Source organism: Pogona vitticeps, chromosome 9, assembly GCF_051106095.1.
Source record: "Pogona vitticeps strain Pit_001003342236 chromosome 9, PviZW2.1, whole genome shotgun sequence".
Lineage (NCBI taxonomy): Eukaryota > Metazoa > Chordata > Lepidosauria > Squamata > Agamidae > Pogona > Pogona vitticeps.
Window position 1 is genome coordinate 11,811,802 of NC_135791.1, and position 144,179 is coordinate 11,955,980.

A 144,179-nucleotide genomic window follows, 5' to 3' on the forward strand; every position below is an offset into this window, starting at 1 on the left:
GTTTAGCCCACAGCGCCACCACGTCCCTTGTCCAATGATTTATACTTCCCATCTTTCCCCCCACCTTCCTAAACTCCCAGCTAAGGTGACAGAAGCCTACAGAAGTTTAAATGGAATTGATATTTCTGGAAGGCCATAGTGTTATGGACTCGTGAAATGGTAGAACTGTAGAGCCTTGAGAATTATTGAGTTAATCCTTCTTACCAGAGCAAGAAAAGCACTGAATCAGGGCTGCAATATGTTCCTTAATTATTGATTTGTTTCATCATGTTTCTTGCCATGGGATAGCTAAGGTGGCTCACAAGCAATTAAAATTACATAACACAATTAAAAATTATAATACAATATAATAATAAACCTTTATTGGCATATAAAATAAACAAAGTCAGGCTGGTTTGTTAGATTTCTGGATTCAAAGGGAGTGTGAAACAAATACACTTGTTCGAGGTCAGGGCTTCGGGTCCTAACACTTGACCCAAGAAAAATAGCTGCTTGTTCCATAATGTCAACCACTTCCAGTGATAACCTAAAACGGACCTGGTCCAGATCGGATTTCCCCTCCAGCTCTAATAATACTGAGGTGACATACTTTTTGTGACAGTCCTGATGAAGCAAAAAAATAAATAAAATACTATCAAAATATAGTACGTACATAATACTGTATTAAAAACACATTTATTTGATTTAATAGATGCAACATCTCATAAGGGCCCCTCCTTTTCTGGGATACTGCTCTCATAATCAACTTGCATTACCAAGGGTTAATTGCATTGTTTGCAGACGGTTTTGCAAGGACCAAACCTTTTGTCAACTGTAATGGTTACCTAGAGTCTTTAATTTTATTATATTATACATGGCTTCAACTCATTGGCTAATCCCATGGAAAGGTTTATTTCTCACAAAACAGTTGGCTCAATATTTTGCCTTAAATCTTTGGGTCTGTAAAGAGATCAGACAGCTGCAAAGATGCAAGGCTGATCACACCAGAAAAGATCACTTTAACAGAAGTATGCCCTGGGGGAGACAGATATGAAGCTTGGCACCATAAGTGCCACAGCAGTCCATTCCCTTTCCCCAGAATCAGCCTGGTCCACTTATTGGTCTCTGTGTTTCACCCGTGTCCATCAGCATCAGTGTCATGCCAATCATGGAAGTGGACCAGCTGGTTCTTCCCCACTTCTCCCCACAGCTGACCACTCCAGTGAGGAGGCAGGAAGATGAGTCTCCTTGCTTAGCTGCTGAGTGGTCGGCTGAGAGGAGAGGTGGGTCAGTGCTGGTGGGACATCCATGCTTGGTATGATGTCACTGCCGTTGGACATGTGTGCTGGAAGGAGCCCAGTGAATAGGCTGGGCTGGTTCTGGGGGCCAGAAATGGACTGCTGTGGCACCTGTAGTGTTGGGTTTCACATTCATATCCCCTGGGATATGAATACAAAGCTCCTATGTCTAAACAGGAGCAATCTTTCTTAAAGTGACCCTTCCATTTGCCAGAGAATCACTCCAGCCGATCCCCAATAAGTTGAACCTTTAAAGTTAGGCAAAAAAGGTCCAGTTTGGGCATAGATTGGGGTCAGTCTCGATTTCAATACCCTGTGTGTTCTGTGATCACTGAGAAATAGATTCCAAATGGCCTGAATTGCAATCTATTCTCCATGTGATCTTTTTCATGATAAGATACTAGAATCCTTGCCAGCTAATGGGTTAAATGGGCATTAGGAGATATGTCTAAAACCTCATAAAATCTGACTAATATAGCAACTGTATCCATGACACATCTGCTCCCTAATTGGTTGCCTCCTTGTATCTAATGACACAGCCAGAAACTGTGGAATGTTGTAGACTGTAATGAGTCTGGCAATCGCTGTATCCTGACTGTAGCAGCTTTCAAAATTTAGACTAGGTTCTCTTACTGTCCCTTTTTATCTAGAGATTTGGGGAACTGAACCTGTGGACTCTTGCTTGCAAAATTATGCTCACATCTGCTCCTTACAGCTGAGTTTATTATTGGTTGTTGTGGGTTTTTTGGGCTCTTTGGCCATGTTCTGAAGGTTGTTCTTCCTAACGTTTTGCCAGTCTCTGTGGCCGGCATCTTCAGAGGACAGCACTCTGTTCTCTGGTGCAGTTTGTTTGGGAGCTGAGTATTTATGGCTGTGAGATCAGCTTTTGTCTTTTTCAGGAGATGGGTGATTAGTGTGTCTTATCACAACAATACACCCACAACAAGACACACTAATCACCCATTTCCTGAAAAGGACAAAAGCTGATCTCACAGCCATAAATACTCAGCTCCCAAACAAACTGCACCAGAGCACAGAGTGCTGTCCTCTGAAGATGCCAGCCACAGAGACTGGTGAAACATCAGGAAGAACAACCTGCAGAACATGTCCAAAGAGCCCAAAAAACCCACAACAACCATTAGATCCCGGCCATGAAAGCCTTCACGAATACATTGAGTTTATTATTGTTTGGATCCACACGCTTGTCTGCAGTACACAGAATGTTATATAGGCAAATGATACAAACTCTAGGGAAGTCATAAAACGGGTTTAAATGCAAACAATATATTGGGTATCTTTGGCATGAACGTGCTTTCTTCTCTCCCACTCCCGGCATTATTTCTGCAATGCTGTTCCAATACAATTTACACTATGCACCTCTTAGATTATTCTTGGTCCTTTCCATCTTGAATGACTGGGATGTATCCCAGGAGATCACCTGCCAATTATTCTGCTGTATGTACCTCATCATCTCATTGGCCTGGAAAGCTTGCTGTGAGACATTAGTTAGAGCTCATGGGGCAGGGATTTTCCTGACGACAACGTAAAGCTGTCTATCATTGTTAGGGCACTTTGCTTTAAAAGGCAAGTCTGACAGAACCATTTAGTTCGGAAGAGAGTGAGATGAAGCAAGAGGATGTTACGCCCGAGTCCCTGGAGGGTCCCCAAGTCCCTCTCCTTGATCCACAGCATGCCAGAACTGCAGCTGGGGAACGGACATTTGATGCAAATAGCAGAGTTAATAATTTAGCACCTTCACAGCTTCTCTGTAAGAAGATAGCTTGGAGATACAAGCATCTGATGACTGAGAGATCAGAGGCACGTTGCATATGCCAGGGCACTGACTTAACAATGACAGGAAAGGGACGGGAGAAAAATGGAAAGCATTTGAAAGATCTGTGCATGCAATTCAAGCAGAAGCTTCTGAGCTACATTTTCCACATGTGTGGCCTCAGCCGAGATGATGCAGTTGCTAAGAGCACGAGAGGCTACAGTGGGGATATTGTGGCCACCCAAGGGACCTGCCTAGCCCCCCTGAAAAGTGTGCCACTGAATTTTAGTAGCAAATCATGATATCAAATCTGGGCTGTAAGTTGGGAAAAATCCCAAAATTCAAGATAGCATTTTGTTTGTTTTAACTGCTCTGTAGAACTTTGGTACTGAAATTCCCCAGTAAATAGGGAAAAAATCTAATGGTTCACCCCTGAAATTTGATGGCAAATTCCTACAGTGCCTTTAAAGTAAGCAACTTACTTGTTAATGGTGATTCTATCTTCAATTGTACTGCTGCTTACATGTGAATAAACCGAACTGAATTCGGTAGAGCTACTTCTGAGCAGATGTCTTGGCTAGTAGTGCCAAGTCTCACAAGGGCTCCTTGTAAATTCAGGGTTGATTGGGATTTTTGTGTGTGTCAGAATGTGTATCTGAGGGAAAGGGACTTCACCTCCAACATGAGAAGCCTGCAAACTTTCTTGAAGGTTTCTCTAGACCTGTTCCAGTTCTTGCACTCAACTTGGCTTTATCAGCCTTGAGCAACCAGATGGATGATTTTTCTCAGGAAAGTTGGAAGGAGCACTATGAAATTGCTGCTATGGCTGTCAGCAGCTTTTGACACCCTCAGCCATGTTGCCTTCCTGGACAAATTTCATGTAATAGGTCCTGAATGCTCAGTTCTTCAGTGTCTACCTTTTTTTTTATCGTCCTCCTCCAGAGCAAGCTTGGCTATTAACCAGGGTAAGATGCTTGCCTCAGGAAAGCAGAGTGTTGGGCTGCCCTGGTGTTGCCACTACCCACTTTATATTGCTTGACAAATACATCACTGCCAAACTCTTCCTGTATCTACCCCGTTTCCCCAAAAATAAGACCCAAACTGAAAATAAGCTCTTGAACAATTTTTCAGAATGTAAGCCCTATTCCAAAAATAAGCCCTAGTTAAGCAAAAGCCCACCCTCCACCCTTGCAACCAGAAGAAGAGTAGTCCACCGTGACTAGATAGGCGGGATATAAATAAAATAAAATAAAATAAAATAAATAAGATAACATGACTGTATTTGAATAAATGTAAATGCACATGAAAAAAAAAAACATCCCCTGAAAATAAGCCCTACTGCGTTTTTTGGAGCAAAAATTAATATAAGACCCTGTCTTATTTTCGGGGAAACATGGTACCTTTGCCTTCCAGTGTTCAAAGCATAGCTGTTTCTTGGCCAATTTGAGGTCCCCCAGGACAATGTATTATTCACACAGCCAGCTGAGAAGTAGCTTTGCTATGGAGGAGAGGTTTCTACGATATTCTTCCAGAGGAGGTGGTGCCTAGGAAGAAGTCACAGCCACTATATGATCCTGCTCCTCCTTTTCCTGCCTGTTTCGTTAGACTATTGGCTGAGAGGATGGGACAGTGACAGCAACGGAAAGTGAGCGGGCAGCTCTCATCTCTTCCTGCCTTGAGCAGCAGGAGGTCAGGCCCCTCTGCTGTCCTCTTCTGAATACTTCTGAGAATATTCCATCCCATTTTCTTTGGCTACTAGTGAAGACAAAATTACTTAGGGCCCTGGAATTAGCTCAGCCAGGAATGAATGTCCAGAAATCTCTGCTTCAGAAAAGCTGAAAACATTGCTTGCTTGATCTGCAAAGCCCAGAATCCACCCGTCCAAATTTTCCACCCGTCCAAATTTTAACTGGATATACAGTGGTGCCTTGCATTGCGATGTTAATTCGTTCCAGCGAAATTGCTGTAGAATGAAAACATCGTAAAGCGAAATTAAAAAGCCCATAGAAACACATAAAAACCTGTTTAATGCATTCCGATGGGCTTAAAACTCACAGTCCAGTGAAGATCCTCCATAGGGTGGCCATTTTCGCTGCCTGTCTTGCGAGGAATCCGTCCCTAAACACAGAGGGGAGCCATTTTATTTACCCGGTGGCCATTTTGAAACTGCTGATCAGCTGTTGGAAAATCATTGTTTTGCGAAGAATTGGTTCCCGAAGCAGGGAACCGATCATCGCAAAGCAAAATTCCCCCATAGGAAACATCGTTTTGCGATCGAAAAAGCAATTGCAAAAAGTTCATTGTAATGCGATTTCGTCGTTAAACGAAGCAATTGTAATGCGAGGCACCACTGTACTGGGAGGGCAGATAGGAGTGGTATCAAAAAAGTATCTTTTCCAAGTTAGGTCCTGCAGCGATCTTGCTATCTGGTCATGATGCAACTTTATTAGATACCAGTGTGGACAGCTTGAAACTTCATTTTACTTGTTTTCATTTTAATTGACTATTTCTCTTCCCCCTTGCTTCTCTATCACATTGTTTCAATCGTAAGACATTATTTTAATTCTGAAAACCATCTTTTCACCTGGCGGAATGGCAGGGCAGACATCCAATATAATAAATAAGCAAACAGTAACTCATCCCTGCTGTAAACAAAGCTGCTAACTCAAAATCTCTCTGAGAACAGCTAGTAGTGGAAACTTACAGTTCTGTGCCAAGGAGAAATTCACATTTACAGACTTCAGTTTGTTTCTTAATTAACAATCCCCGGCTGCTGTACAAGAATGATTCAGCATTGTATTCGGTTAGACAGGAAAAGGTCTTGGAGCTCACAAACAATTCACTTTGTATCAGATCGCCAGCTTCTTCCTACTAGAATTAAACCTTCTGTTGTTTTGCCTTCAGACTCTACCTCCAAGGGGTCTAAAATCTTAAAGACAAAAAAAGGCCCTGTTTGGAAAAGAAGGTTATATTTTAAAAATTCACAAGCAAGGCAAAACAATGAGAACAATGAAGATCCATTGGCCATGCTGGAAGGGGACTCTGAATGTTGTAGTCCAAAAAAGGAACATCTCCAAGCTCTGAAGGCACTTGTGGTGGCTTTGGACTTGAGAATCTGCTCCAAATATCTTCGGGTGGATCCTGGCTGATGTCAGAGGCCCTGTGGGGCTTAGGTGGCTGTATTCCAGGATGCACAATACCCGTTAGCATACCAGTGAGTGCTTGCTGTGTGTAGACACACTTGTAACTTTCCATAATACCACAGAATGACACTAGGGCAGAAGCATTTGTGGGAAGTTAAAAGGATGGATATATAGTCAGTGATGCTCAGGAAGTTGATTTTTATTATGGGTTGATTGGTGGCCTCCTTTTTTCTCCAGTGAGTTAAATGCGGAAGGCATGGGTTTCTCCTTCTCTATTTTATCCTCACCACAAGCCTGTTAAAGTGGGACAGGCTGAAAGGTGGGAACTTTACTAGGTAAAGTTAAAGGTTCCCCTTGACATTTTTAGTCTGGTCGTGTCCGACTCTAGGGGGCGGTGCTCATCCCCGTTTTCAAGCCATAGAGCCAGCACTTGTTGGAAGACAGTGACTAGGGAACACCATTTTACCTTCCCACCGAGGTGGTACCTATTTATCTACTTGCAATTGCATGCTTTCGAATGGCTAGGTTGGCAGGAGCTGGGACAAGCGATGGGAGCTCACTCTGTCTTGTGGATTTGATCTTATGACTGCTGGTCTTCTGACCCTGCAGCATAGAGGTTTCTGCGGTTTAGCCCGCAGCACCACCATGTCCCTGATTTGTACTAGGATGTGTACAAGTCCTAGTACAAATCTCTGTACACTAGAGCAGCCCATACTGAATTATGGGCTTTCCCATTCATATAGTCTAGTTTTACCCTTTCAGACTCTAAATCTGAGTTCTGTTCAAGCTAATTGAAATGAGGTCCATTGTGTGAGTGGACCAAAATTCAAAGGCCACATGGTCAAGCTGTGACAATCAGCACAGAAGCCTATTAACAAGGGGCAACCCTTTAAAATTAAAATGATACGTTCCGTCCTTCCTTCTGATCACTCCTCTACGGATTCTCTTTCTTCAGATTCCCTGAGACAATGTTACTCACAAAGATCAGCATGGAAACGAGCCTTGTGGATGAAATTGAAATTTAGTCAGGCCTTTGTGTGCATGGATAGGTGCAGAATTCCAACCATTAGCTGCCATTCTCAGAGAAGTTGTGACGTAACCAGATTTTATGTCATTTTCCCCTCACTGCTGATCTCCACGGTGCTGTCCATTGTACCGCACCTATCACTGAATCACAGAATTGCAGCCGGGTTCTGCATTACAGCCTTTCAGATGTCTTTTCTAGACAACACAGAAAAAGGTTACTGTTTAGAAGCCATAGGAAACTTTTAAATGTCTTTCCTGGAAATCCATAATTTTACCAGTTTTTAAAAAAAGAAAAGACAGTAAAGGGGTTAAAACATCTGACTATTCACTCAAAAGAGTCTGCTGTTTTTCAAATCTTTATTGATCAATCATCAATGGCTCAGATGGGCTGTCCTTTCTCTGAAAAGACAAACCGAACTCTTAATTATTTACAAGTTAACTGTTCTGTCAATTTTGTGTTTCCGGTTCATCAGTGAGACAGAAGCCAAAGAAAGGCTGCATGATGATGAATCTGAGAAACTGAGGATCTTGTAGGCCAGGGCATTCACACTGTAACTAATGGCATTTGCATGATGAATGAGGATGCCGTCCGTGAAATCTTACCTTGTTCATCTTAAGGTGTGACAAGGTGCCGTTACATTTAATGCAACGAAGTAACATGGGTAAACCCTTAGAAACTAATGAGACATAAAAAGTCCCACCAGACAAGCTTAGATCCTTTAAAAAGACAAAGTCAGAATTATGCTATGACCTGTGTTACTTGGGGTGGGAAGTGGTAATACTAATCCAGGAGCGTAATACTAATCCTGTGTGCATTGCACACTTGCAGCTAATGCTACCATTTATAAAATTGCACTGCGGAATTAAAAACATTGCTGTTGTGAATCAGTGCTATGGGGTATATGGACAGGGGTGTCAGATCTCATCCAGCTTGGATGCATGTAAGGAGAAAACATGGTAGAAGCAGAACAAGGTAAGTATCTTGTCTTGCAGTGCTAAAAATCTCTCTTTTACCAGTGTGTGCCACTGCAAAATTATATGATTTATTTATTTGAATGTTATACCACCCATTTAGTAAACATATTACTATGGGTAGTTTATAGATAAGAACTCAGAACCCTGCATGCCCCATTGTCCCAGCTCCTGCCAACCTAGCGGTTCGAAAGCATGTAAATGCGAGTAGATAAATAGGTACCACCACGGTGGGAAGGTAAAACAGCATTCCCTAGTCACGCTGGCCATATGACAACAGAAAACTGTCTTCGGACAAAACGCTGGCTCTGCAGCTTGAAAACGGGATAAGCACCACCCCCTAGAGTCAGACACGACTGGATTAAAAAAAAATGCCAAGGGGAACCTTTGCCTTTAATATTGCTCCACGTAATAGGTTAAATCCTGAGCTTGAAAAATGTTACTGTTTAAACCTACATATATGGTAAATGTGCTGGGAAGTCTCGAAGCTATCATGCAAAGCAAAGCATTACACCACATGGCCCAAGCTTGTTTTCATTCATTCATTCATTCATTCATTCATTTATTTATTTATTTATTTATTTATTTATTTATTTATTTATTTATTGGATTTTTACCCCGCCCCTCTAGACAATGTCTACTCAGGCCAGCTTACAATTAAAACACATTAATATATACATATAAAATCATATATTTTTTTCAGTATTTACAATTATAATTACAATTACAATTACAATTTAAGCAGTGGATTTCCAACCAAGATGTTGCCAAGATGGCATAACATGAAGGAAAAGAAAAAAGAGACTAGGAATAGAAAGTTCTGTTCTTTCTCCACTTTCTCACATTCCTTACATTCTTTAAGCAATGCATCCAGAAGATTCCTGCACAAAAAAATTACAAGGCAATAGCTGAATCATTTTTAAGAAAAATCTATCCAATGTTTTGATGGCTGGTGCAATTTGTAATCACATTACAATTGAAGCTGAAGGGATCTGCCACATGATCAGCTGAATAAATTGCAATATGTGGGGAAATACCCGTATCCTGGTTCTTGCTGCAGAATTTTACCAACCATTTAGCTTCACTGTCCCTTTCACTACTCTAAGAATTTAATTATATGATGCAATGAAATATTTCCTGTGCACATCTGGCTCTGAGGGGAACTGGGCAGCATTCCACAGCCCTGGTGCTCATTAAGCTTAGGAAGATGTAATGGGCCAGTTTTATTACAATTGCAATTCCTACATATCACATTCCGTAATTGTTCATGGAAGGTGGGTGGCTGGAGGAAGGAGGAAGTGCATCTACAGAAGCTGTCCTAAAAGAGAGTACTCAAGGAAGGAAACATTACACTGTATGGTTCATGTTGCAGGGCTGGCGTTGGCAGATGGAGGAAGTAAGATCCAAGTTTTTGCACAATTAAGTGAACCTCCGAGTTAAGGGAATCACCAGCCTCTGTTTTACTTTGGATCAATTAGCTGGCTATGGTGCTGCTCAAATAATTGAATCCTGGTTGTAACAACAGGAGTGGCAGCTGGATTTTTCAGTTTCCAAAATATTCTCCTTCCTCTTTAGCACCCCAAGGCCCACTGTTGGCAAACATAAATATGAGCTATTGTCAGGCTGTAAGCATAATGCCAAGAGCAGAAAGCAATGTCCCCAGCACCATGTTAGATGAAAGCGGAAGCATTTTACTGGTTCTTAAAGGCTGCTTGGGAAGTCACTTGAAAAATACAATAAAATGTAACAACAAAACCAAGCCTTGTAAGGAGGTATGTTCCATGTATGAAGGAGAGGTACTTTAGTCTTCGTTCTTTTGTGTAGTTGAAGGAGGTTGAAATCAGTCATTTTTGTTTTATCTCACTTTTTGACTTTAGATTTGCTTTGTCGAATTTGACATTTGTGAAGTACCGGTACATGCTTATCCACTTCCACACGGCCAAACAAACCAGCATGAAATTCTCAGTGGACTGCATTTCCATAATAGAGATGTCCATGTTATATCATCAGCCATATAAGGCTTAAAAATGTGAGTTTCTCAGGGGAGAAAACAAATTTCACAATAAATTATTTCAGGGTAGAATAAACGAGGTTATAAGGCAAACTTTGAATATTTAACCGTTTCTTCTGCCTGATGGACAACTCTCTCAGTTTTGCTCTCTTACACACTTCATTATGATCACAGTGATGTAGAATTGGTTTTATCTGAAGTTATTTCTCTTGATTTGATGACAAAATCTGAAGATTTTGGAAAGTATTTTTTTAAAACAAACAAGCAAAATGTTCGCCCTTGCGTGATGGAAAAGAATATGGTCAGCCCTGCAAGTTGGCCAAGCAAGAGCAGATGTTACCTTCCCATTCAGCAGTTTCTGGACACAGAAGTATGCTGACTTTAGTATAACTAAAGAAGGCTATAGATTCTCAATAATGCCCATCCCTCAGATAGGGATTCCAGACTCAATGATCTACAAAAAGCATTTCTCAGACTACAATACTCAATATCCAATATAGTTATGGAACAAAGGAACGGGCAAGATGAATATCCAGAAGCAACCTACTGTTTTCTCCAGAACAGAAAACAACAGAGCACAACTAGTTACTTTCAGCCACAACACAACACTCACACACATCATCAATGATCTCCAGCCAATCCTTGACATAAATACCTCACTCTCCCAAGCCATTGGTGGTAAAACTGTACTTGTTCAAAGACAACTCCACAATCTTAAGCAACAACTGAAACAAAACAACTTACACAACATAGTCACAAATGTTGATGGAATGTTGATGTTAGGACTTTTGAAGTTAAAGAATGACCTCGACTTTTGCCTCTAGTGACATCCTAAATATATTTTCTAGTTCCTTTATGGCTGCCCTTTCATGTTTGAATGTCATTTTGATACTGTAGTTGCAGTCTCCATTTTGGTGAAGGATTGGACTAAAGTATAACAAATCTTTTACCACCTCTCATAATAATCTTCCATAGTCATAATTTTGTCTTCTAAGTATTCAAGTGTAATCATCCTATTATGCTTTATTTTTTCATGTTCATTAGGAGTCATTTCACATCGTTGGCTTTTTTCTGCCAAAATAAAATATGGTGTTACGTACATATTTTAAATTACTTACGTTTCCAATTTTCACCTAAATCTAATCCAGCTTTCCATGTATTCTGCATATAAATTGAACTGGTGGGCAAATACATTACACCCTTGACTGACATTTCTGCCAGTAAGAACTATTTGGTTACTCCATACTTTGTCCTAAAAGTATTATCTGTCCAGAATTACACATGACTTCTATCAAATGGGGTGGCACACTGATTTTTATTTAAAAACCCACAACCTTTAATGATCCACTCAATCAAAAGCTTTGCTGTAATCTACCAGTAGCCAACATATATTTGCAGTATGATCTCTATTGCCTCTTCCTCTCTTAAATCTAGCTTGCACATCTGGCATTTCTTGTTCCATATATGATAAACATCTTTGCTCTAAATCTTCCTTTGTATAGGAAATTAACAAGTGCATTTGTGTATATATGGAATATATACACAGGAACACTTATATCTGTCTACATACACGATGTCTAAGATTGTGCTAGCTAGCTAGCTAGATATAATGTTTATAATATATATATCATATTTATAGCTGGCTGGATAGCTCAGTCATTTAGGTGTCTGGGTGAAGAGTAAGAGGTTGGGAGTTGCATTCCCCACTGTGCTTCCCAGCCTGTGTAGTCATGGGCAAGCTACAGAGACCCAGGATGTGCCCAGAAGAAGGGAAGAGTAAATCACTTCTGACTATCTGCTACCTAGAAAACCCTAGAAAGGGTTGCCATTAGTCGGAATTGACTTGACAGTAGACAATTGTTATTATCATGTTTAAATTCTCTACATGTTTCCAGACTATAGCTTGTTTGTTGTTTTGTTTCCTACTCTTTAAGAATAGCTTATGTTAGCATGTTTAAATTAGAGCAGTTTTGAGTTTCACTATCTATTTGAATGAAATGCTGCCATTTTATATGCTTTGTTTTACTATTTTCTTCTTATTTTAAGTGCATTTTTATTGTTCAATACACTCTTATTGACTACCCCAAGAACATAAATAAATGTTGCATGCATTTGAATACAAATCATGTATATAAAGAAAAAAACCCAACATTCCTGCTAAAAAAAAGAGACTTGGAAATGAGCAGAAGATCTCATAAAATGCCAGTTCCTGTTCCTTCATTGGAAACTTAAAATTCTCAAGGAATGAGGATACTGACATAATTTATAAGTGTGTAAATTTCTATGGTTAACAATGAAGCAGCTTTGGAGAATCTTTATTCCAATAAAAGGTGACATACTCCCTGGGTCTCAGGGTGAAAAAGGTCTTCCAAGTTGATTTATTATTTTAAGCCAACAACGAGGCTGCAAAGCAAACATATTTAACCTTTCTTTTTAACTGCCACCATATTAACCTGTCAGTTCTTGATGGGGTTGTTAATAATGTTGCTACAAGCTGCTCAAAAGGAACTTTGCTACTTAAAAATAATATCCATCTGGGGGACCCTCAGTGAATATTTTATTGTCAGTCTTGTTTGTATCACTTTCCTCTCTGTCCTTCCAACTGCAGTTGGGATCCACACTTCCGTTTGCTTGAATGAGATGTCTTAACTCTCCGAGAATAATTCACGTCTATGACTTCCCAAGTGGTCTTCCTTTAATTGCTCCCTGTTTCCCTGATCGCCAGCGAGGGAAGGATTCCCTTGGCTCTCTTTTCAATTATACTGATAAGTTATTTATTGGTTACATTTTATGTTATAATCCCTTCATTCTCTAAGGGAGCTCAAGACTGTGTACGCGTGGCTCCTCGTTCTTCCCTCTTTTATCATCACAAAAACGCCTGTGTGAGGCAGGTGAAGCTAGGACAGAACTGGCCCGAGATGAGTCCAGGTGAGATTCTTCTTGGATTTCCCAAGTCCCCATCCAAGACTGTAACCACTATGCATGCTATCTCTCTATATTAACATCATTACATGCTTTAGAAAAATGATAGGTAAACATTTTTTTCTTTCCAGAATTGAGATGGTGGTGACAAATGTCACCAGAATTTTTTTTTTTAAAAAAAAGCACACAAGATGTTTTTTTAAAAGAGGTATTTGTTGATTTGTAACGCTGTGTGCATGGGTCCTGATAGCAATTTTTAGAGTATTTTAATTGTATTTTAATTGTTTTATATTTATTGTATTTTTATTATATTTTAATTGTTGTAAGCCGCCCAGAGACCTTTGGGTAGAGTGGGTGGCATATAAGCAAAATAAATAAATAAATAAATAAATAAATAAATAAATAAATAAATAAATAAATAAATAAATAAATTTATTTATTTATTTATTTATTTATTTATTTATTTATTTATTTATTTATTTATTTATTTATTTATTTATTTATTTATTTATTTATTTCTGGGATGTATTTACATCTATTTTGTGCCAGACAGAGATGCGATATATATTATTGAAATCATTAATAATAATAATAACAACAACAACAACAACAACAACAATAACAATAGTAATAATAATAATATGAATATGAATATGAATATGAATATGAGTATGAGTATGAGTATGAGTATGAGTATGAAAGTGTCATAGATGTTCAGCTAATTCTGAATCACAGCTTGCAAAATTTGGTTTTGGAGGATCCTTGTGGCTCAGTGGTCGGACTGCAGTACGGTCGTCAAGACCCGGCTTAAGACCTGAGTTTGACTCCAACTGGCTCAGGTAGCTGGCTTGAGTTTGACTCAGCCTTCCATTCTTCCAAGGTCATTAATTTAAATATCTAGCTCATGGGGGTGGGATGGAGGAAGTGATTTGTAGCCTGTGTAATTAAATTGTAAATTGTCTAGAGAGTGCTTTAAGTACTACAGGGCGATATATAAATAGAACACTTTGCTTTATACTTTTTGCTTCTTTTAAAGTACATTTCCTGCAATTATAGTTTGTTTCCAGTGTAGTGTACTGCGTTGGGTTACCACTCTCTCTTCAATATGTGGTCACAGACCCAGCTTAAAACAGTACAACGATAAGAACAAATAATAAAACAAGTATTAAAACATACACATGTTTAGGAAAAGCAATCAGTTACACTGAAAGAGCCTTCTTTTTGTTTTATTTTTTGTTTTTGTTTTTGTTTTGAGATCTTACAACAGAAAACAAAACGTAGGCACAGATTCTGTAATGGCTTGGTTTTTACCTGCCGTCAAGTGTTCCAGATTCCATGTGAATAGCATTTCCTCATATTGGGACAGATAAGTCTGTTATGTTCTTCTCGGTGGGGGCTGTATTCAAACAATACATGGGTCAAAGATTTGACTATTTCATCTCCACAGGCACAAAGCCGATCTTCGTAGGAGATGCTGCAGTGGCACACTTCCAATACTGCTGAAGGAAGACAGTGGGATCCAGCCCTGCAGAAAGCGTGCCAATATTTAGGGACAGTGAGTTTATCTAGATACCCAGCGTACTTCGGAAACTCAAAATTTAGGTCAAGATGTGTTGCCAAGCCATATCTTTTCCTTCTTGGCTTAAGTAGGGGTTCTCAGATATTAATCTCAGTCCCTCACTGAGGACATGTTGCCACGGAGCTTGTATCTGCAATAACTGCTGGTTTATTCATGCCATTTGAGGGCACAATTAGCTCTGAATTATCAAGAGCTGTGGGACTGACATTGTGAAGCAGGAGTGCTTCTTCTGTGGTGATCTTGATGTCTTTTTTTAATCTGAAGAAATCTGAAGAGTATCTGAAACATCATTTTCTTGGACTTCCTGACTGTAACTGTTTTTAACTTTTCCTGTCTGCATAATATTTTTACTCTTCTTACTTATTTTCTGTGGCTATTTCTCACCACTAATTCCTTTTCCCTTGCTACATTTTTATGAGCTGATTATCTTAGTTTGACTCACTTTAATATGATTCTCACTCTCCATGTCTTCATTCTTATTTAAGCACAGTGGTCCTCCAGTTCTTGTGCATATCTCTTCCATCCTAGTTAGCAGTCCATGACACCCTGACAGGAATTGTTCTATTGCCTCCAATTCCTTTGATATTAAGGAAGTGCTTTTCTCAAGTGTCGGTTTGCATCCCCTCTGTGGAAGTCCCAACATCCTTAATTGGAATGGAGGTACAGCCAAAATGCATAGACTCTTGATATTCATTTCTCAAGGCCATAGGGTTAATCCATGTGTCTTGATTTACCCCAGAAGTTAACACATCCGTATTTCCATAATAGGGGTTTTGGATTCCAATTCCTGACTTGAATCCCCTTATTGAGTTGCTGGGTAAAATCTTATTCCATTCCCAAAGACAGAATGTTCCAAGCTTTCATCTTGAGCAATCTCAGTTGCCAGATTTAAATCTTCCTCATCAGCTTGTGTTTCAAGTAAATCATACTATCCTGTTTCCATGAAAATAAGACCTAACCTGAAAATAAGCCCTAGCATGATTTTTCAGGATGCTCATAATATAAGCCCTACCCCAAAAATAAGCCCTAGTTAAGGGAAAGCCCACCCTCCACCTTTGTGCAGCAACCAGAAGATGACATGGCTGTATTTGAATAAATTTAGATTGTTTTACATGAAAAAAATAAACCCTAATAGGGTTTTCGGAGCAAAAATTAATGTAAGACCCTGTCTTATTTTTGGAGAAACAGGGTAGTATTCCTGAGACAAGTATCCACCATCTTGTGAAAGTGCATTTGGTTTTCCTTGTCTTATGTGGTTGTCTCCTTCCAGCACACCTTCCCAAGTTTCCAGAGCTCCAAGCTATGTCAAATAGGAGAGCTCCAGCATTCAGCAGAAGCTAGTCTGTTAGTAGCAAGCAGACCTCCTGTGGAAAGGCTGAAAAGTGGTTCTTTTGTGTGGCAGAAACAAGTGATAATAAAACATCCAACAAATCCATTCCATTAACAGAGAGCAAAAGCAGAAGAAGATAAGGCCGGCTGAGAAGTTGTTTTGTTCTGTTCAAGATGAATAAGTAAAATTAAAATGAAACAGTGTGTAGATAAAGGAGAAGGGCGCTGGAGTTACTGCTCTCAGCAGCTACCAGAGACTGGAATCCATGTTGGGTTACCATTCAGGAGAGCTGGGTTCACATCCTCACTCCCCCATGAAAGTGATGGAATTATCTTGGCCCAGCATAGTCTTTCAGCCTGACCCACCTCAGAAGGCTGTTGTGATGATAAAGTGGTGAGGATGAGAGCTTTGTGCACTGCCTTAACCTCCCTGGAGGAGAGGAGGGATATAAATACAACTAATAAATAATGATAATGTTAAGAGAGTGATTTGGGGAGCAGATATAAAAAAACACAACTCACTTTCCAAGCTCTTTTCTTATGATGTCCTGAGGGCCATCTCTCAAGGGCCACTGTGAGAAATGTATCTAGTATGAACATGTTGCATTGTTGCTGCACAGGAGTGCAGCAATAGATATCGTGCAGCAGAGGAAATCAACATTCTAGAAGATAATTCTAAAAATGTAGGCACCCCAAACAAAAAAAAAATATAACTTTGAAACTGGGCTTGGTATCATCACTAAATTTGGCCCAGGTGTAGCAGACATTCTGCTCTTTCCCTGTGCCAAATTTGGGGAAATTGGGGCAAAACATTTAGTCAAGTTATGATTTTTTTAAAATGTAAAACTAATTTAATTACAAACCCATGCGGAAACATGACCATTTTCATCTGCGGATTTAAAACACATCAAATAAAATGAACTGAGCTGATCTTGAAAGGAAATGGCTAGTGCCAGCCACTTCTTTTAAAATTCGGGAGGAATCCATGCTGCAGGGGGTGAAATACTGACCCTTTCCTGCTGGCAATGTGGGCATGATATTGTGCAGCAATACAGGAACATTTCCTGGGGTTTTAAATCATGGGTACAGAAGCACAAAATCCCACATTCATAAAATGGAGTGGTGTTTTTTTTAAAGAACTGAATCATGTGTCTCTTCAGGAATGTTCAAGGATCCTGTCTTTACACAGACGGGTGATCCTTTTAAGAATACCCCCTGCCCTTTTACAAAGAACTTGCTCTGGCATGACCTTTTTCATGAGCTGGATCTACCCTCCAGCTGGGCAACCACTCTTCAGACTGGATAATCTCTCTGCTAAATCAACATGCCAGGCAAGATAATGGATTTCATTCCTTTATCTTTGCGAGGCCAGGCATATTTTTATAGCCTTTGATATCAGGCGCTTCTGTAGTACGGTTGCGCTTCGTGCAAGTTCAAAATGGGTCAGAGATCAGTATTCCACCGGGCTTTTTAATCAAACAATGATTTTGCTTCCTGCCATGTATGTGTCAGAATGCGGGCTATGGTGTCAAGGGACAGGCACAAAGAGCAAATAAAAGAGACCCTATGATATGTGGTAATTAAGTTATTCTCCATTTTCAGGATTGCTGCCGACAATGAAATTGTAAGAATGAGCCCCGGGCATTTCTCCCTGATTAGTTGTCTCCATCTTCCTGCCTTATGACATACAAGATGAATATGCATCATTTCCCACTGGGGCTGGTAAACTAGCCATTATCTGCCAGCAGGAACAAGTGGTTCTATAAAAATATATTCTCATGCATCCATCCACACGCACAGGAAACAGTCGAGCTCTATCAGTTGGAGTAGGGATGTATATCTTCACATATTTCTTTTGCATCAGATTAAACAAGAAAGGCCTTTCTTCCCCATGCTGAGTACTTTGGCTTTGTGTGTGTGTGTATGTGTATATTTAATTCTGCCTTCCCTAAAAATTATGTTCCTCCCCTGTTCTTTTTATTCTCCTGAAGAAGCAAGTGTTGAGATACTGGTTTCTGCTGAGGATAAGGAAATCTGTGAGTATTTTTGTTGAGTTTTATGTGGTTACACAACAAAAAGTGAGACAGGTGATTATTTATCTACCTACAGAACGTAATCTATCATTGATTGGAAAAACTCACAAAGTATTACAAAGTCTTATCATCTATCTATCTATCTATCTATCTATCTATCTATCTATCTATCTATCTATCTATCTATCTATCTATCTATCTATCTATCTATCTATCTATCTATCTATCTATCTATCTATCTATCTATCTATCTATCTATCTATCTATCTATCTATCTATCTATCTATCAGCTTAGAATTATAATCAAGGATTCCCAAGAATTCCCCTTATCCAAGTAGACTGGCAAATACAGTCTGTCAGACAATAGAAAAAGAAGAAACAATATTTACTCATGGTTGTTGTGGGTTTTTCGGGCTCTTTGGCCATGTTCTGAAGGTTTTTCTTCCTTATGTTTCACCAGTCTCTGTGGCCGGCGTCTTCAGAGGACAGGAGTCAGAACTCTGTCTGTGCTCTGGTGCAGTTTGTTTGGATAGTTGAGTATTTATAGCTGTGGGAACAGCTTTTGTCCTTTTTAGGAGATCGAGTGATGATGGTGATCAGCGTGTTTTTGTTGTGGATGTATTGTTGGGATAAGGGGGAGAGATTATATGTCACTGTGATTGATGGGTGTCTTTAGCTGGTCTTTTTTTGTGCAGTGATCCCTGGTCTTTGTGGCTGAGTAAAGTTCATTGACCTTTCGAAGGCTGTATTTTTCAGTGCTGGGAGCCAGGCCTTGTTAAGTTTTAGACTTTCTTCTTTCTTGTTGAAGCTCTGTTGGTGTTTATGGATTTCAATGGCTTCCCTGTGCAGACTAACATAATGATTGTTGGTGTTGTCCAGTACTTCAGTATTTGAAATAGAATTTCATGTCCAGCTTGTTTTAGGGCATGTTCAGTTACTGCTCATTTTTTTGGTTGTTTTAGTCTGCAGTGTCTCTCATGTTCTTTGTGTGAATGCTGCGTTTTGTGGTTCCAATATATACCTGTCCACAACGGCAAGGTATCTGGTATACTCCTGCAGTGGTGAGGAGGTCCCTTTTGTCCTTTGCTGATTGTAATATTTGTTGTATTTTTGTGGTGATTCTGGGCCACTGGGAAAGACTAACGTTCACATGCTTCAGCAAGTACTGGATATTTTGTGAGAAGCCTCATGGCACAGTGAGGAATCTGTGGAGCAGCGGTTAAACTGCAGTACTGCAGCAAAACCTCTGCTCATGACCCAGGTTCAATCCTAGGTAGGTGGCTCAGAGTTCACTCCACCTTCCATCCTTCTGAGATTGGTAAATTGAGTACCCAGCTTGTGTGGGGCAGGTGGCTGACTGTATAATTAAACTGTAGATTGCCCAGAGAATGCTTTAAGCACTATGTGGTGGTATATAAGCACTACACTTTGCTTTGCTTTTCATTGGAAAGATTCCTGCCACTTTCCAGAGTAAGAGGAGCTGTATGATAGTACAGTGGTGCCTCGCACAACGAGCACCCCGTAGAGCGATGAATTCGCTCTACGGGGATGTTTTTTCGATCGCTAATGCGATCGCAGAGCAACGGCCCCAATGGGCGAAAATCACAGAGCGAAGGGCGGTAAGTGGTTCACTTACTGACCTTTGCTTTGTGACCCGCCGATCAGCTGTTCCGTGGCTTCAAAATGGCCGCCGGAAGCCCCAAAATGGCTGTGCGCAGCGTTTTCGCACCCTCGTTAAGCAAGGGGAGGGCGCGAAAATGGCTGCCGGCCATAGAGGAACATCGCATTAAACATCTAAGTTTAATGCATTCCAGTGGCTTTTTTCTTTCCGTACAGCGTTCCGGATTAACCTCGCTGTGCGAGGCACCACTGTAGTAGACAACTCTGTACAGAGGAGATGGAGTCAGCACTTCATGAACTTGTTTCAGGGAGCATCCTGCATCCCCAGTGTGAGGATCCAGGATCTGACAGAAGCTTGCCAAGACACAAGCCTCACACCGGGAAGGGATCCTTTTCTTCTGAACCACATGGGGACAATTTATGTTGTCAGGCACAGTCTGAATATACTGCATAAGGTTCTGGATAGGAAGCTGAAGGACCTGGGGGTACAAATTACATCTTCCTCTTAAAGGTTGTAGTCCAGGATGAAAAACATGAATACCAGGACAACTGGCTGCAAAGGTAGGAACGGTTTGGGTTCTTGGACTGTGACTGGCACTGCCATGAATATGATCTCCTAACACATGAGCTGAACGCACGGGGGTTTAAAATAATGCATTTGCTAGGTGTTTTGCAAGAAAAATAAACAAAAACTGGCAAATATTCACTAGTAAAATCAAAAAATAAATACGCTTTATTCTGGGGACAGTGGTCCTCAATAGAGATGGCCATGAATTGGAAAAAAAAATAGTGATTTTCTTTCATTTGAGATTCACCAAGGTTGATGAATCATGAATAATGAATTTATGATTTTTTTCTGATGAAGTGACAAATTGATTTGTCAATTCATTTTTTTTTTTTTGCCTTTAAAACCTTATAAAAAGCCACCCAAAACCCTTAGAGACACCAAAACTGCTTCCCTTGACTCTCTTTTACAACCCTTCCATGCTTGGTGAAGTTTGGGTTTCAGACAGCTGAGTTATATACTCACTAATAGGACCATTAGGAAATTTCCCCCAAGCACCTAGAGTCACCAAAATTGCAAGGAAGATTTCTCAGATTCTCCTCTGTAAACCTTCCTGGTTTGGTGAAGACTGGGTCTCAGGCATCCAAGTTATACAACCACAAAGAGGGTGCCCTAGGAAATCTCCCCTCAGGCACTAAAGACACCAAAATCGCAGAGAAGCTTTTCCTCAACAAACTCTCCAAGTTTGGGGAGGATTGGGTTTCAGACATCCAAGTTATACATCCACAAATTGAGTCCCCTCAGGAAAGTGCCCTTCAGACTGACTTGGAAAAACCCTGTCCATCCATGTTTCGGTTATGCATGCCAGATAAATGTTACCTATTTATCACAGTTATCTCCCCTGATCTGCCCCTTGAGCCCCATAAGAATCAGAATGGGAGAAGCAAAAAGTTTGTTCATTACGTTATTCAGGGAACCAAAGCTGAAAATTTCTTCTAGCCCGATAAGGAGACCGGATCCTCACTGTGGGTTACAGGGCAGGTGGGTGAGCAGCAAAAAGTGAAAGGTTTCCTTTCAAGGGTTCCTGTCCCATCTTCATGCTAATAAACAGCAATACCTTTGTTTTGTCCACCTGCATGCTGCCCCTCCTTTCCAGCTGCCTTGCAACCAAATATGGAGATAACTGGCCATACAGTTGGCGTCATTTATGGCACAGCTGGCCCTGGAGCTACGTCCCTTTCTGCATCACTAAATCTGCCACCTTTCTGAAGGAACATGGAAATGCATTCCATTTACCCCTACAAAATGGACCGAAATGTTTCACTATGTCAATTAGCATCTGCATTTTTATTTTCCTCCTGCAGTGGTTTCTCTTTGTGTCTCTGATGCTTGGATCTTCAAAGATGTGAATGTCTCCCTTCCTTCACTTTTCAGGTGAAGGAAGTCCCCCATTACTATCTGTAGTAATCTTGGCATCATCTGAATGCTGACCGCCATTGGTGAAAAGCATTGAAACAGCAACATACACCAGGGGCTTCTAGCGCTAGGCTTGAACCAATCATAGGGAGATTAGATCACCTAGTCACCTAGTTATTGGCTGTTATCTAATTCAAGGAAATAACCCAGTGCGTTTTATGTGATGTCAACTCCATGAGGCTCTCCCAGAACCATGTTAGGAGCCTCCAACTTCAGGCTTCCAGCTGCCACATTATCAATTCAGTTTTTCACCCTCACGGTCTAGAGTTGCAGAACAGTGGGTGGTCAGCCTCTGCCATATGTTCTGAATATGAAGTAGGGAAGTTGCAGATGGGATAATAGTCTTTAATTTTTCATGAGGATGCCTTTTGTCAGCTTAAGTGGTAAGCAAGGTTTCATTTTTAAAAAAAAAATGAGCACAAACACACACAATGTGGTACTCTGAGAAATCAGAAGGGAGGGACATAAAAATGAATTTATGCGAAGAACCTAAAAAAAGGGATTCTAAAGAAACATTCTTAACAAATCTTGCTTTATTGCTATAGTGCAACTCCTCTTTACTCTAATGCTGATGGTTATTCATGCCTTGATATCTGAATTAAGTCCTGTGGATCCATCTCAACTGGGGCCCTAACTAGACACTATATAAGAAAAATGTGATTAGCCCCTATCTGTGATGTTTTCCTTACAACATCCATCAGTCTTCACATCATCAATAGGAAAAACTCACAGTCTTATCTATCTATCTATCTATCTATCTATCTATCTATCTATCTATCTATCTATCTATCTATCTATCTATCTATCTATCTATCTATCTATCTATCTATCTATCTATCTATCTGTCTGTCTGTCTGTCTGTCTGTCTGTCTATTTATTTATTTATTTATTTATTTATTTGATTTTTACCCCGCCCCTCTAGACCATGTCTACTCTATCTATCTATCTATTCCCAAGAATTCCCCTTATCTAAGTAGACTGGCAAATACAGTCTGTCGGACAATAGTAAAAAAAAATTATGGTTGTTGTGGGTTTTTCGGGCTCTTTGGCCATGTTCTGAAGATTGTTCTTCCTAAGGAAGAGCAACCTTCAGAACACGGCCAAAGAGCCTGAAAAACCCACCTCAACCATTAGATCCCGGCCACGAAAGCCTTCGAGAAAACAATATTTACTCACAAAATTATGTGTTTGGAAACTTGCTTTATTATTTATTTATTTATTTATTTATTTATTTATTTATTTATTTATTTCTATGTGAACTTAACAAGACATGGATCTGCCAAATTTGAGAGGGGTGGGGGTGGGGGGCAGAGAGAGTTTGGGAATGTGGCTCACAGGGAAGGGATCTAGCCCATATTCTGCCAGTGAAGGAGCATCATTTCCAGAGAGGGCAATTAAGTTCAGAGCTGCCATTGGTTGTTTTAAAAAAATCATAATTGGACTGCCAACATGATGTCTAGTCTTGCCCCTTATGTGTCATCATCTCACTTAAAAATATATATAACAAGCCTACAGTGTATACAGCGAGCAAACAAGCATGTTATAGATGCCAGTGAAGGATGTGCACCATTACATGCTCACTGGTGTAGAGAAGAGCAATTTCTGAATTGCCATTCCTTCTATAGTACTATAAAAAGTTCCTCTATCTTCAGATCACCATCATCTCATCTAAGATGGAAAGCAAAATCCAAAGCATTAAAAATGAATTGTAACAGATACCAACAAGGACAGATCTATGTTTGTCACAAAGATTACAGCCCATCCCATAAATCTTGAGGTTCACCAGCATAGACAGCTGGGAAAACTCTGGCATCACTCTGGCTCTGCCTAATTCCTTCATTTATTGCTAATAGAAATGGGATATTCATATTCATAAATATGAATAGCCCAGACCTAGATGGCTGTGATCCCCACTCCCACCTCCCCGAACTGACCCATCTACTTATGGGTCACTGTACAGCACACACGGCTGGTATCCTGCTCCTTGCACCAAACTCTGATGACGCCCAGTTGTGCTTCTCTGCCTTCCTGCTCTTCTGGCCACCCAACTGCTGAGTGGTGAGACTCGTCATCCCACCCCCTGCCTGGAGTGGCCAGAAGAGCAGGAAAGTAGAGAAGCGCCAGCCAGGCTTTGTTGAAGAGTGGTGCAAGGCGGGGGTTGGGGCAATGTTTCAGGTTAACATGTAACGGATCATAAAAATGTACTGTCACTGACAATTTAAAGACCTGAAAGGTATGTACCCTGCCCCAATTGCAGTAACTGATGATGGCTAAGTGAATTTAATACCAGAAGCAGGAAAGGAAACCCTTCTTGCTATTCAGTCCCATATGATAGAATGGTACTTTTTGGTAAACTGCAATTCAGCAACTCCATGCTGGAGTTTCACTTCTTTTGGTCGTGTTTCTTAAACCATAAATGGTTTTAAGAAATATAAACCACCATGAGTGCTTGGACTAGAAAAAGAAGTTTATGCATATAATGTGCAAATAATAAATTATGCCCCCACACTCCTGATTTTGAATGAACACACTCTCTTGCTGCCCCCAGCCCACCCCAGCATTTATTTCTCTGTCTCTGAGAAAAGTGAGAGAAACACATCAATCATTTTGAAACCTATCCTCCTGAAAGCAAGATGTACTAAAATTATTTGCCTTAAATCTATGCCATAGTTGAAAAAGGGCAAGCAAACTAGCAAAGAGCTGGTGGTATCCATCATAAAGACAAAGCCGATGAGTCACAAAGGGGAACATTGCCTATTAAAGCAACTGTACAAACAAGAAGAAGATAGTGACATGTTACCAAAACAGGAGAGATAAAGGCAGGCAGTTCAGATTGCTCTTAAAATGATGGCCAGCGTTTGTATTGGTGCAACTACAGACAATAATGTCATTGAGAATTGATGTGGTCATTGTCTGAGCAAAAAAGCATTATAGCCATATCTCCTTTGCCTGCTGACTTTTCATAGATCCAGGACAAAATCTAGCATTGATAACCCACGCGTTTCTGGTTTTTTTTTTTTCCACTTGAACCATTTTTATTACACCCTTTTGAACTTTTTCTGTGATGTTCTTTTCTAACACTTTTCTCTCTGTCTCTTCCAGCCTTGGGGCTTTATTAACTAGTTTAGTTTGCACTGAAGCTCAGCTGCAGAAGTTTTCTTCTCTGGTTATCAAACTGCATTTATTAAATGACCTTTGTCCATTGGCAGGTTCCTTTTCATTAAGCTAAATCTAGTTTTACTGGAAAGCGCCAACGTTTCCCATGACCTGCTATAGAAGTATGTACATATAACTGGAAGAGATAACAGAACCTTTCCCCAGGTGCACATTGCTGGTGGAAGAAAAATGTTCACTCACAACAAAATGGTACACAAACATATTATGAACTTGACTCAGCTTGAGTAGGTTTATTACAACAACACTAAACAACATGCCCTTGATTATATTTGTAACTAAACCTCTCACAAAATGCATTTCCCTTAATGCTGTGCTGTCCTACTGGAACACCCATTTGAAAGCAGTTAGGGTGATGTGGGAATGATATCGGCGGTGTTCATGTCAATGTGTGGAAATGGTGCAGGCCTATTTTTTTTCTTTTAATCCCCTTCCCCATCACAGTAACACCAAAGACCTTTTCAACTAGTACATGGTGATATATGCCCAGACCCTCTTCCCACCCCAGAGTACCATGGACAGAGAATGCCAGTCCTTGGTTATCCAGCAAGGGCCTAGAAAGGCGGGCATCAGCTGGCAGGCAGGTCACTTGATGCAAGGATATGCTTCATGCAAAGATCTGCTCCTTGTTGCTATTCTGCTGTTAGCTATCAAAGCTTCCATCTACTAATCTAGCAATCTATTATCTATCCACCATTTATTTTCAATAACCGGTTAAACTGTTAACACTGGAGTGGTTTCTTGATGGGCAGGGATAACAGAATAGATTACCTTGTTCAGATCCACAAAAATCCAAAATAGCATTTTCCTCATTTGTATTTTGTGCATTTAGCATGCTTCTAAATTCATGATTCTAAAGTGAAATCATTCATTGCTGAGAGTAATGTATAATCTGAACTTTGGGGCCCCCAAAGTGATGGAATTGGGAAACACTTAGTTTTTGACCATCTTTGATGTCTTTTAGCAATGACACATAGATCCCTCTCACCAGTTCTCAAATCCAGCCCCTGCTTTTATTTTCTTTTCTCCTTTTCTAAAGCAAAGGATATTTAATAACAGATACTGCAGACTTCCAGGCATTGGAATCTAACCCCATTTTTGGAAAGAATCTGCATAATTTTCCTCCCCACCATCTTTGTGTTCAAAGTGTCAAATGCAAACTACATTGCTCTTCAAGGTCCGCAGCAGGAGAGGATGTTAGACAACACCGACGATGACAATTTTCTTTTCTGAAAGCCCACCAAAACCTACAGTAGTTCCACAAAGAGCAATTTCTTCTGTCCCTCCCTCGAATTAGAATGCAGAAATAATGATTGAAAAGCAGTATTAGTTGTTAACACTTTAAAAGGTCCAAGTAATAAGAAATTTTAAAAATCAATACAAAGCAGGGAAAATTATTTCTTTTTTTCAGGGTGACCACTTTGGTAAATAACACCGTATTTTGCCAGAACAGGTACGTTGTTCAATGTCCAATGACTACATGACGTACAGCTCAGTGCGAACGATCCCGGTCTTCTCACATGTCTATTTGTGTTTTGCTTCGTTGGCAAGTGGTGTTTTTTTTCTTTTTTGGGGTAGAAATTTAATTTGCACAGGTTGTGGCATGTACAATTGTTTGTTTTAGGTATGCTCTGCTACTAAATAGGGGACATCACCCCCAGGAATCTCCCCATTTCCACACACACCCAGAAGTTCAGCTTGACACTTTGAGGGACTGTGGCCTCCCGCAGCACCTATCATCTCCGAGTCTTAACTGCAGAAATGAAAATAATAAGGCACATTCTTTCTTTTTTATTCAGGTTTCAATCCAATCATCTGTCTGTCTCCTTGGGAGTAGGTCTGCTTGTATACTTTGGTGCTCAGTCCCAGGAAAATGGGGAAATAGGAATAAGAGTGGGGCTTTAAACTACTAAAGTATCAATGCTTCACTATGCTAGTGCTATGGCAGATAATTGCAGATAATCCCCTGATTACGATTGTTCTGCTGCTTGCTTAGGCAAGGACGATTTGTAGCCCTGACATGACTTGCAGGGTTTTGCAGTGTCCAGAGTGGACTCTGACATTATTTTAAATCATCCAGGTTCCTGTGGCTATGTGCACAATTATACTTTTTTATGACTTTTACTTGTGCTACTAATTTGTTTCATTTGTGCCCTAAGCTTTTTGTGCATGTGTCTGTGTGTGTTATTTGCTCCTTCTTTTTTCCTGAGTTTTCATATTCCCCAAATGTGCTATGGTACTAGTATGGACAGCAGAATCCTACTTGTCTGCTCTGGATTACTACCAATTACCTTGCTCATTATTTAGGCATGCATGGAACTCCACTTCCGAAAGCTGCCACATTAATCTGATGGGATTCTAGTTCTGGTGTAGTGTGTGGGATCCCACACACTACACCAGAACACAGAGTTTTAATGCCTGTCCTCTGAAGATGCTGGCCACAGAGACTGGTAAAACTTTAGGAAGAAAAACCTCCAGAACACAGCCAAACAGTCCGAAAAACCTACAACAACCATCGGATCCTGGCTGTGAAAGCCTTCGAGAATACAATATTTGTAAAACTATTTGGAGAGAGTAGGTGGGTGAAGTGAGACGAGAGAGTCAGGATATGGGTTTAACGTAGGAGTTAAGAGTTCACAGGAGAACATTATGAGATAAATTGATACAGTGAGCTTCTTCATGAATATACATCAGTCTTTAACCATAGCTGTTAATTGACTTTCACTTACACGCATTCACTATTATTAGTATGAGGCCAAAGGGTGATGGCAATGGAATTGACACTGTTTTCTGACAGTGAAACAGAACGTTTAAGAGAAATATGGTAAGAAAAGGGAAGGGGGAAGGGGTGGTGGTGTTTTATCCTCCAAATATTTCATTAGCTCTTGCAGGAAAAGTCTTCAGTTATTAATCTTCTGTAGAAGTAGAAGGAAAAAGAGAAGTTAAAGTCAGATTTAGTTGCTAGTTCTATAATGTATTCATTTTTTGTTTAAAGAAAACTTTTCTACACAGCTTTTCACTCTAGAACTCCCTGTTTACAATATCAAAGCAAACAAAATATATTAAACTCAAGTAATAATTATTATATTTTTTTAACTTGGTGATAAAACAAAAAAACATGGGTTGGTGGAAGAAGTGGCAATAACTCTAGGGGAAAGTGCCCTTGTTCAACTTGAATTCTTGATTTCAAAGGAAACAAAAGCAGAGTGTAGCCAAATGTGTAGGCTGAATTTTAGGAAAGCCAATTTAAAGAAATCTAGAACAATGATAAGTAAGGTCCCATGGCAGGAGATCCTAAGAGGAAAAGGAGTCCCATATGGGTGGGAGTTTTTTGAAAGAAAAATAGCAAGTGAAAAGAAAATAGAGAAGTATACCCTTCCTACTTTAGTTTGACCTTTTCTCCAAAGACAGTCCATGACCATCCAAGAAAATGTGAAGCACAAGTGGACTGCAGCTTGAGATTGATAAACTAATAGTCAAATAATACCTTATTAATGTATTCTTGAAGGCTTTCACGGCCAGGATCTGATGGTTGTTGCGGGTTTTTCGGGCTCTTTGGCTGTGTTCTGAAGGTTGTTCTTCCTGACGTTTTGCCAGTCTCTGTGGCCGGCATCTTCAGAGCACTGGAGTAGCATGGACAGAGTTCCTACTCCAGTCCTCTGAAGATGCTACCCACAGAGACTGGCAAAACGTCAGGAAGAACAACCTTAAGAACACAGCCAAAGAGCCTGAAAAACCCACAACAACCAATACCTTATTACTTTGAACTGTCACCAGGGTCTGATGAACTGTATCCAAGGGTATTGAAGGAGCTGGCCAAAGAATGCTCAGAAGCATTGTCTATGATTATCTTGAAACTATGGAGGATGAGTGAACCTTCAAATGATTGGAATAGGGCTAATGTTGTCCCTATGCTGGAAAAGGGCAAAAAGAACTACAGCCCTGTCAGTCTGACTTCAATCCCAGGGAAAATTCTGGAGCACATTATGAAGTGTTCACTCTGCAAGCTCCTTGAAAATCAATGGCATAATAACTAGAAGCAAGACTAATGTGCCCCACTATATTCTGATTAGCGAGGTAACAGATGTGGGCTGGATGGAACAATCATCAGGTATATACACAAATGCTTTCAGAATTGTACTCAGAGGGTGCTTTTCAGTGTTTCAGACTGGGAGGAGGTAACAAGTGGGGTAGTGAAAGGCTTGCCCAAATTTTAGAAAGATCTTGATAGACTTGAGGAATGTACTGAAAACAACAGAATAAAATTGAACATGGATAAATGTGAAGTCCTTTATCTAGGGAAAAAACTGTTACAAGATGGGGGAACACTTGGCTAAGTAATACTACGAGGGAGAAGGGTCTTGGAATCGTTTGGATCACAAGCTGAATATGAGCCAACAGTGCAATGCAATAGCAGAAAAGGCCAATGCTTCTTCGGGTTGTATTAACAGAAGTATAATCTCGAAATCATGTGAAGTATTGTACTAATTCTCCTCTATTTGGCATTGGTTAGGCTTTATCTGCAGTACAGTGTCCAGTTTTGGATGCTGCACTTTAAGAAGGATGCTGACAAACTGGAACAAATTCAGAATATAACAGCTACTCTTTAACATGTCACTTTTTTTAGTATGTGTTTTTTATTAAAAGAAAAAAAAACTTCTCAACTGTTAGAGCGGTATTGTGGCATTCACCCTTGTGGCTCCTGTTTGTCTCACTAAACACAGAGCTTACAAAGGCAAACCAAAACACCTCTTGACACGCTGCCACCAGTTGATCTCCTTATCAACTTACTTTGCTTAGAAAAAGATGATGATACATTCAGTACTGACTTTTTAATAGAACAGGTTTATTGATTACAGTTGGTTTCTGGAACAATTCATAAGCAAATTCTTCAAGTTTTATCAAGCTTCAATATTAACCTTCGATAGTGATTATCACAGTTTACACTCAGGCTAATCACTCCCCAGACCCCAAACTATCCTTCTCTCTGTGATTCCTAACACAGACTCTGACTGACTGGCTCCTCCTCTCTCTGGCCCCACCTTTTAACATCTCTTTCAGCCCCACCTCTTAACCACATTAGCATATAACTCATGAATAATACATAACTTATTACATATAATTTTTCAGCTGGTAGCAGAAACACCCTACATTAAAAGCCAGGTTAATCTCAGAGGGCAGGTTGTTCCATATGTTCCATAGGTTGGGAACCACAAACCAGAAGGCCTTTCTTTGCCCTTCCACCAAATGAGCTTCACTTGACTGTGGTCCATATACACAGAGTGGTCCATATAGACTTGAAGTGTGTATACTATACAGTTATCGCAGTCTGATAGCACTTTAACTGTCTTGCCTTCATTGTATAGAATCTGCCACATACAGAAAACGCTGTCTTTTGCACCACATCTATATGAAGTTCTGCAGCACAGTTGGAGATTTTTGCTGAGTGGCAATTAATCAACAATAAAAACAAACTAGCTATGTAAATAGAGAAATACTCCCTTGTTGCTTCAAGCATGTCATACCTGAGAAGCAGGCATTGCCAGACTGGTTTGCAGAAGATCTGAAAAGAGGGGATCTAATTGCCTCTCTCATATGCATGGACTCCTGAAGATGCTGGACAGCTCCCTAGGGAAGGGAAAGGAGGGAAGAAGGGGAGCTGATAGCCACTTTCCCCACAAACTGAATGTCCACCAAATTCCCAAATCAGTGGGACTGTGGGTAGTCACAAACCTTTGTTTCCCCTGTTCACAATTCCCAGGTTCACTCCAGAAATATACAAAACTGTTTCAGGCCACTTTTAAACCAATCTTGGGCAGGGGGTGGTTGTCAGTCCTAAACTGTGCAGTAATTACAGTGGTGCCTCACTTAACGATTGCCTCATTAAATGACGAAACTGCTTTACGATGAAGTTTTTGCAATCGCTTTTGCGATCGCAAAATGATGTTCCTATGGGGAAAATTCGCTTAACGATGACCGGTTCCCTGCTTCGGGAACCAATTTTTTGCTAAATGATGATTCAGAAACAGCTGATTGGCAGTTGCAAAATGGCCACCCGCTGTGCAAAATGGCTCCCCACTGTGTTTTCAGGACGGATTCCCCACTTTACAGGCGGCGAAAATGGCCGCCCCTATGGAGGATCTTTGCTGGACAGTGAGTTTTCCGCCCATTGGAATGCGTTGAACTGGTTTCAATGCATTTCAATGGGCTTTTTCTTTTCGCAAGACAATGTTTTCGTAAGACAGCGATTTTCGCGGAACGAATTAACATCATCTTGCGATGCACCACTGTACTCAGATACATATTGGACAGGATGGTACTTGCACATGTAAATATAATTTAATCATGCTTGCTTGTGCAACATTAGCCAAATCTGGCTTTTTTTCACTAATTTATTTCCTTCTTTCAAGGTACAATGTTGCTAGCTTCCAGTTTGGGAAATTAATTTACTTTTTAATATATGTTTCATACGTTAAGAAATATGTTTAGAAAATTCTGAATAGCATACTAGTGGCTATCATTCTTCTGATCACAATTTCTGGAATTATATTCCATCTCCCATCCCTTGGTTAAAATAAAAGTTATGTATCTCACATGTTCCCAAGAGGATAAAAAAATTCCTCCTGTTGCTATGATTTTAGTCACGATAAGTTGTCTTGGCATGGCAACACACCTTAACGAGGATTCCCCAAGTCACCACATTAATTCAGAATTTACATTTCTAGTTCTCACTTTCAACTTGTTCAAACTTAATAATACAACACAAAGAGACAACAGGAACAAAACACCTACCACCAAACCACCAGAATACCTGCATCCAAATTCACCACCTAGAAATGCAGTGGTGAATTTTTTGGCTGGTAGGGAGAAATCTTAATTCAGCACTAATATGTGTGTGTGTTCTGTGCCATCAAATCAGAACTGACTTAAAGTCTGGCAGCCCTAGTAGGGTTGCAAGGTAGCTGAGATATTTAAGGAGTGGTTTTACCAGTTCCACTCCCCGGTGGATTTCCATGGCCAAGTGCGGATCAGAACCCTGTTCTCCAGAGTCCTAGTCTATCACTCTATCCACTACAGCACACTGGGAAAATGGCTACTTCCAAATTCACCATCTAGAGATGTGGTGAGGTGTGGGTCTCTCCCCCCCCCCCGTAGGTAGAAATCTTAATTTAGCACTAATAAAAATATCTTTTTCAACAAGCATTTTCTGGAAAAGCCAAGCTGTAGAGAGTTTGTCACATATTCATTAAGCAAAGCTGTGGCATTCTAAAATTTGCATTCTCAATTCACAGTTTTGTTGACTTGAAAAGGCACTCATATTCTGACATGGAGCTAAAGTGTGGGTGTCTCTCTCTCTTTTTTTAAAAAAAAGAAACAACATGCAAATTTTCTGAAACATTTCATTTTTAAGGCTGACATATTCTTGACATTCTTTGATCAAGTCGAACTGGGAGAAAAAAGGTTTTGGATTAAGAGGGTGACATAAAATAGTTTCTTCCTTGAAAACAAATCCCGCTGTGAACAATGCATGTTAAGTCCAATTGAAAGGGGGAAAGAAGGATTTATTTGTAACCAATGGTATAATCAGGAGCTTCAGTTTTGGAGTGCTAGAGTAGCTGACAAATCCTTGTTGAGTTAATGGATCGTCAGCCTGCATTACAAGCTTACTCTTCAGGAGACTGTATTACTTATTGTGAAATTCCCTACAATTTTAAACTGTTCTGAAGTTTATTTATTATAGATTTTCATGGTATATCTTTTAAAAATCAGCACCACCTTGAGTATTAATAGGGGAAAGGCAGAACAGAAAAGCTAACAAGGAGAGTAGTAGTAGAACTAACAGTAGTTACTACTGTGCTATCATTAACATTTCTGTTCTGGTTTTCCACTAAAAATAGTACTAATAAAAAAATAGTAAGAGTCAGTAATGTTTAGGAATCAGGAGACTCGGTTCAAATACTTGCTTGGCTATGGAAATTCACTGGTGAAACCACTCCTTAAATATCTTATATACCTTGAAGCCCTGCTACAGTCACTATGTCAGCATACAGTGGTGCCTCACTAGACAGTTTTTTTGCTAGACATTGGCTTTTTGTGATCGCTATAGCGATTCGCAAAACATTGATTCCTATAGGGGAATTTCGCTGGGCAATGTTTGGTCCCTGCTTCGCAAACCGATTTTCACTAGACAACGATTTTGACATCTCCCTCCACGCTCGCAAAACAGGTGTTTTCGGGATCTAAGCTTCACAAGACAGTGATTTAAACAGCTGATCGGCGGTTCACAAAGCGGTTTTTCTATGGCCGATCTTCACTAGACAACAACAATTCTTCCCCATTGGAACGCATTAAACAGGTTTCAATGGATTCCAATGGGGAAATGCTTTTTGCTAGACAATGATTTCGCTAAACAGCAATTTCAGTGGAACAGATTATCATCGTCTAGTGAGGCACCACTGTATAGCTTGACAAAGAGGAGTAGTAGTAACACCATCATGCTGTAACTAGATTAAAAGAGTTACATGCTCCAGTAATTCTGGAATCAGGACAGGACTGTGCCTGCTCTTTGATAGGCCATCTACCAACTGGAAGTACAGTAATTCAGAACATTTTTTGTAAATTAATTCTTTTCCCCTTAACAAAGACAGGAATGGTAGAAACTTGCTGAGAGATAATCTCAATCTTCTGCACTGTTACAGCCCTCCTACAAATGGTTAACATACCCTCGGGACAGCATTCCCAATAGTTATTTGAAGATTGTTTACTCTATATTTGCTGCAGGGCAGGTAAGAAGGTGGGGAGGAATTCAAATTCTCCCCTTCCCATTATTTGGAGGGTGAGAACGAAGGTATCACTGCTTGTGAATTTGAAGGTGGGGCAGGAGACTTTAAAAGGCCAGCCCTCCTCTAAAGCTAGCCTCTTTTGCTTCTGCCAGACGGAGATGAAGAGTGGCAGCAATGAAGACCATCCAGAGTGGGGTATAGAAGCCCCACCACTATGTTTTTGGCCCATTGCAGGGCCTAGGAGTTGTGACTGTGGCACGGTGGTGGTCCTCTTGAGGCTGGTTGGCACTGTTTGTGCAAGGAGGGGAAGCAGGAGGCAACTTCAGCCTTCCTTCCTTATGGGGAGGTAGCTGCCTGCCGTGGCTGAGGAGTCTAGGGGGTTCATCTGGGAGGGGACCCTGTGAGTACATGGAGGTGCCAGGTTGTGGTGCACTTGAGTCTGTGGCACATCCTTAGTGATCCGTGGGCGACTTATCATTAACCCAGCAAGCATAGTCAGCACCGTTCAAATGGCCAGCAGGGGAGGGCCATAGCATCGGTTGCCACCACCTGTAAAAAAGTTCTTCCTAATGTTAATTGAACTCTCTTTTCATGTAATTTAAATCTCTTGCTTCAATTTCTACTCCCTGGAGTGCAGAAAACAAGGTTACTCTATCTTCCATGTAAGATGGCTATTTTTTCAGGAGACAAGTTAAAATCTGGCTTTTCTAGCGAACCTTCTATGGCCTTACCCCAAAGTAATCTTGTTGATCAATGGGGCTCCCCCAAAGGCCATTTATGTCCCTCTCCTGTTTTTAATATTTTAAATATTTATAGTCTATATTTTACTAGTTATATTAAGTTGTGTTATTATGTTTCTTGTTTACTGATTATGTAGGTGTTATTGGAGTTGTTTGTGTTGTATTATTATGATTTGTTTGCCACCCAGAGTAGAGGCAGAGCCTCTACTCTGGGTGAGATAAATATATAGACACAAATAAATAAATAACATAAATAAATTGCCTCACTTTTCCATCTTCTGTTCTCCAGTATTAAAAATGATCATCTCCCGCAACCGTTCCTTGAAGGACATGATTTCCAATCGTTTTTATCATTCCAGACAGCTTCCTGCTTCTCGATATGATTCTTAAACTGTTGTGTCCAGAGTGGGCATGGTATTCTAGTTAAGTTCTGACCAATGTCCAATTGTTCTCAGCTTTTTGCAGGTATCTGTATGTATTTGCGTGTTTCTACATTGGGAGAGGGAGCCCTGGAAAATGGTTATGCAGCCCCCTCAATTTTGAGAATGTAGTAAACCTTCAGTTTTTAGGCAAAGCACCAACCAGCTTCCTTCCATGGTTCATTTCTCAACTGGGAGCCATGCTCAGGGAAATACTTGTTGGATCTGGAAAAGATAACTCTTAATGTCCTTAATCAGTAGCCTGGCTTGCCTGAGATAGTTCTCACTCACTCCCTAGCCAAATCAGAATGCTGTACGTTTGACACCCATTAATTCAGGAACACACACAGAATCCATAGCAAATAAATGGTTCTGTAAACAAAGGCTAGCAGCTATCATTAAAAAAAAAGGAAAGAGAATAGCGAGGTGAGATAAAGTTAACTCCTAGTGGTAAGTTGAGCATCCAATCAAAGCCTCCACAAGACATCTGTCCCATATTCACAGCCACTCACTTCTATGTGTAATGAAGACCCAGTATAGCCATCTAGAAGAGAAAATTCCAGGATACAGCCAGTCTAATAAGGAATGTATCAACCCTCCTCTTCTTCTGCCTAATTTTCCCCATTAAGATCTTACTCCTAATCAGAAATGAACCAAGTAAGTTTGGACATATGAGCTAAAAGTTTCACTTACTCCAATAACTGAGTAAAGTCTTTAATGGTCAAATCCTACTAGCTATGCTCACTAGCATAATGCAATTTGTTTCGATCTTGTTGCATTGCTGAGTCAACCTAGCTTGCAATAGCAAATGCCCAGGCTAGCTTGTCAATTTACAACAATTTGTCACTGAGATTTATACCAGCTGCATTATGCGGCCATAAACATACAGCAGGGGTTGGGGCAATGGCTTATTTATGCAGATTTTTATTATTATTTTGGTAGATTATCATGAAAGTATAACGAAAATTTCAGCTAATTGCATTGACCAGTATTGATGGGAACAGTTATTCTCAATCTGGAGAGGATCACATTGTACTAAGCTGGCAAGTTGTGGGGCTTCTAAATATGAAAGGCTGTTGGAACAAAGTGGTGGCAGCCTTAATTCAGCACAGCAACAGGATGAAATGCACCAGCTGAATCCCTCTTGAATAAGATACAAACACACATAGGTGATGACTTCACCAGCAGCAAGAGATTTTTGATTATTAAACACTTAACCTTTCTCTCCCTTGGCTCACCCAATTCATGAGTAATTCATTTCATCATGTTGAAGCTGTAGGAAATTGCAGGATGGAAAGAGGAAGTGTTTAATTACATAAAATCCTCACCTTTCTGCTGGTGTAACTTTAGCAAGAGGATTTTGGCCAAGAGAATTCAAGCCTAGACATTAACGACTTAGGTCCTCAGCAGAAATCTGTTAGTTTTTCTTTACTCCTGTTCCTTTATTGTCCACAAGGCAGAGGAGAGATCCCTAGTTTAGGATCTGTCAGAATTAAACACTTAATCTTTCCTTCCCTTGGCTTACCCAACTCATGAGTAAACCATTTCATCACGTGGAAGCTGTATGAACTGGAGGATGTCTGTCAGACAAAACTGCTTTGTCTTGCAAGAGAAGAGAACCTCCAGAGAATCAAATCTCAGGATTGCCACTGAGCATCTTATCTCTGAGATGGTTGAATCATTTCCTAATGGTAGGGTCAGGTTCATGGCTAAGCTATGTACTTTCCACATCAGAAGAAACGGCCTTCACTGCTGCAGACAACTGCAGTGGAAATTGGGAAGAGTATATCCAGGTGCATCTTATTGCTTCATGCCTTGATTATCTTTTAGCTCTGTTGTATTTCTAATACTCCACTCACAATTTTCTCCAGACAGTGTTTCTCCCTCAGGAATTGCAAGACCCTTTCCCTTTCATCTACAGTTTTTTATACAAAAAAGAAAAGAAAAATACTTTACAAGTTTCTTTATTTTTCTTTGCAGGAAAAGAGCATTTCTTTTTCGCATTTATTCATTCAGTTATTCATTCATTCATTTTATTTATTCAGTGTCAGTCATAGTTACCAGTTGATCCTTTGCCTCCATTTGTCATCAGGGTTTATTCCTCAGCTGGCAGGCTGTTGCTGCTGTGTGTTCTCCCGGCACTCACCCTGCTCTTTCTTGCTCGCTCCTTTTTCTCCTTGAAGGATTGTTTGCCTACAGTGCTTGTTCGTCCCTTCCATCTGATGTTTATGATATAATGCACTTTCTTCCCCTTTCTAATATGTGGAAGGAAGGCTTAGAAATAACATATTACAAGTAATGATGTTATCAGCAGGGTTACTGGGGGTGGGGAAGCAACAAAGGTATGATGTTCTTTTTGCAAATAAATACAGTAATAATACACTAATGTCACTATTTCTCTCATGTAATAAGTAATGTTTACTTGTCACTGCCCTTTCCTTTATCTCTTGGGATAAAAAACAAACAAACCTTGGAGGGACCTTTTGAAGGGTTTGTTTGTTTTCCAAATGACAACCAGCCTTCCTTCCTCCCTCCCTCCCTTCCTCCCTTCCTCCCTTCAAAAAAAGGAATGAAAAAATATCAAAGAAAATAATAGGTAGTATGAAATGGAGAATAATGATAGTGATTCCTTTTTTTAAAAGTAGATTTCCCAGCATTGTTTGGAGGAATCTGTTCTAGGAATATTGATACATACACTTCGGGACTAGGAATCTAGTTTCATTTTCTCTTGTATCTGGAGATCCACCAATTACAGGCAAGTGCAGAAAACACTAGGACATAAGCTCAATTATGCATGCTTCACATGCAAGAGGCTCAATTAGGAATGGAATGTTCATAATTGTAAGACTTTCAGTCCCAGAAGCTACCCATCATTACCCCAGGGAGACTTCTGGGACTGGGATTTTCTTTGGCTGGGAAGAAGAGAATGCACCCCCCTCAGGTGCACTGCTTTGTAGGAGTCACCTTACTGCCCCACGGAAAGGTTAATTTCACTGCCCATTAGATCAATGGTTTCCATCCGTGGGTCTCAAGATTTTCTTGGACTAACTCTGGGAGGCAGTGGAAGACAGGAGGGCCTGGCGTGCTCTGGTCCATGGGGTCACGAAGAGTCGGACACGACTAAACAACTAAACAACAACAACAAGACTCCCGGAAGACTTCACCATTAGCTGTGTTGGCCAGAATTTCTCGGAGGTGTAGTCCAAGAACATCTGGGGATTCTATGGGGAAAGCTCCTCATAGTACTCTCCCATAGAGTAGTAAGGGGATTCTCAGTAAGCTGTGCAACTGTGAGGATGTTCCTTTCTGCTTCCCAGCCAAAGCATGCGCAGTAAAGGAGACAATGGCAGTAGGAAGAACTTTCTTTTGGCTTTTTATTTTTCCTCTCCCAGTCCTAGAAGTCTACTTGGTTAATTCTAGGACCTGAAGTTGTTTAGGTATGGAAGTTACTTGTTTTGTACATTTACTGAACTTCAGTAGGCATGGGTCTAGTCAGTGCCTGAATGGAGGACTGTCTGGGAGACCACATATGCTGCTTTTCCTTGTTCTGCAATGACAGGCAATAGCTCTCCAGGTTTTACGTGGGTGCATTTTCACAAGATGTCAGAGACTAGATATACATGGGCGATAGAGGAGAGCTACTCCTACTCAGAATAGAACAGTGGAGTTGATGGACCCATAATATGACTCAGGGTTTGGCAACATCATATATTCAGCAAGAATGGAAAAAGGAAAAAAAAAAGAGGCACACTTTTTATATAAAATGCAAAACCAACATTGGGTATATTGGGCTGTTCTATGCTGTCACATTGCTTCCAATATATGGTATGCAAGATGTTCAGAAAGTGGGTTACCATTGCCTCCCTCTCCAATGAGCTTTCATGGCTAAACATGTATTTGTACCCAGGTTTCCAGAGTCCAAATCTGATACTTTATCCACTGCATTTCATTGCATCTCTTGAATGAAGTACTAAAATATTAAAACTAGTTTAGCTTTCAAGTCCATCAGGACCTTTCTTCAGACTGGACATTGCAGAACTGGAGGAGCTGGAGGGAGAAGGAAAAGTCCAAACATTATCTTCACCAAATGTTGGACAATTGGGATCTACGTTAAAATGTAGAGTCACTAAGCTTATTGCATCATCAGGCAATGTAAGTTGAACTGTCTTTCTCCATTTCTATAGACAGGTTGTTTCTAGTACCTTCTCCCTTTCTTGGGGTTGACGCTTACCATGCTTGCTCTGCTGGGAGAAGAGGCACTCAGAGACATGGTAATACAGGAAAAAAAGATGGAGACTAAAATTAGGTGACAGAAAAACTAAATATGTTGAATTAAAGAATATTACCTAGTGGTTCAAGGAAGATGGGGCCCACAAGTGAAGGGCTTAGAAATGTTTATTCATTTTGTCTTCCTCTCACAGTGACTGAGGTTGCACTCCTTCTGTGAGCTGCAGTTTTCATGAGGTTTTATAACCAGAGGGACACCACTTGATTATGCATCTTGCGCATTTCCCTAGCAGGTGCTTATTTTGTGCTTGCGTCTCTCTGTTTCGTTTGCTCTCCCTTGTCCTGCTCTATTTGAGAAAGAGACTGAGTAGTCTGTGCTAATTAGGCACCGGGGATATGTTGATGCCATCTTTGCTCGTTAAGACCAAAGTGCTTTTTTTTAAAAAAAATGCTGACCCTTCAAATGTCAATAACTAGTTTGTCCCCATGACGTCGTGGCTCTTCCTTACGGCAGTTATTTGTAGAACATTAATGTGAGGCTAATAGCCACACACTTAAATAATTCCCATGCTTTAGAAAATGCCATCTGGAATCATCTGCTCTCAGCAAAAAATATTTGGCTGATGTAAGTGGTTATAGAAATCCATCATCTTCAATTATGCTTTTGGTGATTTATTTCTACAGTGGCATTGGCTCCTGGGGCACTTCTCAGAGGTACTATGTTCCCTATTTCTTTGACTCATTTCTATTCAAACTGATGTTTTCCAGAGCCTCCTCTCTACTTCTGTTAGCACAGGGGTGTACTGATAGTGGGTCCCTCTGTTTGAAGGAACATAAAGATGCAAAATGTTTATGTATCAGTTTTATTGCATGTCTTCAATTCCTCTCCTATTTTTTCCTCTCTGATGTTTTCTATTGAGTTATGAGCTTCTATTTTTCCTTCCTGTTTTGAAATATACACATTTTTTTTGCGTATCTCCCTAATGTTTGCATTTATTTATGCTTTTACTGAATGTACACATTTATTGATGCAGTTTGTCTAAATTATGCATTTCCGCCATTGACTTAAATGTGTTTGTGCATGTTTTTCTCAATTGTACATATTTTACCTGTTTACATTTTGTAAAGTATGTATTTTCTTGTGCATTGATTTTTTTCCCTCCCTGCAAAATACTCTTTATGTCTTGCAAATTTTCTTGTTGCTTAAGTAAGATATATTTTACCTATTTACATTTTGTAAAGTATGTAAAGACCCTGATGCTGGGAAAGTGTGAAGGCAAGAGGAGAAGGGGATGACAGAGGATGAGATGGCTGGACAGTGTCACCGAAGTGACCAACATGAATTTGACTCAACTCCTGGAGGCAGTGGAAGACAGAAGGGCCTGGTGTGCTCTGGTCCATGGGGTCACGAAGAATCGGACACAACTTAAGGACTAAACAACAGCAAAGTATGTATTTTCTTGTGCATTGATTTTTTTTTCTCCCTGCAAAATACTTTTTATGTCTGGCAAATTTTCTTATTGCTTAAGTAAGATATATTTTACCAAAATAAATAAATAATTTGAAAAAAGAAAAAAGGGGAAGTAATGAGGTTCCTTTGATTCCAATGCATTTATTCAGTATGAGCTTCAGTGGACTTACCTCGCTCCCATTGTGGAAACTACTACAATTGAGTTGAGGTGTTCTTCTTCCCAAACTAAGCCCCCACAGGTTTAGACATGCTACTTTATTTCAGACAGTTAAGAAAGCATTCTAGGTCAACCCATGCATGTTTTGCATATTGTGGGGCCATATGAACATCAACCTTAGCCTGGCACAATCTACACAACAGGTGTGTTTTCTAGACACCACTATAAAACTGCAACATGATCATCTTAGAACCACCTATTGATCAATATACCTACTTGCTTGCATCTAGGTTCCATTCTGAGTTCCCAACAGAATCCATTGTTTACAGCCAAGCCCTCAGATACAATTGCATCTGCTCGGCCACACAAGATAGAGACTCTAAGCTCAAGGATCTACAAACACATTTCTCTAACTACAATCCCAAGGAACAAATTAACAAAACAAGATGGATACCAAGAATGAACCTACTTAGGGACAGATCTAGAAGAGTAAAGGACCAAACACCACTAGTTATTACTTTCAGTCCACAACTCACATGCATCATAAATTATCTCCAACCCATCCTTGACAAAAAATACTTCACTCTTCCAAGCCCTTGATGGCAGACCTATACTTACTTACAGATAACCCTCCAATCTCAAGCAACTACTGACACACAACAGACTGCACAATAGTGACACGAATGTGGAGTTTAAACCCTCCTACTAACCCAGATGCCAACTCTGCCCCCACATTTATTCCAGCAAAACAATTACAGGACCTACCAATATCATACACAGAATAAGGGTAGTTTAACCTGTTCCTCTGCTAATGTCATGTATGCCATTTTTTTACCAACAAGGCTCTACATAGGACAAATGGGACAATCTCTATGCAAAAGAATTAATAGACACAAACTGGACATAGGGAATGGCAATACATAGAAACCTGTTTCACATCATTTTAATTTACTCTGGACAAGATCTGAAAGTTGCCATTCTGGAAAAGAGAAACTACAGAACAAGAATCCAGAGAGAGAGAGAGAGAGAGAGAGAGAGAGAGAGAGAGAGAGAGAGAGAGAGAGAGAGAGAGAGAGAGAGAGAGCTGAGATAAAATATATACACATGCTGGACACCCATCCAAGAGCCTCAGTATTTGCTAAGGTTCCTAGATCACTGCCAAATATAAAACACTACAATAACTGTACTGTACCTGCCATATCTTTCATCTATATTTCTCTTCTAACTACCAGATTCACCTTACAAGTTTCAAAAATAGAGAGTCTTAATTCATTACCATGTTATTCTTGCTGTAATCTATTGTCTGGAGTAATTCGCCCACCACTGTCACTATTTACAAAACCTCCTAGATAGGAACTGTATATCAAACAGGGGTCTTAAAAGTCATTAATAGGTATAAAATGCCAGTTTTCTTTATTTTAGTCATGTATAATTGTGGCATTTCTAGTATTGTTATTCTATGTGAGGGGTTCCTACATGCCTTTGCAATACAGAACTTCAGTGGAAAAGATATGAATACCCAGTATCTTTGAACCAACCAATCACTGCCTCTCTATTTTGGCCATGTATAAATGTTTAAATGGTTTTTTAAAAATGGTTTTTGATATTCTGTAAGCCGCCCAGAGTGGTGGAATATATCAGCTGGGCGGGATATAAATCGAACAAATAAAATAAATAAATAAATAAATTAAAAATTTGCCGTGTAATATCACTTTTATGACTGAGGAAGTGAATTTGATCCATAAAAGCTGATACAGTCTTTTTAAAGTCTTCCTTGGGAAGAAGATGAGATACAAATGAAATGAATGAAAAAAAAATAAAGTTGTGGCCTATTTTTAAAATGGGTTTACAGATTTTGATTGTTCAATCCTCTATCAGGGATTCTCCATTTTCAACTTCCTGCCATACAAATGCTGTTGTATTTATCAAAGATGCATTCAACTCCTAACCCCTTTGAGCAGTTCCACAAAAGACCACCACAGGAATAAAAAGGCTGAGAAAATTAACACTTCTTCCCCTGGCATACTAAACCAAAGGAAATGAAACAGAAAACAAAAGACTAGAGCACGTACCATCCGGTTACTGGAATAGCAGCATCTTGTAACTATCAACTTTATTTAATTTCCCTTTCTCTAATTTTATACTGAATTCTTTGGTTGTACTTTTGGCTTTTATGGACAGAATTTTTTTTTTAAAATAACCTGAGATCTTTTCCCTGTAATTTGAGCTTTTATTTTCCAGGTTGAATTGTATCGTTCTATCTGTTCTATTTTATATATATATTTAATACTTTTTTCCAACTGCTTTAAGTTTGTTTTTATTAAAAAGCATATTTATAGCAATACTGGTAATAGTAATAGTAATCATTGTGATTATCACAATAAATCAGAAGAAGAGGAGGAGAAGGAGGAGGTGGTGGTGGTAAATAATTGTAAGAGCATTAAAAGATAGATGTTCTCAAAGGTTAAAAAATTAGAATAATTGTCCAGAGTAGGAAACAGGGAAGCAAAAATGTCTTCTTTACTCCTTCATCTGACATTTTAAGCTGGCTTCAGGGATGAGTGGAAGAGTCAAAGCCCAAGTAGCCTTATTTTCTCCATTTTTAGAACACCTTCTACAGATGCCTTCATCTTTCCGATAAGGTTGAACAAACCCTGCAGATTTGTGTGGGTCCGGCTTTCTTCCCTCTTGTGGCCTTTCTTAGGGTTATTTTGATATATGGATGTTTGTACAAGGCTCAGTGTTGACGCTGGATAAGCTGAACAAATGAATGCAGTGCCTTTCCCATTCTCTTCCTTTTCTGGTGCATCTTACAGCTCCGACGTCATAAACCAGGCAAAAGAAAAGCTTAGCCCATTGACACAGGCTGTCTGGACAAGATAGTCAATACAGCACTGATTCTCTTTGGCACTCAAGCAAGCTTATCAGTAGAGAACAACTGGCACCAAGTTCACAGGTGGGTAGGTATGTCAAAGTTCTTTTGGCTTGGAAATGAATGGCTGGCCCACGTTGTTCTGGATAGTCTGTTGGGTACTCCTCATAATACTGTGGTAAATATTTCTTCCTAGCAAATGATAGCAGCTATTCCACCAAGCAACAACAGCGGGCAAATTGGGCTGCAAGGCTAATCCATCTGTCATCTTTCAGTGGACCATCTCTGTGGAGTCCTTATATCCCCTGGTGACAGCTATTCTAGACGGTTGTAGCAAAGGGGGAGATGTGATGTAGGGCCATCACATTAATTCTGATTCTCATTAACCCCTCTGTGAGCTGTTTCTAGTATAGCTGGTCTTTACAAAGTTTAATAATAACTTTTAGTATTAGAGTCTGCTTGCTTGTTTTCCTCCTCTCTCCTCCCCCATTCTACGTTGTGTCTTTTATGAAACAAGAAGTTACCTTTGTGAAGATTCTCAGTCATCCAGGTGAGATTATCTGGAAGTTGAATCATGGCAACTGGACCTCTTTCTTATTAGCTCGAAACATGTCGCTACTCATCCAAGTAGCTTCTTCAGTCTGAGGACAGTTGGTAAGAGACGGACAAAAGACAGGTGTGTGTGAATGAAAATCTCAATTGTACGGTCCTTCTCCACCCATCGTCATGGGTCATTAACAGTCATTAACAGTAGTCTTTCTGGTGCAGGTGGTCCTGATCTTTCTGGGGAATGATGAAAGGACAGCATGATAAACCGGAGGCAGGTTGTAGCTCGTCGTCGTCGTTTAGTCGTGTCCGACTCTTCGTGACCCCATGGACCAGAGCACGCCAGGCCCTCCTATCTTCCACTGCCTCCCAGAGTTCTGTAAAATTCATGTTGGTTGCTTCTATGACCCTGTCCAGCCATCTCATCCTCTGTCCTCCCCTTCTCCTCTTGCCTCACATTCTCCTTGTATCTAAGGCCTCTTATTTATCATGCTGTTAACCCCTGCTGAGTGAGCCCATCTAACTAGCCTATTCAGATCAGGGGGAAGTGAGGTGGAGGATATATCATGAATCTCCTACTAACACCCCTCAAACTGAAGAAACTACTTGGATGAGTAGTGAATATTTCAACCTAATAAGAAGTCCAATTTCCATGAGTCAACTTCCAGAGAAGAAGTTATTTTGTTTCAGATTAATCTTGCATAGGTTGCTCTTTTTTTGGCTGAAGGGTACAATGCTTAGAATTGTAAGAGATCTAAAGAAGATGTTTTTGGAATAAAATTCTAGATCAACCTTATGGCTTTCCTGAATCACTGAATCAGTGAAAGCTAGCCCTAGTGCATTTCTTCCACTTATTGTGAGCTTGAATCACAAATTATACAGCTGAGTTTTCCATGTTTGGAAAAATCACAGAGGTCAGAACACCCAGAGGAGAAATCTCACTCTGGGAAAAACCCTGGAGAAGTTTTCAGGCACAAATTTGGATCCCCTTAAGTTTAAGCATTTTTTAAAACAAAAATTTCAACAGAAGTAAGATAAAGCATTAAAAGTATTAAAGATTGAACATTAGAACCAAGGAAGGATAAGACATTTACAAGATAAAGTAATGTGAAACTATTAGTCCTGAGAAATGTGCTGAAGGCAACATCCTGAAATGTCTTGGTTCCTTGATTTTATCACCTTTCAACTCCTCCTTCCATGACCAAATTGGTATCACCCAATTAAGTCTAATTATTTTTAAAATCAACCTAATGACAAGTTTTTTTTTTTTAGTGAGCAGTTGGACTCAGAATGTGCACTTGGAAAAAATGTGTGGTTGGAAATTGATAATGTGCAGTTGGAGAAATAGAAAAATTTAGTCAGGTTATGTGTTTATTAAGAACTTTTACATCAGGCAGTGTCATGTAACACAAGTTACATGAGGGTTTGTTGTTGTTGTTTAGTCATTTAGTTGTGTCTGACTCTTCATGACACATGGACAAGAGCACACCAGGCCCTCCTGTCTTCCACTGCCTCCCGGAGTTGGGTCAAATTCATATTGGTCGCTTCGAAGACACTGTCCAACCATCTCGTCCTCTGTTGTCCCCTTCTCCTCCTGCCTTCACACTTTCCTAACATCAGGGTCTTTTCCAGGGAGTCTTCTCTTCTCATGAGATGGCCAAAGTATTGGAGCCTCAGCTTCAGGATCTGTCCTTCCAGTGATCACTCAGAGTTGATTTCCTTCAAAATGGATCGGTTTGTTCTCCTTGCAGTCCAGGGGACTCTCAAGAGTCTCCTCCAGCACCACAATTCAGAAGCATCAATTCTTCGGCGGTCAGCTTTCTTTATGGTCCAGCTCTCACTTCCATACATCACTACAGGAAAAACCATAGCTTTGACTATGCAGGCTTTTGTTGGCAAGGTGATGTCTCTGCTTTTTAAGATGCTGTCTAGGTTTGTCATTGCTTTCCTCCCAAGAAGCAGGCGTCCTTTAATTTCGTGGCTCCTGTCACCATCTGCATGATCATGGAGCCCAAGAAAGTGAAATCTGTCACTGCCTCCATATCTTCCCCTTCTACTTGCCAAGAGGTGATGGGACCAGTGGCCATGATCTTAGGGTTTTTTTCTTTTGATGTTGACCTTCAGACCATTTTTGCATTCTCCTCTTTTACCCTCATTACAAGGTTCCTTAATTCCTCCTCACTTTCTGCCATCAGTGTGGTATCATCTGCATATCGGAGGTTGCTGATATTTCTTCCGGCAATCTTAATTCCATGAGGATTAGGAGGCATTTAATTTCCATATCTAAATCAGAAATACCCAACCCACGTTAAACAACAACTTGTTTCGGGGAAGAACTTCCTCTTCTTCAGCTTAATCTGTATGAAAAGTCTTCAGACTGTTGGCTGCAGTGTAACAGACACTGAAACAACTGCTCAGCCTGAAGATATGTGTTTGGGTTTTCAGGCGTGGGAGGTCTGACAGGGCATTTGTGCAGTTTGAAAATTTGCTTCTAAACCCCGGCCCCACCAGTAACCCTGCTTAGTGATTGGCTGTAATCTCAGTCTGAGACCAAATTTTCCATTAATGGGAGTCTTTCAATCTATGGTTAGTTGTTTACTCTCAGCAGCTGCCCTAATATCATCGGACAGCTCATGCCTGGGGCTATTCTTACAAAACCACTGCTTTACTGTCTAATCCTTCTTTTTGCTTTTCCCCTTTGAGTCTTCAGCTGATCCAGATAGTTTTTTAGGATTAGGTCTCTACCCACTATACAGTCATGCCCCACTTTACGATTGCCCCGCATTACGATGAAACCTCATTACGACACAAAACGATGGTCTGAATAGGGGTTTTTCGCTTTGTGATGATCGGTTCCCTGCTTTGGGAACCAATTCTTCGCAAAACGACGATTTTAGAACAGCTGATCAGCGGTTTCAAAATGGCCACCAGGTAAATAAAATGGCTCCCCGCTGTTTTCTGGGACGGATTCCTCGCTGCACAGGCACCGAAAATGGCCGCCCTATGGAGGATCTTCGCTGGATGGTGAGTTTCCAGCCAATTGGATCGCATTGAAGGGGTTTCAATGCATTTCAATGGGCTTTTTATCTTCGCATTACGATGTTTTCCTTCTAGAGCGATTTCGCTGGAACTAATTAATGTTGTAATGCGAGGCACCACTGTATCAATATTTCAATTAATGGCAAGTTTAACCATTACATATCTCAGAACAACTGATCAAAAGTGTCTTAACCTTAACTATTGAAAAGAAAGGTGTTATTTGTGATTTGTACCCAATATTCTAAGATGATGTTTTGCACTTAATCTCTATCTTTATTTATCCTAAATCCCGCTATCAGTAGCTACGTTTTGTTACTTAAGGCTTATGTATTATTATTTTTTGTCTAAAAGCAAAAACTCTGTTACAATCTCAGTACAATTTCAGGGGCCTATGGAATGAGTGAATGGATGGAATGAGTTATCAGGTTCACATTCTGTTAGAAATGGGTCTGCCATTGGGTTCAGGCCAGAAAACACGGAGTCAAGAGCACACACTTCCATTGTTCAGAAATCTGAGCACTGGCACCACTTATACTTATACCAGGGGGGTCAGGTGAAATCAATAGGCAGTCTAGCAAAATGGTTTCTGGCACATAACGGATTTGTATCTTTTCCAGAGTATTCTTTTGAATTGTGGCTCAAGAGGGAACAAGAAGTGCAACAATATCTTTAGGGTAACGGTTGTGAAAAATGGTAATGCCAGTGCAACTCATACCTGAAGAATTACATAGATGTAGAGGTGATAGTGGGGGCAAGAAGGGGTCCTGAGGAGAGATAACATTGCATTGTGAGAACCACTGTATTGCAGGGGTAGAACACTGGACTAGAATTCAGAAGACCTGGGTTCAAAGCTGTGTTTGGCCATGGGAAACCCATTGGGAATGGTGGTGGCACAGATAAAACCACTACTACCTCACATGACTTAGAAAGCACTGCTAGGGTCATCAGCATCCATCAATTTGGAGTCAAATATGGCTGAAATGCTGTTGTTTAGCATTGTAAGTTGCACTAGAACAAGCCCATTGAATCAGTAGGGATCTGGTGAGTCAACTCCTCCAAAAGTTCTATTGATTCAAATGAGCCTCTAGTTGCAACGTACCTTAGCATCATGTCTCAATAAAAGCAGCCTGTTTGAATCAGAGGAAGTCACCAAATCTCAATGGATTCAATGGGCCTGCTGTAGTGCAACTCACTATGCTAAGCTAGAAGATTCCAGACAATATTGTATTATAACTAAAAATCCAAAGCTCAGAAGCCCTTTGGGCTAGCAGACAAAACTGCAACAAGGCAAACAGGAAGCTGGAGTCCAAACAGCCTCACTCAGAAAAAAAAAACGCCAGTTAAAAAGGGAGTGGTAGACTTGAGAAGAGAAGGCAAATGCACAATTGCGTATTACGAGCCTCCAAACAATAGCACCAATGCCCCTGACAATAATAAACCATCAACTAGCAGAAAATGAAAAGACAATCACACAAAGAATTGACAGTTTCCACCTCCCTGTCTCTGAATAGCCTGAAAAGAAGCTTCCTCCAATGGCTTTCAGATCACTTTGAATGCAAACTCTCCATATATAAATGAAGCAAACAATGAACCATTGCACCAAAAGGACCATTACAACTTCATTCCTGAGGATTAACGGAGTCTGACAAAATCACGCACAGCACGGAAGTTTATTTTCATCCTTTTATTCACTTTTTTATGGCTTCTCAAAGAATTTGCTTAGCCATCCCCTCAGGACCTCCTGCTGTGTAGCAAATGCTGATTCTCCACTCTGTTAAAGTGGTGTAAATTTGGAAAGGCTTTATGCACCAGTCAGATAGGATGGAGTGCAGAAAGAGTTATGAAGGTGATGAATAGTGGGGTGTCACAATCAATGTTCTTTCTCTGGCTGATGAAATTAACGCAATGGGTGGCTTGTGGAGGCAGTTGGCAAGTCACAATATCATTAAAACTATAATAATGCCTTTATTAAGACCATCTAATTTCCCAGCATAATATGCAGTCTTTTAAGTTACATTGCAATCTTCCTTTAGTTGTTCAAGGAAAAAAAATCTATTGAAAAAAGGGAATAACAGACTTTTGAATGATAGAATGGTTTTATACATCTCCTTAAGGAGATGCAGTTAGACACTTTAATCTTATCCAGATGAAAGGTTAAATGGAACGCACAAAGAAGGAGAGCATTCTGCCCCCTGCTTCTATCTGGTGCTGCTTATTGCTGTATTTGCAGGATAGTCTGAAAAGGAAACTGGCTGATATACAAGGACTTTGTCCCCCAAGGTTCTCAACCTGATCATCCTTCTTCAAACTGTCTTTCTTCACATGGAAGAAGCATCAAGGTTGGAATTGGACAAGATCATTCTCTCTGCTCATGCTTCTAAATTAAACCCTTTCTAGACCAGAATAGAGCTTGTGGGAAAGCAGATTCTAGATAAGTAAGCCTTTCCTCTTATCTAGCATACATCTTCGTATGCTAAAGGAAAACTGACTGGAGAGAAGCCCAGGAGTAATATTATACCTCCCTAACAGACCAGATTGAAGACAGCTTCATTCTACTCTACCAGGCAGAATCTGCCCCCTCCATCCTTTGATTGGCTGAAGTTTCAAATAGCCAATTGAGAATAACAATTACTCTCAGCTTTTGCTGATTTCTGCTGCAAGAATGATCTAACTATCAACACTGATAAATCAAATTTCTCTGGCTCCCCTGAGAGCTTAATCCGAATGGTGTTAGCAGATAAACAACCTGATTTGACTGAGCATGTAGCTGAATATCTTGCTATTGTAATAAAGTACAGTGGTGCCCCGCATAGCAACGTTAATCCGTTCCAGGAAAAATGTCGCTATCCGGAAACATCGCTAAACGGAACGTAAAAACCCATAGGAACACATTAAACTCCGTTTAATGCGTTCCTATGGGGGGAAAACTCACCGGTAAGCAAAGATTCCCCATCTGGCCGCCATTTTCACTGCCTCGGTAAGCGAGGGCAGGGCACGAAAATGCTGCGGGCGGCCATTTTCTTGATCCGGTGGCCATTTTGGAACCACCGATCAGCTGTTTCCCTAACATCGCAATGCGAAGATCGGTAAGTGAAACACTTACCGATCATTGCAATGCGATGTTTAGCCTATTAAAACATCACAATGCAATTGTAAAAACGATTGCAAAAAAGCGTCGCTATGCAGATTAGTCTTTAAATGGTGCGCTCTTTATGCGAGGCACCACTGTAGTCTGACTGTTTCAAGGAGCCTTGACGTAACTTGACCATATTTATCTTATTGCAGTGGAAAGTATAATCTTGATTGTACGGTTACTAGTTTTTAATGCCAGTAAAGGTTTTTGATTGATTGATTGAAATAACCAGTTTCTGATTGGATGGATTTGAATTTATCCCAGCCAATCAGTCTTCAGCCAAACTCCCAAGGATCTTGGGAAACATGGTGGCCAGATCTTGCTGGACCACAAACAGGACTTTAAGTAAGAGAAACGGGAAGACCCAAGTTTATGGGTTAAGTAAGCCTTTCTTCTTATCAAGTATACATATTCTTATGCCCCTGGTCTAATTTAATGGAGGAGAGATTTATAGAATTCATCCTACTTATTTGTTTGAATTATATTCAGAACTTGGAAGTAATGAATGATTATGTGGACATAGCCAAGTTACATTAGAGAGTAACATGATAAGTGGAAGTGCTGACATTCTAGGCATCCAGTATTCAATTACTAATATTTTGCAATTATTTTAAATTGCACTCTTCATTTTCAACAGAATTGTCAAACTTTTTGTGCTGGGAGGGATGAATAATGCAGAAAGTACAACAATGAGCTGCAAAAATAAATTTTGTGATGTTACCACCAACTGCTTACCTTGGTGGGCTTTTTAATGAGTTAAATATTGAATGGCTTTTTGAAAAATAACTTCTGAAATTCTGCTTGTACCCTCCTGTTCTTCAAAAGGCAGGGAATTTAAGGAGTCTTGGAAGATAATCTGTAACATAATCTAATAGGATTAAGAGACAGGAGAGCAACTGCTGGCACAAAAGCTGAAAGAGAGGCCAACATTTAATACAATCAAGTCTTGCAAAAACAATATTTGAACCGCACTATATTCAAACTTCACTACCAAAGTTAAGACTGGGTATTTCTCTTTTCTTTCTTTTTTGTTGTTCTCACACTGTCTCTCAAGTAAGGTGGTGTTTCTTTGCATTTTATCATATTGCCCCAAGTCTTATACGAAATTACTTTTCTATTCAGTCGTGTGCTAAATCAATGGCACCGTTTCCCTTTCATATTTCTGTAATTAGTTCACTTTAAACCGTTCACCGGCTCATTGGGAAGATGTTGATTATTTACAGTATTTGCCATTTTCAGTGTCACTACATTATTAACCTTTGTTATGTACTTTTAAATATCTGCATTATTTGATAGGCTACAGACATCCTGAGCTGCAGCCCTAAAGAAAAGCAAGCAAGCACAAAAACAAAGTCAACGCAGCCCTATCCTGCTGTCTTCCGAACAACGGCTAAATGCAGGGGAAAGTTATGATTTTACTAATATTGTTTGCCTTTTAATAGTTGCCTTAGGCCTGTGCTCAGATAAAGGTCCCATGACATTTGGATCTGAAAAAGGATGCAGTAAGAGGCAATTGAAACAAAAAAAGATTAGGAAAACAGAATACTTTATGGATCCCAGTTTTGTAGGCTTTATGCCAGCACCCAGCTGAGATGGTAAACAAACCAATGCTTTTTGTTTGCTGAATGTTAAGCGTGTTACTCCAAATGTCATGCTGCCATATGTGCCTAGTAGGAACTTCTTCACCTTCATATCTCTGGTTAGATCAGTTTTTTTCCATAATTCAGGGTCAACACATTACAATTGGCCATTTCGTTGTTTGCTACTCATTGTTGTGATTTATTTTAATAAACCAAAGGCAGAGTCCGATAACCCAGTCCAAGGTCAGAAGCCAGAGAATTAGTCAGAACTAGCAGTAACAATGCTAGAGTCAAGGAATCACAACGATGAGTCCAGATCTGGTCCAAGGGTCATGATAGCTCCAGGAAATACCGAGGCGAGTTGCAGGTAAAGACAACAATTGTTTCCTGCACTGATTCATCATGGGAATCAGTGCCTTATATGGGGAGTCCATGCCTTTACATTGCTCTCAGCTGACATCCTTAACTAGGATCCGTCAGTAATCACACATGGGTCTCAGCTAAGCCCTTAACTGAAAAACTATACTCATGCACTCATCAGTGGTGAGTGGTAAATACAGAAGGGCTGATGCTTGTTATACCAAGTCTCATCGCCATGCTTGTAAGAGCCCACAAAATTTTCAGACTAGTTATAGAAATTCTCAATGACAGTAGGATCTGGTCTTCTGGAAATTCAATTATCTTAGTTGTCCATTTACTACTACTACGACTACGACTATATTTATTTATTTATTTATTTATTTATTTATTTATTTATTTATTTATTTATTTATTTATTTATTTATTTATACAGCGCCTATCTAGTCGAACAACCACTCTATGCGGCTTTCAACATACACAACACAACATATAAAATATAATAAAATGTTTATACATCAACATACAGATTATTCAAGATGAAAAGGAAAGGAAAAATACAAGAAAAAAGAAGAAGAAAAAGGGAATCAGGTATTAACTGGAGGGAAGGCCTGCGTAAACATCCAAGTTTTCAATTGATTTTTTAAAATGCCCAACGAAGAAGCCGCATGAATCTCTGGAGGAAGATTATTCCAGAGGTGAGGAGCCACCGCAAAGAAGGCCCGGTTTCTTGGTTTTTAAATTCTGGGCCTCCTTCAGCATCAGGCTCCTCAGCCTCACCTCCTGACTCGATCGGGTGATATGGGTAGATTTTGGTGGGAGTAGGCGTTCCGCCCGGTATTGAGGACCTAAACCATTTACTACTACTACTACTACTACTACTACTACTACTACTACTACTACCACCACCACCACCACCACCACCACCACCACCACTACTATTACTCCTCCTCCTGCTGCTGCTGCTGCTGCTGCTGCTGCTGCTGCTGCTGCTGCTGCTGCTGCTGCTGCTGCTGCTGCTGCTGCTGCTGCTACTACTACTACTACTACTACTACTACTAATAATAATAATAATAATAATAATAATAATAATAATAATACTAATAATAGTGTGCCATCAACTCAGTTCTCACATGGTGACCCTTTCCGTAGTTTCCCAGGGGTTTCTAGGTAAAGAATACATGGAAGTGGTTTACCATTTTCTTCTTCTCGGGGGTATCCTGGAACTGTTTAGCTTGCCCAAGATCACAAAGGCTGGCTTTTCCTCCCAGGAGGCACAGTGGGGAATTCAACTCCAAACCTTGGGCTTTACAGCCAAATACAGTATCTAAACCACTGGGCTATCTAGACAGCTTAGTATTCAAGACTAAACCACCACAAAATTTATTGTTGCTGGGAGATGCACCCAATGTTCTCAGTTATTGCAAAGATTACATTTAAACTAAAACGGAAAAAGGAAGGCATTCTGGCCTATCATAGTATTCCAACCCTGCAAGTTCTACCTCTAGTACTATACCAGGGAACATAATTGAAAACATTTGTGCATGAAACTGGATGAATACCGTGGCGTCTACATTTGTGCACTTTGAAGCTTCCATGACTTTGGCAATTGCTGCTGTGTTGGGTAACTATTATCCACATAAAGCCTACACTGCTTTGAATCGTTTCCTATCCATGACTCCTTAGCTGTGCATTTAAAAAATTGCAAAAAGACATGGGAGGTTTCTGATCTTAAGAACTCATACTTAAATTTGACAAAGATAAGAAGGAAAAGCTAGAATGGCTTAATTGCTGTAAATATTATGGACTGCAGAGATCCTAGCCATTTGGGGAGAAGTTTAGTCTTTTGACAATCAGGCACTCAAGGGCTATTGGATCAGTCAGACAACGGACAATCTCTCCAAGATTAAGTGTACCTTTTCTCAACAGTTTCTGCTTTTTTCAAGGAACACTTCAAAGGCAAAGTGGAAGATAAGAGGCTCATCTTCATCTATGGATTTCTCATAGAGGTAATCACTGGTCATCCAGAGGCACTGAATACTTTAACATCTAGTGATGTGGAAACAGGAAGGATTTTTTTCCCCTTTCAAAACTATTTTGTAAACCTGTTGCATCAAATTTACATAAGACATGTTTACCTACTTGAATTCTGACTGGCTGCAGTTGTGCCCCATTCTTTTCATTTTCACAACTGCATAATTTAATTTAAAGGTCAGAGAGGTTTTCTTGTATGTGTTGCCACGCAAAGGTGCAGTGGCTGAAACCCTGGTGCTTAGACTAGTAAGCCACTCTACAGTAGACTCATTAGATCAGTGGGAAGTCAACTCCTCCATAAATTCCATTGATTCAAATGGGATTACCTTAGTGCAACTTTACTATACTAGACAGCAGCATGTCTCTAGAATCTCAGAATAATTGAACTGGAAGGGGCCCATAAGACCATCAACTCTAACCCCATGCTCACTGCAGGAATCTAAATCAAAGCATATCTGACAGATGGCTGGCCAGTTTTCTCTTGAATGCCTCCGGAGTTGGAGCGCTCACCACCTCCTGAGGGAATTGGTTCTGTTGTTGCATTGCTCTAACAGTTGTGATGTTTACCACATGGCCCCTGCTTGTTTCACCAAACAAAGAGCTCACGCTACGTCATCCCGCCAGCTGACACCAATTGTGACATTCCCTCCTTTGATGCACCTAGGTGTTGTGTCCTCACAAAGGGTTCAGTCTTCTCTTTCCCTCACTGGCACCAGTGGATTTCCTTTATCCACAATATAAAAGACTTTAGTCAAACACTTGTCTGGGAACTGCCAACAGAACTTATTTATTGAAGGGTGTCAAATTTAATCATAACCGCAGATGTTCTTCAGATATTCATTGTACACAATCAAATCATTAAAATACCATATATCTTGCCACATAACCAATCACCACCTGCTCAATCTATTTATCTTGACCAGCTTATCTCTATTAGTATCTGTTCCTTCTCTCTCTTCTCTCACAGTCTCTCTGACTCTCTATCTGCAAATTCTATCTTATCTTGCCAAACCTTTTTATATCCACTGACTCAGCCCCTCCAATCCTCTCATAGGCTCATGCAAATGAGATCCTGACTATGAGTGACAGGAGTGACGGGGGGGGCAATCCTCACAACAGTTAAGAAGGTTTTTCTGATATTCAGTCTAAATTGGGCTTCCTGTAGCCTGAGGCCATTATTACATGTCCTGCACTGTAGGATGATTGAGAACAGACCATGCCCCTCCTCTGTGCAGTCTACTATGACTACTATGCTAGACAACAGGATTTAAGCCCCTGTATCATTAAATTTCTAGGCACTTAGATAGCACAAGTTGCTATACATACACAAAATCCATACTCTGGTGATACTTTTATGAAGTCAACCAAAAAGACACAAGAAAAAAAAAGGTATGTAAAACATGCCAAGAAATACCTGTGCAGGCTTTTGAGAATACAATTCCTTCATTGTGTGGAATATCAACTATAAGCTGGCTGTGGAAAAGGAACCAGAAGTCTGAGTCAGGGGAGGCTCGATCTTCCATCCTTGTTATCTGCAAGTTGTGTTAGGAAACCATGCAGGTGGGAAGCAAGAAACAGAGAAATGTATCATATGATGAAATGGGTTTCATTGTATGATATTGTGGTGTTAGTTTTCACCAGGCTAGCCTGTATTGCTGGATAGTTAGAGGCTTGTGGCTGCTTATCTGCACAGGGAACTCAAAGTTCATCTATCTGTCTATCTGTCTATCTGTCTATCTATCTATCTATCTATCTATCTATCTATCTATCTATCTATCTATCTATCTATCTATCTATCTATCTATCTATCTATCTATCTATCTATCTATCTATCTATCTATCTATCTATCTATCTATCTATCTATCTATCTATCTATCTATCTATCTATCTATCTATCAGTATTTATATCTATATCTCTATATACATTTCACTTTAGCTTGCATATGATGTAGTGACATTTAATAATATTAAGGTAAACAATTTTGCTTGAAAGACTAGCTTAAAAATAATGTAGATATTTAGAGCAGCAGAAGCTACGATATAGCAGCTCAGACCATTTGTTTTTCTAGCCCAGTGCTGTTTACTTTGGCTGACACAATTCTCCACAATTTCTGGCAGAGACCCACCCCAACTCTTGCCACCATTGCAGTTAAGATGGCAGGAACTGAATGCTGTAAAAGCACATGCTCCTCCAGAAGAATTTAATATGTTGCAAAATTACTGGTGGAATGTGGCACTGATGAAATGTGCCATATTTCTTGGTCTTTTCCCTCTTTGACAAATCAGTATTGTTCTACTGTTACCCCTGCGAACTCTGTCCTATTTATTCCTCTTTTGGGGCTGACTCACTACAAGTAAACAAGAGGGGAAAGTGGCCCACATAAAACAGGCAAAGGAGATGAATTGGAAAATAAATATTTTTTGAATCGCCTTCAGGAAAGCCAGAATTTCAATATTTAAACAGAATTCCTTTATTTGCATGCATGCAGGGATGGAAGGCTGAAAGTAGGGTTACTTGTGGGTCATGTCTATTTTATGTCATCCTCATCATCTTAGAACTGCAGAGCTGGAAGGGGTCCCAAGGATCATCAAGACGAGCCCCTTTTAAAAATGCACAGTGGAGAATCACACTCTGAACCTCTACAACTATTTTCTTAAATCACTGAGCTTTCCAGCACTTCTCTCTCAACTCTATATGACTCCATTCCCCTTCACTGTCAAATTTAATGTGTTTTTTCAAATTTATGGGGACAAAAAAGGATCTTCTTTCGTACAACAACATTTTAACCTCTGCCTCATTTGAGCTGGACTCGTTTGCTCTCCAACTCCACTTTCAACCGGCACCATCTACACAGTACTTTGAAACCCTGAACTGCTGTTAGGAATGAGAATTCAGCTTCTGTGTGGAGTACAAGAGTTGGGATATGGAGCAGAAGGGAGAAAGCTACGCCAATTGGCAAAGTTCAGAGTTAAAAGCACATTGGAAGGTTGTTTCTGCCTTATTCTCAAATCGCAGACGTGCAGATCTGCTTGGCAGCAGAATACAGCAGATTAGTGGCATGATATAACAGAAGGAAAAATCTGAGCCAGCTGAAAATCTCATTCCTTCTTGATATTTGGATGAAGGTAGAAGAAGCCAAAACACCATGGATATTGTTGTTGCCCAGAGCTAATAAAACTGCCAGAGCAAACCTAGGCAGGAAATGTCACTCTGGAGCTTGAACGCTTTATTACTTAGAGTTAGGGATGGGAAAATCTGTCAGTTTAGCCTTCTCTTACATTTTAATTTGTTAAACCTCGGGTTCCTTTGGCCCCAAATATCAGATCGGAGACTCTTTAAAAATAAACTGAAGTGAAATTTAATTCCATCTGCCCTGACTAAATTCCGTTGTTGTATCTGTCTCCCATAGCTATACATATGTGCGAAAGATGAAGAGCCAGTTGAAGGAGGCAGGTGGAAGATTGAGGGAGATGGGAAAAGGAGAGGGAGATGACAACCCTGATTCAGTTTCAGAGTATTTGAGTAGACAGAGATTGTAACCCAGACTCCACAGTGTTAAGCACTCAAAGCCCAACACTGGGATGCATGAGTCTCCAGTTGGAGTTTCTCCCACGCTTTTTCTTTGAAACTTTCAAGCTTTTGTGAGTCCATTCATGAAAAAAATAGGTGGAAGAGATATCACCTTGCCAACAAAAGTCTGCATAGTCAAAGCTATGGTTTTTCCAGTAGTGATGCATGGAAGTGAGAGCTGGACCATAAAGAAAGCTGACCGCTGAAGAATTGATGCTTTTGAATTGCGGTGCTGGAGGAGACTCTTGAGAGTTCCCTGGACTGCAAGGAGTTCAAACCTATCTGTTCTGAAGGAAATCAACCCTGAGTGCTCGCTAGAAGGACAGATCCTGAAGCTGAGGCTCCAGTACTTTGGACATCTTGTGAAAAGAGAAGACTCCCTGGAAAAGACCCTGATGTTTGGAAAGTATGAAGGCAGGAGGAGAAGGGGACGACAGAGGATGAGATGGTTGGACGGTGTCACCAAAGCTACCAACATGAATTTGACCCAACTCCGGGAGGCATTGGAAGACAGGAGGACCTGGTGACCCATGGGGTCACAAAGAGTTGGACATGACTAAACAAATAAACAACAACTAAAAATGAACTGACATGGAATTCTCCCCTACTTAGAAGACACTTTCCCCGACTGCTCCTGTTGCAGGCCATGGAAGGAATCAGCACAAATAGCCACAGTGTCCCTAGTTCTATTGCCAACAGATCCAAGGAGCTATATTTAGCACTAGAGATGGTCCATAGTCTCAGGGGTGCGGGAGGAATGGCCTCACTTCCAGAGTTTAGAGTGAACTGCTCAGACAATGACACACATTTAATACTCCCAAAATTCAAAATTAACAACTTTGTAAATGAAATCTGTTTAAGTTTATAGTTATTAAACATATAACCCACCTGACTTCCTTCCAATATACTTTAGCACCTTTGCAATTTGAATCAAGAAGGATTATAGTTTAATTTACCTTTTACATGCCTATACAGACTGCATGGCTGAGCCGGCAAACACTACAGTTTCACATATGCATAGGTGCTTGTAGCTGGGTAAGCTTCTGGAGGCAATGAAAATGACATGTTCCCTGTCAAAAATGTGCTGTACAGAAAGCAAGTCTGATAAATTCTACCTTCTTATCAAAAGTCCAGAAGCAGGAGAGATTTGCCTATTCGGGCAGCCTCTGGGCACTCCACTTTGTTGATAAGCTTTATGGCTTCATAAATAAGCTTCAATCAACTTCTGCTTTGGTAAGCTTCATCATATCCTCCCACCTTTACTTCCTTTCTAAAAAATGTACCGTAAGACCTACCTGAGGTCTCGGAGCAGATGGAGCAAACTTGTAGTCTATCCTTGTGTAAACCTCTATGTTTTAAAAAAGCACACACATAGTAATGTGTAAAGTGTGTAGGCCTGTTCAGTTTTTGCATCCAGAATATTTTGTATCTGTTTTTCTGCAGATTTACATCCAGGTTCATTTGCTGGATTGGAACCACCAGAACTGCTTAATGGAAGTCATTTTGAACTGGGCTTGGACACAGTTCAGAATGGGACATCCCTCCTTCCCCCCCTTTTTTTTTGAATGATAGCTTGCATTTCAATTACATCACCACCTGTATATCAGCAATGTTAATTCTGAAGCCTACAATACGGTGGTGCCTCGCTAGACGATGATAATCCATTCCACTGAAATCGCTGTTTACAGAAATCATTGTCTAGCGAAACACATTTCCCCATTGAAATGCATTGAAACCTGTTTAATGCGTTCCAATGGAGAAGAATTGTTGTTGTTTAGCAAAGATCAGCCATAGGAAAGCCGCTTTGTGAACTGCTGATCAGCTGTTTAAATTGCTTTCTTGCGAAACTTATATCCCAAAAACACCTGTTCCAAGCACAGAGGAAGCTGTCAAAATCATTGTCTTGCAAAAATCGGCTGTGAAGCAGGGACCAAACATTGTCCAGCAAAATTCCTCCATAGGAATCACTGTTTTGCGAATCGCTATAGCGATCGCAAAAAGTCAATGTCTAGCGAAAAAAACTGTCATGCGGGGTAATTGTCTAGCGAGGCACCACTGTACTATAAAGTGGAACAACATTAGTCTGTACAGACTGATTAGCTAACAGCACACTCACTTTGAGTATCAATGACAGCCTTTTCCCATCCCCATGGAATCCATGGTCCAGGGGGGGATGGTTCCAGCTCTCTGCATTCTTGACCGTGACATATTCATCTGATCTTCAGAAGAGCAGGTAGACAAACAAAGGTCAGAAAGGAGGACTATAAGATGCTTCTCCCATACACTTGTATTCAATGGCTATCTAAACAGAATTAATGTCTTCAGACAACTGGTTTTGCAATGTACACTGACATCTGTCTTGGATCTGTCTGTACAAGATGACCCAAAAGAATCACTGTGTAGGCAGCTGTTCTAAGTAAGATAGAAAAAAAGTTGTATTTTTCTTTCCTTCTTTCTTTTAAAGAATCAATTCTGGTCTCTTCCTCCTTCCGAGAAGAAATAGCTAGATTACTCTGGAACTTGTTTGAACTTCATGAAATTGATTTTTCATTACAGTGGAATCTGCAGACTGCCTTCACTTTCATCTCTGCCTGCTAATAAACAATATATTTGTCTCAGCTGATAACAGAATTTTTAATTATTGTAATTATCACTTGAAAATTGGGTTCCTGTCGCAGACAATTTAAATTAGAGTCTGTTACCTTTTAATGTCTTTATTAATGTTTTTAATCTTGAGATTTCATCTCTGATCAGTAATAAAATATTACTGCTCATATGCATAGATATGTTTGTACACTAAGACATTAAGACTCCCATGTTTATGCACAAGCCATTTGATTAGAAATGAAGAATGAAAGAAGGGAAAGGAACATTAATACTTTGCTCATCAGCTCCAGTTAGGACATAGATATTGTTGGATTCTGGACCTAATTGTCTTATGAGGCCCTGCCTCTTTAGGAGCACATGGCCTTACTTACTAAGGAGTAAGGCCATGTGCTCCTTTAGGAGCTTGACCTTAGGAGCTTGACCTTACTTACTAAGATTTCCAAGTCAACAGCATTCCATCCCCGAAAATTCAGGAGCAAAACCTGACACAAGATGATGATCACAAGGGGGATGTTTCTGGGATGCTACATTGCTGAGGCAAGCAGGGCTTGAGATGTGGTGCCATTGTTTCCAGGCTAAATGATTGTGGGGAAAGGTGCCATGTGCTCCGCTCTGTGCCTTGTTTGACATAGCACAATGCATTCATGTGTATGCGCCCCATGACATTGTCTCCCACGCACCCTGTCCTTGCTCCCAGCTTTTTAGAATGTTGATATTGCACAAGCATATTACAGATAAAAGCACCTCGATGCTGCACCAGTGAGCCTTGGCGCCGGCCCCAAAATGATCGCTTGGTAGAAATATTTGTCAAGGCTCTAAAACAGCTTCACAAGCAAAAAAAATTGAACTTTTTCCTTCCATACTGCCTGCACTCAGATTTATATCCCCATCTGGACACCTGGGGAATTCTCTAAGACTCATGTCCCTGCATAGGGAGCAGAAGGAGAGCTGTGTCTGGGAGGCCATCCTTGACTGGGTGTGGGTTTTTTCAGTTTCTGTGAGTGAGTTTGTTTCTGACGGTGTGCTCTCAGTGCTTGGCAAACAGGCAAGGCAAACGGGGGGGGGGTGCTTACATGGTGTTTAGCAGGGGAATTTTAGGAAGAGGATCATACTTTTTCTTCTCTTTTTTAAAAATTGACTGACCTAGTTGTTCAATATGGAGAGTGACGGAGTCGCTCCAGTCACCTGCAACAGCTGCAGCATGTCTGTATTCTTGCTAAAGGATGTGCCTGGCCACACATGCACCAAGTGCAAGTTGGTGGCCCATTTGGAATATACGGTCCAGTAGTTGGAGAATAAGTGAGGGCAGAATAAAGTATGCTGCTTATATACCATCCCATCATGCTTAGAACACTCTCTGTGCAGTTTACAATTAAAATATGGCGGCGCTATGGGACAACATCGCTTAACGGTGAGTTTTAAAGCCATAGGAACGCATTGAACGAAGTTCAATGCGTTTCTATGGCTTTTTTATTCCCGTTTAGCGATGTTTTCGCATAGCGAAGGTTAATCCGGAACGGATTAACCTCGCTATGCGAGGCACCACTGTATGTTGAATATTCAGTAGATTTACTGAAAGTGTTGTAGATTTTGGCATAGTCACCTAAATTCTGCATTTAATAAAACGTCAATATCCAATATTTAGCCTAATTGCCTCTCTTTTTTTAAATGTTCAAATAAAATGTTTTAGAGAGAAAGTCTGACCTTCAAATTGCTGGGTGTGGGCAAAGTGGGCATGAGTCAGGTGTGGAATGCATAACCCATTGGCATCAGTATGAGGCAGAACCTAGAGAGTAACATAAACCAGCTTTGCCCCGAGTCAAGAGGTTTTCCAGTTCCAACACCAACCTAATCCACTTTTGACATAGGATGAGTCGATCACCTGCTGGGGCAAGTAAAGAAACAAATAAATTCCCGTTGCAAATCGGTCTGGTTGTCAGAAATCTTTGCACCAATTGCCAGGGCAGAAGAAACAAGTGGGTTAGAGGCCTTGTTAATAAGTTTTATTGGATCATGATGGGCCAGGAATGGGTAGAACATTTAACATTTTCTTCATTTACTTTATTTAAAACAGTGATAGCCATCCTATATCACAAGATCTCAGGGAGGCATACAAAACTGTATTAGACAATGTTAAACAATGGTATTAAGTCAGTGACCATTTATGATAAACGGTGGTTCCCAAAACATACAGATCTAGACTGATCTGATGGCTATGGGTTGTCATCCATCTCAGCTGTTCAGCTATTAGAGGATCTAGTAATAGGATGACCCAGAAAGGTGTCTTTAGTACTGAAGGAGGGGACAGGAAGTGACAACTGCCACTCTGAGGCAGGGATCTAAAACCTCAGTGGTCTCATCCTTGGGCTTGAGGATAGAGAACCACCAAATTAATTGCTTTGTATCACAGGATGGTGAAGCAGTTTTGTGGCCCCGTTAAGACAGGAGAGTGACAATGATCTGTAAAAATTAATCAAGATTGTGTGAAGAAGACTTTAACACAAAACAAATCATGAAAAAATGGCAATGGTTCCAGGATTTTTTATTTTTTTGGCATGGACAGTTGAAGAGTCTAATTGTGTCGGTTATTTACATTTTTGGTGCTTGCATTCTGTTTTTGTGCAGTCTTTCTCAAAAGAGAAAGTCTTGTAGAGAGAATTTGCACACATTATGGAGACCTTAACAAAAAAAATACCTCTCTCACAGCTCTCATGGAGCGGAGCCCATGGTTGGAGATATTCCTAAAGACACCTGGGAGCTGTAGTCCAAACATTTCAAAAATCCCATGCCTAGTAATCCCACAAGAACTACTGAAGCAAAGAGCACTCTTTACTGGATTCCAGACAAGGCCCTTTTACAGATTCCAAACTCTTGCTCTACCCCAGACACAGATTGGCTACAGACGACAGCCCTTGCAAAGCTATTGGATGAAAAAGTTCTCAGGCGATTTGACAAATTGAAGATGAATGAAAGGTTATACAAAAGAGGGAAAACAAAAGAAAAAACAAAACCTTTATGTAACCCTCTTACATAAGCACACATGATTCATTATTACGTTGCTTTCTCTTGTCTATAAATGAAAGAACACAAATGTGAAAAAGAGAGTCACTTTAGCATTATGGGACTTTCATTAAAACATGAAAAGTCCTTCCCTAAAAACCACTGCCCCTTTCTGAAAGAAAAGAAAGAGCAAAGGGATTGGAAATCACCAGATTATAGCGGTGGTGGCTCCCGTCACTAGTTTTGTACTGGAGCAACAGTAATATGGGGACAACTGTCAGTCACCTCTGATTTATAGGTTAAGGTTAAGGTAAAGGTTCCCCTTGACATTTTAGTCAGTTGTGTCCGACTCTAGGGGGCAGCGCTCATCCCTGTTTCCAAGCCGTAGAGCCAGCGTTTGTCTGAAGACAATCTTCCGTGGTCATGTGGCCAGCGTGGCTATACACGGAACACTGTTTATAGGTTAACTTCTTACAAAGACACAAATGCAGTCAGATCTCATTATACATTTACATAAGTACGATCTCACTTAAACATATTTAGCGATATTTAGCTATTTCAGGTTTCATTTGAAAACCTTTGCACAAACTATATACAACACATTAGGAGTCTTTTGCTTGAACCTATCCATGTCTGTGCTTGTGCACAGAAAAGACACACCTCTAACACTTGAATCGAAGGAAAAAATATCAATGAATTTAATTTTTAAAATGGGATTTAATTCCCCCAGCCCTGAACCCAACGTGATAAAATAAGTTTCGCTTAAAAAAACAAAACACCTTTCTCGCAAGAAAAATTATCAGATCTTGCTTCTTGCATAGAAAGAGTTTTAATTACCTCTGAAACTCCTTGGTCCCTTACGAGCAGCTTTTCAGAAGTAATCTATTAACTAACAATAGCCTCAGTGCCTGACAAAAAGAAGAAAAAAAAAAAACAGATACCATCGCTTCCCAGGCCTGCTGCAGGCAGGAATATTGGTTAATAAATGTGGCTTTTTAAAGCAGTTGATAATCCAGGCATAGATCTTTAAAACCTATTTCTTCCTGACCCAGAGGACATGGGTGAGAACAGGTGGTGGAGCTCTACGAGCCAGCTATCATGCTGAGCTCTTGAAAATTTCTCCGGTTTTTAGCAAATCTTCTTCTGACATGTTTTGGATGCACACAGAAAGAACAAGGTGTGACAAACCCAGACCTACTGGGATCTATCACACAGTTACTAAGCTGCCACCAACCATTCCCTATAATAAGTCACACAGACCAGGGATGGATTTTTAAACAATAAAAGAATAAGGTTTATTTTAAATACAAACAGGGTAAATAAAACAATCAGGTGAATAAAATAAAGTAACGTGGCTTATTCTCACACACACAAGCATACAGTTTGGTTCACCTAGAACCTTTAACTTAAAGCACAGACCCTGAACCCATCAGTTCTGGCTAACCAACAGACCCCTGAACCTTTCAGGCTGGTACTCTGACACACAGTAGTACCCTGTCAGACACCCAGACTCCCACAACAGCTTCTTCTTCCCCAGCTGCTGCTTCGTCCCAACCCAGTGTCTCACAGTCTGTCTCAGCATCTCCCTTCACCACACAGGCATCACATATTTATACAGTACAGCCCCTCCTCCTGATGTCCCGCCTTCCACTCCCCATAGGATGGAACTTTCCCTCCAAACCCATGACAGACAGGTAACATCAGTGCTGTTATGTAACACCTCCCCTCTTTAAAAGTTGTTTTGTAGGGGGAAAGCTAAGGTGCTTTTCACCAAAAAACAACCTAGGTAAAATACACAACACCAATTATACCTACCATATTATACTTACTTACATTCTAAGTTAAACATTTCAAATAGGCATTTAAACATTTACCACATACATTACATCAATTTACCTTTATTAATACAAACCAATTTAAAACCAGGTACATTTTAACTTTTTGTTTTCATTATATACATATAGTCCATGTTCTTTCGCCGTCTTCAGTCTTCAGGTCTTCTTGATAAGGATCCTCCAGTGTGAATACAAATTAGCATGCGCACCATTAAGGCATGCATTGTACTTCAGGGAATTCTCTGCCTTCAGCCTCTCAACACTTTGTGAATAGATAGTCTTTGGAAATTGTGCAGTATCACTAGGTCTAGCCAATTGCATGATTCTGATCAGGGCATTGCATGCATTTCCAGAAATGTTGGTGGAATATTTTTCCCCGGTTATGCACCAATGGAAAGTTCATTTGGAAGTGATTTTCACTGAACGTGATGCCCCATGCAGTGTAGTGCTTACCGTGTGAACTAGGTCAGTGGTTCTTAACCTTGGGTTACTCAGGTATTTTTGGACTGCAACTCCCAGAAGCCTTCACCACCAGCTGTGCTGGCTGGGGTTTCTGGGAGTTGCAGTTCAAAAACACCCCAGTAATCCATTTTGAGGACTTCCTTTATGGATCAATTCATGCCTGAACAGTAATTCAGTCCTCAAAATGTTGGTGAGACTTGATGGAATTGTTATCCAGTTTTGAAAAACTAATTTATTGAGAAAAATTCCAAGCACAGCTGATTTGCATGCCCTTCAGTATACATTAGGCTTTCAATGGTCAAAGACTGAAATGTTTGCAAATTTTACTTTAATTTTGTTTGTTTTTTTAAAAAAAAAATTCACAAAGATTGCACACTTCTTCAGAAAAGCACAACCTTTAAACCAGTGATGGACCTACACTTGAAGGCAAATTTCAGATACAGATGCATATGATGTCTTACATGGGTTTTGGCCCTGCTCTAGTTGCTGCTGATCTGGTTGTTTGCTGGGATCCTGCCAAGGCTTACCAACATTGAGGGCTGCATCCTGCAGAGACTGAGTGGTTTTTGCTCCTGCTGCCAAATGGACTTTCTGCCTTTGCAAACACGGCCAATTGTTACTTAGTTAGCAACCAGGAACTATCTTGCCATCATTGACAGAAGGGCAAGGAAGAACTCCAATTGTTAACTAGAGTCCAAATCTCCTGTTGGCATCTTGCAGAGAGCAGAGGGGAGGTGGGCTACCAGAATCTAGGCACTTTGTATGAGACCAAATAAACATGCAGTTTCATTTATTGTCTGGGAGTCTCTAAGTTATTTCTTGGGCATCGGCGCCATGACTTCTGATGGTTCTTCCCTTTGCATGGGGTAATAATGTGGTTCTTATTATCTCAGTGGATACAAGAGTATAACCAGAAATGACTTGAAACTCTTTCTTAGTTTGAAAAAGATGAAGCATTTTCAAGTGAAAGTCAGAACAGGAATATTCTATGAAGAAAACAATAACATTCACCAACATCAAATCGATCGTTACATACGGAATTTTTCCCATGCAAGGCAGAATGTGTTTTTGCTGTCACTACAGCAGTTCAAATAGATATCATCAGGAATAGAGAAGAGTACGTAATAAAAAAACAAACAAACCAGGAGGTTTGTTAAAAATTGCTGGTTCATTGATTCAGATTTATCAAAACTGACAAACTTTAAGCGACCCAAACCACAAACAATTAATTATTTGATGAACTTCCTGGTTGGTCTCCCTCAGGCCCCAGGGCCTGCCCCGCCAGCTCCACACTTTCCCACTGCCCCCGCCACCTCCCTACCTGTTCTTGTTGCTTCTTCTTCTTTGTCCTCCGCCACCATTTTGAGAGACTACAAGCCTGGCTTCTGTTCCAGGAGTTGGGCTTGCTTTCTCTGTGCATGCGCCCAACTATCAGCTGATAGGCAGCCACATGCACAGAGGCAGCAGGCCTGGCTTCTGGAAGGGAAGTTCAGCCTTGGTCTTTCAAGATGGCAGCAGCCATGGAGGAGGAGGGACAGTGAGCAGACTTTGGGTCTGCAAATAGGCGATCCAGAACTACACAGGACCAGGTAACAATCTTATGAAAAAATTTAAAGATGCTAACATGTGTCCCTTATGCCACTTTGTGTTTAGAAGCAGGTCAACCCATGACAGAGACAATGCCATGGTTGAGATCAATAAAAATTTGGCTGACTACTATAACCTGGATCAGGATAGTGTGGTTTAGCGACTTCTAGGGGAACGTGGCTGCCACCATAGGATCATCTAACTTGGTAAAGAACATTAGATTGATGGGCACTGTGATAGACACCTTGGGTTCGATGTCCCAATTGGAGAGCAGATCAAGTGATAAAATATGGGCTATTGGACAAACCAATACAGGAACTGCAGAGCGCTATGGATAATAGCTGTTCACCGTTGAATCTGCAGATTCCCATTAAAGTTGGCCAACCAGCATGGTCTCTTTACCTGCTAACATGCCCCCAGGAATGCATGACCTTTACCTTTGCTAGATGCAATACCAATCCATTGGCAGTGCTATATGGAAGACTCAAAGGGACTCCATGCAGCAAGAGGTGTTGCTCCAGAGAGCTAGGTGGAATTGAGTTTCTCATGTGATTTTTGTATTGACCGTTCTGTATGAATCTCCATAGAAAATATTTAGACCTCTTTTTATTAAGGAAGAGGGGATGTTTGGATTGTGACACATTGAGGTACATTCTGTCAATAGGAGAGTCAGATATAGTGGACAACGGGGCAGCTTTTTTGAATCAGATATTGAGGAGGAGTAGATTGAGACATCATGAATTTGTAGATTTAGTTAATTAGTAGTTTGTTATCTGTATATGTGACTTCTTTGTACATGTTCATAAAGGCTTTTGATTTGATTTGGTAACCATCTCCCCAAGATACAATGGAATACTGATTACAGTGGTGCCTCGCTTAACGAGTGCACCGTATAGCGATGTTTCCGTATAGCGGTCCCTTTTTCGGGATCGCTATACGGAAACTCCCCCGATCGTTGCAATGGGGAAAACCCGCATTGCGAAGATCGGGTATTGCGGCGGCCATTTTGGAGCCACCGAACAGCTGATCGGCGGTTCCAAAATGGCCGCCGGAAGCCCGGAAATGGCTGCCGGCAGCCGTTTTCACGCCCTGCCCTCGCTTAGTGAAGGCGCGAAAATGGCTGCCGGCACCTGGAATCCTCGCTGAACGGGTAAGTAACAAAGGTATTGGAACGCATTAAACGGAGTGTAATGCGTTCCAATACATTTCCCCTACCGTTTAGCGACGATTTCGCATAGCGAGGGTTAATCCGGAACGGATTAACCTCACTATGCGAGGCACCACTGTACATACTAATACATTCAACAGCGCATGGACAGAATTCCTATTCCAGTCCTCCGAAGATGCCGGCCACAGAGACTGGTGAAATGTCAGGAAGAACAACCTTCAGAACACGTCCAAAGAGCCTGAAAAACCCAAAACAACCATCAGATCCCGGCCGTGAAAGCCTTCGAGAATACATTAATACTGATTAAATTATCAATACTGGGCAGAATCCTATTGACCATTTATCCTTGCTTAAGGGGAACTTTGTAAGTCTTGATGGCTCCTTAGCAAGGTTATGGTTGCTTTCCTGGAGTAAATCTGCAATAGGACTCTGACCATCATTTCTAGATTTGCATCTGTACCTATACATTTTAATACACAATTTTATGGAAACCGTTGTCCTTTTTGTTCTCTTTATTTAGTGCTTCACATCCTCCTTTCTTGTGTAAATTATATGATGACGCCAAATTTTCATATCGTTATAGAACAAATAGACACTATGATCAAATGAGGTAGGTTTTAGGGTAGAAGACAGGCTGTGGGTGTACGGAGGAAAAGTCCTTGAGCATCTGTCTCAGTATGTGCTTGAGTGTCACCTATATAGAGACACAAGAGAAAGATATGACTACAGTGGGGTCTTGACTTAAGAACGGCTTGATTTAAGAACATTTTGACTTAAGAACCGCTCTCATAGGAAAATATTGACTTGACTTACATACTTAGATTTGAGTTAAGAACTGAAAAAAAACCACGTGGGATGCAGAGAAAGTGCAAAATGTGAACTTTCAGTTAACTGTTGGGCAGTGAAAAGGGTGCCTGTCTGCTTCCTCACTCCTCCCAGCGTTGGGAGACAGTCTTCAGACTGCCTGGTACTGCCTGGACTGTATTTTCCCTGCCTTCCCTGAACCTTTCTTGACCTAAGAAAAAAAGAAACAAAATATTCCCCCTCTAGTGGTCGAAGGCGGAATAGCAGCTTCCCATTAGTTTCTATGGACGGAAAAAAGCAGATACAGATCAAATGGTTTTCAATGCATTCCTATGGGAAATGCAGATTTGACTTGAGAACTTTTTGACTTGAGAACCGCCTTCCAATACGGATTAAGTTCTCAAGTCAAGACCCCACTGTACTCTTAACAATAGTGAAATATGGAAGCGTAACAGAGACAATGAGCTATTTATTACAAGCATCCAACCCATATATGATACAAAGAGTTGCAGTATTTGTTATCAAGGCCACTCTATGTAGAACAAAGTATCTGGATACCATTTGTGTGAATAGCTGTGTTATAAAGATTCACAGCTATTAATGCCAGCCTATTATTTTTGTGCTGAAGGTTCCTAAATGTTATATTATTATCTCCTTGGTATTTTAGTTCAACTGAAAGTAAAGATCAGATATGTATTTTATAATTTTGTTATTACAGATCTGTATTATTTTAGTACGTAGTAGCAAATGCATTTTGTGTGAAGTGTAATAAAATCTAGAGGTATGATGTTAGGTAACAGTTTTGATGTTACAATCTGGGGCATTGTTTTATTTTATTTTAATATGGTAGTACAATGGTCTTTTGAGCAATAAATGTATCTATAATGATGGCAAGGAGAACATTTTTGCAATTCTTTCACCATGTGAGAGAAGGATTTATATCTCTAAGCATCTAAATTCCCAAGCATTTCAGCAAGATAGAAATTTTACAGAGGAAACCTGATACTTTACACAGCAATTTATGACATTTTTGTACAAAACAAATCAAAGGTAATGGGGGAGGGAGGTGATTTTCCTAGCACAAGGAAAAGCTTAGAAAATTTTACAGAAATTAGAATTTTCTCACATAGAGCTCCCAACCTTGCAAGAAGGTGAAATTTGAACATACTGAAAAGTTTAGTGAATCTTCATTGCACCCCAAGATTTGTGGACATTGTTCCAAAATACACACACACACCACACACATATGCATTTGTACTGATAGTCTGAGCTCACAGAATTGCATGCTGGGTTCATGCCCAGGTTATTGCAAGCACTCTGCCAGAAATCCTCCAAATGAGAAAGGCTTGCTCACAAGGAGACTTTTATTCATGAAGAGTTGAACCCGGACAAATGGAGATCTTGAGGGTGGGTGATCCCTCCATCAGCGGTTTGGGTGACTCCTTTCTTTTGGGGGGATGACCCTTACTGTAAAGACCGAGGTTCGCAGCTTAGGGATACATCTGGACCCGGCGCTTACCATGGAAACCCAGGTGGCATCTGTGGCCGGTTCTGCCTATTTTCATCTATGGCGGATTGCCCAGCTGTGACCATATCTTGATGGAGTGCCCTCACTACACTTGTCCATGCTCTCGTAATCTCAAGACCAGACCACTGTAATGCACTTTACGTGGAGTTGCCTTTGAAATTGATGCAGAAACTTCAAATGGCGCAAAATGCGGCAGCCAGGCTTCTCAGTGGGGTGAGGAAATATCAGCATATCTCCCCCACCCTGGCTGCTCTGCATTGGTTGCCCATTCATTTCCGCACTGACTTCAAAGTGCTAATGATGACATACAAAGCCCTAAACGGTTTGGGACCTCGATACCTGGCAGATCACCTTCTCCCACCCAGGTCTACCCAAATCACTCGACAAAGCCAGCAGGGACAGCTGAGGGGCCTAATGCCGAGAGAGGCCCGGAAGGAAAGAACAAGAAACCGGGCCTTCTCGGCAGTGGCCCCTTGGCTATGGAATAGCCACCCAATGGAAATCCAGCTGGCTCCCTCGCTGGGCGTTTTCAAAAGCCATTTAAAAACCTGGCTCTTTAGGCAGGTTTTCCCTCCAGTCAATTAACTGATTTTCTGTTTCTTTAACTATTCCATCTTAGCAATGTATATAGAAACAAGTTTTGTAGAATTTCATTGTGTATGTTGTTTCTTGCTACTCATGTCAGCCGCCCCGAGTAGACTTTCTCTGGGGGGGGGGGGGGAAGTCCAATAAAAGAAAAAAGGAAAAAAAGAGAGGTTATTCCACAGTTAGGCACTACTTTAGTGATTTAGTCTTTGATTTTAGATATTAGTGTTCTCTATGAGACAGCTTTCTGGAATACTCTTAGCCTCCAACTTAAACTCTAGAGTACAACTCCCATATTTCTCTGAGAGGCCTGCATGTTCAGGGGTGATCTGTAAAGTCTCTCAGCCCAGCCTAGTTCTTCATCCGCTCCATCCCAAGTAATTGTTCAAAGATGATTCCATCACCACTAGGAGGACAGTCCAGCACTAGTGCACAACATCCTTTGAGCAAATGCTGAAGCATGCTTTCAGGTTTGTCCAGATGTCATTGTCTTCTTGGTGTTGACAGTAGCACTGAGCCCATATTGCCGTACTAGATAGCATGGATTTCACCAGCATTGGGGGAGAGAGTTCAGTACAGTGGTGCCTTGCTTGATTACCTCATTAAATGACGAAACCGCTTGACAATGAAGTTTTTGCGATTGCTTTTGCATTCGCAAAATGATGTTCTAATAGGGAAAAATTGCTTAACGATGGTTAGTTCCCTGCTTCAGGAACTGATTTTTCACTAGACAGTGATTTTAAAACAGCTGATTGGCAGCTCTTAAATGGCCGCCCACTGTGCAAAATGGCTCCCCGTTGTGATTTAGGATGGATTCTTCACTTTACAGGCACTGAAAATGGCCGCCCCATGGAGGATCTTGGCTGGATGCTGAGGTATTTAGCCCATTGGAACACATTGAAGGGTTTTCAATGCATTTCAATGGGCTTTTTCATTTCACTTGACAAGGATTTCACTTAACAGCGATTTCAACAGAACAAATTATCCTCATCAAGCGAGGCACCGCTGTACTATATGAGTGATGAGGGCTTCTACTGAGCAGCCTGTTCTATTATCATATCTATTATTATCCAATGCCTATTGATCTTATTCAGTGGCCCAGTTTGCTAGTGGGGAGCTGCCTATTCAGGGAGTGTATTTTACACTCCACATTGCAGTATAAATGAGAAGATCCATTTGTATCTGGTGTTTTTAATCCTGCAGAATGTTTATTCTGTGAAATGCAGTGGAGGTAGGTTTGTGTGAAGAATTCCGTTTCAGTCCAAAGTGTGATGGACTTGACTCCGATTCCACTTCTGGAAATGTAGAACTACTGCAATTTGAAAATGCAGATTCGCATATATAAAAGGGAGGTGTTTCACCTTATAAATATCTCTCTGCAAACAGTGTAACTCAGTGTAAAACAGTGCAAACACAACTGAGACACAAAGTGGAAAGGGAAGTCTGATGTTGCAGAATTTGTAGATGGTCCAGAGCTTTGAAATGTTCCCCTACTTCTTTCAGACAATGACTTCCAAAATTCCTCAGTAGAGGAGAGCAGGTTTTTCAAGGGGTGGCCAATCTTGAGAGGTCTGGAGCCTGCCTAGGGCAAAATCTCCTTTGAAGTACCTTTTGGCCGGCAGATCAGGAATAGACAAAGGCGCTGAGAAAGCATAAAGATGGTGGCCAGAAACAAAGAGGGAGAGATTCATGCCCTGCTTCAGACCACAGAGATGTGATGCTACAATATGCATCTCTAAGAGTAAGTGCAGCTTTGCTTGTCTAAGCAGACAGGATTACCCAGAATTTAGGATAGCCACTTTGTAGATTTGATTTTATCAAGCCATACCTTGTCTAAGAGATGGGGAGCACTCCAGGTGATTTTACTACTAAAATTCCTAAGGCAAAGTTTTAGTAGCTTTGTTTTTAGTAACCTTTACTCCTTTTAAAACTGTCCTCTTGTGTTGGGGATGCAGAGCTAACCTGGTTCAAATCTAAGTCCAAAGTGTCTCACTGCTTCCGGCCCACACTACCATAGATAGTTTTGTCTTTAAAGCATGTACAGAGTGCCTATAATCAAGAAGGCATGGGCGACCATCAAGGGGGACTTCTACCAAGTAGTTCAAAGAAAAGAGATCTCCAGGGTGAGATGGGCCCCTGGGTTTTCCCTCTCCCCAGCTTTAGAAAGCCCGGAATTCAGCCCCTGAATCTTGACAGATCCCACCTCAAAAATCTTTTAAAAGATGGGCATTTTTTTACTGAAACACCTTTTTTTGTCTTCTAATGGCCAATATTTTTTTTTTAATTCAGGGGACAAGCGGCCATTAATACATGGCAATAATTGTGAGTGAATTTTCTTTAAGGGGGATCCATGGAGTGCCTGGGAGGTCCAGAAGATCTGAGAGGTTGCAAAAATTACCTTGAAGGACGCTTCCCTAACCCAATATTTTGTTTTGTGTGTCACAGCTGTAGAATAGAACCTCAACATTAAACAGAAAGAGAAAATGAGGAAAATACTAATGACATAAATCAGAGGAGGGAAAAACCTCTATGTCAAGTTGTAAGGGCAATTTTCCTTAAGAGAAAGAAGCAGAGACCACCTATTTTATAATTATCACCACAAATTATTCATTTATTTATTTCCTTTGTGACAAGCACTGGTGTTTAACTGACCTTGTCTGTTTTGAACAATGTATGTATCTGTAGACACAAAAAATATGTCCAGCTCAGAATTGAAATCACTGCATTAATATTCAGGATATTTGCAAGAGTTTAAATCTGGATTAGAATGCATTAATGGGTCTCCTTTTAACAAGTTCTTCCCTTTGTACATTCACTATTTGCAAAGAATTTGGTATTGTCACCTTTGCCTGTGCTAAGATTGAAGAGGAGGCAAGGCATGTAATTGAGGACTTAACAGGGTATCCCTTTCCATGTATGTTTAGCACAGAGGTATCTGATGGCAAGGTCTGGAGAAAATTATTTTGCTAAGTCAATGAACCACATCAGAGGACAATACAGGGACAAATATGTGCCCTGTTACAGCTCAGCCTCATGGACAAAGGAAGTAGACTCAATGCATTGCTGATGGATAAGTCTAGGATCCATGTCTTCAGCCCACACCATCAGTGCTGGCCAGATGCAGCGTGGAAGGAGATTTCCACATCCTCGCCAGGCAGAGCAGTTATGTTTCTTTGTATCACAGAGGAGATTACTATGCTTGGTTGTCTGTTAAAAGACAGTAATCTATTTAAATGGGGTCTCTAATGAAAATATTCCATTCTTTGCAAAATAATCCTTAGCGATGATGTTTGTGGAAGCCAAACAAAGTGTCAGATGGGAAAAAAAATGGTGCTTTGTTTTGCTTTGGCAAAACACGATCCCTGAGCTGGGTCATGAACTGAATCACTAACCAGTCCAGTTTGTCAGTTTTTCTAGATCATGATTCGGTTCGTGTCCATCTCTAACAAAAAGTCAATTCTTTGAACAGGTTCAAGTCTCCAGGGTCTGATGAACTGTATCCAATTGTAACTATATCCCTTCCACTTCCTATAAGTGTCCTTTTTTGTTTTCAGGAGAAAGAACAGAGTGAGCCATCCCCTCAGATAGAGACGTCTGAGCGGGAGAGAGAGATAGAAGTAGGGAAGACAATGAGGGAAAGGGAGGAGTTGAATGTGGAGGAAGGGAAAAGAAGGGAATCAAAGGGAAAAGAGGAGAAGATTGAAATTTGTCTAGTGGAAGAGAGAGAGGGAGGATGAGAGGAGGAATTAATTTTGCCCTCATGGGAGGAGGCTATAGGGGAGCAAAGTGGGAGGAGACAGTTCAGCATACCAAGGAGGGAGAAAAAGAAGGAAGGGGAGGAAAAGAGGGGTGAGAAAAGAGAATACAAATATAATAGAATGCACAGGTTGTTGAAGGACTTTCTTAATTTGAAGGTAGGAGGGTTGCTATCTGACCTGGACAAGTCTAAAGAAAAGGGAACATCGGCAGAAGCCCTAGAATGGACAGTCATGGTCTTTCAAGGAAGGTGATTCGGCCAGACCCTTCCTTCAACCACCCATCATCGGAGGGAGATTGGGCCAGACACCCTTCTTGTGGGATAATATGAGCGGTCCGAAATGCTCCGCTGAGGAAGCCCACCGATCAGGAATGTTTTGGGCTAGCCCCTCAATCAATCCTGTCAATTTCCAGACAGAGCTATTGTCCTTGGACAGTTGCCAGATCTTAGTTGTTTTGAACCAATAGAAGTTGTTGTAGATTCACCTAATGTTAAACTAAATAAATCTGTTAACGTTCAAGAAGAGACTCATTTCCTGCCAAAAAGGAGGAATTGCTTCAGATCTTTAATGAACCCAATCACAGACAACTTGGTCTATTTTTTTTTTCTTTCTGTCGTTCATCTTTTTTTCTGGTTGGAATTGTTTGTTGTTGTGCCTTTAGAATTTCCTTTTTGAGCAACTCCTTTTGACAAAGAGTTCAAGGTACTGACTTGGCCTCCAAATTCCCCAGATCTGAATCTGACCAAGCATCTATGGGATGTGCTGGGACACCAAATCTGATCCATGGAGGCCCCACTTCACAACTGATGGGACTTAAAAGGATCTATTGCGAATGTTTTCATGCCGGATTCCATAGGACACATTCAAAGGCCTTGTGGAGTCCATGCCTTGAAACATCAGAGCTGTTTTGGCAGCACAAGGGGGATCTACATGATATTAGGCAGGTGATTCCACCCAATGTTGTGCCATCTGCAAATTTAATTAAGTATTATCTGCACTCCCTCATCCAGATCATTAATAAAACCATACTTTAAATCATACTTTGATTGGGCAGCTCTTTCGAATAGAGGGCTGTCCTTTTTAAAAGAAGGCATACGGCTCTGCTATATCATGTATTTACTCAGAACAATTTCTATGGAGTGGGATACAACCCTCTCAAGCAGTGCAAGAGGCCAGGTGGAAGGAGGCCCATTTAGAATGATTTATTTTCAGCCTCTGGTGAGAGCTAATTATTTGTTGCCTTTTGTTTTCTTGTTGGAGTTCTTCTGTTCTTACATTCCGTCAGAAATCGTTTTTCAGTTGAAGAAGCCCTCGACCCTTGAAGTTTAATTACTAATCAGATACATACAGTCCCATCTGTAAACCTGCCAAGAGGACTTTGTATTTATTACACTATCTACTTCACCGATAGGAAGGACATGTTTTTTTCACACCACATTTTAGGACGGCCATCATCCTGAAGAGGTGGCAACAGGTGAGGCCAACCTGCAACTCTAATCCTCTGTCCCATCCTTTTTAAAATTATCTCTGTCCTTTGGTTCCTTTTCAACTGCCTTTAGTTAGCATTCAGCTGAGACCTTTGGAAAGTATCTTACTTACCTTCCAGTCCACTTTACACAGAGGAAGAGGTGAATTGAGAGGAGGCATCAAAGAGAAAAGAAGAGAAGGAAAGAGAGAGACGTAAGATGAGACTTGCTATATCAGAACAGAACATTTTGTTCTCACTGTGGTCAACCAGTTCCCTGTGGGAAGCCCACAAGCAGAACACGAGCACGGCAGTACTCTTTTTTGTGAATGCTCATCTATGACTTCAGATTGATGTCAACAGTGGAGGGAATGCACAGTCATCATGGCCATTGTGGAACTGGGGAGGGTTCCCCCGGCTGCAAGAGTAGCCGCTCCACCTCTCTAGGAACAATGGCCATATTTCCTACCTCCAGCTCACCTGTGGACTGGGGTTATGGCGAGATGGAGACAGATGATACCCTTGAAGCCACAGGTGTGGCCATGGTAGGGCTTGAATTTAAGGAGGAGAGTGAGGCAGAAGAGGGGAACTGTTGGGTGGACGCGGTGGGTTGGGAGGTATGAAAGGATCAAGAAGTGCTCCCATTCCCACCTGGCTTGAAGGCTGGCTGGAAGAGGACCAGCAGGTGTGATCCCAACACCAGAGATTGAGTGGAGCTGCTGGTGGTGGTAGAGGAACCCACCTGCAAGATGCTGAAAGGTCCAGAGAACCCGCATCAGGCCCACAGCTGCAAGACGAAGCACCAGGGGCAAGTGGCTCCATCAGAGAAATCCTGCAGACATCTTACCCCTGAATTCTGAGAGGTACTGCATCCTATTAACCCTGTCCTGCTATTTGGGAGAGGCCAGCCACGTCCACATGGAATTTGGATGGGCTGACCATATTACCCTACCTATGAGACAGCAGCCACTGGCAGGGGCCAAGGGGGAGTGCTGAGAGAAGCATTTACTGCTCACTTCCAAGGGCACCTAAGAACTTGCATTCAACACCCTTGCTATGGGACCCCATGCCTGGCCCATCTGAGAGGAGTCCGTGACTTGGTGGAGGAGGTTGGGCTCTGCACCTCCCAGTTTGCAGGGGCAGTGGCCCAAGGACAGAGGAAGTGATGCTAACTCCCTGGCACACTGTTTTAAGTTAATGTCCCTGTTGGTTCTTTAAAACTTCCACTGCTCAATAAAAGAGCTAATTTCTGCAGTTACTCTTGGTGTCTTCATGAAAGGGGCCACGGGATCACTCACAACTAGTCAGCACTGATAGCCCATCCTCTAGCCTCTTGCTGATTTCCAACCATTGCTACATATAGTGCAGTGTGAAAAAAAAGCTTCCTACCTGGAAACACCAATATTCAGCTTGAGTGGGCAATTCTATTACTGTGAGATGGGTTTCTGCTTACCATAGATACTTTGGTACACCTGTATCATGTCTCCTTTTACTCACCTTGACTGTAAACATCTTCAAACGAGAACAGAAGAAAGAAAAATGGTGCCTATGCCCGTTTTTGGTTCTGGTGCTGACCATGACTAATTTTGGCCACGTTAACCCCCAGCATGGAGATCTTGCACTGACACATTATCTCCAAAGGAACATGAACTCTAATAGAAGAAAGGCTGTTTTCCTTGGGTTACAGGATTGTATGCAAGGAGCTGCACACTCTGGATTAGGGATATAAATGGATATGACTAATTACAACTACAGGTAAAAGATTTCTCCTGTTGCATTTGTTTCAGAGGTGGCCATTCAGAAATTTAGGACTATAGCATCCATTGTCCGTAGGCCCAGTGATGCAAAATAACAGGCCTTGCAGTCCAAAAACATATGAAGGGCCACAAGAGATTATTTATTCTAGTGCACATTCTTAGTACATGATTTTCTTACTCAGGATAGCATGAAAATGCTCCTTTGCTGGGGAAGGGAGAGAGAAAATCTATGAATTTTTGAATGGGGGGGAGTTTATCTTGAAAGACAAGTTGGTAGACATATTTTTTCCATTTTTGTTTTGTTATTTTTATAGGGAAAAAAACAATCCTCCTGCTTCATGTTTCCAGGTTTTGTACATCTTTTATGGCAGGGTGGATAACATATCTCCCATCATCAACAACTAGTCCCTCAGAGCCATTTTAGCAGCACCTCAATACCCTTGCAACTCCGAATCTTCTCTGCTCTCCCATTTGTTCCCTCAGAAGTCTCTTTGTGCCTTCTAGTATTAAGAATACTAAAAGAAAAGAAAAGAAAAAAAAGAATGTGTAAATTAGGACATAAATATATATACATAAATATAAACCATGTCTATCCCTTTAGGTCCACTCCCTCAGGATGAACATGGTTTATAACTTAAAAATGGCCCTCGGGCCCCACTGAGATCACCCACCCTGTTTAATGGCAATAAATCTGTCATCTCATTCTCAAAATAGCTTATTGTTTTGTTGAAGATTCGGAGCCAGGGAGGAAGAGATGAGACTTCTTGGTGAGAAAGATTTGCAATTAAGCTGAAATGTTTTAGACAGCTGAATTGCTCTGATAGGTCTTTGTGATTACTGTTTCTCACAACCAAAAGCTGCACTGAAGCTGATAATTGAAGCTATCATTTCATAAACATACTCATGTAACACCTCCTTTGCAGAGGACAATATACTTGATGAATTGTGTAACCTTTCAAATTCTTCCTCCATTTTTCTGAAGTTAAAAGGAAGGAGCTCTCCCGGAATCTATGTCTGGATGGGAGGTAGACGAACTTGTCAGTCTCACATTTTCTGAAACCCAGTTTTTTAAAAAGTGCACTAGTTTTGTGAGTTCTCAAATTGCAAAATAAAAATTTCAATCTGGTGTGCTGCTGTTTTAAATTGATAAGTGCTATGCTACCCCACATGGGGATGACAGTGCTCTACAGATCAGTCTTTACATTTTTAAAAATGAGGACCTTTTCAAAAAAGTGGTGACATCTTTAATTCAGCTCCACAAACATGACTGCATGAAAGGATTTGAAAGCCAGACTCCAAATGCAAAGCTGTCTGCCATTCAGAACTCTTCGCCAAGATGGAGAAATCTATTAGTTTCACATTTTCCTTCATTCTTTATTTAAAATGTTGTTCTGCTTCTATTCAAAAGACTTAACGATTGGAACTGTATTGCCTCAAGTTAAGACAGTTGTATAGATTTTATGTGTTCACAACAGATAATGTCTATGGAGAGTTCTTAACTTTGAATTTGATGTTGCCTTCAAAAGTTACACCTTTTACATAGTAAACAGAAATCTGATAGATAGATAGATAGATAGATAGATAGATAGATAGATAGATAGATAGATAGATAGACAGACAGACAGACAGACAGACAGACAGACAGACAGACAGACAGACAGACAGATAAAAATTGCATAGTAGTGCAACAGGATTTTCTAAACACACACAGACACTCAGCTTCTCTCCATCCTGTTCATTAAGAGATTTGTGGATTTTGATACTTTCTTGTCAGATAATGAAGCAAATGATGGTTTTAACCATCCACAGGTTGAAAATGCTCCTTCTTTCAAAACAGGGCTGAGAAACATTGCTTTTTTTGGGATTACAAATCCCATTTTGCAGTGGAAAAAGAAAAAAAGAAAGGAGAAGAGAGAACTGCTTCCACACTCCGTTTTCAATCCACCTAACAGATTGAAGACATTTCAGAGGATCTCCCACAGAGACATAGATAGTATCAGTATATTATATTATATTATATTATATTATATTATATTATATTATATTATATTATATTATATTATATTATATTATATTATATTATATTATAAAGGTAAAGGTAAAGGTAAAGGTAAAGGTAAAGGTAAAGGTAAAGGTAAAGGTTCCCCTTGACAATTTTTTGTCCAGTCGTGTTTGACTCTAGGGAGCGGTGCTCATCCCCGTTTCCAAGCCACAGAGCCAGCGTTTTGTCTGAAGACAATCTTCCGTGGTCACATGGCCAGTGCGACTTAGACATGGAACGCTGTTTCCTTCCCACTGAGGTGGTCCCTATTTATCTACTCACATTTGCATGCTTTCGAACCGCTAGGTTGGCGGGAGCTGGGACAAGCGACGGGCGCTCAGTCCTTCGCGTGGATTCGATCTTACGACTGCTGGTCTTCTGACCCTGCAGCACAGGCTTCTGCGGTTTAGCCCACAGCGCCACCACGTCTCATTATATTATATTATATTATATTATATTATATTATGTGTATGTTGTTGTTGTTTAGCTGTTAAGTCATGTCTGACTCTTTGTGACCCCATGGACCAGAGCACGCCAGGCCCTCCTGTCTTCCACTGCCTCCCGGAGTTGGGTCAAATTCATGTTGGTCGCTTCAATGACCCTGTCCAACCATCTCGTCCTCTGTCGTCCCCTTCTCTTCTTGCCTTCACACTTTCCCAACATCAGGGTCTTCTCCAAGGAGTCTTCTCTTCTCATGAGATGGCCAAAGTATTGGAGATTCAGCTTCAGGATCTGTTCTTCCAGTGAGCACTCAGGGTTGATTTCCTTCAGAATGGATAGGGTTGTTCTCCTTGCAATCCAGGGGACTCTCAAGAGTCTCCTCCAGCAACACAGTTCAAAAGCATCAATTTTTGGCAGTCAGCCTTCTTTATGGTCCAGCTCTCACTTCCATACATCACGACTACGCGGATCTTTGTCAGCAAGGTGATGTCCCTGCTTTTTAAGGTGCTGTCTAGGTTTGTCATCACTTTCCTCCCAAGAAGTCTTTTAATTTTGTGGCTACTGTCACCATCTGCAATTATCATGGAGACCAAGAAAGTAAAATCTGTCACTGCCTCCATATCCCCCCCCCTCTGTTTGCCGGGAGGTGATGAGGCGAGTGGCCATGATCTTAGTTTTTTTGATGTTGAGCTTCAGACCATTTTTTGCACTCTCCTCTTTCACCCTCATTCCTACTCACTTTCTGCCATCAGAGTGGTATCATCTACATATCTGTGGTTGTTGATATTTCTTCCGGCAATCTTAATTCCAGCTTGGGATTCCTCCAGTCCAGCCTTTCACATGATGTATTCTGCATATAAGTTAAATAAGCAGGGAGACAATATACAGCCTTGTCATACTCCTTTCCCAATTTTGAACCAATCAGTTGTTCCATATCCAGTTCTAACTGTTGCTTTCTGTCCCACATATAGATTTCTCAGGAGACAGATAAGGTGGTCAGGCACTCCCATTTAAGAACTTGCCATAGTTTGCTGTGGTCCACACAGTCAAAGGCTTTTGCATAGTCAATGAAGCAGAAGTAGTCATGTATCGTTTGACACTCAGTTGGCATACTGCTAGAAATTCACCGAGAGTCTCATTCATTATGGACATTTGCCTCTCTAAGTTACCCCACTGTATTTATGAAGGTGCAAATATTCATTTGGATTCCAGCCAATTTCTTAAATGAGCAAATATCTTTAGCTGAAACTTGGAAATAATTACTACAGTTTGGGAAGCACAGTATGTCCCACCATAGCAAGAAAGATTGTGACCAGCAACCTGTCAATCGGCTGTTTACATACTAATTAACTGTCAATGGGCAAATTCAAGGCCACTGCAGTTGTTCGCTCCTATCTGTTTCTCCCCATCATCAGTGAACTACAGTATGGCAAGGTGGATGTAAGAGTCACTACTTTCTTATGAACATGGATTATTAAAGGCCTAGTGGACCTCACACCTGAAAGCCAAGTCCTAAATTATTTAAATTAAAAAGATTCAAGAAATGCCCATTCTGTCTGATGAAAACAGCATAATACACAAAGATTCAATAGGAGAAGCCTATTATGCAGGCAATTCAGAAAGAGGAGTTTGTAATTTTAATATAAAAAGCTCTTGCTCTTGTGCTTCTCCTTTCACTGGTGGAAAAAAATATATCTTATATTACAAGTTTATTATGCCTCCCTCTTTTTCCCCATTGTGCCTATTTTAATATGAGCCTGTGGTTAGGAGCTGTCATGTGTTTTTATCTTAGGCACTGTATGAGTGAAAATGCCACAAAAATAGACCTTGTGGTCCTGCATTTTCTGGAAGGAGCATTCCCAGAGTATCGTTCTACTCAGAGAGAGGATGCTCCAATGAAAAGATTTTGATTGAGCTACTGGCCCTTATACCAGTATACCCCATGAAAATTTGCTCTGGCAGACTAGGAGACAAAGATTGGATACTGGAGGAGACAGGATAGCAATAGAAGTTGCCTTGCTTTCACCATTAGAGTCCCCTGCGGACCTCTATGGAGAGAGAGAGTCCAAGCCAATATATTCATTTCATTTACGTGAACTATTGTTATTCTACCTTCCTACCTGGGACAAGGTGCTAGGGGTGTGATTGAAAATAATCGTTTGGAACATTTGGACAAATGTGACCGACTTTTTGTTGATACCCAGTATGATGTAGTGGATAGTTGGACTAGGACTCAGGAGGCCTGGTTTTGAATCCCTGCTTGACTATGGAAGCTCACAGGAGGTGTGGAACCAGCAAAACAGCTTCTTAGATATCTCACTTCCCTTGAAAGCCATATTGGGTTGCTATAAGTTGATTCTGACTTGACAACACATAACAAAACAACAAACAGCCTTTTAGCCTAAATCCAACATAAATGCTAGCAGAATGAAAACGGTGCTGGATTGCCTACTTTGCAAATGTTACTGAAGGAGTTGCATAGGAAATCAAGAAAACAGTTGGGCGCATGGAGTCCCAGAAACAATGGTACTGCCTGTAGAAGTGGTTTCTTGATCACTAATGTAAGCAGCAACCTGACACTATATTGGATATCACCTTTGTGTTAATTCTAAAAATGGGCAGCTACTTACAATGCGCCTTACTCTTAATGTAATTATATTAATATCTATAGTTCTTTAGCATGTACCTTTGAGGACTTGTTTCATTGACATAGCCTCTGAAAAGAGGACAGGCTTAGCTCTTGCGAAAGAAAGCTAAAGATGGAAGGCACACAAGGAGGATTTGATTGTAACCTATTTCTATAAGTAAATGTGTTAATAATAATCATACATGTGAAAGAATGAATGTTAGTAGAGGGACATGTTATGTCACTTGATTCTTATAGGACAAAACAAAAGAATTACAAGAGTGAAAGGAAGACCCAGCTGAAGGAGAATCCAGGCAAAATGCTCTGATTCCCACTGAGTGGATGAGAATATATTAAGATTTACTGACATAACTGTCAAGTAATCAAAAGCATTCATTTGAAACTAAGATTTCTGGACATGTGAGCTGTAGATATCTGGAGAGAAAGCTAAAAAGTTCCTTTTAAAAAAAAAGTTGGGAACTGTCACTCATGTGTTGACTGGTCGCCTATCTTTTCCTCCATGTCCATCTTTCCCACATATTGCATACACAAATAAGTTCCAGTGAGTTAAAAAAATGGGCAAAATGTGAAAGACTGGACAGAAATTGTGGCATGATTGCTTTAGTTAGAGACCATTCTTATGAGTGTCTCCTTGGAACTGAGTCTCCAGGCACTTGTTCCATGGAAGTAGGTATCATTCAGCTCAGGAAGTCCTATTTCTCTGCAAATATGAGCAGGCTCGTAACATTGTTTTGCTTGCCTTTTCTGGAAAGGAAGAGAAAGAGAGAATGGGAAAACTGTTGGATAGCTCAGTGGTTTAGGTATCTGGATGCGAAGCTAATCATTGTGTGTTCAATTCCCCACTGTGCCATAGGGTCCCTTCCATCTCTGAAGTTCTAAGATGATGATGATGGTGATGATAAGGCACTGTCAGCAGTTGTGTCTGTTTTTTGTAATACTAGTTGTTCTTGGAGCAAATGGCAGATTCTTTGATGACCATCAAAAAAAGAAGAAAAAAAGGCTTGGACACAACTGCCAGATGACCACAGAAAATTGTCTTCGGACAAACACTAGCTCTATGGGTTGGAAACAGAGATGAGCACCGCCCCCTAGAGTCAGACATGACTGGACAAATTGTCAAGGAGAATCTTTACCTTTACCTTTTAAACACTTCACCGGCACTCCTTTTATCTCCAGTGGCTTTCCCATGATGAAAGAGATCCCTCAGGACCTTTGCAAGGTAAATTTGGGAATTTTCAATTTCTTAAAAAAAACACAGATGCTAATGACATCATAAACCTTATGTATCATAAGATGTGCTGTTGGATTTCAGCCTATGTGTGCTTGCCATCTCTGCCACAGCCTCAGGTTTGGTAGAATGTTTGTAAAAGGAGACTGATCTACAAATGTTTGCATGAGAATTCTCATGTGATCAAGACTTCTGTGTGATTAAGGCTCTCTGTCATGGGAGAGTATGTGTGTACAGTTGTATATGGGTGGGCCTTCCCCTGTGTATATGTCATTCCAAGCACACCTATGTCAGATAGCAACACAACTGAAGTGTCTGACGGTATAGATAGGACTGAAAATAGGATTGCAAATTTTCCTGTACGAGTAATGTCAATATGTGGAAGAAATTATCTGTAAAGGGCTCAGATTTTAATTATGCATAGACCATCTCCTGTTTCAGGATATGTGCTTTTAGTGGTAAAACTTAATAAACCCTCATATGCTACCTGATTTCTGCTCTATTTGACCCACAAGTACCAGCATAAAAAGCTTCTTGTTGGCAGATTAGAAGAATGAATCAGATTGCCTTAGAAACTACACAAACCCAAATAATTAGCACAGATTTAGTTAAGGCAAAGTTATCAAGTTATAGCTAATTCCATTTGTGCATATAAAGAGTTTTATGATATAATGTCAAAAACCAAAGATGTATTGAAGTATATTAAAACTATTAATGAGTCCAATTTTAACATAAATTGATGCTTGTGATAATTGCATTTTATAATTGAATGCAAAAAATGTACACTAGAGGAAACAAAAACATGATATGATGATAAAGATGGTTTCCCTGAAGTGTCCCTTAAAAGAATGTGGTTTGCTTTTAAATCTACCCAGCAGAGGATGTTGTTTGAACATCCTTTCACGAGTTCCGATTGCTAATGGCCCAAATTTAATTTGCTATGATTAAAATTTGAGTGAAATATGCAGCATTATTATAAAGCAGGTAGAGCAGAGAAAGGAGGGGTAGAAACGGGAGGGGGGGAATGAATCACAGTCACTGAAATCCAGTAGAAAGCTGCAACTAGAATAAGGCTATAGAATCAAAGGAACTTATTTATTATTATTATTATTATTTTATTTATTTAATTTATACCCCGCCTATCTAGTCAATTGTGACCACTCTAGGCGGCTTACAACATGCATTTAAAGAAAAAACATATAACAAACCACATCACAAATAATAATTTACATAAATTAAGATAGAATTAAAAAAAAACTTATGGAGGAGTTGATTCACCAGTTCCCAATTGATTCAGTGGGTCTACTCAAATTACAACTCACTACTGGATTTGCTTTGTTTAATTCTGAGAACTTTAATAATAAACAGAGAGACATCAGATTTGCTCTTTCCATATTGAATATGGAAGCTTCATCCTTGCCCCCATTGGGCATGGCATGATGCTTTCATGCAATACTCCTTTTCTGTCACTAGTTGTCAGTGTAATACTAATACTAATACTAATACTAATACCACCTAAACTACTGAGCTATCCAGCAGTTCACCATAATGTTATTTAAATAATTAATGACAACACCCAGTGGCAAACAACAATCATTGTTGATTACACTTGCTTAAGGATTTTGTTTATTCAATATTTTAAAGCACATTCACCTAATGTGCACTTCTCCGAAAAGTCTCAGCATGCATTTGGCAACACACAGTGTTGTGATTAAATGAAGGTGATAGTGCTGCCTTCTTCTGCTTCGGTCAGACCTCACCTGGAATTTTGTGTCCAGTGCTGGGTACCCCAAATAAATTTTTTTTAAAATCCCAGTTTATGAATGTGCCCACATGAGCACTCCCCACCCCTTCGCACATGCACATGAGTGCCCCCTGAGTGTCACGCTGCCCTTTGCGCATGTGCACAAACGGGGTGTGTGTATGTGTGCCCTGCCTTCCCCAGCCATGGCGCTAAAAAGGTTGGGGACCGCTGGTCTACAGGATGCCTTCTTCTGCTCGCTACCATTCACCCTTGTTTGAAAAACAGCCCTAACAATTGCTTTGTGTTTGGGTGAGAAGTGGTTAACTGATGAAGAAAGGAGTCAGCTTCTGGAACTTTCTCTTGCATGGTGTCACTTTGTAAATGGTGCAACATGGGCACAATATTGTGCTGCAGTATCGGGCCATTTCCTAGCTTTTTGAATTCTGGGTACAGAAGCACAGTATCTCACATTCAGAGCTTTTTGAAGAATTTAATTCCCTGGCTTTCTGAAACGGATGTTTAAATATACATACACTACACAAAAGTAGAATTTAGCTATCATGGTAGCTTATCGATCTGTTGATAGATCTGCCTTCCATGGATGAAAAACCCAATTTAAAGAGCATATCCAGGAGCTCTAGGCTTTGACCTCCTGTTTTCATGGAAAAATTGAGTCAGGTTAAATAAACACCAAATGGTCCATTGGCAACATTTGATCGTTCAAATGGATAGTATAGTGACTATCATTTTCCATATCATAATGGAGAGTTGCCTGGTAGGTGGGGCTCATCAGCCTTGGAAGGCAGCCCATCTAGGAGAAGGAAAACTCTGATTTCAAACCTCCACTGCCTTGTGGCTATATCCACTGATGGAAAAGGCTTCAGGAGTAAACCTCAAGGCAAAATCCGGAGCTGGAGTCCCGGAGGCAGTTTGTGTCGTTCTGGCAACTCCTGCAACATTGCTGGAACCAGTTGTATTGGCTCTTGCCTTTCCATTGCACTATTTCAGTAATGTGGAGAGGGGGGATTTGCTGGTTGGGTAACAGCCTATCCTCCATATTATTTTACCCAGGCTTTGTGTTCTGGAGAGGACACTCATACAGAGCATGTTACCATAGTCTCTTGAGACTGAAGGATGCCTAACAATAAGCTGAAATATGTCCAGAGGATGGCAAACTGGACGGTACAAGGTTTGGAAATAAAGCTGTGCGAAAAATGGCTGAAGGGGCTGAGTTGGTTACCTGAAGAAGAGGAGACTGAGAGAAGAGAACAGCAAGAGAGGAGAAAAAAAGAGTTATCTTCCAGAAGATCTAGAAAATCAAAGGGAAGTTTAAGCCTAGTTTTGCAATGCTGAAAGACCAATAGGAAGCACACCATAAGATCAGGAGAAAATAAAGAGAAGGTGGAAGCAACAAATAGAAAAGGATGACAGATTCATTTGAAGAGGAACCATTTGATGAAGAACCTCAATTCTAGAAAGAAAAAGAAAAACACACAGTCACATCCACTTGGACAACAGAGAAACTAAACGATTTCACATGATCATGTAAACTCACCCAAAGTAGCTTTGGATCATTATCTGGGCAATGTGACTGTAATGTAGAAAGGTTGTAACCCAGACTGAAGGGCTGAAGAAAAAGCATAGCATAAAAAAAGCACTATTGGGTCAAGCCAAAAACCTATCTCCTTTACCACCCTGTTTCCCACAGTGGATAACTAGCTAAACAAGGCTACCTCTTCCAAAGCTGCTGTTGGGAACCCTGCATAGAGAACATGAGCCCACAATTCTTAGTACATACGTAAGAGCCATGGTACCTCTTATCCTGAAGGCAGTGTGTAGTCATCATAAGGAACAGAGGAAATATGATCCCTCTGCTTTCATAATTAACATATTTTTGCTTTTTCCAAAATTCTGCAACAAAACAAAACAACAAATGCAAAATAAAAATTATGGACAGTTGTTAAAAACAAAACCAATCAACCAAACAAACAAACAGAACAAAATTATCATCAATCTCTACTCTGAAAGTTCAGAAGCAAGACAGGAGAACAATACTGTAGTAACCTTCTGCTGGTATTCAGAAATCAACCAGGTTTCAAAAAGCCTCTGGAGGTCAAATAAACAGCATGACTAGCAAAAGTGTGGCAAAATTTGAGTATGGAAAAACAGAACAATCCATATGTATAAGTCTCAGTGCATAAAAAGATTGAAAGGTGGAGAAGGGCTCTTCAAGGTAAGAGCAAAATGTGGTGCTTGTCCAGCTGCCTGAAGTGTCTATATAATTTGACACACAGGCACATAACATGTCAACACTCTTCACCCATCTTTTCAAACTCTGCCTTCATCTCCTCTTGCACCTCGTGGTTGTACCATTTCTGCTTTTGCAACTACCAGCCTTATAGAGAGTTGCATGCTATCCTGTCAGAGCTGTTGGCACCCAAACATTTAATCTGAATAACGCAGTTGGACTGCTTCCTGTTTTGTTCTGTTGTGTTGCTTGTTTGCTTAAGCCTTTAGGGAACCCAATAGCCAGTTCTTTCAAGATTTCCTCTGAAAATAGTATCATTTTAAGACATAGGAAGAAGGGAAAGGTATTTGTTAATGTGTTTATTGACTAATTTTGCTAATTTGTTTATTTGTGTATCATCTATGTCATTTATAGTTTCTCTGATGACAAAAAAGTCTCAAGATGGTTTGCAAGACAAAACCAAGCAAGTAAAACATTCAGTAATTGCAGTAATCAAAACAAACACAGTCCACTAGAAAATATTGAATGCAAACATATATATTTTAAGAAGCAAAATGAATTTTAAAGACACGGTAAAGGCGTTCTCCTAAAACTGAAAACGAAAAGTGGCAAGTGATCCCTGGCACTCCATAACCAGGGTTCAGCTCTGTGGGGATGGGGTGGCAGTGATGCTCCTTCTGCAACAGTTCTTTGTTTCCCCCTTGAAAGGAGCGAGGCAAGAGTCAACGGGAAATGAAACTCTCATTTCCCCTCAATCAAGGGCGGAGAGCATGGAGAACAACTGCCCTCACCCCCTTCTCTTGGGAAAATGATGTGGCCCACAAAATTCTGTTATAAGAGTGAGGGATGTAGGGGCTGCTCTGACTGTTGCTCACCTACAATCACCAGGTTGGGGGGGGGGGTCAGCAGCCTGTGAGAGTCATCCAGTATTTGCCAGCCAGTGATGGACTATAAGAAAGTTAGCAGAGATCTGGGGCTTTGGACTCATACATGTCAGGGCAGTAGATGAAGTCAAGAGGCACCCCAGACCCTTACCCAGGTTTGCACATTGCAGGAGGCTCCTCTTCAAGACTTGGGTGGTATCGTTTAAATGTTCAATAAAGTTGTGGCCCTAGTTAGACCTTTGATCTGTGTCTCGTCTTGTTATTCCAGGAATGGTGGAGGCAAGATGCCTCTACTGAAAAGATCTTTTGATAGTCTCCGTACTTCTTTTGTAGTTGTTGGTGAAAACTCTGAGAATGATCTTTGGTGGATCATCGAATTCTAGAACTGCAGAACTGGAATTGACCCAGATCTAATCTAATCCAACGGTCAATGCACAAAAGCTAAAATATTCCTGACAGGTGGCCATCCAACCTCTGTTTAAAAAATTTGCAGTGAATGTAAGCCCAATAAGTGTACTATCTACTGCAAAACTGCTCTTATGATCAGGAGTTCTTCCTAACATTTAGTCCTTTCTTGTAGTTTGAATCTATTGTATCAGGTGTTTACCCAGAGATATACAAGTTAGCTCTGCCTTCCACTGGACAGCCCTTTGGCTGTCCAAAAATACTATACCGTCACTCTCAATATTTTCTTCTCCAAGCTAAATATACCTTTTTTCCTCAACCATTCTTGGGCTTGGTTTTAGACTATTTACCACCTTAACAATCCTTTTTGGGACATGTTCCAGATGGTCAATATATTTCTGATACCGTGGTGTCCAAAACTGAACACATTATTCCAGGTGATTTCTGATCAATAGAGAATAGCAGTTCTGTTACCACCCTTCATCTGGGCACTGCATTCCTGTTGATGCATTTGCTTCTTTAGCTGTATTTTCCCTCCTGGCAGATTCATGTGTATTTTGTGGTCTGCTAGAAGCCCTACGTACTTTTCATATGAACTGCTACCAAGCCACCTTCCACCATGTTAGAATCATGAAATTGGAAGGTGCCTGTAAGGCCATTGAGTCCAACCCCTTGCTCAGTGCAGGAATACAGATCAAAGGATATCTGCCAGGTGGTTGTCTAAATGTCTCTTGAAAGCCTCCAGTGTTGGAGCACTCTTATATCCATGCATCAGATTTTTCTGACTTTACATTTTTCTTTATTCAAACTCTGCTTGCTTTGACACAGTTCTCCAGTCCTTTTAGCTCATCTTGAATCCCAGCTCTGTCTTCTGAAATACTAGTTACCCTATCACCCCACAGTTTTGTGTCACCTGTTAATATGATAAGCACCCCTTCCACACCCTCCTCCATTTATAAAGATATTGAACAATACTGGGCTGAGGACATAATCCTTTGTCACTCCTCCAGGATGACAAGGAACCATTGGTGAGCACTCGTTGGGTAACAGATCTTCAGCCAGCTACATTATTCTCATCCAGCTTGCATTTTAGCAGCTTGGCTGCAGAAATGTAATGAAGGACTTTGTCAAAACCTTTGCTGGAATCAAGATACACTGCGGCATTCCCCTCATCTACCAAACTTGTGCATCTGTGGGGAAAGATGATAATACTGTACCACGCTCTTCTGCTCTGACTAGGCCACTTTTGGAAAAGGATATCCAGTTCAGGCACCAGAGTTTAAGATGGAAATTGACAAGCTGAAATGTGTCCAGAACAAGTTGACTACACTGGAACACAGAATCAGAAGGACTTGGCTTGGCTTCAAAGCTGTATTGTGTTTAAAATTGTGTTTAAAATTTCTTTCTCCCTCTAGTCCCGCCTTTGGCTTTACTTTTATGGGCTGTTATAAAGCACCTTGGCTTTCAAAAATACATACAGATTCCTAGCCATCATCTTTCATGCTGTCTTCTTGATCCTTCTTTTTCCTGCCCCTTTTAAGTGTGTGTGTGAGTGTTTGTGTGTGTGTGTGTGTGTGTGTGTGTGTGTGTGTGTGTGTGTGTGTGTGTGTGTGTGTGCGCGCGCGCGCGTGCGTGCGTGTGTGCTTGCATGCAGAGGTGATCCAGCACTAAATTCAAAGGCAATCAAATAAAATTTTTTAAAAATCAGAGGATGATCAGGGAGAAGAACGAACGCAGGCTGGGAAGGTTTGCTGTATCTCATTGTTACACCCAACTTTAGCATCCACCACTAAGAAAACCACTTTCAATCAAGCATACCTATCAAATTCTAACATGAACACAATCGCAACAGTCGGAACGTACAAGGATTCACAAAACCTAACATTAATTAAGCAATTTACCAAAGGGATTACAGCTTGGAAAGTAAGAGGACATTAGAAAACTATGATACCCCATCTTAACATCCTCCTCTAAGAAAACTACTTTCAATCAAACAGACCTATTACATTTTAACATGAACATAATCACAATAGTCTGAATTTACAAGGAGACATAAAGTCTAACATTAATTAAAGAGTTTACCCAAGGGATTACTGCTTGGAAAGTAACAAGATGAAATCCGACTTGAACTGTCCCTGAAATCCCCAAGATGGGGTTGGATTCTTTATATGTTCAGCCAAGAAAGAGCCGCAGGAGAGGTTGGTGGATGTATTGAATGGATATAAGGATGCTGGAGTGCGGGTGGGGGAGAAAAGAGTTGCAACTTCCCTTGATATGGCTCAGGAGGACCCAGAGAGGGAATACTGCATGTGGCAGGTAGATAAACCAGGTAGAACTTCTCTGGTTTTCAGTCAAATATCTTCTGGGGATCCCAAGTGGCTTGGGGGAGGAGAGGTGAATGTTGGCACTGTGTAAATGCCCATCTTTACAACAAGAACAACTGCAGAGGTAAAAGCCCAATTGAAATCTCCTGGCATGAAAAAGTTGCAGTGCTCTATATGGAGAGAGAGAAATAGCCAGTATGGCAGGAAAAAAATGATTCATCCTTGCATGTCATGCAGACAGAAAAAGAAAGAGCTTTAAATCCACCTGTTTTATAATTGGAGCAAATGTCTTGGTATTTGGCAATCTAGTCACCTTCTACAATGGTAAAGGGTAAACTAAAAAAATCAAGGTGTATGAAGAACAATGATAGGAGCTGGAAATGTTTAACATGGTGAAGAAAAGACTGAGAGAGGATATCATAGCAATCTACAGATCTTGGTAGAGTTGTCCCATAGAAGACAAAGTAAGCTTTTTTTTCTGTTGCTCCAGACAGTAGAGGTAAAAAGACAGATTAAAATTATAAGAAATTAGATTCTGCTTATATGAGGAAGGGGTTATTGACAGATCAGTTTAATGGTGGAACAGATCACATTGACAAGTGGAAGACTGTCCTTCCTTAGAGGTTTTTAAACAGGCTGGATTGCTATCTGTCAGAAAAGCTTCAGTGGTGGATATACAGTGGTGCCTCGCATAACGAGTGCACCGTTTAACGACGAATCCGCATAGTGATCTATTTTTTAGATTGCTAATGCGATCGCATCGCGATGTTTTAATGGGCAAAACATCGCATTGCGATGATCGGTAAGCGTTTCGCTTACCGATCTTTGCATTGCAATGTTTTTTAAACAGCTGACCGGCGGTTCCAAAATGGCCGCTGGGTGCCCAAAATGGCCACCGCAACCATTTTTGCACGGTTTCCTCGCTTACCAAGGGCGTGAAAATGGCAGTGCTATGGAGGATCTTCGCTGAACGGTGAGTTTGGGCCCCATAGGAACACATTAAACGAAGTTTAATGCGTTCCTATGGGTTTTTTTCGTTCCGTTTAGCGATGTTTTCACATAGCGACGATTAATCCGGAATGGATTAACGTTGCTATGCGGGGCACCACTGTATGCCATTATAAGGTTTTGGGTAGAGATGGGCATGAGTTGCAGTTCAGCACAGCTTTTCCATGTCCTGCTTGCTCTGGTAGGTGCACACTCAGAGCCAGCGCCCAGAGAAGGCAGGGCAGGGAAGCCACAGCTCTGCCTCTGAGTGGCTGTCTGCCTGAGGAGGCAGGGCTGGGAAGCCACAGCTCTGCCTCTGAGTGGCTGCCTGCCTGAGGAGGCAGGGCTGGGAAGCCACAGCTCTGCTTCTGAGTGGCTGCCTGCCTGAGGAGGCAGGGCTGGGAAGCCACAGCTCTGCCTCTGAGTGGCTGCCTGCCTGAGGAGGCAGGGCTGGGAAGCCACAGCTCTGCCTCTGAGTGGCTGCCTGCCTGAGAAGGCAGGGCTGGGAAGCCAGGGTACACACAGAAAAGCCTTGTGGCCAAACTGCTGAACCAGGCTGAGCTGTGGAACCATGGTTTGTGCCCAATTCTAGCCTTAGGTCCTTATGAATCTTTATAAATCTTGAGGTAAAGGTAAAGGTTCCCCTTGACATTTAGTCTAGCCATGTCCGACTATAGGGTGCGGTGCTCATTCCCGTTTTCAAGTCATAGAGCCAGCGTTTGTCCATAGACAGTTTCCGTGGTCACGTGGCCAGCATGACTAGACACAGAATTCCATTACCTTCCCATCATAGTGTTACCTATTTATCTACTCGCATTTACATGCTTTTGAATGGCTAGGTTGGCAGGAGCTGGGACAAGCGACGAGAGCTCACTCCGTCACGTGGATTTGATCTTACGACTGCTGGTCATCTGACCTTGCAGCCCAGAGGCTTCTGCAGTTTAACCCGCAGCACCACCATGTCCTGCTTTATAGGTCATTAGAAAATATAAATTATTGTATCTGCTGAAATTCCCAGTTATATTTCCTTGCTATCTACCAGTGCCACCTCACAAACCCCATTGATGACTAGAGATACTCATTACCTTATTATTCCTGCTTTTTATCTATAGCTTGGGATTAATTTAGCCACTAATCATTGTCATTGTTTACAGAACAATGCTTCCTGTTGGTGGCTTTAAAGGACATTGCCAGATCAACAACTTGTGCCCAAATACAGTCTCTGATTTGAGACCATGTGTAAATATATACATATTTGTGCTGTAGTCCCACTTTATGTCTGATGAAGTGGACTTATCCATGAATGCTCACATTAAAATATAGCAGTTAGTCTTTAAAGTAGTACAATATTTCTGTCTTCTTTATTTTTATTTTGTTTTTGCCTGATATGTCATTAGACAGTGATGCTGGAAGTCTGGCCTCCAGTTTTAAAAAGGAAAGGAAGAGAAAGCTTATATTGATGCAATTATTTGCAGAGATGGGGGAACGAGAGACACCAAGACTGATCATGAATTATGTAACATCATAGAAATGAATGAAGAGGAACACAATAGCTGGAGACAAAAACTATACTGGAGAGGAGGAAAAAAGAATATATGGACACAGAAAAGAATTGTTTGCATAGAAGTGCTCAACTATCCAGAGTCTAGAGGGAAGAAATAGTATCAGTAGCAAGAAGCAAAGAAAGATGTTTTGTGAGATGGAATAAAGAATGGACACTGAAATAAAAGTGATCACCAGCAAAGATTTTTAAAAGCAGCTTGTGTTTACAGCCTTGCTGATCTTTGAATGCCTCTTATAATCTTGCATTATTTCCAGATTTGGGCTATAAGCAGCAGCGGATAGGTTACAGCGGAAGTTTTACATAGTTAAGAGGGTTGATTCCCCTTGTTAAGAGTTACTGGATGCACATGGGTGTTCAGAGAGATTAAAAATAGTATTTGTTCCCCAAGTTGTTGTTTAGTTGTTGTGTCCAACTCTTTGTGATCCCATGGACCAGAGCACACCAGGCCCTCCTGTCTTTCACTGCCTCCCAGAGTTTGATCAACTTCATGTTGGTAGCTTCGGTGACACTGTCCAACCATCTCATCCTCTATCATCTCCTTCTCCTCTTGCCTTCACATTTTCCTAACATCAGGGTCCTTTCCAGGGAGTCTTCTCTTCTCATGAGATGGCCAAAGTATTTGAGCCTCAGCTTCAGGATCTGTCCTTCCAGTGAGCACTTAGGATTGATTTCCTTCAAAATGGATAGGTTTGTTCTCCTTGCAGTTCAGGGGACTCTCAAGAGTCTCCTCCAGCACCACAATTCAAAAGCATCAATTCTTTGGCGGTCAGCCTTCTTTATGGTCCAACTCTCACTTGCATACATCACTACTGGAAAAACCATAGGCTTTGACTATGTGGACCTTCGTCGGCAAGGTGATGTCTCTGCTTTTTAAGATGCTTTTGAGGTTTGTCATCGCTTTCCTCCCAAGAAGCAGGCTATTTAATTTTTTGGCTGCTGTCACCATCTGCAGTGATCTTGGAGCCCAAGAAAGTTAAATCTGCCACTGCCTCCATATCTTCCCCTTCTATTCCCCAGGAGGTGATGGGGCCAGTGACCATGATCTTAGTTTTTTTCATGTTGAGCTTCAGACCATTTTTGGTGCTCTCCTCTTTCACCCTCATTACCAGATGTGTTGGATTGCAGTTTCCATTGTCCATGAACATGACTCAAGCTGCCTGGAACTTAAAACAATCTGTTTGCTGGATGGATGGCCATTTCTAGTTGCTACCAATTTGTCGTCTACAAGGTATATGTTCTTTTTCTGTCTTGTCCTGTGCGGAAATCCCTATCTACTTGCAAGACATTTTTTCATCAAATGAATTCATTTTTGCACACTTTTTAAAACGTACACATTTTTGATACATGCACCTGTAATCTAAAATACATTTGTACCCCTTTCAGAAATGTGTGATTTTTTTTTTCTTTGCACATATCAGAGCTGCCTCCAGAAATCTGAAGTTCTGTAGATTCTTCACCTACATTGAGACAGCTGATAATAATGTAAGGTAGCAACAATCCATTACTGATAATAGTCATCGCAACCACCTTCTTCGTGTGTATCTCTCTCTCTCTCTCTCTCTTTCCGCCTCTCTGTCTGGAAAAATTGACTGATATGAAAATCAGAAATTATGGAGTCTGATTCTTTCCTCACCCAGCCTGTCATTTTTCTCAGAAAACCAAATTAACTTCTTGCTTTCTCTTATTGGCCCTTGGAATGCAATTCCATTTTGATGACACAGGCCTTGGTAACAGACTGTAATTTGCATATGAAAGTAAAGCAGGCTGCTTCCTGTCAGTATAGACAACTTTTAACAGCACCTCTCATGCAAATTACCTTTAAATGCCTCTTTGGTCCACTCTTTCTTATCTACCACACACCTTCAGTGTACTTTAAATGACACACCAGCCTACTCAATGAAAGCTGACATTTTCATATTTGATTTCCAAATTGTAAAATATGTGGCACATGCTTTCCAAAATCAGATGAAATCAAGCTCCTCTTGCAAATGTTAAAATTACCATTTATATTTATTTGAAAAAAAAAATTAAAGAAACCCATCTTCTTCACATGGATAGAGTTTGGGGCGGGGGGGGGAAGAGGGAAGCCACGTTGACTGCAAACAGGTAAGGAGATAATTTTAACATTGCTTATTCAGTGCCTTAGTGAATTTGAAATATTAAAAGTGACATTAACATCAAAAGTGAGAGATGTTTGAAATAATTACTGGTAGACAATCTAGGCTATATCTCTAGGCAGACAGCTTATCTTGCTTTATGTCATTAAGAAAGCCAAAGTGTCCATAAAACACACAGAGAGTAATATGTTTCTGCAGAAAGATGTATTTATATAAGAGTGTCTCAACATTTAGCTCTTCCATTTTTTACTACAAGCTGGTTGAATGCCCGAAGCTTTTAAAGAATATCATAGTAACAAAGAGATTTATTTTGTCTTATTTTATTCATATTAATTTTATATCCAGACTTTCTGCCTAAAGGAAAGAAGGAAAGAAGGGGGAGAAAAAAAACCCTTAAGGTGGCTGACAGATATAGAATTTTTAAAAAGAAAAGAAATAGAATTAATAGATAAAATGTATTATATAAATAAAATGTTTTGTTATATTTATATAAAATATATAAATAATGGCCTATATAAGAAATAAAACATTATGTATATGTTAATTTTTATACAAGTATAATGAAAATATATAAATAAATTATATATAAAACACCACTAAGGCACATCAAGCATGAAAGCACAATATATGTGTCATAACCATGTCAAGTCACTGAAATAATCACATACTATTCCTTGTTCTCTCTCACCTTTGTTCTGTCTGCTGTTTTTGAAAAATACTGTGATCTTCTTTGGCTAGAATAGACTCACTTAAATTCTGCAAAGTGTCACACACATTGAAAGGCGGCAGCAAACTTTTTGGTTATCAATTTGAAACAACTGCCAACAGATGTTAATTTGCTTTCTGCACTGTGGACACACTGGTTTTTCAAATCCATCTTAAAATCTGGAACTCAAACCTTTACAGGGCATTCCAGAGGCAGAATAACTGGCACAGAATAGATTGAATCTCTTTATTTTTCATTTTTAGGACACAGTAGTCCAAATCATATTGCTTTTAAACCATGCACGGAATGGAAATTGGGGAAGGTGCCACAGCTACATAGCAAGTTCACATGTTGGCCTCATGCCTGATTAGCATCTTGATTTCTGCAATTTCCATTCTGCATAATATGATAAACAGTAAATGGATTATATCCCCTTTTCTAGTAATTTGCTAAACAAACACACACACATACTGGCTGGGTTTTTCAAGCTGTTTCCTCACACTGCTAACTCACACTCATCTTCCCAAGATTACCTGCAAAATAAAATGTCACATCCCAGGATATCCAAGGCAACCCCTCACCAAGGGCAAGGGCACCAGGACCCAGTCCACCATGCAGAGAATCAAGTCCAAAGGCAGTCACTGTGCTGTTGGTCATGACCAAGAAGAAGCAGAAGCACGGAACAAACAAGGTGTTGAGATGCAGGAAGCAACCCAAAGCAAGAGCAGTAACCAAGGCAGAAACAGAAGTAGAAGCGGGAATACTGGTATAAAGGGGCTCAGGAGCAACGAGCTCAACACAGCCAAAGCCCTTTGTTATTGAGGCAAGTTCTAGGAGGGAGAACCAGCTGAGCCTCATGAGTGGCCCAGCAGCTGCTACACAGGCCAGGGCCTGAGCCTGCAAACAACATTCCTAGGTCAGGCTAGCCCTGATCCTGCAGCAGCCAGGGTTGTGTGGGCCAGATCCTGACAATGAATTTATGTGGAGTGCAAATAGGCATGCAGTCCTGCGACACCACACCTGAATATGTTAATCTACAAGGTCTCACTAATCAATTTGAATCAAGTACTTTTCCTTAATTATTTCTAGGACTAAATTTCTTCCCATATTTCATTTTCAAAGGGTTTTTTTTTAAGCTGTGGGACATGCTCTTCTCACTTTAACTGTGGCAATGGATCCTTTTGATTACACTTTTGTGGAGCCCAAGCCTCTCTAAGGAGCGCTTAGCACTCAGTCAGAGAGTTTGACAGGCCACTTACCTACCACCTTTGCGCTGAAGCAAGTCCCAAGACCTCAGCAGTGCGTAGCGTAAGCCCCTTGAACAAGTTTGACCTTAAAAGAACAGTTTACTTTTACCTAGTACTTTGCAAGTAGTGAAACATGGGCTTTGTGATTCATTAGAATTCACAACAGCTCAATTAGGTAGGACTCTTAAAGACAGCTAGTTTGTGGTCTTCTCCACTCCCTGGATTTAGCCAGATCCTGCCAGTCCTTTTGTAAGAATTTTTATAATTATTTTTATTACAAAAATAGAGTTTCATAGAATCAGTTTATATTGCTCAAGCTTTAGCATAAAGAACATATTCAAAGATTATTACAGTTAAATAAAATAATTAATCCCCATTAAAAAAAACACTACTAAGTTGGGCTAAGGTGGACTAGCCCCACCTCCTTCCTTACATTCTCTCTCCTTCAAGCCGCATACTCAAACCATCAAGTTCTTTCTCTATCCCATTATCATGGAATCAAACTTCTCCCACATAACCCATCATCCATTTTCTACATTCTCTAACTACTCCCTTCTTCTTGATACTTCATGTCTGTTAACCAATTAACCTCAAGGGGCTGTAACACCTTCCTCCACCCTCAATTCCCATGAAAATCCAGGTGTTTAATATCTTCTCCAATTAGCTCAGAATAGGCCTATTTGTCCGACCTTCAGCTTTATCTCAAACCATGCTGTACCCATCTTCAGAAAAACACTCTCATAGCACTTAGAAAAACACATTCTAATGTCTCTCAAATCATCTCTACACAGAACCTGTCTAACTCCGGCATACATTTCTTGGACTACATATCCCACATTGCTTCAACTCCATTGGAGTTCCGGTTCATGTTGGGTGAAACAACATCGTTTGTTTGTGTTGTGTCCTCTGGACTAATCTTTTAAAGTTTTCTTTAAACAATTATCCTGTCCAAGGCAGCCTAGTACTGTAATTATTAGTATTCTTGCTGTGCTTGACGCTGAACAAAGAAACAGAAATAGATCCGAAAGCAAACAACTTGCAAGCTAGACTTTGTTGTGCATACCTTTGGTAACAGGACAAGTATAACCAAGCAAATATATAACTACTGCTTTGGGGAGCTGATATCAACAACATCTGGGGACCCAAAGTTGGAGCCACTGGGTTAAAATCACCTCATCAAATATGTTGTGTCATTATCCAAGTTTTCTGTTTAAAGAGTTTGTGTATACTCCTGTTACTCCAAGGACAGGTCGTTGCTGAGGCCAAGAGGCTTGGGAGAGAAGGTTCACCTGAGGCAGGGAATAAAAGCTTTGTTTTATGGCAGTCCCCACTTCCTCTACAATGTTCGACTGTTGATTAATCGGCGAGAACCTCCAAACCCACAGAAAGCCAGCTGAAATGCCCCGCTTTCTATAACTTTGATTGAAAAGCTTTGTAACTTCTGTATCAAGCAGGTACTCATTATCAAGTATTCACTATCAAGTAGATTCACATAGTAAGTACAGCAGGTGTGGTAAGCCATTTGAGATTACTTCTCCACCTTGAGAATGAAACCTTAATGGCTAACACTTTAGCATTCTGTGGATACACAAAACAAAAAAGGGTACTTACCCAGAATGAACGCAAATGGAACTTGATCAGCACCTATAAATCCCTGAATTAACTTCCATGTCCCAAATTCTAAATGTGAACTACAGTACTTATTCTACAATTATACCCAAGCATGTGCCATACTAACATTCAAAGATAGCATAATAACCAATAGGATTTATAGCAGAAGAAAGGAATTAGCTGCCATGAGTATAACTGCTGTATGATATTTTAAAAACAAAACACATCTCCTGCCTCTCTTGTGTGGGTACACTAGAGAAATGGAAAGAGAGACCCTAGCTTATGTCTAGGAGAAACATACTGTCATGAGTGCAGCTGAAGACCTGGAATCAGAAGGGTTAACTCAGGCTGAGGATAATGCTGAGCAATCAGAAACACCTGAATTGCCTCCAGATTCTCCTTCCTCAGCAGACAAGCTTCAGGCCAGGCTTCGGGGAAGACCTATGGCAAAAACGTCAGAGGATCGCTGGAAGGCTGTCCACAGAAACATCCATTCAACTAGCCCTGAGTATTGAAAGGATGGAAAGGTTTCCAGCAGCTCAAGGGGCTGTTTTGCTATAAAAACAGCTCCTAGTCAGCTAGAATTTCTGTGGAAGCAACAAGTCAAAACCTCTGGCTAGCATCCACGCTCCTACAACCTTGAACCGTGTTCCTGACTCTCGACTCTGACCTTGGACTATGTTGTGTGTTTGCCTCTGGACTCTAACCTTGGACTAAGTTCTGTGAGTTGGTTTGGTAAATGGTTATCGGCTTTGCATTCTTGGTATTCCTGACCTTGGACTGGTTTATCGGACTTCGGCTGTTGTAACCCCTGGGAATGTGACATATACAGAGGAAGACATTATTCAAATTTTAGAAAATCACCCAACTGATTGGCAATAGGATTACAAAAATTTTATTAAAAACTATAAGGATGATAGACATGCAACAGAAACCAGGCCTTGCTTGACCAGAAGAGGAGGTAGAGACTCATCTTATCTCATCCTTTAGTAAATTGCCAACTGATGTGCAGGTGTTCTTAGTGAATCATCTGGACTCCCTGGTTGCAACTTCGACGGATCTAGAACAGCCCCCAAATTCCAATGATGACCTAGTAACCCATCAACTGCCCACACTAGGATGTCCAGTGGAGACACAGGTTAAGGACAGAATTAAAATCACCCTGGAGCCCACGGTAATAATAAATAAAAGGGTTCCCAGTTCTAACTTGACAGTGCCTGCGGACCAGCCCGATCTCTGTTTGATAATCGAGGCACATCTAGATAATGCCCAGAGTAACCCTTCTGATATTATTAAATAAATTCAGTGGTGAGTTCAATGCCTGACTTAGAATCATCTATGGATCATTCTGCTTCAAATTGACAATTTGCAATTCAAAGCAAGCACCATCTAAAATGCATTTCATGGAATGTGTCTGGCTGGTTGAACAAGACTCAAAATGCATCAATTTTGTCATTTATGAAAACTTTTGATATTATCTTTATTCAGGAGATATGGTTATTATCTGAGTTGTTATTAAATGGATTTACTTCATACACTCTCACCACAACTCCTTCAGTAGCTAGAGGTCGTCCAAAATGGAGGGTTGGCTTGTCTGATATCCACCTCAGTGGTCTATGCTGTTTTACTACTACCATCTTTAAGATCTATTGCAATGGCTGTTCTCCTGACCTTCAAGGACTGCAAAATTAAGGTTGCAAATGTTTATATTCCACCTTATTCTTCTCCTTTATTTTATGAACATTGCTGCTTTGATTTAGAAATGTACATATGTGATCTTGAGACAAAATTTCATGGAGTGCAAACAATACCGCTTGGAGATTTTAATGCTCATCTGGGCAATGGCCATTTTAGATCTGCCTATGCTGAGTATATTGGTGACTTCTATAATCAGTCAAGAAATACAAAAGATCCCCTTCTGAATAAGACTGGAAAAAGTTTTTGGCAGCTGATTGATAAACTAAATTTGGTAATATTAAATGGTAATTTCCAGGGTGGTGAATTGGGGGAGTTCACATATTTCAGTAAAAGTGGAGCTAGTTTGATTGATTATTTAGCTATTACCCCTGCCCTCTTACTAGATAAAATTTTATACTTTACAGTGGGTACATGGCCAGAAAGTGACCATCAGCCTCTTATATTCTACATGCACACCCCTAAAGCTTCATTAAATAATATGGAGGATAGTTCTTTTCCAATAGATCAAGTGTTGGTGACAGCAGATACTAGATTGAAGTGGTCTCCCATACTCCAGCAAGAAATACAACAAATTTTGTATAGTGCTTCTATGCTTGAACTGAAAGGGGAAATTAAGGCAGCTCCAAACATCAACACTGCTCCTGCAGGATATGGTAAACTAATAGATACTTTGAGACCCTTCTTGACCAAGAGGGTACGACTATCACCCGAAAGCAAACCAACTAATGTCAGTTGGTTTGATAGAGAGTGCAAAACTATGAAGCATCAATTAAGAAGAGTTTTTAAATTGCATAAACAAAATCAGTCTAAAGGTTTGCCTAGTTTTTTTGATCTCTGCAGTAATTATAAACAGCTTCTCAAAAAGAAAAAACAAGCCTCAATAAATGAATCTTACAAGGAACTTGCCCTGGCTTTGTCCCAGAAAGATACGGCAAAATTTTGGTTACTGCTCACATCAGCAGTGGGGAGGTTTTGCCATGATCTGGATTCTTATGTACCCACTGAATGTTGGGAAGAGTATTACTTGAAATTATTCAGTGATCCACCCTCTACTAGTGAAATATCTCTACCTCTAATATCACCCCTAGTGATCTAATAATGTGGCCTCCAGTCACAATTAAGGAAATAAAATCATTGACTTCAACAATCAAGAGCAATAAAGCTCCTGGGGAAAATTCCATCCCCCCCGATATACTTAAATCTTTTCAGGACTGGTGGGCCCCAACCTTAGTTACCTTATTTACTTATATAGATATGGTGGGTGCCATCCCTAGAGAATGGTCATCTTCACTTGTCGTGCCCATTTATAGGAAAGGCGAGCGAAAGGACCCAGCCAATTACAGACCTATAAGTTTGCTTGATGTAATAGGCAAACTTTACTCAAGACATCTCCTTTTAAAATTGGAATATTGGGTGATAGAATATAATCTTTTAGCTCCTGAACAGATTGGTTTTAGGGAGGGGCATTCAACATTGGACCATATTTTTCTGCTTAACCGTCTAATTAACAAATATGCTATTGCATCTTCAGGACAATTATATGTGGCATTTATTGACCTCAAAGCTGCTTTCGATTCCATGCCAAGAGGTCATTTGTGGGAAAAACTTATAAATCTTAAAATACATCATAGATTGCTACAAAGAATCAAAGATCTCCATACTGATACTTCCCAAAAGTCAGAGCCAGCATTTCTGGTCAACTATCTAACACAGTTAAAACATCTAAAGGCGTCTGTCAGGGCTGTATCCTAGCTCCATTGCTTTTCAATTTGTACATCAATGATATGGTAGCCAGGTTAACTGGACTGCAATTTTTTCCCTGTGAGAGTAGATGGAAAGTGTATTTCAATATTACTCTATGCAGACCATACCTTGCTAATATCCCCCACACAAATAGGACTTAGATTATTAAAACAGTTTAGTGATTATTGAAAGGAGAACTCTCTTAACATTAATTATGAGAAAACCCAAATTATGGTTTTCAACTGCCTTTGGACTTGATTCTCTGCATGGTGGACTAGGTAGGTCCTGGTGCCCTGGCCCCTGGTGAGGGCACATAGATGGACAATCGATGGGAGAATATCGGAACAGGTAACTCACTTTAAATATTTAGGCATGATGTTTTATCAGTCAGGTTCCTGGGCATTTCAGATTGATTTTACAAAGCAGAAATTCGAAAAAGCCATGTTTGGTATACTTAGATTCTGTAGAACTAGAGAAGGGTATTTGATCCCTCCCACTCGTGAAATTTATAAAACCAAGTTACTCCCCCAGATTCTGTATGGTACTGAAATATGGGGAATTGGAAACTTATACTCATTAGAAGTAACCCAAAACAGACTTGCCCGTCTATTGTTGGCAGTACCTCCCTCAACTCCCTCAGCGCTAGTCAGACTGGAACTGGCAATAATGTCAATAATGACGCTAGTCAACAAATCAATAATTAACTATTGGCTGAAATTTTTGTTTACCATTCAGTCAGAATATTTAACATCATCATATGCAGAAATGAATTCTGGAACGTGGAAATCCTCCATACTGCAACTAGTAGCCAAACTTGGAATTTCAGAAGAGTATGTGAGGCACCTTGGTCTGTCTGCAGCAAAAAGGTCATTAAAGGAGAGATTATTTGATCTCTGTTACCAAACACATATGTAAGGGATGTGGTGGCGCTGTGGGCTAAACTGCAGAAGCCTGTGCTGCAGGGTCAGAAGACCAGCAGTCGTAACATCAAATCCATGCGACAGAGTGAGCGCCCGTTGCTTTGTCCCAGCTCCTCGCCAACCTAGCAGTTCGAAAGCATGTAAATGCGAGTAGATAAATAGGTACCATTTTGGTGGGAAGGTAAAACGGCGTTCCCTAGTCATGCTGGCCACGTGACAACAGAAAACTGTCTTTGGACAGGCACTGGCTCTATGGCTTGAAAAGCAGGATGAGCGCCACCCCCTAAAGTCAGACATGACTGGACTGAAAATGTCAAGGGGAACCTGTACTTTTACCTTACCAAACACACATAGGTTTGCTAGGCACTCTAAAACGGGCCCATTTTAGAAGATTATTTTATCTCCGCCTTTAAATCTTTCTTCTTATTTTGCCGATTTAGTGAACTTTGACTATAGAAACACCTTCACTCAGGCACGTCTTGATATGTTGCCGCTTGCTAGCTTAAAAGGGCGTTACACAAATTCCATACTATGGGAGAGTTTGTTCTTGCGACCAAAAATCAGTTGAGGACTTAGTACATGTTGTGTTTTACTGTCCCCTATTCGTGACCCATCGTGAAAGGCTCCTGAACCCTATCTTGGAAAAATATCCTGGAAGAGTTGTCCAGAAAATGCTCAGGATCCTACTCTCAGACAGAGATCATTTATTACATTTCGAATGGCAAGGTTTATATCTATACATATGAAAATGAAACTTGTAGCCCCCACTAGTACTAATCAAGCGGTTATTTAGGTTCAAGTACTCTTGGGGTTCCCCCTTCCACGATAGATGCTTGTGATTGGAGCAGTCATTAAACGACTGTACTGCAGCCAAAACTGTGCTCACGACCTGGGGTTCAATCCCAGGTAGCGGCTCAAGGTTGACTCAGCCTTCTATCCTTCCAAGGTCGGTAAAATGAGTACCCATCTTGCTGGGGCGGGCAATGTGTAGCCTGCATAATTAACCTGTAAACCGCCCAGAGAGTTCTTGAAGCACTATGGGGCGGTATATAAGCAGCATGCTTTGCTTTGCTTTTTGCTTTGATTGGCATCAGATACTGTCTATCAACTGGCTTCACTTAGTTTTTCTTAGGGTTCTTTTTAAAAAAAAGACATTAGAGGTTTTTAGCTGTGATAGAAATCTATTTTGATTTGGGTTCCCCCCTCATACTATAGTGTATTGAATTGTATTGTATTGTTTTTATTTGATGTACTTTGCAACGGCCTGTGTGCCACACAATAAACTTATATGTGTGTGTGTGCTTCAACTCCATCACAATTTGTTTGTGGTGTACAGATGCGCTAACAGCTGTTTTGACTTTTGACAGGAGAACAAAAGGCAGTAACAGGCTGGACATGTGCCTTCTATCTATTTTTGATCAGCAGTCAAAGTAGCGATGAATTCTTCTGTGGCGATCCCCCTTGAGGCCCCTTATTTCCCTGGGCTTCACAAAGGTAAACTTGCCCTTTTCTGCTGCCACCAGGTATTCTCTTAATACCACTATAATTCACACACACACACACACAGGAGCTGCTCATAGAACTTAGGAATCAGGGGTTTTCAATTAAATATTCTTTTATTATTGAACAAAGTATAAGAAGAATCAAATATAACTGTTTCATGTGTTCATGTATAATAAATCAGGTGTTCAATCACTTGTATTCAATACTATTGTAGGCTTTCAACCAATATTAATCGTGTTATGCTTATGGGTTCATTCCTGCTTGTTCAATACGTTTTTCTTTCAATTTCCTTTCTTAACCCCTTTTTATCTACTCCTAAACCGTAGCACTCTTTCCATATCTTCTTGTCCCTACTTCTGCCTATCCGTATCTCATTCCAACTGTCCCTAACTGTCTCTTCTCACATCATCTTTTGGGTTCCGCTACAGCTTCCCTTGCCCTTTCAAAGATGATTAGAAACTGGGAGGCACAACAAAAAAGACCATAACTATGTGATCCAATGTACATATAAATGGAAAACAACATGTATAAATGAATACGAGAAGAACTTTCAGAACGAGACCCTTGTCTCATTCTAGTGCTTGTCTCTTGAACAGCAAGATTGCACCTAAATCCAGTGGAGAGTAAAAGGTCTTCAATTACTACTATACATCGAGATCCTACCTAGCCAGTCTGTTGTGCTGTCTAAGGAAGCACTCAGTCAATGGTTGATTGCCTTGTAAGCAGGCAAGAGGCTCTATTTCAGGTTGAGCTTGTCCATAGGGCAGGGATTATGCGCTTCTAAGGTTAAAGGACCTACCTCAGGTAAGAAAAGTCGTCGTTGCTTGAGCCTAATAGTGACTCCTCTCCCAAGATCATTTTCTCTTTAGGGAGAAGTGATTCTGATATAACAGAGTTTCATTTTCATGTATTTGTTAAAATCTACAAATTTTTAAAGATTTTTATTAACATGCAGACCAAATGAATTCGTTCCCCCCCAGTCCTATACCAAAGCCTTAAGAACTCCTGTCTCCTCTGTGGAGTCTTAGTTGGCATCACTATTGGCCTTATTTTGGCAGCAAATCAATATAAAATTGTACCTATCTCTAAATGATATCATGGTTCCAATTCCCTTGGCTTGTCATCTCATTTCTCTAACCATCCCCATGACCTTCAATTCTTAATCTTATGATATAATAATCAGTTGTGTCTTCCATTTTAGAATTCTTGTTTCTATTTGGATTTTTTTTAAAAAAAATACAAAGTTGGATGCTCATGTCAGTCATCTGAGGCCTAGTATTTATGGCTCGCTTTTTCTCTCTCTTTTACTCTATTGTATTGAAAATCCTACTTTGATTTTGCTTTTGCCTAATTATTTATCTTGTTCCAAATTGCTTAATAGTCTTGCCAGGTTCACTGCAAAATCGGATTGTAAATAGTTCTTAAAATATGTGTTCCATCAATTGGGACATCATAGTAGTGTATAACCCTACTATTTTTAGTGGATGTACCATGTTCTGAAATAAAATAAAATAAAAGATATCTACTTTGCCCTTATGAGAACCGAATGGGGCAAGCCACACTCGTCATATCTTGATCCTTGTGGGCACTGCAAGATCTATGTTTTGAAAATAAAGGAATCTGCATCAGCTTCACCTGCCCCGTTCAATGAAAGGTATACAGATTAAGATTCAAAAGGAAAGACAAAGCACATACACTATTTCGAGTTGGTTGTGTGCCATTTCAGATAGAGGCACGTGAAAAATAAAAGAGCAGTGCCACTTTGCATGCAGACAAGTCTGAAAACCACTTTCCAGAAGCACAGATTAAAAAGCTAATGTCTTCTGCAGTACTAGAAGTGGTAAAGAGGTGTTTTCAAGTACATTGAACTTGTACTAGCTCAGATTTCATAACACAACAATTAGTACTGAGAACATATAGAAATACATTGGCTGATGTGTAGTCATGTAAAGAAGGCTCATTATTTTTTATTAGCCCTTCAGTTATTATCTCCACATTATAAACCACATCAGGATATTGGCAAATGAAACACGTCCTTGGCTCTGTGGAGATGCCAAGGAAGTTATTTTTAAAAAAAGTATGTTAGAGCAACGCATATATGCAGCATCACTCTTTTTTTTAAAAAAGAGAGAAGTTGGAAATTACTTTCCAGATGTGGAAGGAGACAGAAGGAAGCAATGAGGGGAAGTTTTTGTTTCCTTTTCTCATAAGAGAAAAGGAAACAAAAATCTCCTTTATTGGAGAGGATTTTTTTTCCATTTTTTAAAAAAAGTGATGCAGCACATATACATTGCCCTAATGCACTTAAAAAAATCACTTTCCTGGCATCTTCACAGAGCCAAAAAAGTGTTTCATTTGCCAATACAGTGGACCCTCGACTTACAGACGGCTTGACTTACAGACTTTTCGAGTTACAGACTTCCCTGGCCGCAAAATTTAGATTCGACTTGCAGACGGAGAATCGACTTACAGACCAGAAAAAAACCAAAATGGAACAAAAATACAATAAAAACCGCTGGTTATGGGATTAATCAGTTTTCAATGCATTGTAGGTCAATGGAGATTCGACCTACAGACTTTTCGACTTGCAGCCACCGTTCCAATACGGATTAATTCTGTAAGTAGAGGGTCCACTGTATTCTGAAGAGGCTCTCTTCTTAAGCCACTTCACAATAGTAGCAAATTGACAGAGGAAGCCTCGTTTTTGGTTCATTTCCAATGATCACATGCACTGGAAATAAGCCAAACCAGAGCAATGTTGTACTCATACCAAAAAAGTAGAAGCCTGTGACAGGGGACAGAAGGGTGCAGACCGGATAGCTCTGAGAGTGGATTGGTTCACTCCAGCAAAGACATCATCTGATTGCCCTCTTAAGGAGTGAACCAGCCCTGCAGCTGATCAAGCAGTAGGCTAAACACCCCTATAGTCACCGCCTTATCTAAGTGTTGACGTAACAAGTCTCATTCATTTAACAGGCACTTAGGCTTGGGACTGAGAGCTGAATTTAGCCCTGCACTCAACAAAGAAAAGAAATAGTTCTGCATAATTAACTATAAACATCGGTTGCCATTGCCAGCCATGTCACTCTGTTATGGTAGCTTTCCTTTTGGCTTTCAAGTGTATCTTCTGCCATGCGAACAAACCAAGAAGGCTGAAGGCCAAATGAGATGACACCAAGTGTGCTGAAGTTGGGCTGAATCCAAAGCGTCATCAGGCTAGGGATCTTGGAAATCACTCAGAAAGAGAAGTCTGCAGTTTTATGTTTGGACCATGCATTATGTGTGCTCAAATCAGTTTGAAATTATAGTGATTCCAAAAGGCATATGAGACATTGAAGGAGTGGTGTAGTGAAATGTCAGCAGGTGATGTCATTCCTGCCTGTCCATCACAGAAGCTCAAGAGGGAGGAGCCAAGGATATGGCAGGAGGGGCGGAGTTAGAGAGACAGCTGGGTAAATGTAAAATGGCAGTTAGGGTTTAGGAGAGAGAAGAAGAGGGTTAGAGAATTGAGCTGAGAGTGTTAGGAGAGGGAATTGAGAAGGTTAAACCATATTGAGCAAGCAGGAATGAAATTATAAGCACTATAAGAGAGATATTGGTTGAAAGTATATAGCAGTTTGGAATAAAAGTGATTGCATACATGATCCAATGCGTGTTAATACCTGATACAGTTCATATGTGATTTACCTTTATGATTTACTTGACAATAAAAGAATATTTGTTAATCAAACCTCTGATTCCTAAGTTCAATAACCCTTAGTTTTGTTAGCACATGTGTATAACATAATTGGTACTAGGAGAATACCTGGTGGCAGCGTGAAAGAAAAAGGGTGTGAGCCTTTGTGAGGGCCAAATAAAACAGGGGCCACAAGGTCAGTCGCCACAAGTGGTTTTATGAATACTACCTAATTTTCCATGGCTGAGAGGGAATATAAAACTATTTCCTCCAGGTTGTAATCCACTACTCTGTCCACTGCACTAGCTCTCATAAGCTCCTAAAATTCTGGAAGGTATCGGGGATGCTGGCAAGTCTTTGTGTCTGAGTCACAAGTCCATGTCTGAGTCTTTGGTACCAAGTCCCGAGTTCCAAACCCCACGTCTGAGTCCCTATTAAAAATAAGCTTCCCCCCCCCCCGAAAAATGGGAGGGGTGGGTGGGTTCTGAGTCATGATTCAAGTCTGAGTCATTGGGGAAAAATGTCCAAGTCATCAGTGCAACTTAAGTTTAACTTGACAGCGAGCCCCATGACCCGAGATCCCATCCCTGGAAGGTGTAGTCCAAAAACTACAAATTGACATATTTTTATTTCGACTTCATTCACCTCTGCCTAACGGTGTTGACATAGTGACTATAACCCTGTTCAGACATTATTCAACCCACCTCTGCAAGCATGCTTTGAGAAGGGCACCTAACCCCATCTTTCCCCATCATTGCATTCTTTAAAGTTAGAGCATTAGGTTTGAAGAACAGAGCTTTCTTTTTGCTCTACAAACTAGCAAGACCCCTTGCAAATCTTCAGACCTGGCGCTTCAGACCACGAAGAGGAAAATGATGGAGGGGAAGTGCTAGGATCTTCCCTCTAAGCATGTTCAGAGCCAGGTTGAGTAAAGCCTGGGTAGAGCTGGATAGAGTTCAGATTAGACACAACTCAGCTTTTTCTACCGCTTTTCCACTACTCTGGTGGGAAATCTGCCAACGCAGAAGCTCAGCAGCATCTGAAGGGGAGACAGCTTTAGTTTTTTAAAAAATCTTAGCTCAAAAATTATTTGTCCAAACATCCTGAAATATGCCACAGAGCAAGATCATACTGTCTATTATACCTGTGCCAAATGTGTTGCTGATCTGAATTCCATTTTCAAAAATATTCTTTGTTTGGGACACCCCCATTTTTTTGAGTTGGCTCATGGAATGGTGGATTCTGCTGTCACAAAATATATTGGTGCAATCTTGTGAATATAGACTGGAACTCCAAACCATTACAACTGTTCCAAAGGATGGATGGTTACACTGTTTCACTTTATTGTTCCTTACCTTTTATTTTATTCTAGGAGGTTATTCTAGAGTCTCAGTTTTTTCTCTCTCCAGATCTTGGACTCTTTCCCCCCCACACCTCACCTTTACTTGGTGAGAGCTACTTTTATGATGGTTTGGAATGAATGAAAGACAGAACGTGTGTTATTTATATTCGCTTCCAAGGACTGCAGGAGGACGTCTCTTTCACTGTCTCTCAATATTGCCTTTCTTCAAATTGGAAATGTAGTTAGGGGTATCCCCTCCCTCCTGTGCATCAAACACAACATTCGTCTCTCAGAGAAGGTACTGAAATCAAGAAATAGATGAAATGCCCTTAATCTTGTGTGGTACTTGGATGCCACAAGGGTGAACACTGGAGACATGCCAATAAAATAAATAAGCTGCTCCAAAGCCAAAGCTCCAGTATACCATGATTGCTTTGGATCCATTGTGGGGGTGAACTAATATAGAACCTGGAAAAGCTGTTGGACTCAGCAATGGCACTGTAACAATTTATATTGTAACGACTCACCTTTTATAGCTTTCCAAATAAAGCAATGGAAAAGGATGATCCTGAACTCCATAGCCAAATGTTCACCAGCCAATTAATATCTTCTATCAGTGGTGTTGTCGAAAATGTTGAAGCACAGGCATTTATCATGATGATCCCCATAACTATGTCCTGTCGTGCCACATGTACGAACTGGCATGAACCTCCGAACCAAGGTTCATGCCCATCTCTACTTCCAGCCTCCAAGCTCTGGCTCCAGTGGACCCTCTGATTGCCACCATTCATTTCCACCCCCATTTCTGAGGATTGTGTAACAACTTGATTGTCCATCTCTCCTCATGGCTTGAGTTTCCCAGTGATTTGAAGATTAACCAGCTGTGGAATTGCCATTGTGGCACTTGCCCGCCCAAGCCCAGAATAAAGATGTGAGACAACAGTATTGGAATTATAATACGGGCCACACTTTACTTCAAGATTTTCAAATTAATCATCAATTGGCTCAATAAAAGGGACCTGCAGTAGTGCAGAAATGATAACATGTAGGTGTAACAAAATATCCCTTGCTTAACCATTGGGCAAGTCCCTGGCCCCGGATTCACACTGTATCACAGACAGCAGGAACCCGGCCTGCTGCTAATAAACACCCCCAGACCTCAAGCCATCTTTATTTGATGACTGTTGGTCCAGAAGTGGCCCAGTGCATCCTTCCCGAACCAGCCCTGTAATCACACGATCCGCAGAGCCAGGAGTTCGGATGCGTTGTTGGCTTACCTGAATTACAAATGGGACACACCGAAACACCTGTTTTTCCGCACTACCCGCCAGTGCGACCAGAAAATACCCAAGTTGCCAACAACCCCTCTCTAGTGTAGGATAGGCAAAAAAATCCCCCCCATCCAATAGCCAATCAGGATGAAGGTCAAAAGTTCCTATCTGGCCCCATAATGGCAACCAAAGAATCACACTAGAAATAGGGCGGGTGTGTGGGGTGCCTGAAAAGGAAAGCGGGCGAAATGCGGAGAGTACATTCTTAAATACCTGCACTCTCCCGCCCATTCAATTGATGAATTTGAAAGCTTGTCTCGCGCCATCCGGTGTGGCGGGCAAAAGCCAGTGGCGCCAAATCTGGGCTGCTATTCAACGGCCGTCAGGCGGCTGGAACCAATGCACTGATCTACATGTTGGACTGGATCCAGATTTAGCCCTACTTGGAAAAGTTCTACTGTAACCCGTGGAAAAGATCATGGTTACCAAATTTCCTTTTGATTTCCATGGGTACAGGTGGCCATGTATTATGGTTTCAGTTACATCGACCTTATGTACAGTGGGGGCAGGAAGGACTTGTTTATTCAGTTCTTATTTCTGCTACCGCTGCTATTGTTTTGTTAAGGAAAAGAAAAAGAATAATGTGTGAAAGTGCTGAATTTTCGACATCCTAAAAAACAGAGGATACCTCACAAGGACAATGTGATTTCATTGTGAGCCATAGGCTGGAGATTACAATAGTTTCTCTCCAGCTTCTTAGGACAAACACAAGCAGATTGCTCCTCTTTGCCCTGTAAATCTCCAGGGAAATTACTCGGAATTATATCAGTTAGCCTGTCAGGCTCTATATAGGAGATGGCAGCTTATGAAATGTCAGGAAAAGGGTGAAACCCATCAGGGAAGTTTTCATTGATTGGAAGTTGTTCAGAAGTTGCGCTCTATGGGTTGTGCTGAAAAGAGAGGAAAAAATATATCTGAGTGTAGCAGAGGACAAAGGGGAATGGATCTGATTTCTCTGAATTAAATTAAGTTGCCTGATATTTTCATCTCTCTTACGTATACAGGTATGCTCTGGCCAGGTCACCAATGTGCCTGCTGCTCAGGCTGCTGCCTGAGGTGTCTGCTGATGAAGGGCACCTTTGCAAAGGGGTACCAAGAATTGCACTGGATTTAGGCATAATACAAGTACAGTGGTGCCTCGCATTACGACATTAATTCATTCCAGCGAAATCGCTGTAGAACGAAAACGTTGTAAAGCAAAAATAAAAAAGCCATTGAAATGCATTAAAACCTGGCTAATGCGTTCCAATCAGCTAAGAACTCACCGTCCAGTGAAGATCCTCCATAGGGGCGGCCATATTCGGGTGCCTGTGCAGCAAAAAAATGGCTCCTAAACACAGCGGGGAGCCATTTTGAGCACCCGGCGGCCATTTTGAAAACCCGACGATCAGCTGTTTTGATCATCGGGAAGCAAAAATCGGTTCCCAAAACAGCGAACCGATTGTCACACAGCAAAATTCCCCCATTCAAAACATTGTTTTGTGATCACAAAAACTTCGTCATAATACAGATTCGTCGTTAAACGGAGTGCCCATCTTGCAAGGCACCACTGTAGCTTTTTTACAACTGCCAAATAGCTCAGTGGGTTAGGTATCTGGCAGCAGAGCCATACAGTAGAAGTTCAATTCCCCACTGTGGCTCCTTGACAGGGACTGGATGTGGTGATCCATAGTTTCCCTTCCAACTCTTCAATTCTGTGACGATAATAATTACTGCTGAGACTTATTGCAAGAAGAACGGTACCTCACTTTGAGAATTTGCACACTTGGAAGGCTTAATTATATTCTGTAGAAAAAAAGTGCAAATAGTTCACATTTGTAACAGTAAAGTGTATACAGCTGGGTGGGGAGGGGAGCCCAAACACAATTTAGGTAAGGTGGGAAAGGGGGAATTTTTAGTCCAAATGCATAAGTAAAAGGAGAACATCAGGAAAAATGTGTACAAATTTCAGTGCACAAATAAAAAGGATTTTCATTTATAAAAGAAAGTTAGGACTAGAGATGGGAATGGAAAAAAAATCCGAATTGTGATATTCGTCAAAAATCATTGATTCATCCAAAATGTGTTGAAGCAATGAATTTTTTACCAATTTTAGATTTGTTGATTTGTCTACCCCTTTTTTGAGCCTCCTGTACCATCTGAGTCTGCTGCCCCCAGACAGAAGCTCTAGGCAGCCCTGGAAGTGACAAAGAGTTTCCTTGATTGGCAGGGAAGCCAGCCAAACGTGTTGCAGAAATGGCTGTGGGGGAGTTCCTTTTTCAGAGGCTTTATAAGCATTTTCCCTGCAGCCATTTCCCACTTCTGTTGAGTCCTGGCTCACGCAATTGGTGCTCTGTGCTGTGTCTTGCTGTTCTGCTTTTCTCATTGTTGTGGCAGCAAAGCATGCATTTTACAATTTTACATTTCTTTCATTACTATTTGAAATACTGGGAATTTTGGGACGCGTTTTTTAGGTGGGTAGTAGTGGTGGCTGTGTGGGTTAAACCACAAAGCCTCTGGGTGTAAGTGGGCAGACCAAACCTCTGGGCTGCAAGGTCGAAAGATCAGCATTTCGAATCCACGCGATGGAGTGAGCTCCCGTCGCTTGTCCCAGCTCCTGCCAACCTAGCAGTTCGAAAGCATGTAAAAATGCGAGTAGGTAAATAGGTACTATCATGGTGGGAAGGTTACAGCGTTCCATGTCTAGTCACGCTGGTCATGTGACCAAGGAAACTGTCTATGGACAAACGCTGGCTCTATGGCTTGGAAACGGGGATGAACACCGCCCCCTAGAGTTGGACATGACTGGACAATTTGTCAAGGGGAACCTTTACCTTTACCTAGTGGTGGCTGTAGTAAATTTTATTTCAAAAGCTAGTTATTTTTTGCGGGTTAGGGTAGGATGGGTGATCTCTGGGGTGTGTGTGTGTGTGTTATATTTTACACTTTCCCCTTTAGATTCCAGAGTGTTTGTGTCTGTCTGTATGTGGAGAGGCACCAATTGATTGATTGATTGCTGGTGCCTGTGTGATCCAGCCAGTATTTATTTATTTGTTTGTTTGTTTGTTTATTTGTTTATTTGTTTGTTTGTTTGTTTGTTCGTTCGTTTGTTCGTTTGTTTGTTCATTTGTTCATTTGTTCATTTTTTCATTTATTTATTTATTTATTTATTTATTTATTAGATTTATATACCACCCATCTAGAACGTGGCTGCCCTGGGCAGTCTACACATATTATAAAAATAAACTAAGATAAAATCCAAATTAGTCCAAGATGGAATAGAAAAAAAGAAGAAAAAGGAGAGAGGAAAAAAAGAAAAGGGAAGATCGGCTAGGTAATACCTGTAGGGAAGGCCTGCCTATATAGCCATGTCTTCATGTTAGTCTTGAAGGCCTTCAGTGAGGGAACGAGGCAGATCTCTGCAGGTAAGTTGTTCCAGAGGCGAGGGGCCACTGCCGAGAAGGCCCGATTTCTAGTTTTTTACCATCGGGTCTCTCTTGGTGTTCGGCCCCTCAGCTGCCCAGCCTGACTGGAGTAGGTGATGCAGGTAGAACTGGGCGGAAGAAAGTACTCTGCCAGGTATCAAGGTCCTAAACCATTAAGGACTTTATATGTAATGGTTAGCACCTTGAAATCAATGTGGAAGAAGATAGGTAGCCAGTGTAAGGTGGCCAAGGTGGGGGAAATATGGTGAAATCTTTTCACCCTTATTAATAGCCTGGACATCATGTTCTGGACCATCTGAAGCTTCCGCATCAGTCTCAAAGGAAGCCCCACACAGAGAGTGTTACAGTAGTCCATTCTTGAGATTACGAGTGCATGGACCAGCATGGTAAGTGCCCCCGTGTCCATATAGGGACGCAATTGGGTGATCCACCGAAGGTGTAAGTGGGCAGACTGAACCACAGATGCTACCTGGGTCTCCATGGTAAGTGCTGGGTCAAGATGGACTGCAAACCAAATTCTTTGTGGTGAGAGTCAACCCCCCCAAAAAGAGAGGGAGTTCCCCAAACCAATGACATTCGGGCCACCCACCCACAGGACCTCCATCTTGTCTGGGTTCAACCTTAGTCCATTCGACTGGATCCATTGCAGAACGCCCTCCAGGCAGTGCCCAAGGGACAGAACGGCATCCACTGCAGACGCCAAAAAGAAGATGTAGAGCTGGGTGTCATCAGCATATTGGTGACACGAGACTCCACATCCCTGGATAAGCCCCCCCAACAGTTTCATATAGATGTTAAACAGCATTGGGGAGATGATCGAACCCTGTGGGACCCCACAACTGAGGGACCATGGGGCCGATACATTCTCCCCAAGCTGAACTCTCTGGGGATGGCCCCCCAAGAAGGACTGGAGCCAAGTGAGAGCAAGGCCACCAATCCCCAACTTAGAAAGCCTCCCCAGGAGGATATTGTGTTCAACGGTATCCAAGGCAGCTGAGATATCAAGGAGGATGAACAAGGACATTTTGCCCCGTTGGCCTCCCTAAGTAGGTCATCCAGTAGGGTGACCAATGCTGTTTCCATGTCGTGGCGTGGCCTGAAGCCCAACTGAAATGGATCCAGGGCATCAGTTTCATCCAAGAGAGACTGAAGCTGGTTAGCCACCACCCTCTCAACTACCTTACTGAGGAAAGAAACATTGGCGACGGGCCTATAATTGCCAATGTTATCCGCTGCCTAGCTCGGTTTCTTTCTAATGGGCCTAATGAGGGTTTTCCTTAAGGGCAAGAAGAGACCCATTTATTATTTCAATGGCCCATTCAGTTGTCACCGGCCTGGCAGCTTTTATAAGCCAGGCTGGGCAAGAGTCAAGAGAGGATGTGGTGGCTCAACAGCAATCAAGGACTTTGTCCACCTCTGTGGACATCACAGGTCGAAACTGAGAATTCTCAACGGACAGGGCACTGCATGTCTCAGCTCGATCCACTGTTTTCAAATAGAGTGCAAGATCCCGGCGGATGGCCTCCACTTTTGATTTTTAAAATGCTGCAAATTTGTCACAAGAAATGCTAGATGGAGGCCAATTGTTGTGGCCAATTCTGGATAGGTCGCATGCTATACGGAAAAGTTCCACCTGCTGATTGGATGCTTCGCTTATCCGGACAGTGAAGTAGGCTTTTCTAGCGGGCTCTACCTTAGCAGAACTTGACCTTGGCAGCTTTCAAGTTACTTTCCACTGGGTTCCGCCACCAAACGATCTCTAGTCTTCTCCTATTTTGCTTCATAGCCTGCAGGTGGTGGTTAGACCAAGGTGCTGGTCAGGCTCTGTGGCAGAAAGGACGTTTAGGAGCTATCGTGTCTACAGCCCTGGCAGTGGCTGCATACCAACCATCCACCAGGGCCTTGACAGGACTGCCAGCCAGGTCAGTCGGAATCCTACTCATGGCATCCCAGAATCCATAGTACTATTGTGTGCCCAAAAAGCACATATTAAATTAAAAATACTTTTGCTATGAATCATTTTGGGGGCAATTATGGGCTGGAAAATGATAAATGATCACCTTATTTATAAAGTAATACATAATAATAACAACAGCAGTAGTAGCAGCAACACTTGAATGCCCTTTTTGGGACTACAGATCAGATGCCTAAGATGGCCACTTTGTTCAGTCTAGCATGGGGCTAGACAAGGTGTGGCCTTCCAGTTGTGTTTGAACTGTAGCTCCCGTCAGTTCTGGCCAGTAAGTTGTGAAGAATGCTAGAAGGTGCTATTTAACACCACCTGGAGACCTGCACATTGCCCATCCTGGCCTAATGATAGAATCAGAAAGCTGCAGGTCTGTAAATCAATCATTCAACCCATAGCTGTTTTAATGTTTTTGCCCCTATTTCCATTTTAATTGCTGGATCTCAGTGGAAATTAATTCAGGAACTTTTGACTCCACCGCACACACTAACCCAACACAGACACTGAAATAAATCAACCATGCAAGTGCTAATGCTATCAATGTGGATTAGATATAAACTGCTTTCAGAATGCCAACCAGGGCCTGGTAAACATTTCATTAATTACCATAATTGACATCAATAGCAGATGTCAGATTTAATGAATGAGCAACAACACTGCCAATATGAAGGAAGGTTGAAAAAAAAATCTTGCTTCTGAGCTTTGAACTCTTGGGGACATTTTTCATGAACAGAGATATCTTTTAGAAGCTTATCATCTTGACCATCTGGTTACCACTTTATTATTGGATCAATTGATTGAAGTGACATGGCAAAGGAAAATATGCAAGTTATTGATAAATTCTGACTTGAAGAACCTGAGGCCAACAACAACAGATTTGCACTCCCCAAAAAATACCAGAGAAGAAGGGCAATTATTAAAGTCACAGTTAAACCCAAAGAGAGAGATTTTACTGAAAAATGGCACAAGCTTTGAGTAACTTCAAAGAATAATGCATTATTGGGGATCATATTTCATAAAAGAGAGGAATGGCTCTTCAAGAGTGGAATCATGAGTCTGTATGGGGTGATCCCTAATTCTGCAAAACTAGAAAATCAGGTATGTTTACTATTATGCTGCAGTTCAAAACTTCCAGCTAGAGGTGGGCACAAACCGAAAAACAAACTAGGACGTTCCTGGGAAATGGCTGGTTCGGGTCAGTTCGGGCTCGTCACAACCGATGAACTCAAACTGACTCAAACCACAAACTTTTTTTTTGTGATTTCACAAACTTTCTGGTTTGTTTTCTTCCTCCCTCCGCCCCCCACAACCTGCCCTGTCCCCTTCCCACTGCCCCTGCCTCCTCCCTACCTGGTCTTGTTGCCTCTTTTTCTTCATCCTCTGCTGCTGCTGCCATCTTGAGAGACAGCAGCCCAGTTCCAAGAAGGGAAGCAACAGAGGTGGAGGTGGCAGGACCAGTTAGGGAGTTGAGGGGGCAAATAGGAAGGGGGCTGGGGGACATGTTGTGGGGCTGGGTGAGTTAGTTTTCCCTCTCTCAGGCACAAACTTTTTTTTAAAAAAACTAACTGGTTTGTGGTTCATTTTTTAAAAAAAAGTTTGGATGGTTTGTGGATCGTGGCTACTCATGAACCACGAACCACTGCTTTTGTGGTTCCTCCCCATCGCTACTCCCAATCTCAATCTAGTTGTTAGTCTCAACAGGAGTAGATGAGTAAAATAAATAGGACTTACCTGAGTCACAATTTACCTAACCCCATTCATTTAATAGGTTTACTGTAACTGGGACCAAGTATTTAAATTAGTCCAGAAGTGTGAAGAGAAATAACTACTGGAAAGTTAATTACCTTGCTGCACCAAAATTATGCATGTGGAAATATGGGCATTCCACAAAATTAAAATATGCCTGCTTCTTGGGAGGAAAACGATGGCAAACCTAGACAGCATCTTAAAAAGCAGAGACATCACCTTGCCAACAAAAGTCTGCATAGTCAAAGCTATGGTTTTTCCTGTAGTGATGTATGGAAGTGAGAGCTGGACCATGAAGAAGGCTGACTGCCGAAGAACTGATGCTTTTGAATTGTGGTTCTGGAGGAGGCTGTTGAGAGTCCCCTTGACTGCAAGGAGAACAAACCTATCCGTTCTGAAGGAAATGAACCCTGAGTGCTCACTGGAAGGACAGATCCTGAAGCTGAGGCACCAATACTTGGCCATCTCATGAGAAGACTCCCTGGAAAAGACTCTGACGTTGGGAAAGTGTGAAGGCAAGAGGAGAAGGGGACGACAAGGGATGAAATGGTTGAACAGTGTCACCGAAGCGACCAACATGAATTTGACCAAACTCCAGGAGGCAGCGGAAGACAGGAGGGCCTGGCATGCATGGGGTCATGAAGAGCTGGACACGACTGAACGACTAAACAACAACAACAATCATTTAACTCCTTTAGCCCTCAGCTCCACCATATTTCACGTATTTCCCCAAGAATTGGCAAGGTCACCTGGGCCGTCCTAAGGTAGCAGGTCATCAGCTCCCTGATAATGCTGCCTGATTATTGTACAGCAGGAACTTCAGGAAACACAATCCAAAGGCTTGTTTCAGCTGATGTGGAGACTGATAGCCTGGTTCTTTTCATCCTGGAAGGCATTCAGTGGGGTGGTAAACAGCACTGACTGAATTCTCCTTTCCTGTTAATTTTTTTGGGACTCATCTTGATAGGACCCCTAAGTGAGGAACTTTCAAGTCTCCAGGTAAGAACAAGGCAAAGTGCCCTGTTTCTTTCTTGTCAGGGACTCACGATTCGTATGAACTTTGTCTGAACAAGACCAGTGTCCTTTTACATTGAGAAGGCACACACTGCCTTTCCTATGCTTCTGATCGTTCATGCAACAAAGTCCATGTCCTTTAGTGCAATTTTATCACTGGTATAATTTTGATAGTTTGTAAAGAAAAAGTGCTAATAATTCCTTTGTCAAAAGTATGACAAGATACATTGCTCTCTTGCAGGATGAGGAGAAATGTTTTCGCAGCTCCTCGTCCTCAGGTATGAAGATGAGAAAAATCAATATTTCTTTCTGTAATGTGTTGCCATCTCTCTCCTGACTAGCAAGTAGCACAGAGCCCCAACTTTGTTATGGTAGCATCCTGATGCAGGTTTCTCCCTTTCAAAAGAAGAAGAGGCTTTTGTATCCTCAGAAGTATTTTGAATCTGAAGACTCATTTCCCACTGATTTGTTGAAGAGCAGCTTGACCTTGCACCTCCTATTCTACCATTCCGTCCAAGCTGTGTAGCTCACAGTTGACAAACTCAATGAAGATGAATAGACACCTTCTTTCATAAGAGTAATTTCAAGCCCTGGCCCATGGCAGGTCAAACTAACCTAGGTTGGAATGTATCAATTATTTGTCAGCTCTTCTGACAAATAATTTCATTTTTGCAAAGCCTCTGGTTTCTCTAGGCCTGTTTAGAGCCAGCCAGAAGGAAACCTTACAGTCTTGGATGCATTGCAGCTCACATGGCTTGGTAGATACCCCCCAAAACGATGTAGATCTAGATTTATTTGACAGCCGTGAAACTTGGTTCCATCTGATCCTAAACCTGACAACTCAATCTTTATCCTAATAAATATTTCTGAGTATCGACAATATGTCCAATGGCCATACTGGATGTTGGAAGTTCCAAAATAGTATTTTGGAAGTTACAATCCAAAACAAACAAACAAATGACCTCTTAATGTTAATCTTCTCTGTGCAGAAGTACATAAGATACACAATCTCTCTCTCTCTCTCTCTCTCTCAAGGTTAGAGTGGTTGTTCTTAACCTTGGGTAATCCATGTATTCTTGGACTGCAACTCACAGAAATCCTGGCCAGCACAGCTGGTGGTGAAGGCTTCTGGGAGTTGCAGTCCAAGAATATCTGGGTTGCCCAAGGTTGAGAACCACTGTATTAGGGTATTGCAGCAAAATTAGCAAAGAATCTCACAAGATTTTTCAGAGTACAGTGAACACTGTTGTGTTTGTTTCAACTTGTATACTGCACCATAGCGCTAGAGCACTCACTCTCTGTGCAGTTTACAACGTAATGATGCAAGCAACACCATGTCTCCCCAGTGAGCTTGGTACTCATTTTACTGATCTCAGATGGATGGAGGGCTGAGTCAATCTTGAATTTAATACCCATCGAGACTGAACTCAGGTCATGAGCAGAGGCTTGTCTGCAGTACTGCAGTTTAACCACCGTGCCATGAGACTCAGTGCCAAATTGATGCCCTCTTGCATCTGATGAACTGGACTGTATATCATGAAAGTTATAACAAATAAACAAGCTTTATGATGCCACAAGAATGTTAGTAGCTTGTGTGTGTTTTCCTATAGCAATCAGTAATGTAGGAGAAAGGGGTAACTTTACTTTTTGTGGGGAAAACAAGGTTTTTCAACCTTGGAAGTGTCAGAATCCTGCTATGAACTAAACAATAGAAAGTAGTTTTGTTTTGTTTGCTTTGCTTTGCTTTTTGTTTTGTTTTGTTTTTAAAGGCAGTTCACTGTCTGACTTGGAACCAGTAAGTCTAGTGATCCTTTCCGTTCAGAGCAAAATCCAGCACCTCATGTAATACCAAACCTTGGTTTCACCAGGTAGTGATTCTAGTAACACAGTAGTAACTCCATTTGACTAAGCTCTGTATTTAGGACCACACTGTTCCTCAACCATACCCTAAAAAGTAGATGGACATGAGGAATTTTATTCTTATTAGGAATAGAAAAAGAAAGCCAAATTACCAAAAAAGAAAGAAAGAAAGAAAGAAAGAAAGAAAGAAAGAAAGAAAGAAAGAAAGAAAGAAAGAAAGAAAGAAAGGACAAGCATGTTGTGATACAAAGGGCATTATGCTGCCAACATCAGTTGGCTGAGCTAGGAGAAACTCAAAGGCAGCTTATACTCCGGTCTTTCTCTTTAGTCTGAACTTTAAAGGAGCTATCCAACTTTAAAGTTCAAACCTAAGCCTGCAAAATCAGAGTCAGAAGACAAACTGACACAAATTCACATACAGGTATGCTGGGACAAAATTTCTTCTTAAATAAGAGGTGGGAAATGCATGGGTTATAGGTTGCATGTGTTTACTCTCAATGTTTTCCTCTGACACCCCTATTGTCCCCCCAACCCCAGATTAAATATGTGAGACAGATAATATGGGTTAAAACACAGGCCACACTTTAGTGATTGAAAATTCAAATTAGCCATCCTTTGGCAAAGGGGGGCCTGCCGTAGTGCAAAAACAGGTAAATCGGAGAGGTATCCAAATACCCCTTAATCAACAGATGGGCGAGTCCCTGGCCCCAGGTTCTCGTGGTCTTAAAGAAAGCAAGGACCCGGATGGCCACTAATAAACACCCCTAGACCTCAAGCTATCTTTAGTTGATGACTGTTGGTCCAAAAATGGCCCATCGCATCTTTCCCCCCAATCACTGTAATCGCACGATCCACAGTGCTGGGAGGTCTGATGCGCTGTTAGCTTACCTGATCTTACAGTGGGACTCACTGGAAAATATGTTTTTTTTTCTGTACTATGCACCAGTGTGACCAGAATTTCAACCAAAAATACCAGCACCCTGTTCCAGTGTGGGATAGGCAGAAAATCCCCCCTTCCAAAGGCCAATCAGGATGAAGGTCAAAACTTCCTATCTGGCCCCAAAGGTGACCAGAAAACTCACACTAGAATTATGGCAGGCAGGTGGGTGGCCAAAAAAGAAGAGGGTGGAAAACACTCCTTAAATATCCTGGCATTTCCCTCTTGCTCTTTAGAGCTCTTGAGAGACCCTCAAGGTCTTGTGGTATCTGGGGGGCAAAGAGCCAGCCACGCTGCCTGAAGCCTTTTGGCTTGTCAGAGGCTACAGCAGAAGCATGCTATCAACAGTTTTGCCATTACAGTGGACTCTCTACTTACGGAGTTAATCCGTATTGGAATGGTGGCTGCAGGTCGAAAAGTCTGTAGGTCGAGTCTCCATTGGCCTACATGAATCCGTAACCGGCCATTTTTGTTCCATTTTGGTTTTTTTCTGGTCTGTAAGTCGATTCTCCGGCTGCAAGTCGAACCTAAATTTTGCGGCCAGAGAAGTCTGCAACTCGAAAAGTCTGTAAGTCGAGCCGTCTGTAAGTCGAGGGTCCACTGTACCTCTTCTGTTTTGGAAGAGAAGACATTCTGTCATGATGGTGAAAAGGGCTCTTTCATGCTCTTCAACCCTCCTTGACCAAAGAGGCCCACTGTGGATGCTGAAATTGACTGGTGACTGTGGTGCCAATGAGAACTGTAGCAAGTAATTTTCAGAAATTGTGTGGTCCCCATGGGGTTGCAGGGTTAAATGTGACCTCCCACCACTGGGAAGTTGTCCATCTGTGTGTGAGATACTGGGCCCTTTCATATTTGATAGAAAGGCAGAGAATAGGAGAGTGGAAAATCAGCTCCCCAAATTCATGCATTCATCGGACAATCTTCTGCTCTTCATTGAATAGGTGCGTATGTGTGCTACTCTATGTGTAAAGGCTTCTCATCATGAAGCCAAAAAGTGTGAAAAGGCTGAATGTTTGAAAGTAGCTAATAAGGCACCTAGAAAATAGCATTTCACTAAACAAAACTTTGCAATTTCCTGCTGCTACTAGCAAGATGGTATCATAAAATGAGTTTGAAAGCAAGAATCCTGACTGCATGCTTTGTAAGCTTTACAAATCACTATCCGCATGATTAAGAACAGTCTTCTTTTTTTTCAAAAAAGTGAAAACAAAACCACCAAACAAAACCCCTTTTCTTTCACCCAATGCACATTGTTCAGCCTGTCTCTACATGTGTGTAGAATCCTGCTTTCATTCTCAATGGCCTATGGGGGGGGGGTTCTTTGATTTCTCTTTAAAAAGCACACAATAATGTTCAGACAAGGTAGAAGATACAAGCCAGAGATGCTGTTAATAAAATTAATCCTCCTATGAAATCTTATCAACACCAGAACCGCCAAGGTGTTCAATCTTGTGTCCTGAGCAGCTCTGAAATTCTTTCATTACTAGGTTCACTGGACCAGAGAATCTATAAGCCTGTATACCTGAATGTAGATGATGTACAATTTACTGGTCCATAGGCTACACCCTTAACCCAAGTTACTGGCCCATGCTACAGTTTTGTAACCTTCCAATTTTAGGAGGCACAACATTTTATAAGCTGACAATTTAGCAAGTGCCTCTCCTTGCCTTCCTTCCCCACAGATGAGACACATTTGTTAATAACCTGCAGCTGTCTTCTTAGTGATGTATGTTAATTTTCATGGGATGTAGCCAGTGGTTTTATAAGTAAGTGGCAAACCGGTGCCTTTGGTAGATGATTGGTTGATCGAGGCCGACATGGATCGCAATGGTGCCTCCTCTCAAGGCTGATTCCACGTATCTTGTGCCTCTACAACAATGTTTTCTCTTCCTCTGAACATTATGAAACAGAAAGGAGTGCTGTACACAAGAGTTGGAAGGGATCTTTGTGATAATCTAGTTGAGCCTCCTAATTGGAGGATCTGCATTGCTAGGTACAGCTGCAGCACCTGACAGAGAACTACCCCACCTCTCAAAAATCCTCTAATGAAGGCAGCCAATTCAGCATATAAAAGAGCAGCATATTAAAAGACACATCCAATTAACACAACCATAAAAGTTGGAGCACAGAAAGTTGTTAGCAAATATAAGACGTTTGCAGACATAGAAATATGCACCTGCTGATGTCTAGCTTGTAGCTGCGTGAGGGAGACATCACCACCTTCCAAGGAAAGAGATACAGTGGTGCCTCGCATTACGACATTAATTCGTTCCAGCAAAATCGCTGTAGAACGAAAACATCGTAATGCGAAAATAAAAAGCCCATTGAAATGCATTGAAACCCCTTCAATGTGTTCCAATGGGCTGGAAACTGACCGTCCAGCAAAGGTCCTCCATAGGGCGGCCATTTTCGGTGGCTGTCTTGCGAGGAATCCGTCCCAGAAAACAGCGGGGAGCCATTTTATTTACCTGGCAGCCATTTTGAAACTGCCGATCAGCTGGAGGAAAATCATCGTTTTGCGAAGAATCGGTTCCCGAAGCAGGGAACCGATCATCGCAAAGCAAAAAAAACCCATTCAGACCATTGTTTTGAGATCGCAATTGCGATCACAAAAAGATTGTCATAATGCGGTTTCATAGTAATGTGGGGCAATCGTAAAGCAAGGCACCACTGTACTCCTTTGCACAAGCAGCAGAGGAACTGCTGTCTCTTGCACTACAGAAAGTTGCACATGCCATAGAAACAAACTCTTAGAAATGGATAATGGGACTTGTCGTTCCAGCAGAGAGGAAGATAATCAATTTCTTTAATTGCACAACATGGGAGGTTAGTACAGCTTGGAGCTGAAATTGAACCAGCAAGTTCCCCAAAAATGCACACTCACCCCACAGCATAGATATATTAGGTTAAGGTAATTACTCAGACACGGCTTTAAGGTAAAAAAGAAAGAAGAGCTTTACTCACAGCAACAGCTTGCAAATTACAGGCTGAAGCTGGATTCAGAAAGTTGCAATAGTAAATAAGCAATAATGGGTACTCCAGAGGTTAGCAAGAAGGATAAAGGAAAAGTTAAAAATAGTAAAAACAAAATTGGGTTCTCTCAGACTGCAACAAACATGCTGGACATGAGGAGATGCTCAGTGGAGCATCCTCTTTCTATCTTGTCCCAAAGACTTCTGGAATGTGTGTGTGTGCCTGCCCTAAACAAAGGCAGTAAGCAATTTAAATGAGAAAGGAGGGTTTATTTAATTGGTCAATAGGAGAGGGAAAAGGTGGTCAAACTAACTACCCAGCATGCAACATAAAACATTTCCTTCCTCTCAGGTGATCATGAACTAGGCTTACGTGTTGATGTGCTAAATAAACTCCAACACAAACTGGATTTGGGAGTGTATGAGAAAACCTGGAAAGAATTAAAGTGTGTGACTAGTAATGAAGTAATGATGGCGTTCAGCTATGCATTCCAAGCAACCTTCTGCTACAGGCCCATGTGCAAGGAACCTTTAGTGCGCCAGATGTTTTGAACGACAGTTCTGAAAGCCCCTTGCTCGTTGGAGAAGGGGGGGGCAGATGGGCGCTCCAGGCCTGAACTGCAGGGCCATGACAATCAGTGAATTCTAGCATTGATTTAAGATATCTGGTCCGTAGAAATATGGGAAACAAACCAAACAAATTGTGCTTCCTTACTTCTGGTAGCTTAAACCTAATTTGTGCTCATTATTTTTTTTTTAACTGAGCTGCAATATTCCAATACAAATATCACTTCTTCTTTTTTTCTCTTGGTAGTTGGGGTAAAGTTAAGGTCAGGGTATTTGGCAAACATAAAAACGAGCTTATTAAACTTGTCAAAGAATGATGGGAGCTTGGCTCTGTTGTTTAGCTAAATTTCCTTTGGAAATGTCACTTGCCCATCCAGGCATAGAATCAGAAGGTCTCTGCATAAATTATGTATTCAGTTTCCTGATAATTATGTACCCTGTGGAATATCAGATTCATCTATAGAGATGAAGGCTGCCGGGTGGAGACCGGAGGAGAGTGTGGAAAGATAGCAGCCTCTTTCAGAGAAAAGAAACCGCTTATGTCATATGTAATGCAAAGCAATGTGTTGATTTTGGATTTTATCTGCATCAGATAGAACTGGCTGTTACGTTGCCTGCTGCTCAGGACTAGTGTTCCCTCAGGCTTGAGTCAGAAAAAGTTCCATATGTATGAGCTCTTCTGAAAACTATTTCTATGGGGAAATGTATTTGTTTTCCAAGAAGTCTTTCCTAACACATCATGCTGGTGCTTGAATAGGAGGAAGGGAATCCGTCAGCTGCCTGCTCCTGTCTGGATTACTGAACCCTCATTATAAGAAATTGTAATTTTTCTGTAAATTTTCAAAAAAACCCAAATAACATCAGTATCTTCTTCCATTTATCTCAGCCAACGTCAATACTGTAGCTGTTTCTAGCGTGATAACCAGTATAACCAGTATGTTTTAGCTGCCCCTCATATAGCTGGAGTCTTCCATTATGCAACTCATCACTTACTGATAGCAATGTTGAGCTTGTGACCAATCCTGTGACTGTACACCAAAGGGACAAAAACCAATTCCCCTTGTGGGCACGGTTTTTAGGTGCCAAGTAAAATATGGTGGGTAGAGGGATTGACTGGGACTCGAAAAATCCTGGCTATGAAACTGGCTATGAAACTCATTGGGGTGGGGTGGAACTAGTAAACCCTCTCCTTGAATAAGAAAGTAAGTAATTGTCACTTATCTTGAAAACCCTATTAGGGTCACTATAAGTCAGTTCCAACTTGATGGCACATTACACAACACACAGTTCTTATTAATGTGATTGCAAGCTCAGACTTTTGAGCGTTGAACATAAGAAACATAGAGGCATAAGAAACATAAGAATCGTAGAATAATGGAGTTGGAACAGGCCTTTGATGATGATGATGATGATGATGCCACATTTCTCCCAACAATTATCATTATTATTTATTTAATTTATATCCCGCTTATCTAGCCAACTCAGGACCACTCTAGGCGGCTAACATCATCAGATAATAAAAATAAACATACATACAACAGCATAAATAATAAAAACTTTACAAAAAATAGAAACCAAGTGCAGAGGAAAAGAAAAGAAACATCAAATAAAGAGAAAGAGAATAAAAAAGGAAAGAGAACAGGAATTAACTGGAAGGGAAGGCCTGCCTATACATCCATGTTTTTAGTTGGTTCTTAAAAGTACCCAGTGAGGGTGTAGCACGAATCTCCGGAGGTAGGTTATTCCAGAGGCGAGGAGCCACCGCTGAGAAGGCCTGGTTTCCAGTTCTTTCTTTCCGGGCCACCCTTGGCATCAGGCTCCTCAGCCTCACCTCTTGGCTCGCATGGGTGACACGGGTAGAATTAGTTGGGAGTAAGCGTTCCGCCAAGTATCGAGGTCCTAAACCGTTTAGGGCTTTATATGTAAGCGTTAACACTTTGAAGTCAATGCGGAAATGGATGGGCAGGCAGTGCAGCATGGCCAGAGTAGGAGAGATATGCTGGTATTTTCTCACTCCAGTAAGGAGTCTGGCCGCCGCATTCTGCACCACTTGAAGTTTCCGCATCAGCTTCAAAGGAAGCCCCACGTAGAGCGCGTTACAGTAGTCTAATCTAGAAATTACGAGCGCATGTACTTGACTGATTTTCCCTACACAGTTGCCTAAAGCAATAAGATTCTACCTATCGTAACAATAAGAATACACAAATAATATATACATAACAATGTGATAATAAAATATAAGTTTTGGAGCAGGTCTTTAGAGCATACAGAGGGCTGTAGGAGGGAGCAGACTCCTAGTTCTGGCAGAAACAGCAGGATCTAGGAAGAATGCAATATTGGCTCCTGACCTATAACTTTTACTTATTGATTAAAAAAAAAAATAATGGAGTAGGCTCTGGGACAGCTCAGGTAGAAAATGACATAAAATACATGTACCCAAGACCTTGAAAAACCAATGAAATTTAAAACTGAGAATGCTGAGAATACAAACCAAATAATTGGCTTGATACAAGACAGATTTCTGTGCCAGCCAGCCAGCCAGCCAGCCAGCCAGGTAGGTAGGTAGGTAGGTAGGTAGGTAGGTAGGTAGGTAGGTAGGTAGGTAGGTAGGTAGGTAGGTAGGTAGGTAGGTAGGTAGGTAGGTAGAGTTATTAACTGATTATAAGCATCATAAAAAAAAGAATGTTTAAAAAGGAATCTTTCTACAGCATTTCCTAAACAGTAATCAGTATTTCTCATTTTACATTTTCATGTGGTTTAATGTTGTTCCCGTAGGAATTTAAAAATAATACCCTTGTTCCAAGCACATCAGACGGCGAGTTCTCATGCCTTCCCAAAGTCTTACAGTGTTTATACATTGCAATTTAGAAAAACAAGACAGACATTTAGTACATTAGAGGCAAACAAATATATTGCTGGGGGGGGGGTTAAGTTATTGAACAGAAGAGAAAGAGATACAAAAACTATCATTTTGCAAATCACTATCATTTTTCCTGGTTGGACAGTGTCATCGAAGCTACCAACATGAATTTGACCCAACTCCGGGAGGCAGTGGAAGACAGGAGGGCCTGGCGTGCTCTGGTCCATGGGGTCACGAAGAGTCGGACACAACTTAATGACTAAACAACAACAACATCATTTTCCAATTATGACATAACCAACTCCTCTTCTCCACTCTGTATCACACACCCCCCACTCGGGACTAGTTCCATGTTCTTCAATTTTTTATTTCAAATCACCCCATTTCTCTCTAGTAATACGTACATTGTTTCTTCTCCCAGTGCATACTCCTTCCCTTTCTGAAACACATGTACCAAAATCAAATTCTATATTTGTTTGAAATCATTACATTTATCTCTGTGAAGATTCTCAGTAATCCAGGTGAGGTTATCCAGAAGTTGAGTCCTGGCAAGTGGACTTCTTTCTTATTAGGTTGAAACAATTCGCTACTCATCCAAGCAGCTTCTTCAGTCTGAGGACAGTTGGTAGGTGATCCCTGATATAGCCTCCACAATATTTCTGGAGGATATATCAGTGACCTCCTACCAACTCTCCTCAGACATAGGAAGCCACTTGGATGAGAAGTGAAGCGTTTCAACCTAATGAGAAAGAAGTCCAGTTGCCATGACTCAACTTCCAGATTACATTTTATCATTCCTCTTCTAATCTTAATTTCATATGTTAATTTATCGTTCCATGCCATGTTCCACATTTCTCTATACCACTCCTTCCTAGTAATTATTACTTTTCCAGTTATTTGCTAATATTAACCTTGCCACCACCACAATTATAATAATTAATTCCTTTTCTTCTCTCTTCAATTAATGATTATTAACCAGATTCAGCAAAGCAATCATTGGGGACCTTTGTACATCCACATCAATTATTTATCTTATCTCCTTGAAAATCGTTGTCCATTTCTTCTTCTTTATTTCACAAAGCCACCACATATGTATATATGTCCCTAAAGTTTTGATTATTGCTTTTCCTACAACATACTAACTTAACTAGAGAGATCCTTCTGCTAATAGTACCTGTTAAGGAGGCTTCCAAAGTTTCAAAGGTTGTCCTTGAATTGAAGGAGAATAAATATGAATGTTTATTTGTTTGCTTGCTTTAGAAATATCTACACTACTTTTCAAAATAAAAGAAGACATTTTCACATAGTGGCTTATAGTAAAAACTACAAAAAAGTAACATAGTGAATATACAAATGCCAAATACAGGGGAGCATGGTGATTTTGCCCATGCTAGCCCAAAGTGCAAGTATATTTGTAAATATTATTAGTGACACGAAAATAAAATTAGAGGGATGGCATGGGGCAGCAGTCACAGAGTAATTAGCAAGTCCTTTGTTTGGAGTTTGGGATGAAAAATTGCAGCCATACTCCAAGGAAGGATGCTTGAAACTACACCTACCAGCTAACTTTAATTCACCTGATACAAGCAGAGTCATCACAGACATCCGCCATGAATTTTTGAGACGCTGATCTGCAGTTTCTATGTACTTTCCATGAAGGGATGTTTCATAGCCTGAAGAAGTTAGAGTTTACTCATGAAAGCTCACAATTTGTGTGGCTTTTTTTTTAATGGTTCGATAAAGGTATCACCCTACTCCTACATTTGTGGGATTCTGAACCACATGGCCTTTTCCAAATTCTTTCCAAAATAATATTAGAAACAGGTTGGTTTGTTTAAGTCAGTCTATTCTGACTGATGGTGACCCTTTCCAGTGTTTTTCAGGTGGAGAATTCCCAGAAGTGGCATATCGTTCCCTTCTTCTGGGGGTGACCTGGGACTGTGCAGCTTGCCCAGTGCTACACAAAGGATGGATCTACTCCCAGGAGGAACAGTGGGTAATTGAACTCACAGTCTCTGGCTCTGCAATCAGATGCCTAAACCACCCAGCCATTTTGCATGCCAAAATAGTATACAGTCGTGCCCCGCTTAACGATTACCCTGCATTACAATGAATCCACTTCACGACAATGTTTTTGCAATCGCAATTGTGATCGCAAAATGATGTTTTAAATGGGGTTTTTTCACTTTGCGAAGATCGGTTCCCTGCTTCGGGAACCAATTCTTCGCATTACGACGATCAAAACAGCTGATCGTCGGGTTTTCAAAATGGCTGCCGGGTGCTCAAAATGGCTCCCCGCTGTGCTTAGGGATGGATTCCTTGCTTTACAGGCACTGAAAATGGCTGCCATATGGAGGATCTTCGCTGGACGGTGAGTTTTTAGCCCATTGGAACGCATTAACCGGGTTTTAATGTGTTTCAATGGGTTTTTTATTTTCGCTTTATGACGTTTTCGCTCGACAGCGATTTCGCTGGAAAGAATTAACGTTGTTAAGTGAGGCACCACTGTACTTTCATTGACTGAGTAAAAGTATGATTGGCAGAGGAATGGTAGAATACCGAGTGCAAGACTGAATGTTGATTGGACAATGTGATTAGAGTATGTTGAGAAGTAAATAAAATAGGTAAATAGCTTTTTGAACAACAAAAAGAGAGGGAGCCATATGTGTTTTGTAAGAGGGGTGTTTGAGAGATGAAGGGCTGCTATTAAAAAGGCCCTGATGCAACAAACTGGTAGTATCCATTGGTGAGTCTTAAACTATGTGCAGGTTCAAATACACACAGGCAGTACTTCAAGTAAGAACTTAGAACAGTGCTTTTAACATAGCACTTCTTTAATTACTTAGCACTTTGTGGCAACCAAGTTGTCATTTATCATTATCGTTGCTCCATTTGTATAATTAGACTGTTGCATTGTGTATTAATGATGCATTGCATTGCAGCCTGGAAAATCCAGGACAATCATCCCCATTTCCCTCTAGTGGCCAATTTTGATATGTCACTGTGAAAATAATTAACAGAAATACCGAGCCTTATGCAAACCAATACTTCCCTTGACGTTTAGGCTTGATTAAAAGAAGACATAAACTCACAGGATTCCTGCAAAGTGCTTCTAAAAATTCCTTTAAAATTCCTTAATCAGTGATGTTCCAAGTAGCTACAAAACATTGCCCAACAGAATAAAAAGTAAATTTGTAACTACTTGCTGTACTACATTTGGAATGTGACTTAAGCACTGGTCACACGAGCAAAATGTTCTCTGGTTATCCCCCAGTTGGACTCTTGCTTCCCCCTCCCCCGGTCACACAATGCAGTCGAAATCAAAATATTTTCCCAGCCAGCCGTGTAACTGCAGTTTATTTTCCATTCCATGGGAGGGTTGTGTTATTTTGTACCTCTGCTGTATCGGTACGTTCATTACTGAAATTGCCTTTGTGCACAATCTGCCCCGTTTCTTTTGAGAAACAAAGCCAGGAAGGTGGCCAGCGTGACTGCAGCGCACATAGTATTTTTTAAATTTTGTGTACCCAGTACATCAATATGTGGGTAAAAGTATGTCACAGAGCAACTTGAGCCGTTGCTGCAGTCTTGACATTTGGACACGCTCCTTTTTGCCAGTGGAAAGGAAATGACAGATACAGCTGAAAAGCAGATGAGATAATGGGGGGGGGGGGAAAGTAGATGGGCCAATGCTGTTCTGCAGGAGCAGCCAGACCAACCAAAGACAAATTCCCAAACAGAAAGCCCTTCCTGATATATTGATGTATCAATAACTATTACAGTGGTGCATTGCTAGACATCATGTTACCCCACATGACAGTTTTTTCGCTAGACATTGACTTTTTGTGATCGCTATAGCGATTCGCAAAACAGTGATTCTTATGGGGGAATTTTGCTGACAATATTTGGTCCCTGCTTCACAAACTGATTTTCGCTAGACGACGGTTTTGACAGCTCCCTCCATGCTCGCAAAACAGGTGTTTTCGGGACCTAAGCTTCACAAGACAGTGATTTAAACAGCTGATCAGTGGTTCGCAAAGCAGCTTTAATATGGCCGATCTTCACTAGACAACGACAATTCTTCCCCACTGGAATGCATTAAACAGGTTTCAATGCATTCCAATGGGGAAATGCTTTTCGCTAGACAATGATTTCGCTAAACAGCGATTTCAGTGGAATGGATTATCATCGTCTAGCGAGGCACCACTGTATATAAATATAACTGTATATAAGGGGCTGAATTGTGAAAATAAACCAGTGTGATGTAGCTGGCCATAATGATTTAAATAGGAAGAAATAAATTGTTACCATTAAAGTTCCTGGGATGTTCGCCCAGGTATATATACCACATGACTGAGAATCAGTACAACAGAGTTATATAGAACCTATCCAAAGAACTAGAGAATATTTCCCTCTTCTGACCAGGGCTTTAGATATCCTCATTCCTTCCTCCAGAACATCTCCCTGATATTGCTCTATCCAGTGAGGAAGGAATGCTTTATATGAGGAGCTCTGTTGAAATGAATCCTGTGCCCCAGAAATCATCTTTTCTCATGGGCCAGTTTTACACAGAGGGACAAGAGAGAAGGCCGTCTCCTCTCAGCATGGGGAGAGGATCCCTGGGAAGTGTAAAAGAAGCCTCTGATTGGCATGGAAGGACCAACCTGTCAGTTTCCCTTCACAGTTGTCCTACCCTTTGTGCAGCTGAGGAAATTAAAATGATATCACGTCTTTCTGTTTTGGCATTTTTACAACAACCCTGGAGAGGATCTCTCCTCCCCTCACACACTGTCAAGTAAATCGCTTCAGTCTCTGACAGCCTATTTTCCTGAAGAGATTTCTCAATCACTAAAACAGAGCAATATTCTTATACGGTACAATAAAACATAAGAGACCCAATGTTATCCAAGAACCATTTTGATACAACTTGGATAGTTTTATTATATAGTAAAGTCGTTCTTTATAGATACCTTTTAATGTATTTTACATTTTTCTGTACGCTTTTTATTTAGTGTTTGGTGTTTTTTGTTTGTTTGTTTTGTTTGTGGAACATACATTTTTGACTGAAAATAAAGTCTGTCCATTTCATTTCCTCTGCCCTTCATTTTGAAACAAGATCTCAAATTCCTTCTATCCTGATCATGAAGACATTTCTAAACTTTTCACAACTGAATGGAATCATTTGTGCAGTCGCTAAATTCAATAGAGGCTGCTATTCTCAGCATGGTGAGAACCAACGTTAACTGCTCTGCCGTGAAACTATTAAAGATAATGAGTGTGTGAGATAAAAAGAGATGGTGTTCCTGAGTCGTTCCTACTAAAATGGCTGAATCAGCCCCTGCATTTTGAGGACCAAGGACTCAAAATCCATTGCCTAGTTTGAATAATCTTGCAGTTTTCATTTCTCCCCACATCACAGCTTCCCTTTGAAGTCCAGAAGTTTCAAACTAACAACTTGCACTGAACTTCGTTTCTTCTAGAATGACCATTTAAAAATCAGTTCCAAAATGTCCTGGGAGTTTGAAATGTCACCCACTTTAACCACAAAACAAAGCATACACATAGACCTTATGATTGTCATTTCAGGTGTCAGTTTGGTTCTTGTTTTCACGGAGACTGGCCTGTTATTGCACAGAATACACAGGATAGAATCCTGTTGCACAGCTACACAGGCATAACTCAACTTATACTTACAATAGTACAATAGCACCAAGGTGGAAGTGCTATCCCTGAAACACTTTTACCATCACATTGCACAATCAGTCATGATGGAAACTGTGTGACTGATTCTGCAGTCAAATTACGTAATCCACTATCCTTCTAAAAGGCTATGTGGCAAATTAGATTCAGGCCATGAAGGCACCTCTGGATGAGGCTGGCACATATCACATTGCACAAGCAGGTGCAAATAATTGGGACAATATTAGCAGTCACATCAAGATTTCTCTGGGGAAACTTTTACCACGGCAAACAGGCTCAAGGAACCGAAAGCAGCAGCAAACCATGGATGCTCCAGATTACAGTAAATTTTGCATTTAAAAACTCCAAGGATTGTACCCCTCAGTCCAAAACTCAGGATTGGTGGAATTCATAGAACAGAGTTCCCATTAAGCAATAAGGGCCTGAAATGTGTCTATAGCCGCCTAGAGTAATCTTAATTGATTAAATAGGAGGGATATTAAATAAATAAATAAATAAATAAATAAATAAATAAATAAATAAATAAATAAATAAATAAATAAACAAATAAACAAACAAACAAATAAATAAATAAATAAATAAATAAATAAATAAATAAATAAATAAATAAATAAATAAATAAATAAATATTTCTATGGGGCCTCTCCCCAGATAAGGCAGACAAGGGTTTGTGAAATGGACATTGGATGGTGTCTTCATATTTTCATCCATTTTCTGTGTAATTGACTCACTCTTTATCATCCTTGTGAGTCACATCAAATATTTCAGCTACTATCAGCCACATGCACATTCAATACTTTGATAGCCTCACCCTTCCATTTGATTAAAACCTCTGTTGTGAACCTAATAAAATGCAAAAACAGACAAAAAAGAGGATTACTAATGGATTGAGGACACAAAATGCTAATAAATAGAAGTGTTTGGGGAAATGACCTTTCCCCCCTCTCACTAGGATTCTTAGACTTCTCCAGCTAACCTGGTCAGTGGCCAACCTGGCTGAGGGATTCTGCAGGACTTAATCCCCCCAAGTAATCTTGTTTAGGAACCTATCAGTAGCTATGTCCCATTATGAGTTAGAAAAGAATTTCTGGAAAATTAATGTTTTCCTCCCAAATATTCTCTGCTGAAGTTCATAAATATTAAGTTTGTTTTTAATCAAACCTAGGAAAACTTTTGCACTTCAGTATGGAAATTTTATTTCAGTTCTGTTTCTGCTGATCTCTTCATTTTCAGGATGGAAAGAAATCCTTGTGTGGAGATGGTAATAGAGGGAGGTGATGCCCACCATTTTTGCCCTAGTAGGATTTTGTTCATTATATTTTGAAGGTGTAAAAAACCTTTCTATATAGCAGCAGCAGTAACAAAAACAACCATAACACTCTGCAATCAATTCTGATTTATGGCAATGCTTTTTAGGGGTCTCTAGGTAGAGAGTACTCTGAAGTGGTTTACCACTCCCTTCCTCTAGGTTGTAAGATTGAATCCATATGATGGAGTGAGCTCCCGTCGCTTGTCCCAGCTCCTGCCAACCTAACAGTTCGAAAGCATGTAAAAATGCGAGTAGATAAATAGGTACCATCACGGTGGGAAGGTTCCACGTCTAGTCGCGATGGCCACGGGACCACTGTCTACGGACAAACACTGGCTCTACGGCTTGGAGACGGGGACGAGTACCGCACCCTAGAGTCAGACACGACTGGACTAAATGTCAAGGGGAACCTTTACCTTACATTTACACCAGTATACATCCACCATAAGATTCCAGTCATTCTCAAGAAATGTATTCCAGGAAAGACCTACTCTAAACATTGTGTAGGAGAGGTGGTTTCATATAGCTGTTGGTCATTATACACATGGAAGGTCATCAGGTTTTCTCTATGATCATACGCCAGTTTTAGAACTGCCTTCCATCAAATATCTGGTTGCCCTGAAGTGTTTGCTTTCTGGGCACCAGCTAAAATCATCTCTGTTTGTAGCTGCCTTCAGGAAATAGTCAATGTTTAACTTCCTCCTGGTTGCTGATTGCTTGTATTCTTTTTATTTACAGTGGTGCCTTGCTTGACAATGTTAATTCGTTCCAGTGAAATCGCTGTAGAGCGAAAATGTTGTCAAACGAACTTTAAAAACCCAATGAAATGCATTAAAAACCAGTTAATGCATTCCAATGGGCAAAATACCTAATCATCCAGCAAAGATCCTCCATACGGCAGCCATTTTCAGGTGCCTGTCTTGTGAAAAATGCCTCCTAAAAACAGTGGGGAGCCATTTTGAGCAGCCAGTGGCCATTTTGAAAACCTGTCAATCAGCTGTTTTGATCACTGTAATGCGAAGAATCGGTTCCCGAAGCAGGGAACTGATCGTCGCAAAGCAAAATTAAAAATTTTTAAAAAACACATTAAAACATCGTTTTGCTATCGCAATTGCAATCGCAAAAACATCGTCGTGAAGTGGATTCATCGTTATGCGGGGTAATCGTTAAGCGGGACACAACTGTATTTTAGCAGACTATACTATCTGTATTTTTAGTTATTTGCAATTTGAGATGTGTTTAATTTTGTGGTTTTATATGTTGGTCATTTGTGGTTTTAACTGGGTATTTAATGTGTGAACTGTTTTGTGAAGAGGCAGGATGATGATAATGATGGTAATATACAAATTCTACACTGTGGATTTAATGCCTTCTTCACCTTCCTCCTTAGACGGCAATGTGGCAGTTATTGTAGTACCTTGAAATGTGGCAAAGCAGACTAGTGCTGGAGGGGTCTTGTGCTCATCCTGCCTTGGCTTCGCTACACAAAGGTTCTGAAGGCCAGGACATAAGAAAAAAAAATTGGTGGAAATTCTAGAACGTGCAAAAGATCAGTCAGTAAAAGCCTGAGATGCAGTCTACAGCAAATCAGCATTCACTTAGGTGGACCATCCAATTTGAAATAGCCAGACTACAAAACAATTTCCGGAAATCCCTGCCTTCCTTTTCTGTCCCGTGTATCTCAATCCAATTGCAATGACAGCCAGTTTTATCAGCTTTGGCAGAAAACTCCCGGCTGTTCACTCCACTTTAGAATCAAAATAAATAAATCAAGAGGAAGAGATATTTTCTCTTTCTGTCACTACCCAGATTTGAGTCTCCCAGCAATGCATCCCTAAACCCAGAGCCACCCTATTCATTTTAATGCAAACCCAGTAGACTTAGACTAGTTGAAATGATGTCTGAAATCTGCCCCTTCTCTCTGCCTTTGCCCTTGTCTGGAGCAGTGATTGCATAGCCTTGGAATGTTCTCTTGCAAAGGGACTTTGACAGCCCAAAATGAAGCATGACACAATCATTTCTAAGAGCACCAAGAAAAGATTAGCACTGCGTCCTGAGGAGGGGGAAAAAAACACAAACTATTCCATTTCTCTTTCACTGCTTTTGACAGGAATTTTCATGCAATGTGCTTGACCTCAGTCTTAAGCAAAGGTGAATGTATCCAAGCAGAGAGGCAGAGAGTGACTCAAGCTGGGAAGAGAACTCGCCTCCTCTTCTACTTAGAGAGTGATAAGCCAAACATGCCTACACTTCTAGAGGTCAAATTGTGGAAATATACTATGTCTGGAAAACATTGGAGCATGAGCTGATAACAATTGTAGCAGAAAGCTCAATCTACTGAGCAAACAAAGCATACTTGAGAGGTTGAATCAGATGTATTGCTTGCATAATTTTTTGACTTCTCTGGGGACCTTGCAAAATAAACTTTCATGAGGTGAGCTTGTACATATATCTTTTGCTGACTGCGCTTGGTATCAGTTCCATGTCACACATGAAATAGACCACTCTCCCTTGGTGACCTCTTGGTAGTGACTACTGATAACAAAATTCAGCCAGATGGAAAGAACCCCAAGTCCTTTGCAACCGAATGGTTCATGAAATCTGTGACTAAGATCTTAGATTTAAAATTCCTCAGAAATGAATAGAAATGAAATCTGTCCCAATTTCTAACAGCCAAATTCGATATGTACTGGTGTCCCTAACATGGACAGGACTGATTTATTCTTGCCTGTCATATACAGTGGTGCCTCACATTATGACGTTAATTCGTTCCAGCGAAATCACTGTAGAACGAAAATGTCGTAATGTGAAAATAAAAAGCCCATTGGAACGCATTGAAACCTCTTCAGTGCGTTCCAATGGGCTGGAAACTCACCCTCCAGCAAAGATACTCCATAGGGCGACCATTTTCGGTGGCTGTCTTGCGAGGAATCCATCCCAGAAAACAGCAGGACTGGCAGCCATTTTGAAACTGCCGATCAATGCTAGGAAAAGTAATCAGTTCCTTTTCTGCAGAAACTAAGGCACAATTTCTTTCTTGTATTTATTTATTTTCCTTTGCATGCTGCCTTTCTCACAATTATTGGACCCAAGGTGGCACAGAAGTTACTAAAAGTCAAACAGACTAAAGCCACAACAAATTATTACATTAAAAAACAATTATGTACAACAGTATTAAACCAATGACTTACAAGTGTTAAAAACAGCTTTAAAACACATTTTAAATACACATAGAATGATGTGTCCAACACACGAAACTAAAATTTGCCCAAATAGTTATTAAAAGCCTATCTAAAATATTGCCTTCACCTATCACTGAAAGGACAAGTGCGAGGGGCAAATTAGCCTTCTGAAGGAGGACATTCCAAAACCTGGGAAGGTTCTCTTTTCTATTCCAACAAGATGTTTCTGTGAAGGTGATGAGACTAAATGAAGGGCCTCCCCTGAAGATCTTAAGAAGTGAGAAGATTCATACAGGGAGAGTCTGTCCTCAGGAAAGGTAAAGGTTCCCCTTGACATTTTTAGTCCAGTCGTGTCCAACTCTAGGGGGTGGTGCTCATCCCGTTTTTCAAGCCGTAGAGCCAGCGCTTGTCCAAAGACAGTTTCCATTGTCACGTGGCCAGCGTGACTAGGGAATGCCGTTTTACCTTCCCACCAAGGTGGTATCTATTTATCTACTCACATTTTCACATGCTTTCGAACTGCTAGGTTGGTGAGGAGCTGGGACAAAGCGATGGGAGTTCACTCTGTTGCATGGATTCGATCTTACGACTGCTGGTCTTCTGACCCTGCAGCACAGGCTTCTGCAGTTTAGCCCGCAGCGCCACCACATCCCTTATCCTCAGGTAGTTTGGACCAAAATATGTATGGGGTTTTATAAATCATAACTCTCTGAACTGGACCTGGAAATGAACTAGCAGCCAGTGGAGTGCTTGTGCCACAAGAGTTATATGCTCCCTGTAACCACCCTGGTCAGATATCTGACATTGTGACTGCAATACAACAAAGAATAATTCCATTGCTTATGTAGCACAAATGTTCCTATATACAGTGGTGCCTCGCTTAACGAGCACCCCGTTTAACGATGAATTCACACACCGATGGAGTTTTTGCGATCGCAAAAGTGATCGCATTGCGATGTTTTAAATGGGGGAAAACCGCATTGCGATGATCGTGGGGAAGCGCTTCCCCATGATCATCCCAAAGGCCCCCAAAGGCCCCGCCGATCAGCTGTGTTGCGAGGGGTGGAGAGAGAGAGCCCCGAAGCCCAGCTGATGGGCGCGGGTTTGGGAAGCTGGCTTCCCTGCGATCTTTGCAAACAACCGCTCATCAACTGTGCTTCGGGCTGCTCTCTCTCCCCTCCCAGCCTGGGCTGGAGCTGGGAGGGGGGAGAGAGCAGCCCGAAGCACAGTTAGTGGGCAGTTGTTTGCAAAGATCCCAGGGAAGCCAGCTTCCCAAACCACCGCCTCTGCGTGCTCTCTCTCTCTCTCTTTCTCCTCACCCCTTTCAACTCCAGCCTCGGCACGGAGACTGAGGCACCGCGCTGCGGCCGCCTGGCCGAGAAAGACCCTCTGCACTTGCAGCAAAGGTTGCTGCAGGCACAGAGGGTCTTTCTTGGCCGGGGTGGCGGCGGCGTCTCAGTCTCCCTGCCAAGGCTGGAGCTGAAAGGGGTGAGGAGAAACAGAGAGAGAGAGCACGCAGAGGCGGCTGTTTGTGAAGCTGGCTTCCAGGGGATCTTTGCAAACAACTGCCCATTAACTGTGCTTCCGGTTGCTCTCTCTCCCCTCCCAGCTCCAGCCCAGGCTGGGAGGGGAGAGAGAGAGCAGTCTGAAGCACAGCTGATGGGCGGTTGTTTGCAAAGATAAAGGGGAACCCAGTTTCACAAACCGCTGCCTCCGCAAGCTCTCTCTCTCTCTCTCTCTTTCTCCTCACCCCTTTCAACTCCAGCCTCGGCATGGAGACTGAGGCATCGCCGCCACCCCCGGCCGAGAAAGACCCTCTGCGCCTGCAGCAACCTTTGCTGCAAGCGCAGAGGGTCTTTCTCGGCCGGGGTGGCGGCGGCAGTGCCTCAGTCTCCCTGGAGGAAGCACAGCGGTGGTTCCAAAACGGTTTTGCCTCGCTTTAGAGGCACCCAAAATGGCCGCCACTATGGAGGAATTTCGCTTTAAGGTAGGTTTTTAGCCCATAGGAACGTATTAAACGCGTTTTAATACATTCCTATGGGCTTTTTAAAATCGCTTAACGATTAAATCACTTAGTGACGTTTTTCCTGGAACGGATTAACGTCGCTAAGTGAGGCACCACTGTACAACCATGACTTCCATGGGAAAGTAACTGTTCCAGCTATTTTTGATATGATAACATTCCATTTCAAAAATGGTAAATAGTTTCCTTTGGGAGCTTTATTACAGATTATTTTCAAATCAAGTTCTGGAAAATACTTCAGATGAGGTAATAAAATGTTAATAAATAAAATAAAACAACTTGTCAGACCACAAGAAGGAAAACAGTTTAAAAGTCCAACAAATGACCCTACATAACAATTCCTCCCGGTCTCCCAGAATCAGTCAGAGACAGCCAAAAATCCATCCGTTGCCTTACGGAACAAAAGGCTTCTCCCCTGAAAAGCCCCCAAAGCTTAAATAAAAGCCAACTATGCAAACAAAAAAAGGAAGCAAGGAAAAGGGAAAACTGCAAGAAAGAAGATAATCTCAGATTTAGATGAGAGGCTATGAAAAGTGCAATTTATGATCCTTCCTTTTACCATTGCATCTGCACAGAGTCATCCAGCAAAGCTCTTTCCAAGTGGTCCAGAAAACCTATTATGTGCTGGCCTACAGGAAGATAATTCACACCACACTTTAGCCAGCTGTGAAGAATCTGCATGACATTTTACAGGCAAAGTTACTCAGAATCCACTCTGACTTGAATGCTGTATTCAGGGGTTTTAAACTCAATTTACCTGGGGGCCGCTAAAGACAGAGTCTGGGTGAGGCTGGGCCACATCAGATTTTCCGCCAAGCGGAGCAAGAGCCCGAGGAAGCCGCCCAGGAGTTTCCTTAGCCGACAGACAGGTGGGCTGGCAGGCAGGCTGCAGTTCTGGATGGAGGGTGCAAGAGGTGCTGTCTTGGGAGAGAGCCGGCGAGCGAGGCAAGGCTTTTTTTTTTTTACTCTTGACAGCAGAGGATGTGTGGGTGCTTCGGGGGGGCAGACAAGGCGAGGGCCACAAACTATCATCTGGGGGGCCGCAAATGGCCCCCGGGCCGCATGTTTGAGACCCCTGCTAGTTGACACAGGTCCTGTGAATGCAACTAGGGCCCCTGCTTGTTTCATGTTAATGTATAGATTTCAGACTTTACATCCTGAGATGTGGACAGAATCCTTGCAGAGGTGAAGGCTGTTGATTGGGCCACTGCATTCCTGGATTATAAAAGGTGCCAAAGAGGGACTGGCCAAGCGGATAGGAGGAGTGGTGAATGCTTCTTTGCTTCAGTGTAGGATCCCACTCTGCTTAAAGGAGGAAGGAGTAAGACCATTGCTGAAAAAGCCCTCTTTGAATCACATGGTACTGGATAATTCCCTGGCCCATCTCTCATGATCCCTTCTTGGGCAAGGTGCTGGAGCTGTTGACCAGAACATTGAACAGGCTTCTGCTTTGTTCCACATGCTGTTTAGAATCTACATGAAACTGCTGGGTGAGTTTTCCAGAGGCTTCAGTTGCTTTGTCACCAACTATAATGAGGGTGAAAGAGGAGAGTGCAAAAAACAGTCTGAAGCTCAACATAAAAAAAACCCCTAAGATCATGGCCACCGGTCCCATCACCTCCTGGCAAAAAGAAGGGGAAGATGTGGAGGCAGTGACAGATTTTACTTTCTTGGGCTCCATGATCACTGGAAAATGGTGACAGCAGCCACAAAATTAAAAGATGCCTGCTTCTTGGGAAGAAAGCGATGACAATCCTCGACAGCATCTTAAAAAGCAGAGACATCATCTTGATGACAAAGGTCCACATAGTCAAAGCTATGGTTTTTCCAGTTGCGATGTCCGGAAGTGAGAGCTGGACCATAAAGAAGGCTGACCGCCGAAGA